The sequence below is a fragment of the Gymnoscopelus braueri genome (assembly GCF_963280865.1).
Source record: "Gymnoscopelus braueri genome assembly, chromosome: 2".
NCBI lineage: Eukaryota > Metazoa > Chordata > Actinopteri > Myctophiformes > Myctophidae > Gymnoscopelus > Gymnoscopelus braueri.
This window is the reverse complement of record NC_137604.1, coordinates 26,683,491-26,812,352: the sequence shown is the minus strand read 5'-3', so window position 1 is coordinate 26,812,352 and position 128,862 is coordinate 26,683,491. Positions and strand designations below refer to the sequence as shown.

The following is a 128,862-nucleotide window of genomic DNA, read 5'->3' as shown; positions in this document are numbered from 1 at the left end:
TGCAAACATTCAGAGTGAAAACATCAACTCAGCAATAATGTATAAAAAAAGAATTACAATTACAGTACCACAGTTAATTTTGATGATTTCATGGTCCCTCTGAGCATGAAGTCAGAGCTGATTCATTAAAAAAAAACGTTGTCATAATCTTGCACACAGGACAATGGTTTGGCTTAGATTAGCACTGCATTTGTCACTCAGGCAAACTAATCAATAACACATTGCATGGATCCATATCTGATACTCAATAAAATATGAAAGGAGGAGAACAAGGGCTGTCCATTAAGCAGACACGACATGCAGAACGCAAGAGTTCTCCTCAGTTGCATAATGTGTAGGGACCATGTAGATCCATATAGCCGCCAGGAAAGAAGCAAAAGAACTCAAACCAACTGTTTGGCTGGTTTGTTTGTTTGAGTCTTTAGATTTCGGATGGGTGAGCGAAGAAATCATTGTGTCAGTGAGCAAAGTGAGCGCACATGGAACTGTGTGTAGCTGCATGTGACACAAACAAAGACAAAGTGAACTGTGTTGAACTCCTATGCGATGCTTGATTGTTGAGTGTTGTTGTGTGCACGTCTGTTTTCAGAGATTCGAGGTGGTGAAGGGGAATTTCTCTCGATCCTTCCTCAGTGTGGGATACCATAAGATAGCAGAGATTCCTGCAGGGGCAATCAATATCACTATACGGGAGACCGTTAAAAGCAGGAACTACCTAGGTACTCACACACAGACACACAGACAGACACACAGACAGACACACACTCACACACAGACACACAGACAGACACACAGACAGACACACACTCACACACACGCACACAGGCACACAGGCACACGTGCACAGACATGTGCACACGTCTCACACACACAGACACACACAGACACACACACACACACACACACACACACACACACACACACACACACACACACACACACACACACACACACACACACACACACACCTTCTTAGAGCCTAAGATTTAAACTAACACTGTGGATTATGCTGTAGACAGACATGCTCAGTGATACATTTCGCAGTTATTTGGTGAATCAACATGCGTGACTTTCCTCTAGCTCTACGCGCTCAAAGTGGCACCTCCCTCATCAATGGCAACTGGGCGATTGAACGGCCTGGCATCTTCATCGCTGTGGGAACGCAGCTGACGTACCGGAGACCCAATGAGATCCGCTCTCGGATTGGGGAGTCAATTACTGCACCGGGGCCACTATCAGAGGGCCTAGATGTTTATGTGAGACCCAAAGACACACGGACACACGGATGTGCACACACAGAGTTTGTTTCACTGTTGTTCACATAAATACACTAAGGCACAAAAATAGTGAATATAGCTGATCTACAAGCTCACGCGTTGCAATGTGATGCGTTGTGAGCTTGTTGATCAGCTATTTTAGCTACTTTTGAAATACAATTTAAGAAATTTGTCATTTTTTAAAATCTGCCCAAAATAGGGATGCCAGGGTTAATGCAAAATCACATTTTAATGAAATTGTTCAACTGTCTCTCCTTTCTCCTTCTTTTGGCTAATTCCTATCAGGGGTCGCCAAAGCGGATCATCTGTTTCCATCTGCTTCTGTTTTCTACATCTTCCCCGGTCACTCCAGCCACTTGCATGTCCTCTCTCACCACATCCATAAACCTCCTCTTTTGGTCTTCCTCTTCTCCTTTTGCCCGGCAGCTCCATCTTCAGCATCCTTCTCCCAATGTACCCCTCATACTGTACCTCCTCTGCACATGTCCAAACCATCTCAATCGTGCTTCTCTTGCTTCATCCCCAGTCTATATTTTCCAAAAGGAAATGCATGTATTTAATTCAGTCTGATCAGAAGCAGGGATAAAAACATATCCCCACTGACCACATCTACAGCAGAGGCATGAATTGCAGGCATCTATATGTATGTGTCTGTTTTGACTGTATCTGCACAGTTAATTTAACCCTGACCTGAGTGTCTCACTCCTCTCCTTCAGTTGATCTACCAGCAGCCGGGTCCCAGTGTTTACTATGAGTACAGCGTGCCGCCACCACTACCACTCACTCACCCTACTCCTGAGCCCAATACTCCTCCTGATATACTGTCTCTGGGTCAGTACACACGCACGCGCACACACACACACACACACACGCGCGCACGCACGCGCACGCGCACACGCACACACGCACGCACGCACGCACGCACGCACACACGCACGCACGCACGCACGCACGCACGCACGCACGCACGCACGCACGCACACACACACACACACACACACACACACACACACACACACACACACACACACACATAGAATGTGAGAGTGACCCAACAGCACTCCGTGTCATTTTCTCATACTAAATATCCTGCTTTGCCCCTGGGGAGCTTAATTCATAACAGATGTGTGTGTGTGCATGCGTCTGTATAATGTGTGCGCATGTGCGTGTGTATGTGTGTGCGTGTGTGTGCGTGTGTGTGTGTGCGTGTGTGAGTGTGTGTGTGCATTTGTGCGTGTGTATGAACTCAACTTAAGAGCTCCGCACAGGGCCACAGTAACCCAATATCTATCCCACTCAAGAAAATCCTCCTTTAAATTGGATTTCGATTAAAGATAACATTTGATACAAGCGGGTCAGCCAAGCATTGTTCTGGCTGCATATTTGCTCCATATTCAGTCAATAATGTGTCACCGACGCCAGATTTGATTTCATTACTGTATCTAATATGTCATCTCCGATGAAGCTGTCAGTGGTAGACAATAACGAAATACTTTTACTTGAGTATTAGTTTTTTGGAAGCTTATGACTTATCACTTCACTACATTAAAAAGACAAATATTGTACTTTTTACTCCACTGCATTTCTAGGAAGGGACCCCTGGGACCCAAACTTACAAAAATAACCACTTAAGCCCTATTTCAAAAATATTAATTTTGAAATCCTTTATATTAAAATTGCCTTGTGGGTCGACTTTGAGTCGACAGTGGGCACCACAAACGTAACATGCACATATATGGAGACTATGGTATCGTATAGACAGTATATAAACCTTGCTGGTATCACTGATGATGTCACACTCTGACATCGCTCTGTGATACCACAAGCTCAAACTCAGTGTGTGTATCACCAAGGGCCAGAGGGAGTGTGTGTATCACCGAGGGCCAGAGGGAGTGTGTGTGTGTATCACCGAGGGCCAGAGGGAGTGTGTTTATCACCGAGGGCCAGAGGGAGTGTGTGTGTGTATCACCGAGGGCCAGAGGGAGTGTGTGTATCACCGAGGGCCAGAGGGAGTGTGTGTATCACCGAGGGCCAGAGGAGGTGCGATGATCGCCGTGAAGTCGGTCGGATTGGCAGTTGTCCAGAACCACTGATCGTCCATCAGACCGATATGCCCATATATAGGCATATATGAGGATCCAGTTTGCCAGAACCGCCGATCCGACCGATATACCCATACATGGGCAAGCCATATAAGGGCCTATGCTGATGACATCAGGGATGTCCATATATGGCCATAAAAGGGACATGGACAGACAGATACAGAGATGTCCATATATGGGCATAACAGAGACACAAGCAGACAGACAGACAGATACAAGATCTCCATATATGGTCGGTCATAAAAGGGACACAGACAATGGGTACAACGGGTATTGCATAACCGGGTGGGGCATGCATTCCCTACTTACATTGTTTTTGGGCGGTGAAACCGCCCCTATAAGTGAGATTTGGAAAAATGTACATTTTCCTGCGCTGTGATCTGGGCCCAGGAAATTTGTACAATTATCCTGCGCTGTGATTGGCCAATCACAGTCTATTCAGGACTGTGATTGGCCAGTGTCACATGACACATGTGCATAGCCCTATATAAGCAACCATAACTTAAAAAAAACCAAATTATTGTTTTTTTTAAGTTATGGTTTTGTCCATCATAAAGTGTGTTTTACAAAAGATAAATGTATTTATCTTTTGTACATGATTGATCGACTCCATTCAGTATTGTGATTAGCTAGCAAGACACATGCTGACACTAAGTGGCTCTTTCAGATCAAAGCATATATATTGGTTGACTCCATTCAGTATTGTGGTTAGCTAGGAAGACACCGCCCACTTCACACAGGGTGTGATTTTTACATTGTTTTTGATTTTTGGACATGAGGGACCGCTTCTAAATTTCAATACAATGCATTAATACTGTATTAAAAAGAAACTGTACTTTTAAAAGCATGTACTTTTTTAATAGTAGTTAAAAAGTACAAGACCAACTTTCACTAGTAGTTGAATAATAACATCTATATTTGAATGATGTACAAAAAAGAATTTCACCCACTTTTTTACCTTGTAAACCTGTGATGTGACAATAAAACTGATTCTGATTCTGATTCTGATTCTGAATCAGGTACTGGGGTTGAGGATGTTATCCACCACTGGAAGCTGATAAATCCTAACATTCCTGAAGCCTGGTGTCTCATGCACCATTTCCCCAGACCTTGGTTCCCCTCCCTCATCTAATCCAGTGGTTCTCAACCTTGTCTGGATCAGGGCCCACTTGAAAACCTCAAAAGCGTTCATGGCACGCCCAACCCAACCATCACTTAACGGTGATACTGATAAGTGATCAGATGGGTGGGGCGCGTGCATTTTCATGATCAATCAATGGATTGTGTTCTGGCTTGGATCGATGGAACTAACGTAGTATATTTCAAGCTCCTATTTAACAGTATTAAAATGAAAACTCCCCTTTCAAGGGTTTAAAGAAAACATTTTTATATAATTGCTTTTAAAATATTATTGTTATATTATCATTACCCGCCCACAGTTTGAGAATCACTCAATAATCCATGTGTATGTCCCACACCCTTTCCCAGTTGAGACAGTTATGCCAACCCACCCGGGTGATGACATCAGAGGAACACCACACCCCAACCAGGTTCCAACCGACCCCGAGGTGAAGCCTGACCCCCGGCATGCCTACACCTGGGCAGAAACTGGAAACACTGCATGCAGCTCCACCTGTGGCACCGGTAGGCAAACCCAAACAACTATGTGCATGCATTGCATACACACAAATGCACAAAAACAACATAAGGCTTTAACTATATCAACAGAAAGCCCATTGTACATTTTGCCATGGGGGACACCAATGCTGTCAAATTTCCTCTGAAGTTACAAGCAAACAAGCGGATCAGAGAAACACATGAACTGGGATCACTGAAATGGAAAATTTGTCAAATATGTCTGTGGAAGGCGTACAAGTGTCTGCTAAATGTGTAAATTGACAACAGATAATACATATTAAACCTTGTTTAAGCTTGGTGCCACTTCTAATTAGAATATTATAGTATTGATAGCATGCAACATATAATTATATATCTGTAAAGGTATACAAATATGTGGCCCTGCACCCATACAGATACACACATGCTCACTTAGTATGTCTGTGTGTGTGTACGTGTGTGCGTGCGTGTGTGTGTGTGTGTGTGTGTGTGTGTGTGTGTGTGTGTGTGCGCGTGCGTGCGTGCGTTTGTGTGTGCGTGTGTGCGTGCGTGCGCGCGACTGTGCGTGTGTGCACATGTTCCAGGTAGGCGCAAGTTGCAGTGGGGGTGTGTGGAAAGGGATTCTCAGACTACTGTTCCTGCTGACCTCTGTGACCCTGCCCTCAAACCATCCATTCAGCAAGCAGACTGCAACACCCAGCCCTGCCCTGCATAGTGAGCAACGCAAACATATATTTATACACACACGTGCACCAGCGTTGACCCACATACACAAGAAATCACAGACGCACAACTGAACAAATATAGAAGTGCTTGTGGTTACACGTTTGTCCAAATATCCATATGTACACTTATGGGTGACTTACACCTAGGTGCACAAAACATTGCCGGTCTACAAGCACCCAATGCGTTGCAGCGTGTTGTGGGCTTGTAGATCTGCTATTTTAGGTGTGGGACATGGCGCACAACCAAGTATAAATCAGGCATTACATCATATTGGTTCCACATGGAGTTGTAAAATTTTCATTATGCGCGTTTGTTCCTGCCATAAGTCAGTCAGCAGTCACAGTCGATCAAGCCAACATGCTTTGGTGTGGGTTTGGTATTCATGTCTAGTGGCACATGCCAAAGCACATAGCTTACTATCGCCAAGATGTAACAGGATTTCACTGTATTTGTATTTGAGTATTGTCAGATATTTGGCCCCAAACTCAACTGATACAGTGAGAGCTGATAGTTATGTCTTTATGTCTCACTGTGTTTCTCTGTGGAATGCCTATCTGTGGAATGTGCCAATAACAGACAGATGGTTGCAAAACTGAAACTTAAGCAGTAAGTGGTGCACAAGGAACACCTGAAAATACAAATGACAAAGCAGTTGCTTTCTGCAAATAGTTTTGCTCCATTTCACATCCATTTGGATTAAAGTTATTAAACTAACTGCTTGCCAGGAGAAATGTACAATAACCAGTGCAAAACAATGAGCTATGATATCAGAGGAAACAAAAGAATGACCTATAACAATGACGGTCAAGTAACCTTGTGTCACCAGGCTTTCTGCAGTAGCTACAGGTGGAAAGCCTGGTTTTCACTCCAAATTAACCAGTGTGATCTGGTCTACAGCCTGCCTTCTTGTGTCCAGTCACACACACATATACAGTACATGAATGCATCGTTTGAATATCCGCTCTAGACACACCAGATCAGCAACCTACAAAGTGAATTGATCCCAGTCTGATGTCCCAGCCTCAAACCTTTTCTCTTCTGCCTGTGATTGGCCAACAGCTGGGACCTGGGGGAGTGGTCAGAATGCAGTAGGAAGTGTGGTCCTGGGTCTCAGCTCCGCCAGGTCATCTGTCGCCAGGTTACCCGCATCCAAGACAACGGGATGGACACGGTGGACACCGTGGCACCGGATCTGTGTGGGCCATCTGACAGGCCAGTGACAACCTCATCATGCCAGCTGAAGATCTGTAGCCAGTGGCAGATCCGTTCTGAGTGGAGCCCGGTGAGAACACAACGCACTCACACACACCCTAGCACTTCCATTACTGTACCTGCTGTCTTCTCGTTTGTTTCAGTCTTCAGACTCCATCTCACCCCCTAGCACTCCTCTTCCCTTGTATACCTTCTTGTTGCTTATTTTGATAGATGCTAGTTATACTATGCAGGGACGTATGTCCATAGCTCAGCGGCCCCGGGGTTAGGGTGCATGCCCTGAGATTGGGAGGTCAGGGTTCAATCCCTGGCTGAGTCACACCAAAGGCTATAAGAATGGAACCCAATGCCTCTCTGCTTGGCACTCAGCATCAAGGGTTGGATTGGGAATAAGTCCCTGGGACATACAGTACAGTACTAGCGTCATGTCCAGCGGGTGTATGTACATCAATCTCATGCTACAGAAACAGGTGGCTACTTATAGGTTTGATGTTTAACCAGGTAAACATCCTAGTTCTTTTTTTTGCACTCTATTTATGAGACCATTTGTCCTGTTTGTTGACTATGGTTCATGCCACTACTCTGATCTCGCACTTTTACATCACTCTGGCTAAGAGCGCCCAAATTGTAAATTGTAAATGGTCTCATCCAGCCTTATTTCAAACATGTCACCCTGACCTCCAAAAACATGTCATCATCACGTGTCATCTCCTCTGCCTTCCTTCCATCCACCCTCTCTCCTTCGTTGCGGCTCACCCAGTGTTCGGTGCCATGCGGGATCGGCCAGAGCGGCAGGGAGGTGGTGTGTGTGGGCGACCAGGGCGACGTGGAGCCAGATGAAGAGTGCAACCTGGGCCTGAAGCCAGACTCACTGCAGAACTGTGACATGGGAGCCTGCGCTCGTAGCTGGTTCACATCCCTGTGGAGCCAACGGGTGAGACAGGAACTGGGCTCATGGAGGAAGTGTGTGTAGATAGATGATGTATACCAGTGGTTTTCATGCCAAATTGATGCTTATTTGGCCACGGACTTCCATTTGAAACAATTTTGTGCCAGGATCCCCCCTAAGAGATGATTTGCCAAGATTTGTCAACATCGCGATTCGCGACGCATTGTGAGCTTGTAGATCGGCTATCTTTGAATAGCTGAAACATAAAATAGGGCTTAAGTGTTAAACTGTTCCTCATTTTTGCTGAGGACTACCTGGAACCCCCTCAAGGACCCCTGGGGGTCCCAAAACCCCACTTTGAGAACCAGTGGTGTACATTATACAGATCGTGAACCGAAGAAACGGAATACAGAAAGTGAACCGTGGCGAAATTTGATTATGCTGTGTCACTCCTCAGTGCTCTGAAGAATGTGGTAAAGGCAGTCGAACCCGGACGGCAGTGTGTCTGATGGATCATGTGTCCAACCTCCCACTGGACAGCTGTGAAGGGGAGCGTCCGGCAGAAGTCACATCATGTGACTCTGGTCCATGTAACAAGCGTCTGGAGTGGTATACAGGATCTTGGGGACAGGTAAGTAAAACACGCGCACGCACACACACACACACACACACACACACACACCATAAAAACAAGTGTTAGCAGAAACATCACCTTGAACATAATGTGTGCTTGTGTTTGTGTGCGTCATGCAGTGTTCTGCAGAGTGTGGGAACGGCACAGAGACCCGCAGCGTGGCTTGTCTTCTCCATGACAATGGTCACATGGAGGTGGTGGACCAGTCCAAATGCTCCCACATACCTAAACCCAGCACCTCCCAGCCCTGCCAGCTGAAGCTGTGCGGTGTGCAGTGGTATGTCACAGACTGGAGTGCAGTAAGTGTTCCTACCAATTTTTTTTTTTTATAGTATAAGTATAAGATTATAAAAAAGGGTTTTCATGATGGGAACATTAGCCAAAAATAGCAGATCTACAAGCTCACAACGCCTCGCGCTGCGAGGTGTTGTGAGCTTGTAGATTGCCTATTTTCGGCAAAGAGGTTTGGTGTAGAGGGAAAAAAGAGCAGACCAAGTAGAGTGAAAGGTCAAGTTTACTAAGTATTGACCGTTTAAGTGGTTAAATACCAGAACATACACAACATGAATTCAACATATTAATATTAAAAAACAGTGCTGTCAAACAAGTCTATGAAGATATTTATGAAATCTATGGAAAAGTTAAATCTGCAACACAATTTTATTCAATATGTAGTGGGGGTCCCCGCTTCATCTCTCTCTCCGCTAAGGGGTCCTTGGCATTGAAGACCCCTGGTCTAAATAAAGCAAAAACTGAAAAAGAAACGTTATGTTTTAACACCACCCACTTACATTCACAGACAGAAGACAACCTTTATGTTTTGCTTTTCCTTCCTGATTCTCTATACCTTTAGTGCTCGCGCTCCTGCAATGGTGGCTACCGTGTGCGTGAGGTGCGTTGTCTTGCAGACAACATTGTCCCGAGTGGCCTCTGTGATGCCAGTTTGACCCCAGAGAGTCGAGAGGAATGCAACACCCAGCCCTGCCTAGAGGAGATAGGTAAGACCACACAAACAGGCAAACAGCCTAACACGATGGTGTCGCCATAGCCAAAAATAACAGATATTCCAATTATTTTTGGCAAGCAACAATAGTTGAGTCGTGTGTATTTTTGAGTGTTTTATCTTGCCAGTATGGCTTGTATGTGAACCTTCTCTCCTCCCTCCAACTATCTCAATGTGCCTATCAGTGGTTCTCAAAGTGGCGTACAGTGACCCTCTGGGTTCCTTGAGGGGGTTCCAAATGGGTCTATAATTCTGAGTGTACAAATGGAACCAAATGGACCCAAAAGGGTCCATTTGGTTCCATTTGTACACTCTCTGAGTCACAGGGCGCTGAAATAAAATTTGAGTTCAAGTTTGAGAACCACTGGCCTAACTCTTTCGTTCTCTCCTCCCTCCCTCCAGACCAGTCCTGCAGGGATCAGTACCATAACTGTGCTGTGGTGGTCCAGGCCAGGCTGTGTGTGTACCCTTACTACAGAACAGCCTGCTGCGCCTCCTGCTCCCGATCGTCGAACGCAAACTCCAACAATGCATTTCGAAGAAACCACATCCGCAGGTGATGCTGCCGCAAGCAGGTGCACATGGATGGTGCACAAACACAGGCGTCAGTTTGTTAAGACATTTTTTACAATGGGACCCAAATTTCAGGGTTGCCCCTGGGACCCAGTCTTGGTACACCAGCAGACAGAGGTTTGCGACCGATGGTCTCGGTCAAGAGTGTAAATATCACCATGATTTGGGTGAACAGACAGAATACCTCAGGGTCTGTGTTTTCCAAACATAGAAGCGCTGATCTTTAGTCGCTGATTCAGATCTTGAGTCGTACATGAAGCTCAACAAGTCAGCCAGCTCATCCCCCCTTCTCTGTTTTGTAAATACCACAGCCTTAAAAGATTGATGCCGTTTGGCTGACAATTAATTTAATCTGAAAGCATACTGGATAAAGAATGGACTGGGGAGACAATGTTCTTAGTCTCATGCCAAAACACCCACATTTGATAAGTGATTTAGGAACATTAATTTCTATGTCTGGACTGCTCACATTTGGTGGAGTGCAAGAACATGAATAGCAAACCAGTATATTTATTCTGAATAAACAGCTTACACAGCCGTTTTGCTTGCCATTTGTTCCTGGTTGTAATACAGATTGCGTGTATAAAAGTCAGCTCAGGAGTTTCAAACAATATTTCACCACAGGAGAATGTCTTCAATCTTACACACACTATTCATACTTTATAAACGTTATATATTGAGTGCATGCGCAATCAACTTGAACATCAGTGACTTCATAACCCTCATCCTAATTCTCAATATTGTTAACCGAGCGGTGAGCTTGTACAGTAGATTCACCAATTTGCCATTGACATGCCCAAAATAGGGACGCCAGGTTGAACGTGGTTAATGAGTAACATAAGGACATCCCAGTAGGTGGGGTTACTGTGGAGCTTCATTTGTGACCTCATAATTGACCATCCCAATTCTCAATAATTGCAAAATAAAATTCTCTGTGTAGATTGTTCTCTTTTAGACTATACTGTCAAAATGTACATCACTACAGATACAATAAAGGGTTGACTATGAAGTGATGCTGTTATGTTTAAGTACCTTGTAAACCAAGCTCTGTGTACTTCATTGTACGACGAATAACTAAAACAGCCAATCCACGTCTACAATTTCGCATGACGTGCCAGGTGGATAAGGACGCCGCCAGGTTGAAAAGTGATTAAGTAGTAACATACGGTTACGTCAATCCTGGACAGTGACAGCTACTAACAACAGTTAACAGTTCCTAGACCAAGGAGATTTCCGATCTCCTGGCTATGTGAGACTTCTCCCAACCTGCCACAATTGCAATAAATACTTTTAAAAGAAAAGAGATTTACAGCTGTGCCAGTTTAAATTGGTAGCAGTCAGTTACTACTCCGGATATTTCTTGATTTCAGTTAAAGATAAAAAAGCATTTCAATCCGTCAACATCTGCATCCGTCAGAGAAGAGACCCCAGTAGTTCACTTCATTCAGTAATACCATTGCTTTAATGGGACAGCCAGGCTGACAGCATGTAAAAGGCCATTATTCAATCACGAGAACTTAAATGCACAAAAAGAAACATTAAAAGAACACCAACAACAAAACGCACAGAGCATTCTTGGCTGTTCATGAAGACAACGTTCTAGCATGGGGACCAAGAGACTTTTAACGTACACACTCGCTCTCACTTCCTGTAGCTATACACAATCTTTTACAATATTGTCCTGGTGCTCAAAAGTCTCTCTGTGAGTGACTATGGTTGCAAGGCTGCGTTGGTAGGTCCATGCTAGTAGGCCGTAGAGGATGTGTGTACAAGGAACTAATGGTCGGATGAGCCTGGGCCTTTGGCATCGAGGGTTGCAGGTTCCACAGTCATCATCCATATCTTTCAATCACTCGACCACCCTGAAAACCCGGGAAACATTCAAGACTCTCTGCATAAAACTTGTTAATCATTCACTCTCCAACCCCATGTGTTATTTTTCTTTTTACTCTTTGACACCAAGCTTGCGGAGGGTGGGGGATGTGAACAGACATGACAGCCACCAAGTACAATATTTTTTTCCTTTACCAACCTTTGTCCTTGGCATTGGGTTTCCATACAGCAAGACGAGTTTGTTACAGAAGGATTTTGCAATAAGCTCCTTAAAAACATCATTACCTTTACCATTGTCCTGGAATTGAACAATCTTTTTTTTTATACAAGTCAGTTCTGAAAATACAATGGCAAATAACATTTTCCACCAATTTCATCGTAAACAACAAAAAAATATATTTTTCACTCCCCATCTGATTTGTTTAGCTTATCAAATGAAAGGTTGTTTTTTTTTCCTTTTAAGCATCGTACCAACATTCATTGATTTCAATACTGTTTAAGTTTTACAAAGACATAAATATAATAGGATACAATACAGTATACTGTATAAAATACAAAATAAAGTTGATAGTTTTTTTTTTTTAAATGATAAATCACCAGAAGAAAACCCAAAAAACGGATCTTTGACATTAGGCAAAAACACTAGTAGAATTACCCCCTGAGGTCAAATGATACAAGGATAGCAATGTCTCAAACTCCTTAACTCATTCCCTGCCTAGAACGACTAAAACGACTTTTGTCCTTTAAGCCCCCTCTGCCAAGAACGACTAAAACGACTTTTAATTTAATTTTTTTTTCTTTTCTTATTTATTTATTTATTTTTTAACCCAAAGACCAAGGAGATATGATTTGTTGAAGATCTAGACTCCCATCCACTTCCTTGTTAACTTAAAACTTAAACATTTTGTATCTCGGCTCCTGAGTACTTTTTTTTTTTTATTAAAAATCTCTGGCAGTGGGCAAACGCAAAAAAATAAAGTTCTGGCAGTGAATGAGTTAAGTACCCAGATAGTTCACTGCTCTGATGTCACCCCAACGTAGTTCACTATAGGTCTACGGGCATTTTACAGGTGGCCTTTGTGACACGCAGTGGATGTGTATTATGTGAGTAGGCTAGTTTGGTTAAAATTGTTATATTGTATCTTAACTGCATGATATTACACCAAGTAAACTTTGAAGGCACAAATATCTGAGGCGGGGTATTGCCTCCGAAAAATCAAACCATACAACAGTTGTGGTGTCAAAAAAGTAAAAAAGAATAATAAAAAAATAGGGGAGAAGAAAAGGTAAACACTGCAAAAAGAAAGGTTTCAGGTAAGGTTTAGGTCTGACTGAGGATGATGAGGCAGTGAATCAGGAAGTTAAGGCCAATTTACACAAGATCATCCAATCAGAACACTAACAGTTAAGATGATGTTAGACCTGACCAAACACAGTTTTACTACGACAATGTTTTTTTCTTCTTTTCCTTAGCCTGACCCAATACATATATTTCTTCCCAAGGTTAAGTCAATTATATTAAACAAGGCATTATTTCTTGTTCTTCTGTCAGAGGTTGTTATTATACACAATAATATGTAAAGGTATGTTACAAGAATATACACGGGCTTCAGTCTATAATATTTTAGTAAGGAGTACATCCAAGCATTCAGGGTGAGGACTTTGGCTTTGAAAGGTTAGTCTACATATGCACAAATATGTAACACGCATATAAAACTCACCATAGAAAAAAATGCACAAGTACACAGAAAGTAAAGGAAAACCAGAAATGGACTAAATGGCTCACGTTAACTACATATCAGTCGTGACCATTTGCTCACACACGACCAAAGAGGGGGGAAAAAAGAGAAGGGGCGGGAGGGAGTGGGGAGAAGAATACATTTTCAAGTTTCACCTTTTCACACCCCTCACATATTTGTGAACTTGACCAATCACAGAGCATTTTGTTCAGGGGTAAAGAAAAAGCCAGAAGACATACAAAAACAGGATAAAACATTGAGGGTGGGGTGGGGGTATTGAAGGGTTAAAGTTCAAGTTTGTCATTCATGTGCAAGTCAATATAAAAATGCTACAACTCGTACAACGCTCTTGTCAACATGACAGGGTCAGGGCAGTCCCCTTGACGAGAGTTTAGACTTTATTTTTTTTAAAAGGGCTTAAGTTGGAAAATTGGCAGGACAAGTTTGCTCAATCAATGACGCAATGCATTATCTGATCTCCGCTCCCTGTAGTTTAGTTTTTTTTTCTCCTTCTGCTCATCACCCCTCCCTCTGTCCACGCACCTGTCAGTTCAACCAGATGAAGAGCCTTCTGAGAACCTGCCTCACTGCATCAAAGGCCAAAGCAAAGTCTACCTCCTCCATCTCTTCCTTCTTACCCTGGAGAGTCATCTCTCTCCCTCTCTCTCTCTCTCTCTCCTCACCATGCACCTTTTCCCACTATGGTAGGTCATTTCAGCCATCTCACCGTTCCCCCAGCCCCTTTGCTCACTCGCTGTCGGTCTCTAGGTCCGAGTCCGACCACTGCACGGGGCTCAGTTTGCCATGGCGCTGGGCGTACTCGATAACTGCCGTGTAGCAGAAGTAGTACTGATCCCAGGTCTGGATGCTAAAGGCCCTCTGTGTACGCATCCGCCGCACTGTCTGACGCACATCCACCGTGCCAATGTCCTCTAGCCGTGACAGGCAGATGTCCAGTGTACAGAAAGTACCTACAGAGGAGGGCAGTGAGGGATGGAGGGAGAGGACAAAATGGAGGAAGAAGAGTGAGGTCACACTTACAATCATCCGCACACACCAACACTTTTTCTTCAATTAATTTCACTCCAAAATAAACCAAATAAATTCAGTCCACCTCATAACATTAACATTCAAAGGTTTCCATGCAATGTAATCAAGATGATATCAGATACTTCATGCACTACATGTGATTTTGTGGATGATATAGTGGTACAAATACTGTTCATGTTTACCTGTGCGGCCAATGCCTGCACTGCAATGCACCACCACAGGGGGCCCCGATGGAGACCCCGTCCAACTGGGGCCCAGGCTCCTGACTGCTGCCTCCTGCCTCTGGAGCACATGCTCACGGAAATCTAACATGGCAGACGCACACTTGGGAACGCCAAAGTCTGGCCAGCCAACATAGAGGTAGTGGGACACCTCACGCCTCTCGCCAGTCTGAGAGAGAGAGATAAGAAACACATGAACACGAGTGGAGTTGTTTCTCTGAACATGACCAACACATCACAGTTAAGGCTAATCAATCAGCGTCCCTATTCTGGGCATGTCATAATAGGTGAACATTCTGTGAAAATAAACAAGCTCACAATGTGAGAGAACATACCCCTGGGGAACCCCGGTCAGCAAAGTATATAGGGTTCAAGTGTTTTTTAGCAATTTTGGCTTGACAGTAAAGACATGTTGAAAATATTTTTTGCCTTTCATGTTGGCACGTTTCCACTAATAGAACTTTATACCATTATGTGAATTATCAGTAATGGGAGAGGAGACGTACCAAAGAGGAACACACTTTCAAGGATTTCATGGACTTTTGTAGTCCCAGATAGGGCTGCAACTACCGATTAACGAATATTCTATCAATTACTTTTTAAATTAATCAAATAATCGAGAAGCACGTTTTTGTGATACTCAATCGATGCAAAAAAATCCTAACGGATTTTTCATAATTGTCTAAATTCAATTGATTAGTCTGATTAACCACTATTTTAACTATCGTTCAACAGTGGTGCATAAAAATATTTCTGATTGATTGATGTCTTTATTGACAAGTGCATAGACATGACCATATCATTTGTACATATCTGTCGAAAGGATAAAACTAAAGCTTGAGAACAGATTTTTCCATTGTGGTCCTTTTTGCAAATGTTGCACCCCTAGTCCCAGGGCACGTCTTACCTGTGCGTTGTAAAGTTCAAGATGGGAGAGCTTGAAGTCCTGGAACACCTTGATGTGGGTGCTCCTGATAAGGAAGTATCCGTGCTGCTCCGTCCTGCCCTCCTCCAGGGGCCAGTATTGACCACACTTTACACGGCCGCGCTCTACCACCCTGGGAAGCACACAAGAGTTAGCTCAACTCTTCACCTGCTCCGTCAGGCACCATGCATCTGACATCATTCAACCCTCACAACTTGTGTGCACATGTGACTCTTGGCATCTCCCATCGCACAAGATAATTTTCCCAGAAATCAGATGACGGCGAAGGTTCACCTGGTGGTCATGACTATAATCAGTACCATCTGCTCCCACACCATGCGCCAGAAGTCACCAAAGGTCTTTGGCAAAGGACCTGAGGAATACAAAGACACCGTCTGACCAGGGTAACAGAGTCACCAACATAGTTCCCACAACATGGATCAGAGACTGACAACCTAGAAGTAACAGACATTTTAGAAGATCGATTGCAGGGAAAACAGCCAGTAAGCCTGTTAACAGCAGCTTACCTTGAGTAGCAATGTAGGCGTTGCTTCTCTTGTACCCGTCCATGAAACTGGCATTGATGTAGTCTGGTGTCTGAAGAGAACACAGCACAAAGGAAGTGAATTGCTGACCGTTTGATGTGATGTTCTACTGCCCTCTATAGGAGTACTGAGTTGTGCACACAACAATATAAAAAAGTGACCGCTTAAGCACTTTCTTATGGTCATATTTAAAGAAAAGTGAAAATAGCCACCTACAAGCTCACAATGCGTCATGTGCGCTGTGTTGCGAGTTTGTAGATTGTCACAATTTTGTTTTTACATTTTCACCTACATGCCCAAAATATGGACACTAGGGCTGATGTGATTAACTGTAGTTTGTTTTAAAGGGGAACTTTGCCGATCTGTTACTTGAATCCTATCGTTCTTTTGTGAGAAGGACATAAACTGACATATCACTATCCAATTTGTTCTGTGTGCTGCACTCTCACGTCGCTGGAAAATCCCTGTCAGCCTACGTGACTCGTCGAAACTTGCTGTTTTACATAGCACCATGAGCAAGTGTTAGCAGATCTTCATTCTCCTCACGATAGAATGATAGGACTCATGTAAAACATCACCAAAGCTGCCCTTTTTAAGATGGTGCAAGTGATTATTTTGTTAAGATAAAGGTTAAATAACCCTATATTCTGATAGCAATAATTGCTATAGAGTGTTTGTTCAGTAACAGGAGTCTCCCCATGTCTCCAGCTCTTTAGTAGGAGACCAATTTATCCAATCAGGAGAGAGAACTCATACAGGAAACAGGATAAACAAGTGAAATTGGAAAAGTGTAAACAAATTAGCAGACAAAATTGGAACTGGAAAACATGCTCATAAATCATCTTTGTGGAGTTCTCTCTCTTGATTGGATGAAATGTATAACCAACCTGAAAATGTAGTGTTTACTAAAAAGCTGGAGAGTAGAGCTGTTCACAGGTCCCCAAAAAAATGATTGACGAACACGAACCCTAATGGACCCGACTGGTTTGGGGACGCGCAGCTCAACTTTTTCCCCCCGCATATTGCACTGCAGTATTCTGATCCCAGGTCACTGTGATCATCGTAGCACTTCATGCTTTTCTCTACCGATCAGCGTGGAGCACGGGTCTTCTCGGGTATTAGACATAATGATAAACAGAACCGAGGTCCGAGATAATAGAAGTGGACCGGAACCCACCCGGGTCCGAGTGATTATGGTAAAAGATGGATCCGGACCTGTAGGGGTCTCGGGTCCTGTCGCGTATTTTTCAGAATCGGAGGACCCGTGAAGAGCTTTACTGGAGAGATGGGGAGACCCCTGTTACTGAACAAGTTCTCTACAGCAGTGATTACTAATAGAATAAAGAGCTTTAAAGGGTAGGGTAAGTGATTTTCTTTGGTTAAAATAAGTGTTAAATAGCTTTATATTCTGATAGTACTCATTGCTATAGTGTTTGTTCAGTACAGGAGTCTCCATGTCTCCCCAACTCTTTATTAACTCTTACTGCCATGGACGCGTTTTGGAGTCAATTGGTACTCGGTCCACAGTGCCATTGACGCGTTTGAAAAAAGAAGAAAAAAAAGCTGATAAATGGGTACTGATGGCTGAAATTTTGCAACCCACTAGAGAATGTATTTTCTGTTTATTGAAGAGCTGGAGAGACAAGGAAGATACCTGTTACTGAACAAACACTCTATAGCAATGATTACTATCAGAAAATAGTCCTTTAACCTTTTAACAAAACACTTTTTGTTTTAACCCAAAAATATCACTTACCCTACCTTTAACATTTTAACAAAAAACTTTCAACCAAAATACCTTTATACACATTGATTACTGGTTTTTAAAATGGATCAGAATTTTAAGACAAGTGACAAGCTATGGTTAAAATGAGCAAAAATCTGTCTCCAACCATTTTAAGTCTGAATAGGTAATAGTTTTAGGGAATTTTGATCAATAATTCGAATTTCCCAGTGAAATGCATAGAGAAACATTAAGAAGATTTAATCGCTGTTGGGCAGAAACCTTGTATCTCCATATTTCAACGTACCCTACTTTATCGTACAAGAGTGTCACGCAAAAGTAGAGAAAACAGCTGATCTACAACCTAACAGCGCGATTTATCGTAGTTACGTTTATCTGTGGGGTTTGTGAATATTTAATCAATGAAAAGTATTAACAAGAGCTTGAATTTTTGCAAGAGTCAGATCTGAATTATTACCTCGTCGTCGTCATCACAGAGCTGGCAGAGTCGCACTCGCGACTGGTCTAGACAAAGGACATCGCTGTACCGGTTCTTAATCTGATTGGACAGCTTCCTGTAAAAGAGTATTAAAACACACATAGACACACTTTCAGATAACAGATTTCAAGTTTGGGCAACTCATGTTTTTCTGCCTTACAAGACAAAGAGAGCATCAGGCTAAGTATCATCTCTTACTTGGAGTAGTCAAAGGTTCCCGCTGGTGGCTCCTTGCGGATCTCCTCATACTCCTGGTAGATGCCCTTCTTCTTCTGTCTCTTCACATGCTCCACCAACTCCTGCACGGTCATCCCTCCTGGCTCGGGCATATGAACAGACGCCTCCATGCAGGTGTCCTCGTCCTCGGGACCCCACGACGACGACAGGGGTGGGGACTGGGACGACGGCGGATGGGGGGGCCGCGGCAGAGCTTTCTGGGGCAGAGGGGGGATCCCTTCTTCCTCTTCAAGCTCCTCGTCTTCCTCGTCCTCTGCCGGGCTCTCATTCTGTGGGCTGTGGGTGGCAGTGTCCGCCGCCTCGTCGTCGGGTGCGTCCCCATCGACTTTCTGGTGCTGCGGGGTGTCAGGGGGGGTGTCCGACTGGGGAGGGGGCTGGTGGCCGCGGCCGTTCACATTAGCGTTGGGACCGGTGCCGCCGACAGCCACGTTGGCTCCGCTCACTGCCGAGCCGTTCCAGTGTTGGTGGTTCCCCTGCGGCCTGTTGGGAGCCGAATGCGGGCTGTGCTGGTTCTGGCCTTGGGCTCGAGTCCTACCCTCCACTCCACCACAGTGGTTGTGTGGGTTAGCATTGCTATCATTATAGCAGTTGGAATTAGCCACGGCTAGCTCCGATGTCAACGTTGTATTGATATGCGTGTGGGACAGTGTAGCGCCCGCGCTAGTGTTGCTGCACTCCAGGCTGTAGGAGCGCAGCAGGCTGCCCACGCAGTCGTGCGTGTCGTGTACTTGCGTGTCACCTGAGGCAGGGTGCGTGTTAACACAGGACTGGATCCAGGCCACGTGGCTGTACTGGGACGTCCCACCTAGGTGCTCGGGGAGAGAGGAGACCGGGATGTGATTGGCCAACTCGTGGGCTTTCACAGTACACACCTAAGAAATAAGAAAAAAATAAACAAGAAATAATATCCAGATATTTCATAACTTATAACTTCAAGTTTACACCAGGTATAAAGGAGTGGGTGAAATCATTTTCTGCAAGCTTCCTATGAAATCCAGTTTACATTAAATAAAGAATAAGAATAACAATGAAAAAAAGGAAAACATTCTGACGGTAAATGTAAAAGGCACAATAACTGGTACTGTGCCATTAGCTTGATCACATATAATAGTCTATTTAGCCAAATATCAAATATACATCAAATGACAGTAGTCTGCAGTTTCTTTTGCACCATATAAAATAATGCAAAACAAATGTACATAAATGTATGAGAAAGCATGTAGTCAGAAGATATACAGTACATAAAGTGAGTGACAGGTCAGTGTAGCAGTGCAAAATAGCATTTAAAGGCTGACATGGCCATCTAGTGGCTGCACTGAATAACAGAACATGTAATGTACAGCAAGTACTCAGATATCGTCTGTCGGGTGGAAACCTATATGAAACCTGTATGTCCTAAACCGTTACTTTTCAGGAAATGGAAAAGAGAACCTGTGTTCCAATGGATTCAATGTAGTTATTATTTAGTCACAAGCTCTTGCTAATACTTTAAAATTTATATTTATAAAACACACACTTAACCACTTTCACTTTGAAAAACGTGTGCATACATGACTTCAGAGACGCACGTACCCTTTCTCTCAGCTTCTCACGGACAAAGAGGCGAAGAACAGCAAAAGGTGCTCGGAACCAGAGAGGTGATGACACGATGAAGACACATTTTAGACGAGCTGGGAATGCTCCCTGATGAAAAACAGAGATACGAGTCACTGACCCAGGAGAATGACACCCATATTTAATGTGTGCATGTCCACCTGCTTGAACCCCATCATTCCTATTCTGGTGTGAACATTCGTCAAAAATAGCAGATCTACAAGCTCATGATTGGCTATTTTTGGCAAAGATATTTTAGTATAGAGAAAACAGAAGGGGGCCTAGATAGAGCCCTTGGGAATCCACTCAACTAAGTTTATGACGTACTTACATCTTAAAATTAAAATAAAAAGTGTGAGAACAAGACGTGATGAGACATCCATTCAATTTAATAGGGATCCCTAGAGAAACACCATGCTTCCAGCATGCAAGATGATTGAGTCTCCCGAACCATCTTGGCACAAAATATGTATACACAACACAAAAAGGGGAGGAGTTCGAGCTGTGACATGACCCAACAATACCCTCTCTTTGGTAGGGCACAATGGTCTGATTCAACCATTAAAGTCCTTTGTCAATACAGCCAGATAAAAGGCCTTTTTCGGCTGATTCAATCTAGTTCTTAAACAGGGTTTTCAGTGGATTCGATAGCTGTTAGTAAAACTGAAATACTATGGTCACCAGTTCTAGTAGTGGTGATGTTTCCACATTAACAGCGGACTCAATCTAGACACACACAAGATCAAATACGTGGTTTCCTTGGTATCAGTCTAAGTTGTGTGGCGAGAGGGGTTGAGTGCTGCGCTATGGATTTTTGCATGTCCATAATATTAATTCAGCAGACCGTTTATAATAGCACTCTAGACTTTCAAATTAAATAAATGGGGAAAAGGAATAGCATCCTCCAGTACCTGATAGCAGTGTATTTGTGAAAATAAATGTTTAATTTCGATGTGGAACCCTGAGGTTGATGAAAAACAGTAGGGAAATTGCTCTGTAATTTTCACAGATGTGGTGCGTGAAAAACACAGATGAGGCCTGTGTAATATCACTGGGTATGTCTGTAATACACAACATTACCAAACCTTCCCTGTAGAAACTAATCCCATCCGAACAAAGCTATAAGAGTAGAACAGGAGAGGGGTTTTGTTAAATGCACCTTGAGCAGGTTGAGGATCTTAACACAGAGCTCATAGTCGAAGTTTCCATAGCTGGAGTTGGTCATGTCGTAGATAAATATGAGGCCGTCTTTTTGAGTTTGCACACTGTTGGAGATAAAAAGAGACAGAGTTATCCAAAAGGAGGAAGGGTGGTAGAAAAAGATGAAGCAATCATTCTTACCCAGGGTTCTTAAACTTTGTTTGCCCTGGCACTAAAACAACATTTGTGACAATCTCTATGAAAATCAGACCGACGTTAATGGAAACACATTTGGGATATGAGCACTGCAGGAAAGAGGACATTTTAGCTGTCCAACTAGATTTTTGAGAAACTGCATCAACAGTAACATCCGATTTCAAAGTAGAAGGTTACATTCACGCCCTAATTCAGAATACCAAGCAAGCGGGCGTACAGTCAAAAGTAAATAATTAAAATTCTCATATAGCAAACAAACAGGACAAAATGTTCCATGAAAATGTTTCTAAGAGAGACCGGGGAAGATATAAAATACAAGAGAACAAGGGAAAGAGGAAAAAGGTGCATGTGAAGGATGCATTACCACTCTATGGCTTTGTCCAGCTGGTAGATGATGGCTTGTAGCACCGCCTTATGGGTAGTGATGTCTGGCCGATGGAGATGAGCAGTGAAGAGAGCTAAAGCTGCACCTTTTGCATCACGGCCAGGCTGGAAAGACACACAATATTACATTACTGTGCCAAGGCAAATTCCTCCAATGTGCAATTTACTAAATGTGATTCTGGAATATGCATCAAAACGTCAAGACCATAAGCATACATAATAATCTCAACACAGAACAAAATACAAGGAAACACACCACTTTTTTTCTGATGCACTTACACATTAAGGTGTCTAGTTTGAGGATGGTAAACACATTAAGGCACATTCAGACAACTACTAAGCTCTTTTTTTCCCTGAGTTCCACACAGTCAGGCACTAATAAAATATCCTGTCAGCAGAGAGATTTGAAAGAATCGTCAGCCTAAATCCCCACTTACTGTCAGCCTCAATCATCAATGTGGATGTGGGTGTGATAATTGCAATATGAAGCTGACAATGTTTCAAATTTGACTAAAACATTAGCACCCATGACAGCCATCTAACCAGCAAAAAATATCACATCCCTCTTCCGCTTTATTTGGAGGAACCACACAGACTGAATAGGACACACAGACCAAGTTGGTGAAAATGTAATAAAAGCCATGTTCTTGTGATGGGCTGTCCCCTTTTCATTAGGGCCGACTTTTTAGTCCTTTAACGCCAGCTGTACTGATTCCACTGCTGTGTCTGAAACTTGTGAACACATCAATTGTGCTGCTATTAATCACTAACGCTTAGTGCCCTCAAACTAGACTTGTGTCTAGTCTATAAAGGAAAGGTGGCTAGTCTCACCAAAAGTTTTATACAAAAACAAACAAACAGATGAATTACAAAGCAAGCACGGTACACAATATTAATTTTCAATCCTATGATTAACTGCAACACTCACCAGGACTGTGAATTTGCCACTCAATAGCTCCGATCGCAGAGGCTCCTCATCAGGGTTAATGTTGAAGATGCCCTCTTTGATTCGTGTGTTCTGATTTGAGAAATGACAGCAACAGGAAATAATGATTTAGCCTGCAGTTAAACCTGCCTGGCTGTGTCACTCTGTAGGCATTCACCTTACAGTGCTCAAAACCTAAAAGAGCAGACAGTTTAACACAGATGTAGCAGAGACACAATGTCAGTCAATACTACAAAATTAATGTTTCATCCGAATTCATGTCATCCTCTACACTGAAACAAATATAAGTCTATGCAAGTGTTGGTAATCCCAAAAACACTCCAACTACTCTTTTTTTAGTTATTCACCAGCAGTGAAAGTACATAGATATGGTTTTGTTATTTGACTTGTTAATGATCCACTCGAGCACTCGGCGGCTCTCCAAACTTACCACTTCTCACTTTAACACTTATTTTTTGCTTGCTGCTTTGTTAAAGTCACAGATGATTTGACTGAGAAATGTGCCCAGATTGTCTGCTTTGAAAATACTGGGTATACTTTATGACGTAATTGGACCACGTCCACATCACGATGCATCTTAGAATTGATTTTTGAATTACCACACCTCTAGCTGACATGCAGAAATTTCTCTGTCTAACTAACAGTTGGCCAATCAAAGCTATTATTCACATTTTCAAGGTTATTTTACGCATGGTGTTTGTAGCTATTTATGGGAGCTGATCAGATAGTACTGTGACAATATAATCTCAACACTCCTGGTTTGATTGTGGCTGGAGACCTGTGTTTAATGTTCTTCCCCAACAGGTTTCTATATCTTTACTACCAAATAAAGCAAATACTGACAAAAAAAAAAAAAAAAATAGAAAAAATACAATTATCACAGGTGCCGATAAGTTTTACAGAATCACTGGCACGTGACACCATGTACTACTATGTATCCAATGTTAATTTACCATCCTGCTTACAGCCCTTTTGCTGCAGGTGCACATATAATTCTAGAAGATACAGTGTTTCTCATTAACTGAACTGAACTGAACTAGAACTAATGAAATATCCTGTCAGTCTCATAATGAACCGATATCCCCCCTCCACCATTATCATAACGTTATCTACAAATGAAAATGCAAGATATTAGTGTCACTGTGTGCTAAACTCACACACAGCTAAAGCCGGCCAATAACAGACATCCGTTCACACTCTGAGTGTTTACTAGCTTGTTTCACATTCAGCTTATTCAGCCCTTCTTTACTTGCTTGTCACGGAGTAAACAATTTGACTATTTAACTTTGGCATGCGCATTTGCATGAGATACGACCGCGACAGTTTCACAGGACCAATGCTTGCTCACCTTTCATTGAAAATGAATTACTAGATGATGATATGTGAAAATGTTTTAAAGCAGGAAGCAGCTTATAAAGCATTATTTATATAAAGCTTTACAGCTTACATCGGTTCTTTATGCCAGATTCAAAGCAGCAGTACTGACGTTCGTACAACGTACAATAAGTGATTTTCTGAGCAAAGCTTAGCACATTCGTAAAGTTAGATTAAACGCTTGCTTTTTTGGTCGACAGACAACAAAATAAGAGCATTGCGTGAAGTCAAAATAAAATTCTAATAGAAAATAACAGCAACATTGACAGGAAACACAGAGAGAGAGTAGGTGAGTATGCAGCAAATGGTCCGACTGACCAGGAATCGAACCGTAGACTTGCTGTCAGGCATTAGAGCCCATGTGGTATGCGCTCTAACCACTTGACTATCGGGTCGCCCAATTCCAGAGATTTTAATAAAAATCCTTACCGTCACTCTGGGAACTAATACTGAACTCTGAGTGCCATTAAGCAAAACAGCAAAATAATTCACACGGTACAAGTCACTCGATAATGGAAAAGAAGCGTGCACTTTGGCTTTGAGTGCCGTCACCCATCACAGGTCTGGTCGGTGCCATACCTTGTATGCCTCGAAAAGTTCGATGGCCCTCTTGACGTCAAACTTGCGGGCCATGAGGAACTTGACAGCTGTGGGTTGGGAGACGAGAGCAGCACTGTGGGGCTGCTCTCTACTACGCACCTTACTCAGGAACTCCTCCACTGCCTGTAAGGGACAGATGAGGAAGCATAAGGTGGAGAATAGAGATGAGGGATATATATATATATATAAATAATAAAAGAGCAAAGCAAAAGAAAAGTTGTCAGAAGAAGGGATTTGCAGGGAGAGGAAAAGGCAGAATGAGAGAGAAGACAAAAGGAGGTGCATCAATGTGAGATAAGAGAGCAGGGCAATGAGAGACAGGAGATGGGGAGGATAATTGCGTTAATTGGAAGACTACATAGATGTCAGCTTGGTAGTCCTCTCCTAGCCAAGGTTGGAATACAGTGAGATAAGGCTGTTAACAGGCCATAGTCATAGTAATAGGCAGCAGTAAGCAATAGCGACCATAATCCAAAACATTATCTAACTTGGGCATGTAGATGTGTAAATAAATGTGTTAAGTGTATCCCGATGGAAATTATGACCCGACATATTTGACACATGTAATGTAAGATGTACATTACTTGTGTCAAATATGTATGTTATGTTTCACTTCTGGCAGATAGGTAATCGATGCAACAGACGGGTATTAACGTTCAACCATTTCAGGCAAGGATATTGTCAATGCATAGGGTTGGATAAGGTTTATGAGCAAATCACTGTATTCAACACATACTGTAAGTAGACCCAGTGAACAATTCATGTATGACATGTGTACATGGTTAATTTTCAAGCTTTGTTGCTGGCCATTGATGACCATGCATACGGTCTCCAATTTCAGCTTCAAACTAAATTACGTGGGGAGAGATATGAATAGAACTTTTCTGGAAGTCAGTTACTTGGTAACCACTGCTTGGAAAAGGGTCTTGTCTTGTTTTATGCTTGCTGTTGTATGGCTGTGTGCTGACTGCTGAGCTGATTGATGTGATAAGAACAAAGCAAAACAAGATTTCACTTGTGGACAATAAAGGCAATCTAATCGAATGTGAGACGACAAATGCAACTATCGAGAAAACAATCTAACAGGAAAACACCACTTTTTTGGGTGTGTTTTTCTAGCACCTTAACTAACGTTCATAAGTATCATGCACAGTATACATCTGCTGCTATGCTCACGCACCTTATATCTCATCTCAGGTACTATTGTAGATAATTTGTTTGTTTTCTTTGAATGATCTCCCCCCCCCCCCCTTCCCTTTCTTTTTTTCTATGGAAATAGCAACATGATGGGATTGGGAACTATGCACGAAAACGAATTTCACACTTTTTTACTTCTGTAAACCTGTGATGTGACCAAATCTCATCCGGCCAACTAGCCTAATTGAGTTAGCTGTGATTATTCCTGGTGAATGACTACATCATTACATCAAGGAAATAATGAAGGTGTCATCAAAAGCTGTGCATGACTTTCAGTGTTTGCTATCAATGTCAGGCCCATCCCTTTTACTGGAGAGTCATGACAACAACAATGCTAGGAACTGGGGGTCCAGTTCTGTGAACTGTCTGCCGTAAATTTGATAGCCAGGATATTGCTGCTAACTGACTCTGAACGCTAGCACCATTGTTATGAGAGTAAACCCAACTGCATTCCATCTTACACTGTCATTCTAACTACGTCCCATCTTTAATAAAATACTCCTTGGTCGATCGTTTATACATGAAAGTTAACGACATTCACAACACAATGTAATAACAGTATAGTAACAACTCCACAGCCAGACAGAGCTACCAGTGTTGCCGGATTCTGTGAGAGAAACAAGCAACCAGGTCTAGGAAAACAAGCCCCAAAAGAAGCGACCATATGAGCACTTTAAACATATTCGGCTATTTGAAAATAGCCAATCTACAAGCTCACAGTTGTAGTTGTGAGCTTGTAGATCTATTTTTCAAATAAGATCTTGGGGGGAAAGGGGAGGGGATTTGGAACATTTTGGAACATTTTAACAACGCAAATCTTTTGTAAGGGGGTCCCTGGCACAACATATTTTTAGATGGGGGGTCGGTAGACAAATACATATTAATCTGGGGGTCCTCGACATGAAAATGTCTGAGAACCTCTGGTTTAAACGACATTAGGAAACAAGCCCCAAATAAGCAACTACACTTTAGAAACATGCCCCAAAAAAACGCAACTATTATATTTACAAGCAAATTACCAGAAAAACAAGCCCAAAGTCGCTTATAATCCGCGGACATGGCAACACTGTTAGCTACTCACTCAAGCCAACAATGGCTAACCAGTGTTAGCTGATAGCTAGGTTACATGTGGTAGCTAGTTAGCCTAACGTCAGTGTGTGTAACGTTACTTTCCACAGTCAGTCACCTAACCTTGGGTAACGGCAGTTAACTGGATGCAACGTGTATTAAACACGACTCTCTAAATAGATTACAATATTTTTTTTGCATACGCTGGTTATTATGTACCCAGTACAACCCGGTACAATGCCTAACGTTACTGGATGGCATTGTAGCCGCTATTAGCAAACGCCATCATGCTAAAAGCCCACCTCTTTGCTAACCAGTGGTGGAACAAGTACTCTCATTTTTTACTTAAGTAAAAGTATCAATACGGCAATGTATAAATATCCTGTTATTACAAGTAAAAGTCCGGGATTCAAACATTTACTTGAGTAAAAGTACAAACGTATTGGTATCAAAATGTACTTTTAAAGTACCAAAAGCAGAAAGTGCTCATTATGCAGAATGGCCCATGATTTCACAAGTTTTCAAATGTATAAAACTCTTTTGAATAGCAGATCTACAAGCTCACAATGTGTGAGCTTGTAGATCTGCTATTTTCAAATGGCCAACATGTATGTATGTAGGTCTGAAGTGGTTAATGTATGTTTTGTAATAATACAAAAAATGTACAAAGCAACTAGTAACTTAAGTTTTCAAATAATTATATTGGAGTAAAAAAGTACAATATTTGCCTCTGGGATGTACTGGAGTAGAAGTAAAAGTGCTGAAAATTGGAAATACTCCATTAAAGTAAAAAAAAATCAAAATTGTACTTAAGTATGTACAGTACTTGAGTAGATGTACTTAGTTACTTTTCACCACTGCTCTGCTAACTGCTGTCAGTCAGTCATACATACATGGGGTTCAGGGTGCTGGAGGGCCACAACTGTTTACTAGGCTGTACCCCCCCCCAACACCCCCTTCCCCCCCCACACACACACACACCTGAACAACCACCACACCATAATACTGATATAAATATGTGTACATATACAACTTTAATCACACAAAGAGGTAACGGACGTTGGAAATGCACACATTAAAAACATTATGTCGAGAACAAGGCACGGTAATAAGTATGTTAGAACGAGCCTTCTTACCAGCTCCTCCTGAGTTGTCAGGGCTTCCGCCATCTTGAAGCCTCCGCAACGTCGCAGCAACGGCCGCGCCCACAAGGCGCTGGCTCACGCCCTTACGCCAGGGCCCCGCCTCTAACTCCGCCCACATACCCGCCCCCCACCCCCACCCTATAGAGCGTCGCAGTTCGCAGTTCCCGCCCACTTTTTTGGGTGCCGGAAGAAAAAACTCAATGCATTTTTCCATTGACATTTCCAAAAATATTTATATCTATTAATTTAAGCCTCGAATCAAGCCATCATGAGAGGACATGAATCATGACCATAAAACGTTTTTTTCTGTGATTTTTTTTTTTGAAAACGGCAAAACAAAGGGTATTTATTAAATATAGTATATCATATAATTAAATATAAAATACAAAAAAATCACAGAAAAAAACGTTTTATGGTCATGATTCATGTCCTCTCATGATGGCTTGATTCGAGGCTTAAATTAATAGATATAAATATTTTTGGAAATGTCAATGGAAAAATGCATTGAGTTTTTTCTTCCGGCACCCAAAAAAGTGGGCGGGAACTGCGAACTGCGACGCTCTATAGTAATAATAATAATAATAATAATAATAATATACTATTATTATTATTGTAGATATACTGTGCAATTGTGTTGCCTGGGAACAACTGGGTCCAATTTTATTTCCTTACAGACTGATATTCAGTATTCACTAGCCCCATGGCCATGGATACACGAGTCACGACGGTCGTCTGTCACGACCGTCATGGATGAACTTCAACCTGGTCCTGGTGTTTGCACTTTCTCTCTTTGTAGCCCGTACATCTACATAAATGTTCAAATTTAAAGCGCTCACCCTATGACCACAATTATTAAAATTATGTACGGCCCCTTAGAAGTACCCGTATTTTCAGTATTCTTCAATAAAAAGCACTTTAATCCGATTGGTGGCTATTTTTCATAGAGTTATAATGTATCAGAGTGCAATACACCTCCCAACCAATAGGGTCACGCAGTTGAAAGCATATGGCAAAAATACGGAGAAAATGGCCACCAATCAGATTAAAATACTTTTTATTGAACAATACAAAAGATATGGGTACTTTTGAGGACCCGTACAAAATTATAACATCCGTGGTCATAGGGTAAACCCTTTATATTTGAAATTTGAACGTTTATGTTGATGTATTGACTAATATTAGAGAAACTGCAAACACCAGGTTGAAGTTCATCCATGACTGATTAACTGTCAATATATGACAGTCATATTTCAGGGCTAGATATTCACAAACACTGCTACACGAAATAAACCTTGGGCCTATTTAGAATGTTTATATTGTAATGTGTTTCTATAACAGTTGGACTAATCATAAACAATAAATACGTTTTTTTTAAAAAAACACGACTGTCGCCATAGATATATAAAAGGCTAGATGACTCACCCGCGCTGCTGGCCAATGGAGTACGACGTTGCCACATGGCGGCCATCTTGAAACAGTCATTCATAACATTATGTCTATGGTGCATATACTTTAAAATAACCATAGCGTGCTCAATTTTCATCCGATTTTCAAACGGTTTGGTGTTTTGTAAACACCAAAGATGTAATAAAATTATAAAATTATAAAATAAAATAAAAAATAAATAACATGATTATAATTATAAGTATGCAGTATCATAACTACATCTTTGGTGTTTACAACACACCAAACCGTTTGAAAATCGGATGAAAATTGAGCACGCTATGGTTATTTCAAAGTATATGCACCATAGACATAATGTTATGAATGACTGTTTCAAGATGGCCGCGGTTGAGCTACGCTTGCGCCGTCCCCTTGAGCCATCTAGCCTTTATATATATCTATGACTGTCGCGACGTCTCGCTTTGAAGTCAGTTTGAAGCTGTAGTGGAACCTTCGCAGTTTAGTATGTGTTGCTACTACGAACTGTTTTGGTGAAACACCAGTGAGCGCAGCGGTCTTTTTGATTCCGCTCGTAATGCTCGTAATAATGACGACATTCTACTGGACGTATTACTAGTCTAAATACTCTAAATACTAGTAATACGTTCAATAGAATAGATTTTGATCATCATGACCACATCGGGTCCTCCACCGAAAAAGAAATGCTACATGGGACTGCACCCGATCATCAAGAAAAAGAGGTAGGCTGAGTTTAGACTCATCCTCGTAAAAACGTTAGCTCAGCTCAGTGTTGATCTTTCTTTTAAGCAGTGGTGGAAAAAGTATTCACATTTTTTACTTAAGTAAAAGTATCAATACTGCAATGTAGAAATACTCTGTCACAAGTAAAAGTCCGGAATTCAAAATCGACTTGAGTAAAAGTACAAAAGTATTGGTATCAAAATGTACTTAAAGTACCAAAAGTAGAAAGTACTCATTATGCAGAATGTCCCATTTCACAAGTTTTCAATTGCATAAAATGTATACAAAATATTTTGAAAATAGCAGCTGAATGTGGTTAATGTATGTTTAGTAATAATATTCTAAATCTACAAAGTATAACGTTTTCAAATAATTGTAGTGGAGTAGAAGTACAATATTTGCCTCTGAGATGTAGTGGAGTAGAAGTAAAAATCCAGAAAATTGTAAATACTCAAGTAAAGTAAAAAATACCTCAAAACTGTACTTAAGTACAGTACTTGAGTAAATTTACTTAGTTACTTTACACCACTGGCTATCATCAGATTGTCCAGCTTCACAGAGCTCATACAGTACTTTTCTTCCTTTTGAGTAAAGCATACAAGCCGACGATGGACCATCGGAATCAGCCAGACAAAGTATATCTAAGAGGACTAGGCTTCTGATAGACACAACAAACATATCAGAACCTGTAAACACTAACATGGTGAGTTTGTTTTTGTCTCCTTCACACACACACAATACAGGCATGCCGCCACACACAGATCCCAGATAGCTGTTTGTTTGTTTTTTTTAACGTATCTGTGTTTCTGTTTAGGGTGCAGGGCGTGTGTTTTCTCTGAGTGAATCCTCTTTGGCTCTTGATGAGGAGATGCTCCAGGTGCTGGAAGCATTGGACCCTATCAAGGCTGCGGTTGACAAAGAGTCTCCAACAACCGCACACATGCAGGAAGTACCAGCACCAACAACCACATTTGCTATACCTAAGCCTCTGGACAGGAAGAGAAGCAATCGAGCGGCAAAGATTGGAGACAAAGCACTCCTGCAGCCCACTGTTCCAGGTGCAGGTCCTGAGAGAAAGAGTGAAACGCAACCACCTGAAGTGGCAAAAGTGTGTGGGCAAAGAGGAGTGAGTGAGAGACCTGGGTGGAGAGCTGACTGCAAAGACCTCGCCCAGCGGCTCCTCTTCAGTGAGGAATCGGAGGAAAAAGATGTTCAGATGGGCCCAGAGAGTTGTCAGTCAGTTGCAGATTCCCAGCCATGTCATGATGAAATAAAGCGCAGTCGGCCAGCAAATGCCTCCCACGGGCAAGCCATAACGTCCACCTTACACATCAGTAATTTTTTTAAAGGTGCATATGTTATATCTCTGTCCACCCGCGCTGCTAACACATCTTCTCTGGCACTCTTTTTGACAGAATGAAGCATGAGGCGAAGAAAGAGAACTCCCGTCTCAGTCCAAGATCAAATGCTGATTCCGTTTTGGATGTCTCCAGTAATTACATCATGTTCAGCCCCAAACAGCTGGCAGCGGCAAGGAAGAGGGCAGAGCTCCAGCAGTCCTTCAAAGACCAATCAGTGTCTGTGCTCACGGCCCCCTCAGGCTTGGAGATCAGTACTCTCGCTGACTCTTTGCCACAGCCAGGTAAAGCCTGTTTTATAGGTGGTTGCACTGTGTCTGAAAGCTTACAACACGTTGCACTGCAACATGTGAGCTGCCATTTTTTGGTGTGAGACACCTTCACGCAACTAAGTATAAATCAGGCATAATATGTGTCTATCTGTGTATGCAAATACTTTTTACCTTGGTTTAACAAGAGTATAATTAGTTTGGAAATGTATGAAGAACAACAAACCAGATAATTTCAGAATTCAGAACTGCATCAGTGAACACGTTTGGGTACCTGAGTAAGGAGTAGGACTTTTGGGTGGGATTTACTTTGTTTAATTCACTTTGGTGATATATAGTATATGCATACAGGTATATGTGTGTGCCTACTGTCTATGTTTGTGTTTACACATGCACCTGCATATTTGTGTTATCATGTGTCTGTTTTTTTGTGTTATGCCATAGGTGTTGCCTTGTGTGCCCCTGTGAAGCATGCTGAACAACTGTTATTAGCCAGTTGGGGTTTGCCTAAACCTGTGCTGGACAGATACCAGAAACACGGAGTGACTCACATGTTTGAATGGCAGGCCCAGTGCCTTACTGTTGGACAAGTGCTTCAGGGAGGCAACCTAGTCTACTCGGGTAAGAAACAGGAATGCTTTTCCTCAGGGTTAATTTAAGTGTGTGTTAATTGGTCATTTCTTTTACTCTCCCAAGTTAAATTAACACAGGATTTTACTAACATCTCTTCAGACAGAGTCGTGGTTCTGTTTGTTTACCTTTCACTTTCTTCCACTGTCAGCTCCCACCAGTGCTGGGAAGACCCTGGTATCAGAGCTACTAATATTGAAGCGCGTGTTGGAGACCAAAAGAAAGGCACTCTTCATTCTACCTTTTGTCTCTGTGGCCAAGGAGAAGATGAGCTACCTTCAGGTGAGGGCTGGCAAGAGGGATAGGTAGATGGATTCATGGTAGGATTGTGTGACTGCACATTTCTGTCCGTGTATATCTACGTGTGACTCATTTACATGGTTGTCCCTGTAGAGTGTATTTGAGGAGGCTGGTGTTCGGGTGGAGGGATACATGGGTAGCATCTCAGCTCCGAGAGGGTTCACTGCTCTGGATGTGGCTGTGTGCACAATAGAAAAGGCCAATTCCCTTGTCAACAGACTCATAGAAGAGGACAGTATGGACCTGCTAGGTAAAGTGCTTGCATATGTTTGATTAATGCACATTATTACACAGCTTTGTTGAACACTCTGTTTATGTTATTAAAGCAAAAGCTTTTAAGCTAACCACAAGCATCTTTTCAAGCTTAGTTTTTATTTCAGTTTTGGCAACTTGTAAATACATTGTGCATATCTTTTACAACTCTTTCGTTTTTTTTCTTGTTCTTTCAGCTGTTTACAAAAATAACTTAAAACAAAGCATAAATAAATAAAAAGCATAAATCAAGATACTTAGATTAAAACATTTAGGACTATTACTGACTTTGACAATGAACTTACTTTTACAACACTTAAGTATGACTAAGACAACAAAATCATTTTTGAATCAATATTTTGTGTCGTATTATTCATTTTGTTAGTGAATAGTTGAGTAATATGATAATGTAAATGTACGGTGAGGTGTTCATAATAATAATAATATTATGAATACAACCCTTAAATAAAGAATACATTTTTCTGTGGCATACCATTTCAATGAATTTGTGGTATGATTTATAATATAAACAGGCATCGTGGTGGTGGATGAGTTACATATGGTTGGTGATTCTGGGAGAGGATATCTATTGGAGCTGCTCCTGACCAAAATCCGTTACATCGCACAGAAGCGCAACATCACAGGGTTTGTGTGTCTGTCTGTCATAACTCGTTTTTTTGCACTGAATGTACTGTATGCAATGAGAAACAAAGTGTGTGTCTTCATACAGATCCCTCTCTGAAGGCGTACAAATAGTGGGTATGAGTGCCACTTTACCCAACCTCTCCTTCCTGGCCGGTTGGCTAGGTGCTGAGCTCTTCCAGACAGACTACAGACCAGTCCCCCTGCAGGAGCTTCTCAAGGTGGGGAGCAATATCTATGACAACAGCCTCTCCCTGGTTCGACGGTTCACACCTCTACTCAAAGCTAAGGTAACATCAGTACTATCCAGAAATAATTTTATATTTTACTGTTAATATGTCATAATTTCCATGTTTCTCTTGTTTATCATGAAAGGTATGTGATCATATGGCGTGTGTGTGTGTGTGTCTGTCTGTGTAAAGGGTGATGATGACCACATAGTAAGCCTGGCGTATGAGACGGTGAACGATGGCCATTCTGTACTGCTGTTCTGCCCCTCCAAGAACTGGTGTGAGAAGCTAGCAGACAGCATCGCTAGAGAATTTTACAACCTCAAACAAAATGGTAGTTGTATGAAGATATGATCTTTACATTATTATTGTTTTAGCACATATTCCACAAGTGTACACGGTTCAACAATTCCTGTTGTTTTTGTGTAATATTCAAAGGGCTCTTTAGCAATAAGACTAGCGGAGGAACCAGTTGTTAAATGGAGATGCTAATTGAATTACATGGATTCTTATGGTTACCTGCCTATTTCATGGAGATTGACAAGCTACTGTACATTAAAGCAAATCAACCTCAACACTTTCAGTATAGTATATTGAATGAAGATTAAGTTGTCCAAAACATATGGTTTGCTCCTAGGACATGTTTGTTTTGCATGATTGAGAGTGATGGCTACATTTATGTATGTATGGCTGTTATCAACATGCATTCCAGTTTGAACCGATCTTTAATCTACATTCAGGACATAGAATCACTTTACTCAAACATATTTTGACAATATTGTTTTAGAGCGTCAAGGTGAAGTGGAGCCTCGGGCAGTACGCTTGGACCAGGATGGTCTAGTGGATGTAATGGCCCAATTGAGACGCACTCCGGCCGGGGTGGACCCCATCCTAAAGCGCACCGTGCCCTGGGGGGTGGGTTTCCACCATGCAGGTGAGCATTGCTACACATCCACAAAATTGAGGCACAACGAATTCAGTGCCAAAATGTATAGTTTGTTTCCTCCGAATGAAGCGTTCTTGTGTTGTGTGTTGCCTCTGTAGGACTGACATTTGATGAGCGAGATGTGCTGGAGGATGCTTTTCGACAGGGCATGATCAGAGTTTTGGCTGCTACCTCCACCCTCTCCTCTGGAGTAAATCTTCCAGCCCGCAGGGTCATCATTCGAACCCCCACCTTCAACGGACGCCTCCTGGACCCTCTCACATACAAACAAATGGCGGGACGTGCAGGGAGAAAGGGAGTAGACACTATGGGTATGATTTATAATTTTGTTCCGCATTGTCACACCGATCTACAAGCGTGTCGCAGCGCGACATGTGAGCTTTTAGATCTGCTATTTTAGGCGGGACAGAAGAATGAGAAAAATGGAAGGACAAGGTCATTGGCTGCTTGTCCATTTTAATTTCAGTTCCCGGGTAGAAAAGCCTAATTGTGTGTGTTCTTTCAGCAGTCCTGCCTGAAGTTCCTCCGGGAGAAATATTATTTTATTATTATTTCTAAAGTTTTTTTCCCTTTCACACTCTGTTCTTCTGTCAGGGGAGAGTGTACTGGTATGTAAGGAGGCAGAACGGCAGAAAGGTGTTAAACTCATCCAGGGTGCACTTCAGCCTATCAGCAGCTGCCTGGCGCAAAGGGAAGGAGACAGCGTGACCACTAGCATGCTGCGTGCCATCCTAGAGGTATATGAAGGCCATCTTTCTATGAAGATGGAATCCCCCCCCCCCCCCCACACACACACACACACACACACATAGCTTCGTGTAATTTTTCTTTAGTTTGTTGCAGATCAATCTGGGAACCCATTCGGTAAAAAAGAAAATTGTGTAGAAACAGGAACTCGGTTTGGCTCCTCCCCTTTCATAGTCCACTTCCTCACGGGTGCTTCTGTGTACTAACAACAACACTACATGTTTAGGGCAGTGGTGCTGACAGATTCTGCTGTTAGCAGAATCTGTCTTGAGAGATAGTTGCAGATTAGTGGGATACATCCCTGAAATAGCCACTTGTTTGTAATGTATATACCGTATGTGAACTTTACTTCCGTTTCCTGAGCCCTAATGCACTACAATCTACAGATCATAGTTGGAGGTGTAGCCAGCACTCCACAGGATGTCAGGCTGTATGCTTCATGCACATTGTTGGCTGCCAGCGAGAAATCTGACAGCCATCCAGCAGGGGGTGCTGTGAATAAGGAGCTGGAAGCAGGGACCAACAAGGGGGCCATCGAGGCCTCTGTGGAGTGGCTGATGCAGAATGAGTTCATCAATATTCTGAAAGAGGGAGAAGGTATTGTCACCACCTGAACATCTGGTTATTGTTGTTGTCTCATTGTGTGTGTGTTTGTGTGTGTGTGTGTGCGTGCGTGTGCGTGTGTGTATTTATATTATACACGCATACATACAAATCTTTCACTGGTATATTTTCCACATAAATGTGTATTTTTAGTCTCGAGTGGCTGCCCCCGACACGCATGCCAAATGTATGCATGCACTTGTACCAGAAATGTATTTATTTATGTAAGTATTTTAAATCCATGCTCTAAGTCACTGCATGCATGTCTCCTATGATGTCCTCAAATCCAGAGGAGCGATACTGTCCTACCCACCTGGGTGCGGCCACCCTCTCCTCCTCTCTCGCTCCACCGGAGGCTCTGGGGATATTTGCAGATCTCCAGCGAGCTATGAAGGGCTTTGTACTGGAAAATGACCTGCACATTCTTTACCTGGTATTCACATACACGCAGACGTCTTTTATTAGTACATTGGTACTCTCTCCTCACTGAATTCATGAGATTAACAACATTCAATAAAGTATGATTTTTTTCCTTATCGTTTTTCCCATTCCAAACTCACAGAGTGCTCTCTCTCCTGTATATTATACTGTCTGTGACATAGGTTTGCACACACACTAATACTTATATTGCTGTGACCCAACTCTCCACAGATCACCCCAGTGTATGCTGAGTGGACGACCATAGACTGGTACCAGTTCTTCTGTTTGTGGGAACAGCTGCCGTCATCTATGAAGAGAGTAGCAGAGCTGGTGGGGGTCCAAGAAAGCGTCCTTGCTCGGTCAGTCAACGGCAAACTTATTGCCAAGACTGAGAAGCAGCGTAGACAGATGGCTATACATAAACGGTAAAGCTACATCAATTTCATAATGCAACATTAGCCATACACTGTTTTGTGTGGATTGTGGGGGCGCCGATAGCCAAGTGGTTAAGGCACGTACCACATAGGTCTTAATGCCGGACAGCATGTCCCGGGTTCGATACCCGAGTCCGGCGGCGGATTTGCTGCATGTCACTCCCGGACTCTTCTCTCTGTTTCCTGTCTCTCTCCACTGTACTATCAATAAAGACGGAAAAAGCACTCACATAATCTTCTATTATACATAGCAACATCTAAAATGACACTGATGCTTTCCCGGTTATAAAGGTATAACAACGTATAGGCTTTCCCGGTCTTTAATGGGCTAAAAAAAAAGATATTGTTTTTGGTGTGGATTGAGTTTTTCATATTTTCTACATCTCATCACAGGTTCTTCACCACTCTGGTGCTCCAGGATCTGGTGAAGGAGGAGCCTCTGGGTGTGGTAGCCTCTAAATACAACTGTAGTCGTGGGCAGTTACAGTCTCTCCAGCAGTCTGCCTCAACGTATGCAGGTACTGCGTGTTCAAAATGGGAATGTTTGTTGTTTCCGTAGCCAAGACGGAACATAAATGTAGAAATTGCCATGGACTATTTTAAATCTGCGCCACCTACAGCTAGGCCTGTCAGAATTATTACATACTCGTCTAATCGCAATTATTTGAGATAACCGCAATTATTTGTGCATTATCGTTTCCATGTTGAAAAATTCACACATTTTCAAATACATAAAAAAATGCAGAAATAGCTGATCTACAAGCATACAACGCGTTGTAAGCTTGTAGATCAGCTATTTCTGCTATTTTTACAGTTATAAAATGATTAGATATGTCAATAATTAAGTTATTCTTCATATCTGCCCTGTGCAAATTTTGGTTAATAAGCCTAAAAGGCATTAAGAATGTTTTTTTCCAATGTTCAATGCCAAACACACAAATCGTTAATCGCAATTATTTGAGTGACAATTAATCGTCAAATTAAATTTGTAATCGTGACAGCCCTACCTACAGCAGCTGCTGACTAATTTACGTTCGCCATAAGACAAATCTAAAGCCTCCATTAAACTCTGACTCTCTGCCATCCTGTAGGCATGGTCACAGTGTTCTGTAAGCGTCTGGGCTGGCACACCATGGAGCTGCTCTTATCTCAGTACCAGACCAGGCTGAGCTTTGGAGTCCAGAGGGAGCTGGTGGACCTGGTCAGGGTGTCTCTCCTGAATGCAACGCGAGCCAGGGCTCTATATGCACAGGGTCTCTGCACGGTCGCCGAGCTAGCGAGGGCTACTGTATCTGAGGTGGAGAAAGCCCTGAAGAAAGCTGTCCCATTTAAGAGGTGTGTGTGTGTGTGTGTGTGTGTGTGTAATCTGAAGGAGAGAGAGCAAGAAGAAGAAATATTAACACAGGGTAACAAAAATAATCATGTTACTCCATGAATCCAGGAGACAATTGCAGTCGGTATCCAATTTTTCATCATTCCACTTTGTCTTCTCATTATATATTTACCATAGTCACAATTTCATAATAACATAATAATGATAGTAATTATAAAAAGTTTTTGTTTTCATTTCCAAATATCAATTGTGTTTGTTTGTGTCTTTTTTTGGCAACAATATGAAGAGGTTTAGTCCAATTGTATTTTCTAGTGTAAATTTCCTTCTTTTCAACATCACATCTTCATGGAAAAAAAGATTGTTGATGTGTCTATTTCATCACAGTTTTCATTAACGAAATTAACTATGAGCACCACAACTAAGTTCGAAACACCCCATTCCCTTTTCTGTAAGCAAACGATTACCCTAGTGGTACATGGGTGGTAAATGGTACAAGGTTTTACTCTCTTGGAGTGTAGAAATACTTAATTAATTCTAAATATGTATTAAAGGTATCATGACATTCATTTTCACTTTTTTTATTTTCAATGTTTTATTTGGGGTTTTATGACATCAATTACACCCAAAAAACCTGAACTTAGAACATTCAGTGGATTTTCTGTGGTCTGGGGTTTTCTGAATAATTAGGCTGAAAAGTAATCTGAGCTTGGCCCTTCGACAGTGAGGTCACAGTCGATTAATCCCGCCCACTCTCCTCCTCGCCCCTCCCCTCCCCTATCCTTTCCTTTGGGGGGGGCGGAGCAGAGGCGATGATTGACAGGCAAAATCCCTCACCAGCGACACCCGCAGGCAAAGATTTCTTTTTTCATTGCAGTTGAAAAGGCTTTAGAAATGTGAGAGAAAAACACCTGCCATGGATCACTGGAATGGAATTTTCACTTAAAACTTTTTGTACACTTTTGAAGGATCAGGACAAAGACTTTGAATGTGGTGTAAAAGTGAATGTCATTAAACCTTTAATATCAATACTATTTTGCTGTGGAAGTAACTCATCATACCGACTTTGAGACTGAGCACAGATGAGAAGTTAATGGCTTATTGTCTTCTGTTCCTTAGCTCTAAACGTGCGGTGGATGAGAGTGAGGTGGAGGCCGCTGAGAGGCGGAGTCTGCGGTGTGTCTGGGTCAGCGGTGGGCGGGCCTTGACCGAACAGGAAGCAGCCAATGAGATCGTGTCTGAGGCCAGGCTTCTCCTCCAGGAAGACCTGGCCCGGTTAGGGGTTCAGTGGGACCCGGGCCAGCTACCTCCTCAGGCACCCGCTGGCAATAGCGCTGATGAGGACAGGAGCAACCGCTCAGCCACAGACTCTGGCACCTCTTTGGGTTCATCAAACAGCTCTCCTGAAACACGGACACGCATCCCTCAAAACCAGCAGGAGGGCCATGGGTTCAAGACGAGACAAAGCAGAGATATTGACAGGCAAGGACGGGAGAATAAGGATGAACATAAACGAGAGACAGGGCATGCTGAAATGGGAATGGGGGAAAGGAAGAAAGAAGTAACCGAGAAAGATCAATGCAAGCGAGCAATTACGAGGAGAGAAGAGAAGAGTAAAGCGATGGCGCAAATAAAGGAACATAGGAGTGAAACAGAGGGACAGTTTGTTGATGAAGTGGGGGAGGGGGAAGCTGCAAAGTCGAAAGAAGAGACGAGTATCAATCACGAAATGGTCACTGTGAGTGATAAAGAGAAGCTGGTAGGAAGATCAGAAATGATTCAGAGCTTAGAGCACGGACGGCAAGAAAGCAGAACAGAGCAGGACGAGGAGAGAAAAAAGGAAGGTATGGTTTCAGACAGACAACTGGGTCATCAAGCAAATCCTGCTCCTGAACGAAGTCTGACACAGGAATTAAGTGAGATCATATCCAGCCCCCTTCCTCAGCTTTGCCCTCTTCCTCAGCCGTCTTCTTCTTCCCCCATGCCCCCTCCTCGCTTCAGAGCCCCAGTATCCCGGACAGAAAAGCCACACCGTGGTCCTATTAGGACATCGGGAGGAGATGGTAGTACAGGACCTGAAGGCTCACCTGTTCAGCCAGGCAGAGTGAAGCATTCCAGAGTCCTGAGCAAAGTGCTCAGTTCAATACAATGTGAGAAAAGCATACAAGAAAACATAGAGGCTGTGCGGACATTACCCCCCTTAAATCTCATGGTAGATGCCCCAGATCCAGTCCAAAACTTAGACATTCACATCCCAGTGCCGGCCTCTCCTCGAATTCTTGAACCTGCCCAAGAAACTGAGCTCACCCTACCCCCAAATGCGGACACATCAGAGGGGCTTCCCCCACCACCGCAAGGCACATCTTCTGCCCAGGAACCTGCTCCACCCCCTCCCTCTTCTCCAGAGGCCAAACGGAGAAGGCTTGAAGATGAGGAGTTGGGTACGTTTTTATCTCCCGAGTTATACGCAGGTGAGGAGGGAGGGGAGGAAGCCAATGGAGATGGCACAGATAAAGAGGAAGACTTTGGCGACAGCTTTGAGTTGGACACTCAGACAGAAAGAATGATCCTCCAGCAGGAATGCAAAGCTGGAGAGACTAATGAAGGAGGGAAAGACATGGGGTGGAGGATGTTACAACATACAGGAGAAGATGGAATGAAAGGCAGAGAGGTTGAGATGGAGAATACACAGGAAGGGAGACAAGGGCCTGCCTCAGAGGATGATGGAGGGAACCTGAGGAAAAGTGACACTAGAAAAACACCCCACATTTTGACTGATGGCAACCCTGACAATACTTCTCCCACATTCAATATTTCTTTCACAGCTACCCAGATGGAACTCTTCCTAAGCAGCAGCCCCCAGGTAAGTGACTGAAGTGACACTGATGGTTAGGTATTGTGGTGTCATACAGTAGGTTGTAGTTTGTTGTACGTTATATTGAATACAGACATCTAAAACATTTTGAGGATATACTGCAAGCTACAACCAATGGTTATGCTCCCCCCTCCGCAGATCTCTCCTCAACCAGGTGGTGGTGATAACATGGATGAAGTTGCAGATGAAAACATGGAAGTTGATGATGCTGCTGCTGCTCCCGGTGACTTGGAATGCGATCAGGTCGCTTCAGAGAGTCTGAACGGCAGCAGTGGCTTCCTGTTTGATAGCCTGTATGACAGCTCCCTATTGGCCGGCCTGAACACAGACCAATCAGATGAGGAAGAGGAGACCGAGGACAACAGCCACATCCCTATGGGCCAGGAGGAGCGCCGGCGCAGTCAGCTTCTAGCCAACCAGGAGACGGAAGAGCAGGAGGCTGTCCAGTGGGGCGTGTCTTCCTTTAACCTATCAGAATGGGGCGACTCTCTGTTGGTGGGTGAGCACTTCCTGGAGAGGCAAAGCTTGCTCAGACAAACAGAGAAAACACAGAAAGAAAAAAATCATGATCACGGTGAAACTGAGCGATCCAAAACAGGCCATAGTCTGATATCGCGTTCAGAATTTCAGCCTGGTCAGAGAGATGGTCTGAAAATTGATTCTGTTCTAGCAAAAGGTGACCCACGTCAACATGGTCATACAGAACCTCCACAACCTGGCCCCAGCAATACTCAACAGAAGAACCATGAAGACTTGACCAGCAACAACAACCCAGGTCTTCTAAACAAACTGCAACAAGACATCATAGCAACAAATCACAATGAGAAACATGCTGGACGCACAGAGGGAGGAGGAGAGTGTGCAGCAAGGACAAGTAAAGAGGGTGAAAATGGACAAGAAGTAGCGAAAGCAAGGAATGAAGAGAAGGAAAGGAAAGAGGGAACCAATGTCCTTCTGTCAGATTCTACTGTGTTAAAATATGCAAATATACAAACTGCCTCTGGTAGCTGTTTCGACTGCAGTCCAGGACTGCAAGACATCTTTGACCGCTGGCCTAGTATGTGTGACCAGCCCTCACCGCACACTGCTGCTGGAAACAAAGACGTGCTGGAAGTCACAGAAAAACCTCAACCCTCAATGCAAGTAGCTGGAGAGAGCACAAGGCCGGTTATTCAGCCTGCTTCTGATAGGAATGATTCCCAAGAGACCGTATCTCATCCACGTCAAGAGAGAGCATGGGAGAGACCAGATGCTGCCGGAGACTTAATCCCTCCTACGCAGACGCAGGGGCCTGTCACCCCCCGAGTAAAACTGACCACCTCCTCGGTCCAGTCCCCCCGGTCTGTCAAGCCTCTCGGCCATTCGACTCCTGCCACCCTCCTCCCTGGCCAGTCAGCAATCCCAACTTGTCCTACGTCCTGCCGAGAACTCAGTAACCATCCGAAACCTCCTTGTCCATCTGAGATCGTCTCTGATGATGACCCGCCTCAATGTACATCCAATTTTAACCACACAAACAAGCTGGATTCAGAAGCAAAGACTCGACCAGAGTCCAAGTCCTACTCAAAATCAGACCCTAACTGTGTTCCACACTCAACCACACAACCAAAGCCCCCTCTACACACTCAATGCATCTCTAATCCTGCACGAGATTCTGCCGTTACACCTTCACGTCCGGCTGAGCCTTGCTCTGATCTGGACTCAACCCCAATCGGCGATGGCTTTTCCCTTCAGTTGTCCCTCAGTGATTCACTCACTCCCAGTAACTCTGGGTCCTTCTCCATCGTAGACGTGGCAAGTGACAGACACCTCTTTCAGACATTTATAAACGAGTGGAAAACAAAAGAGCGATATTCCCTTGCTCTTGCCTGTGACAGGCAAGAACACATGCAAAACCACCATGGCAGGATTGGTGAAAAACACAGCAGAGGTAATTAACACAAATGTGCTAAAGTGACTTTATTCCGCTTCAGATGTGAAACAAACTAACTCTCCAAAATATTAATCTCATGTGTGTCAACATCTATAAAAAAGTACACGATACATGTCTGATATGCAGCTATCATTGTCTCCGCCGAAGGTGGAGAATATCTCCGCCGAAGGTGGAGAATATGTTTTCGCTTTGTGTGAGCAAACATTGTTAGCCAAGCTAACATTGGGCAAGCTCCACGTGACACGTGTCAATGTGTTGACACCAATGCCTCTGATTGGCTAGAGGGACACGTGACGAAATAAAATTCTATAAATAGGTGTGTCACTTCAAAAAGCCCCTACTTTTTGAAGTGAGGTAAAACAGGATCAATCAGACTTGATTGGAACAGTACCTTCAGTAAGTCCAAGTCACCCGTCTGTGCGTGTGTGTTTCCCTCTGAGAACACCTAACATTGGTCAAGCAAAGGCGCAGAAGGCCAAAGCTAAGAAAGCATACTCATCTACAATTGTAACGTAGAAGAGGACTAGAGTTGAAATGATCCCACAACAAAGCCGAACTCTTAATACGTGTCAATATGTTGACATCAATGTCTCTGATTGGCTAGAGGGACGCATGACGAAATACAATCCTATAATAAAAAGGTGTGTCACTTCAAAAAGCCGTTTACGTTTTTGAAGCGAGGTAAGACAGGATCAATCAGTCTTGATTGGAACAGTATCTTCTAGTCCAAATCACCCGTCCGTGCGTGTGTGTGTCCCTTTGAGAACACCTGACATTGGTCAAGCAAAGGCGCAGAAGGCCAAAGCTAAGAAAGCATACTCATCTACAACAGTAACACAGAAGAGGACTAGAGTTGAATTGATCCCACAACAAGACCGAAATCTTAATACGTATTAATATGTTGACACCAATGCCTTTGATTGGCTAGAGGAATGCATGACGAAATACAATTCTATAAATAGGTGTGTCACTTCAAAAAACCGTTTACGTTTTTGAAGCGAGGTAAGACAGGATCAATCAGTCTTGATTGGAACAGTATCTTCTAGTCCAAATCACCCGTCCGTGCGTGTGTGTGTCCCTCTGAGAACACCTAACATTGGTCAAGCAAAGGTGCAGAAGGCCAAAGCTAAGAAAGCATACTCATCTACAACAGTAACACAGAAGAGGACTAGAGTTGAATTGATCCCACAACAAGGCCGAAGTCTTAATACGTGTTAATATGTTGACACCAATGCCTTTGATTGGCTAGAGGGATGCATGAGGGATGCATGACGAAATACAATTCTATAAATAGGTGTGTCAACCGACCGCTTCTAAGGATGAGAACGCCATCAGTAAATCTGAAAGACACTACATATTCAGTCGCCCCTGCAGAACACCAAAAACCACGCGCATTCTATCTAGACGACAAGTTTGAAGAATTGGCAAATCCATCAAAGTACCCTTATGGCCGTGGTGGTTTAAAAACAGAAAGAGAAAAAGACATCACACAGAGAAAATATTTTAACCAACGCCTTTTGCATTATGATGATGATATTATGAAATTAGAACATTCCTAGAGAACTATGGTTAAAGATAGGGTAGGTGATTTCATTTGATTAAAATAGCACGGGTCCGCTGGCGGAGACTTGTGCTCCGAGGAGCACATTTTCTAGTTATTTCTCTTTCTAGTTCTACTTTGTTATATACGTACAAATATACTTACACAACAAGTTAACACTGCAAGCAGCACTTCCACATGCAAAGTACAGTTTACTCATCGTATTGTAATGTATTTTATTGCAGCGACAGCTCGTGAGACGGACTGTAGGGTTGATGGTTTTCCAGTGAGGGGCAGCGACAGTCTGGTGCTGATTGGCCTGTCAGTTTGCTGGGGGTCGAGAGATGCATACTACATTTCACTGCAACAAGAGCAGAGCGCAGGTATGTACACCCATGCACATATGTATGAGGTGATTTCAACACACACACACACGTGTTATTTTATGTTCACGTTGAATGTCACCCGACAGGTTTGAGCTCCAGTCTGGCCCCTCCTCCTCTGGATGCTGACTTGCCAGTGAGTGAGAGGCTGAAGGAATTGAAGGCCTGTCTGAGCAGACCATTGGTGGTTGGTAGAACAAGGGGTGTGGTTGTGACCTATGACATCATCCACATTTACAAGACACTCGTGCTGAGTTGTGGCATCAGCTTTGAGGGGCCATGTGAAGACCCCAAGGTGATCACACACACACACACACACACACACACACACACACACACACATTGTAAGTACGTTGTTCTAAGTCATTTCATTCAATGTGTAACCTAGGTGGCATGTTGGCTGATGGACCCTGGAAGTGAGGAGAGAACTCTTACCAACATGGTGACTTTCTACATTCCTGAAGAACTACCTCTGGTGGAGGGACTGGGACACGGGAGATACGCAAACACATATAGTCCCCGTGTCAGAGCAGCCACCGAGAGTGTGCTAGTGCATGCCACCATGAACCATCTCACTGGCCTGCTAGAGACAGATGGAATGCTTGGTACAGTAAACTACACATGGAAACACGTGACACTCATACCGTGTTATGGTCTGTTCAGCAGTGTCAGGAACTCACCTCATCACTGTCTTACCGTTTGTGTGCTTTCTGTCAGATATGTTCAGGCGTGTGGAGATGCCCTCGCAGGCATGCTTGGCTCTGTTGGAATTGAATGGCTTGGGCTTCAGTGTTGAGGAATCCGAGAGACAGAAGCATGTGATGCAAGCCAAGCTATCCGCCCTGGAAGCCCAGGCTTACAGCCTGGCTGGACACAGCTTCTCCCTCACCAGCATTGATGACATAGCACAGGTTTGACTGCTATTCTCCCCCCAGCTCTTTGACAGTGATATAGAATATAGATAACACGTGATACTTTTATCCACAGTCCATTTAAAGCACTGGAGTCTTTTCATGGCAGGAAATGACAAACAGATGATAGCTACATGTCGCAACGTTTGCGAGGCAGAGTTAGACTCTGTAGCATTCAAAGATTGTGGATGAGTTGTCTGGCCACAGAACATATGCTCCTTGTGAGTGAGAGGATGAATAAATAGAATATAATAATAAAATAAAATAATAATTAAGCAATAATTAAGCAAAAGAATAAATAATTGTATCCCATAATTAGTAGTGGGGTAAAGACCTTTATCAGAGGGAAATGCATAGTACTAGGGAAATGTGATTTAATAGAAATACTCATTTAGACAGTAGACTAAATGCAGGCAGATGAGGAGACTTGGGAAGAGAATATTATATTTGTAGCACATGGAGATTTGAAACCACAGCTTTAATTTTGTGTGTTGGTGTGCATGTTTCTTAGGTACTATTCCTGGAGCTTCACCTGCCTCCTAATGGTGATGTGGATGGACTGAAAAGTAAGAAGACTCTAGGCTACGCCAGGAGAGGGAGAGGAAAAGTACGGCTTGGCAAGCAATTCAGCACAACCAAGGTGAAGCAGCTTGTTACAATTAACACACAATTAAAGGGATAGAATAGTTTGTTTTTTTTACATATGGTTGTATTAGTTAGTTGCTAGTAGTAATATCGATGCATGGACATTAGCTTATGAAGAGTTGCGTGTTTGAACTGAGATATGATATCAGTTTGACAGCTGATCAGCAGCTGCAAACGGTGTCAATTAACAAAAACATACTACAGATAAAAAAAAGGTTTAACCATCTACAACAGAATATAACTTATTATTTTTTAGCTCACATAGATATTATTTATGTTGACTGCCATCTTCAACAAGAAAATATTTCCAAGATATATTAGTGCTGGTCTGTGAGGAGATAGCGTATTGACGCGTGCGAGGGTGCAGAACAGCCGACACCAACTCAGGACTCCTGGAACGCTGCCGTCCACTCTTTTCTATCCGACATCGGGGTCCGATGCTCGGCGGTGTTGCTGGCTCCACTGTCATGCCGCAGTGTGTCCACATGGGTGGTGTGCCACCTTCTCCTCCTAGCTATGACTTGGCTTGGCTCCCACAGTGTCAATGGTCTCGCCATCAGCTTTCAGTTCTCAGCCTGCCTCATCCTTCTCTATCTGACATTGTCCATGACTCGTAGAAGGATGGGACAGGAGAGATGTGTCGTCAAAAGAGCATCGGTGACACATGAAAGTTGTCGTATTCTGTTATAAAAGGTTAAAAAAGGTTTAAACTTAAAAATAAAAATGCATCCTGCGTTTTGCATGCTAATGAGTAATGGTCTAAATTCAAACATGCCACATTTTGTATTAAAAGACATACATATATATGTGTCAAAAGCTGTCAAAAAGAGTACAAATATACAGTACGTGAAAGTAAGACCGAGCCAATGTATTGTAGATGGGACATGTAATTACATCATACATTGTGCTGTGAAATAGTAATAATTATTATTATAAGTAATGATAATTTAAATGGCTTCAAATTGATCGTCAGGATGTTCTGGAGAAGCTCCGCCCACTGCACCTGTTGCCAGGGGTGATTTTGGAATGGAGGCGGATCACAAATGCCATGACCAAAGTGGTGTTTCCTCTGCAAAGAGAGAAACAGCACCACCCTCTACTGGCCATGGACAGAATACATCCCATTGCACAGACACACACTGCCACAGGTGATACACACTAGATACTCACATAACGTATAGTGTATATTAATGGATGTATTGTACATTACATAATGTGTTATATAGAGACACCATTAAATACCATACAATTCTTCCCACGGCACAGGCAAGAGCATCAATTGGCATATTCAGGTCAGGCAAGTAGCCAGGGAGGCAGTCATCTGAATTGGATAGCTAAAAGGCTACATCTTATACAGTTGTAGGTTAGGAGGTGCATAGTTAATTGCAAGACTGACTGACTAATTTTACAAAAGTTTCACACTCACCAGGAAGCAGTGGCTTCCTTTACCTTTAGAAATGTCAAAAAAATAAAAATATACATTCATTCTTTCAAAATAATGTATACATTTTAAATAGATATCTTTTCTAATCTACTCCAAAAGATTGCGCCACTACTGTATATCTTTCATTCACCACCATTATTTCCCCACACGCCTGTACAGAATCTGTGCTTGTTCTATACATCCTCATGTCTTTATATGAAGTTCTTTCCTATTTAGTGTTTAATACATAATTACATTCATTTACATAACACATTCTATGTTTTAATGCAGGCAGAGTGAGCTTTACAGAGCCCAACATCCAGAATGTCCCGAAAGACTTTGAGATTTATATGCCCACAGTGGTTGAAGAGAGCCCACCTTCACATGATGGCCGCCACAATGCCGCTAAGCCAGGGTAGGTCACCGCTTTATCAGCTGGTTCCTATTTGAGACTCCCTCAGAGCCTACCGTCTATGAGCACTGACAGAAGACAGTTCCATGTTCAGCTTTTACCTGTTGGTTTTTACGTTTAGTTTTCAACTGTCGTATTGTGAATATATTCTGAGGCTGATTCAAGACTGGTATATGACAAATCAGGTCAACAGTACACCCTGAATATGATCTTGACCACAGTTTTTAAGCAGTTATATCCAAAGTTAAAGTAATAGTCATTGAAACTATTCTCTTCTCACAGCACTAGGAGGCGCACCATGGCGCAGACAGTTCCTCATGGCAGTCCAGAGAGGGGAACAGCCTTCTCTGTCAGCATGAGACATGCCTTCATACCGTTCTCAGGTTGCTTCCTTACATGTGTGCATGTGTGTCTATATTGTTCGTTATGTTAGCCTTGTCTTTCCGAATATTGACCCTTGTACCATTTGTATTCTAGGTGGGATGATATTAGCAGCTGATTACTCGCAGTTGGAGTTGAGAATCTTGGCTCACCTGTCCAAGGACCGACGCCTCCTGCAGGTTGAGAGCTAATACACCACATAGTGGTTCAGCTTTTGAGACAGAATATGGAATTGATTGAATTATTGAATTATTACGTTTCCGACAAAATAAATAAAATGTGTGTGCCAGGTGCTGAATGGTGGCGCAGATGTGTTCAAATGTATTGCTGCGGAATGGAAGAACATGGACCCAGAGACTGTGAATGATAGTCTCAGACAACAGGCAAAACAGGTAGAACTAAGACATCCACACACATGCATGTACAGTACAATATTCGATTTGTTCAGATTATTCTGTGTGATTATGACTAAACTAACAAAATGTTTGTGTCACCATTTGTGCAGATTTGCTACGGCATTATCTATGGGATGGGAGCCAAGTCTTTAGGGGAGCAAATGGGTGTAGAAGAAAATGACGCTGCCTGCTACATAGAGAGTTTTAAGGCCAGATACAAAGGTATGCGGTGCTGGGTCTGTACACACATACTGTATATACACCATATCACCAGGGTATTCTTCGCAATGATGAATACCTATGTGATCATTTGTTCATCCCATAACCATAAGAAAATATCATATGCTCAGCAAAGAAACCGTGGTGGCCATGCTGAGTTCAGTGACCGTTCAGCATGTGGTTGTACTTTAGCGTGCGCTGATTCTTCAGCTACAGTATCAGCCCTAGGGCTGATATAATTTAGCGCTTTCTCAGTTCCTCCATCACTCCTCTGAGTCCTCTCACCAAGGCCATAATATAGGCTTTGTTTGTGATAAATATACTAAACAAATGTAATAGATCTAAAAAGCTGTGAGCTTGTAGATCTGCTATTTTCACAGAATGTTCTCTTATGAAATTATGAAACGTCCAGAATAGGAACGCTAGGGTTCATGTGGCTAACCAACGTAACGTGTTCCAGGGATCAACACTTTCCTCAGAGAGACGGTGAAGAGCTGTGTAAAGAAAGGCTACGTTCAGACCCTGCTTGGCCGCAGGAGATACCTACCAGCGATCACACAGGGCAACCCACACGCCAAAGCACATGTACGTGTGTATGTGAAGCACTCATGTTGACATGTGTGATGCTGTCGTTATTTCTCCGTCTTGTGATTGAGTTTTCCCTTTCTGACCCTCACCTAGGCAGAGCGCCAGGCAGTGAACACAACTGTACAGGGATCGGCAGCCGACATCGTTAAAATTGCCACTGTCAACATCCAGAAACGTCTCAGAGAAACCTTCCCAGCAGCTCCACTGTCACACCAGCATAATACACACAAAGGTGAAACATAGTACAAGTACACACACACATGCATTGCTTCTAAATAATAGGGCTGCAACTATTGATTATTTTCTTCTTCTATTCTATCGACAAATTTTTAAGCCCTATTTTATACTCTAGTCTGTTGTACAAAGGGTGTCGTGAAAAAAAAAGAAGCAAAAATAGTTGATCTACCAGTTATCTATGGCTATTTGCAGGCAGAGCTTGTAGACTGGTTATTTTAGCTATTTTTTGAAAACTTGAAAATGTTCAATTCGTTTTTCTATTAAAACCATCTTTTTAAATATAATCAATACAATGTATTGGTTTGATTAACTGTTGCCCCTAGTCTCTAATTCAGTCCCACTTTAACACAGATAGTTGTAGCAGCAACAGGGCCGTGATGTCACATCCGAGAGGAGCCTACTTCATACTGCAGCTGCATGATGAGCTCATCTATGAAACCACAGAAGAAGACCTTATACAGGTATGATGATGCATATGGTTGGGCGGAAACCTTCTACTGTATGTCCAAAATTGTTACTAAGAACCTGTGTTCAAGTGGATCCAATGTAGTTATTTAGTCACAAGCTCATGTTAAACTTTTAATTAGTTACATATTTATAAAACCCACACACACTCTTACTGTTCACTTTCACTTAAAAAATTAAAATAGCAAAACTAGCGGATCTACAAGGCACGTTGTGAACTTGTACATCGGCTATTTTCTCTTGACAGTCCATGTGTTTGATTGTTCACTGCCCCCCCCAGGTGGCGCAGATTGTGAAGAGGGAAATGGAAAAAGCAGTAAAACTGTACGTGAAGCTAAAAGCTAAAGTCAAAGCTGGACCCAGCTGGGGCAACCTTCAAGATCTGGACATATGACCTACATTATTCCTCTCCGTTTACAGAGACAGAAGTTCATTACTTTGTAAAGGCTAAGTATAAGACACTCTTGTTGAGTTACACTTCATGTCATGTGGCCTAGTGTAATGGTTGTAAATAGTAAAAGAAATAATTAAACACTAAGCAAGTGTGAATGTGCAGTATGCACATAAAGTATGTTATATACGTGATTACATTGAGCTCTGAATGAATTTAACATTATGAATTTTAAACATCCCTGTACACCGACTGGGTTAAATGGTTGTAAATATGTAAAAGATTTTTGCCAAGCCAACATGAATTTGAAATGTGCAACAAATGTGATGGATAAGCATGCTATTGTATACTGTAATTACACTACACACTGAATTAATTTAATGTTTATATATTTAAATCTCCTGTACAATATTGACAATTTAGTTGTAATTCCTGCCATCAAAGACTATTGTGGATGTGATTGTGGGCCTATGCAGTCAATAAAGTAAAAACATTTGCCCTAGTGATAGGTGTTTTGCTCCATAATGAATCAGACGCTTTAGTCTTTTTTTGGACATCCTGAAAGCTCATTTTTATTGGACCATTGGTTGAGTTGTCTGTCACAACAAGAACAAACATCACACTCATTACACAGGATTTGTTTTTCTCCTTTATATTTATGACATCATTCGTTGCTCAAGAACTATTGTCAGCATGAAAGACATGATCTGTGCAAAATAAAATTGGCCAGCTTAAGGTTTGAGGAAAGGGTCGATGTGGTAGAGGATACCATGAGTGTCTCACTCTCAATCATACAATTGACCGGCAACAAGCTCAATTTGAATACAGGATGATTACCTACAGTATAGTCTAAAAGGTGGTGTCTATGCCCTCATGTTACTTGCTATTTAAACTAAGCAATTCTTTACAGGTTTACGAAAAGAATCCGGTTCCTATTCAAAACGGAGGTGATCGCATTGCCACTCTGAACTGGACCTCTGAACTTAACTGGGGTGGGGAGATGAGCGTTAGAGAAGCATGTGGGGTTGACCTTTGTTCATTGCTGAAGACTTCAGTTAACCACTTGGACCCTTTAATTAGTTGACCGTATTTCCAAGGGCATTATACTAGGCCTGTTTTCGCGCAACACTAAATATCGTTGCCGAATACAGCCGCTCTACAAGCTCACAGTGCGTTGCAAAGTGGTGCGTTGTGAGCTTATAGATCTGCTATTTTCACTGAATGTAGGCCCCATATAAACGCAAGGGTTCATGTGGTTATGAGATGGATCTGCAAACTGACTGGCTGAATGCTTACCCTGAGGACAGCCTCCTCTGAGCAGTAATCCTCCTTTATACTTTTTTTCACCTCTTGACACGTTAAGATCTGCTTCACTCTCACTAGTCTTCACCATCTGCTGGACTTTCCTCCTAACAGAACCCCCTGCCTGGAGGCTCATGTGGTTAATGACTCCACCATTAAGCAACAGGCTCAGTTTTACATTAAAAAAAAGTTACAAAATGACCAACAGACAAATAAATACGAGTCATGGACAAACATCCATATACAAAGTCAGAAAACACCACAAACCATGAATAAGTCATTAAAAAAAAAGTTTAGTTATTTGTTTTAAACACTACTAGGAGTGTGATGCCGTTTGATGCTACTGATGTTTCCTGTCCGGGTCAAAATGAAAAGGCCTTTTCAAATAGCTACGGTATTAAAACCATGCTGTCAGTCTGTTCTTACCATTGATTCATTTGTAGCTATTCTCGTACATTCAACACTACAGGTAGGAGTATCAACTGCTGGACATGTGGTGCTCTTACCGAAGGTTTGAAATATCTAGAGAATACCTGCAGCTATGGTACGAACATATAGTTTCATGAGGCAGTCAAAGTCATTAAGAGTGAAATCATGTACAGACAATCGGTATCTTTGGTGGTTCGGCCGCTGTGCCCAAATGTGTCTCACCCCCAGTAATGTGCAACAAATGGCTTGACCCGTTTCTGAAAGGGGGAGAAGGATTGTGTAGTTGGCAAAAACGTTTGAGTAATTTTCACAATTACGGAGAGGAGAGGAAAGCAGAGTTCCTCTGAGGCCTGATGTATACTTAGTTGGGTGTCGGTATCGTGCATTGAAATTAGCCATCTATGCACACAAATCGCGCTGCAACTTGATGTGAGCTTGTAGACCGGCTATTTTGATGCACAAAATGATGAGCGCAAATATAAATTAGGCGTAAGATTTCCAGATAAAAAAAATTAAACGTAAAAAGGAGGGGGAAGGGCTCTCTGTGGATTGGGGGAGGGCTGTATCTGTGTATATGTAAACATAGTTTTTAGTCAGATACTCATTGCCACAAACACACCAAGGTTATCAATTAAGGCATTGACACAGGCAGAGCTGTGCATTCAACCAGAGTAGAAAACAGAACAGAGAGGAAACTATGTACACAGGTAAGTGCTACTGGAGCTGTCTAGTGGTCCACAGGGCTGAAGACAACAACTGTGACCTGGCCATCCTCGCTCCAGGGGGGCTAGGGGAGGGTGCTAGGCGTTATCCCTGGTCAGATCATCATGAAGGGAAAGCTCTTGGCCCTGGCCCAAGGTACTGTATAAGGGTGAAACAGTAAAATCCTCAGTGTGTACAAATGTAACCAAATGGACACATAATGCGAGTGTCCAACTGGTTACATTTGTACAGTCAGAGTGATGAATGGATGAAGGATTTTACTGTGAAGGATGTATTGGGGGGATGGGCGTAAGGACACAAGAGGTTGGAGAGTGGCGTCTAGGAAGGCTTCAGGGCATCTCGCCATCTGCGTCCCGGCTGAAGTAGTACCTCACCGGAGGTCCAGGGAGGTCCTCGTCCCCGTCTGCCTCCGGGGCAAATGACACCGTCAGGTCCACATAACGCCGCTCCGCCGATGGCTTGATTAGTTTGTGCATCCTGCAGGAGAGACGGGACAGTGACAGTCGGCCCACTTGGACAACACATACAACTGGACAGTAAAAGCCTTCCTCAACATGATGAGTAACTCGTGCTTACGTTAGTTTGAGTCTCTTGCTATGTCCAGGCATCACAGGCACATAGAGCATCTTCACACCGTGGACCACCATGGTGGGCTCAACGCCATAGTTCTCCTATTAGACAGAACAATGACACGTTATCAACATCATCCTCCTGTTTGAAAGATAAACGAAGACAAAAACAAATGCTTTCCAGTCGATTAAGGGTACGATTATGATGATATTGTTGCAGAACAAACTGCATTTCTCACCCTCACTGCATTCATGAAGTCAGAGAGAGTGAAGTCCTCGTGACCATGGACGGTCCAGCGGTCCCAAATGGAGAAAGAAATGTTGTCCCTGAGCAGGGGATCACAGGGGGGATTGATACCTTGCACTTGTGTGCACGTGTGTGTGTGTGTGTGTGTGTGCACGTGTGTGTGTGTGTGTGTGTGTGTGTGTGTGTGTGTGTGTGTGTGTGTTTACCTGATGTGTGTTCTCTTGACAGCAGCAGTCTCAGTAAATACCACCACAGGGATGGCAAGGTTAAAGAAGCAGTTCTTGAAGGATTCAAACTCGTAGCCTCCAGCCACCTTTATCAGCTCTAGAGCAACCTGGGTCAATGAAACAGTACGAATAAAGACCAGGCTAAGAGTCTAACAGCCCGGCTAGCAGCCCCAAAATGCTCCTTAAGGAGCGGGAATGCACTCAGTTTACTATATATAGAACAGACCATTGACAGCCATATGAATGCAAATATGTTAAATGAGAGTGACGTGAGGTCACACATGCTCCCTGCTCACCAGTCCAGCCACCGCGGCGGTTGCTGTGGCGATAGCAGGGATGATCTTGCCCGCGATGCGTTTGGCCTTGAGACGGTCAGCAGCCTCGATGGAGTACATCCTGGCTCTTAGAGCCGACGCGGACGCAACAAAGTCCATGTGGCCGTTACTGTCATCATCCTTCTCAAACTGCTGCGGGGTCATCCGCAACTTCCCTGTAGTTCACACACACACACACACACACACACACACAGCTGTTGTAATTACGGTATGAAAGAGTTTTTAAAGTGTGACTGTGTAGTGTATTTGTATGTAGGAACCTGGTGTGACTTTAGCAGCGATGGCTTCCTCTAGCTGCGTGATAGCCAGCCTCTCCTCTTCGCTGCTTAGTGACATTTTCGCATGATCTGGCTTTTTCACAGCTTCATCTGTTTCTATAAGCTGGGGAGTGGAGTGGAAGACATGCTCAAAGGTTGTACCCACAACCCAATCGATCAAGTAGCTTAGGTCATAAACAAGCAATATTATCTCATTATCTTGTATAAACTGATCGATCAATCAATGAGCCTACTTTTTCAGAAGGCTGGTATTGTGGAATCTGGACATCACTGAGAATCCTGTCTACCGCCTCCTCTGTAAGGTCCTAAGAAGGAAAACAATCTTGTCAATTCTGGAAGAAGAATGTATTTGTGTTGTATATGTGCCAGTGTGCATGTTGCCAGATAGTTTACCTTCTCTGAGTATGGGATGCTATAGATTCCTGCAAAGAGGCGTGCTGCGCTGAGGACAAAACTTAAGTGCCTGGTGGGGAAAAGGCAGAACAAGACAACACGGCACATGAGTCCATGAGAAACTGACACAGGTGTCTAAACATGGTAAATATGACAACCTACTCACAAAGGGTCTTTCAAGTCAAATTCAATAGGCGACGGAGGTCGTTTAGGTGACTGCCAAAACAAACCTGAGGAATAAGACATAAGGATTATTCACAAACAATAAATATTCCTGTTTTATTGAGTCTCTGTATACAGAAAATATAGATTTGGGAGACAAACTTACTTCCATCTTTTAACCGTGTGTCCAGGGGAAAAGAGTGCAACAGTTGTAAGGCCTACATGAAGAGAACACCAAAGGTCACAGTCAAACATTTTGTAGCTTGTGGTGAATATACAGTATCAAGAAGAGATGGACTCCCTCTTTCCGTCAATTGACCATATTCACACGGCAGACATTTTTCTCTGGCTTCTTACTCAGAGGGTGGGAAAGCCCACAAACTCAGAATGAAGTAATAGCAAAATGGCCACCATAAGAATATGGTTTATACATTACCTTTTTCTTGAAATACTTTTCAAACTTCAGACGGGCCAGCGTGACACAGTGCTCCCACTGACTAGGTCGCTTGCTTAACAGCTTAACGACTTGGAATGCTCCCTCCAAACTCTCTCTTGCTTGCATCCTCTACATCAATACACACAAGCAAAGGATTTAAAAGCAGTATTTCCATCAGTGTAATATTTAACACCTGACACCGAGGTCATGTTTATGGAGATGAACGCATTTTTGCAGTTGGTGACACAGCATAATTACCTGTAGCACAGCTTCAGCTGAGGAGTGGGTCTGCCAGAATAAGTTATATATGGAGGGCTTGTGGGAGAACGAACTCTCAAACTACACAACCAGAAACAGAAAGGGTTCACTGTTACAAAAGTATGTAGATACTAGATATATTTTGGTCTGTTGGTGAATCAACTTTGCACAGGACAACGTATATCTACCGCACATGGCCGACACACAAGGGAGAAGATTGTAATTCTGCTAGTGTCCTAGCAGAATACATCTTGATCAATGTCAAGACAAACCTCTTTCAGGCTTGAGCATGTAAAAATGATGAGTTAACTCTAGTCGGTGTAGCGCAGACTATCAATTTAATTACATTATGTCCTTTTAAGAACTTCTATCTGCGTCCCATTTCTGTCCCTTTATTTGTTTTTCCATATCTAATTTTCTTCGAAACATCCAATATAGCCACTCACTGATAAATTCTCTTCATTTTGCAAGATAGACTTAATTCAAATTCACTCATGGAATTTATTTAAACATCATCTTTCATCATCCATTTATTTGATGTTTTTTTCTTTGCGTCTAAAACCTAAAATGGAACAATAACTGACATATCTGATCTATTGTACCTTATTGTGTGTCGGAATAAAAACATACCGGTAATCTCAACACAAGTGACGAGAGTCATTATTCTCATTATTTGTTTTTATATCAAGTCTCATTATACAAAGACAGTGAGATGCACTGGGTGACTGTGGGATGGCAGACCTTGTCTCTGGACCACTGGATAGTGTGTTCTATGACCGCAGGGAAGGATTTCAGCGTGCAGAAGGGGATCTCCTCCTCTGGGGGGTCCCTCTGGAAATGCACAAGAAAACACTCAAAGCACTGCAGGACACTATAACACCTTTTACCCAAAATAGGGACACCAGAGTTAATGTGATTAAAGTAAAGGACAAATGCAAGCCCAGCAGACCAGACTCACATGGCTATTGTAAGACTCTGTCAGGTTTGGCACAATGATTTCTGTGTGTCCTTTGGTTCCCATGGTGCCAGAGTCCAGGAGAGGTTTCCCACTGGACACACTACGACTGTGAAATTAACAGACCACAGAGAGAGAGAGCGAGTCAACATTTCAGCCGGAGAGTCATAATTGGGTGAACGCCGAATGAAAGGCTTGCCCTGTAATCTGGATTCAACAATGCATCAACAGCTCCTTCACCACTGACCTGTCCACGTATCTGCGGGCCTCCACGCTGTCCAGCGCCGTGACGACTAAATGCAGGCGGTCGTAGAAGGAGTCGCTGTAGATGTTCTCGGTGGCCGGACATACCTTGTCGAGGCGAGAGTCCACCTGCAGCTCCGGGTTGATCTCCAGAGTGGCTGTAGCTGCTGTGGTGCTCTTGGGTTTCTGAGAAAGACACGGCGAGGAAGAGAGGATAGAGGAGGGGGAGGCAGGTAGGACAGCGAGGGTATCACTTAAGAGTTCTGGTCGACACAGTGGACAGACCGTGATAAAAATATCAGTTAAGAGGACCATCGTATGCCGCAAGCCCATCAACCAGGACTGGATAATATCAATAGCCAAATGCTGGTACATTTTATTAGTCTACACTTCAAGCCACTTGGACAAACATCATTCAAAGGGCCCGCTTTTCTCCAAGATAATTATTTTGGAAATGTAGCAGTGACTCTGTCAAAGACATGTTGGAGCAAGGTGATCATGGAATAAAAGTTGGTGACACACTGCAGTCAAGTGATTTCTTTGGCATCATGAAACAGTAAACATGAGGGGGAAAAAAAATTAAAGCTATACTCTTTATACTGTAAACCAACGTCACACGTCCTCGTCCGTCCTGACTACCTTCTGTTCTTTTTGGCAAGCAACACCCCTACATGATGGCGTAGGATAAACGCAGAATATCAATTAAGCTTTAGGAAACTATGGATAAACGCTGGAACAGCACAGTACATCCATGCTGAAGTGATGGAAAGAAGCTCTGCGCTCCGGTAAAGAGCTGTAGAGATCAGTTACATGGTACACACACAAAGGCTCCAGGTCAAAGATGGAGGAGGGAGAAGAGAAAAGGGATATTTATTCACCTGTATATGATGTGGTCTGAAGAGAAACTGTCGGTTCAGGTTCGACTTCTCTATAAGATCTGGGTCTGTGATGCACACCTGAGGATAGACAACACAAGAATCAAATATTCAATAGACACAGTAACACCAAAGAAAGAAAGAAAGAGGAATGGCGAGAGGGAAGGTAGACAGTAGAATTCCATACCTCTCCTGAGCTTTTGGCCAATCCCACGCCAAGCAGTGCAAAGTTTTTCAGCATCTCGCAGCCAATAGCACCACAGCCCACCTGGAAGAGTAGAAAAGGACCCAGGTCAACACAGATGTAAAAACACAGAGACCTCGTCATCTTATGCAAAATGCAGTGCTCACCATGAACACTCTAAGCTTGTGCAGCTCCTGACACATAGACTCGCCAATGCAGGCTCGGAGTCCATCGTACCGATTGCCCCTGGGGGCAAACTCCTCAGCAGAAAGAGACTGGAGCGGTCGTACAACCTCAATGGCATCCAGGTAAAACTAAAATACAGGAGTCAGGGAAATGTAACAATAGCAGAGATGACGAAAGGAAAACTACAACGAACATGCATCGATTCGGTACTGTACAGTACTGCCTGTCTATACTAGTCCCCCTCTACACTAAATTTCCAAAGTGGTTAAATGAAGGTTCTTGTGACCTACCCACTGCTGCAGGGGAGTGAATTTCCCTGTGAGAGCCTTGAGGACCTCCTGACTGGCCAGGCCACCTGTGGCTGCTGTTAAAGGAGGAAGGGCTCCCCCTGCTGTCCTGGAGAGGCAGCGCACCAACTCAGCATTCACTGGAGCCTGGTCAGGTAGGAGAAGTGCAACGGAGATGAGGTCAAAGCAAGCCCCCAGAACCCAGTGGTTTCATTGAAGCCGAATGGACTTGCTGGCCATTCATGGTACTGCAGCTTAAAACGGCCTGGGGCTTCTGTCACGAACGAGCGAAAACGGTTTCGACCAATGGGCTCGACTCACGAGCGTGCGCACAAGCTTGATCACGAGCTTGCACACGGGGCTGCGCGCTTCTGTGACGCAAAACGCGTCACAGAAGTGACGCGCAGAAGCCCCAAATAGGCCTCTATTCTATACCTGATCAATCATAGTATAGAATAGTTTACAGTAAGTTCCTATTTATCTGTATTACAATGAAAACTCATTCTTCAAGGAATTTAAGAATAAATAACAAAAAAAATATATATTAATGTTACTTTATCATTAAAATCCTACTGTTTTGCCAATTATTTGGGGTCTCACTTGCAATATCCTCACGGCCCACAGGTTGGGAAGCGCTGAAATAATAAACTAAACAAAAAACATCTGCACCATCAAGATAAAACAAGAGAGTTGCTCACTTTGTTCCTGAGTTTTGCATTTACTTCCTCAGTGAGCTTCACCATAACCTCAGCATCCTGTAAACACCTGAAGACAACAAAATACAACAAGAGTTTACCTCCCTTGGATTAAATAGCGTGACATGAAGAATATACGTAATCAAGAGAACATTTTATCATCAGATACAGCTGTAAAAACCCCCAAAGGCTTGCTTTGGAACACACAGATAGAGTAAACAAGCACTTGTTTAACAAACCATAAATGTTTCTAGAAAGGTTCCAATCTAAAATGGTTTTGTAGGCATATATTATTTTTACATCTTCAAGTCTTATTTTTTCATGGTTCTGGATATACGGTAGGTATTATGTCAATAATCGAACGATCATGTTAATTTAATTGTGGAAAGCCAAAATCCTGATTGTGATACAAATTTTATTAATTGTGCAGCCCTACTGCGATTTCAAATTTTCACTTTGATATTTAGTGTGATTTTGAATCCAGCCTAGTGTTGAAGATTTCGACATTTTGATAATTTCTCAACAAATTATAAAATTATACCCTTTAGTGTAGATTATAGTTAATAATTTGTAGGGGCAGGAGTTTGACTCCTGTTTTTAAAGACGAATTCTGGATAAGCACTATGGACCCCCATCAGAAACAGGGACTCCTACAAAACGAGTACATGAGTACGCAGCAGGACAATGAAAAGTAAATAGATTTTGGTTACCCAATGTTCGGCAGTCTGCTTTGTTGCTCCTGGAAGGCGTCTAGTGCCAGCATGGCTGCATGGATCTGTAGTGGGGCCTGATGAGTGCATTTCAAACAGGAGACAGAGACAGGTGATGGATATGTTTCCCTCAGATAATCCAATCAATAGTTACAGAACCAGAGCTGCTCTGAACTCTCACCTCTGGCTTACTGAAGTCAGGGATCAGTAGTTGAGGATCACACAGCTGTCTCTCCATCGTCTCCTAACATGTACACACACACACACACACACACACACACACACACTTTGAGCTCAATGAATCTTACAATATCCAAAGTCAACCTTGCTGAGTGGTTTGAAAGTTAACTTACAAAGCTGAAGGTTTTAGGAGTTTTCACGAGGACAAAGAACCCTCCATGTTCATACGGCTGCAAATTCGACGTGTCCTCTATTGCAAAACTGTGTGGTGTAAGGACTGTATCACACACACACACACACACACACACACACACACACACACACACACACACACACACACACACACACACACACACACACACACACACACACACACACACACACACACACACACACACACACACACACACACACACACACACACACACACACACGTAATACTTTTGTGTAGTATTCACTATTCAGCTTGTATTTCACTTTTAAATAAATTACAGTTTTAGGGTTCCAAAAAACAAGTTAACATATCATCTGAAGTGTAGACAAACTTTACAGCCCCTGTCAAGATTTACCAGTATTATGTCATTGACTGGCTTTATCCAAATGATAGTCTTCAAGAGACAATAAAGTGGCCGCACACACTTTATATCACACTCTGGGAATTACAGTATCAAATCTGATTAATCAGCAATGAACTGAAGATTTGTAAAGAAATTAGTTCAGCATGAAAAAAGTAACAGCCCTAACAATGTAATGCAGCAGATAGATGACATGTTTGACCTGCTATAAATAACCAGGCATATGACAAATGTGGCATACTGTCTGTGATGTGATTCCCTGGCTGGCCCTGCCCCCAGGGTTACAAATGGCAAATTAATTCAATATTCAATTCAATGAATAAAAATGCAATGAGCCTCTAGGTCTATACCTGAAACCTGCCTTGCAGTGCCGTTGAGTTCCTCCATGCCATTGACCTCTCTGAATAAGACACTCTGACCTGTCTGCAGGCCGTGGGTGCGATTGTCCATACAGGTCACAACTCCAGGGTTGTCCTGGAAATGCAATGGGCAAATGGGGACACATTAATGTTATGGGTGGAATTTCACCGTGGCCGCTTGCTTTTTGCCCAAATTCCACCATCTACCGCTTTTGACAAAATTATGTCAGTACATTGAGGAAACTAACTAATACTCACTCAAAAAGGCTTAACAATTCTTTGAAATGAAACACAAACAGATCAGAAAAGGAATCCATGCAAGACAATCTGTACTTGTGGGTGATACAAATGAGGCCTAAACAACTGCATTCACCAAACATCAAATGCCTTCAATCATACAACCTTACCTGAGTGATGCTTTGGATGAACATTTCTTTAGGCTCCTCCCCTGTGGGGTCAAACACCTCAAACTCGTCTCCGAAATCACAGAACACCCGTACGCAAATCCCATAGGCATCACAGCCAATAAACTACCAGGAAGAGAAGATGACAGTCAGTTGATTATGCTTTGATTTTATGTTCAAATTTCAAAATATGAGTTGCCAACTGAGTCAGTGCTCTGTCTGTAACCCTCTAATGGAAGTGTAAACGTACTCGAATGGGAGGTTGTTGTGAGTGGCAGAACTCGTTCACTCTCTTCTGCAGGCTCAGTCTGGCTTCAGTCAGAATCACACACTAGAGACAACACAGCAGAGGACAACAGAGTAATTCAGTCAGACCTTCTTATGAACCTTCCCTGGTGATATTGCAGAGACATCAGTGAGGTAAACGGAACAATGCTCATCTTAAGTCAAGCCTGGGACCAAATTAATTCAACCCAAGGATTCCCACAGAATAACAACAACCAGGACTATCTTTACATGTGCCATTCATCCAATTAGTCTTAACATTCAAAATGACAACATTTTAAGCAATGTGTTGTGCAAAAAAACACATTGATATGCTCTGATGTTTCTGATCATGTTTTACCGCTTTGCTTTCTGAATGACAACAAACAATGTTTTGAAGTCTGTACAACATCCTCAAAAATGACCTGACCTCTTAACATGCATTTTGGGACTTAAGTCCAGTCCTATCAGGCACACTGATAAAAAGATGACAGTGGGGCAGATACACCACCTGGTATCTTCTAAGGAAGCTGAGGTCAGTGCTGTCATCCAGAGTAGAGGAAGACATGTCTACATGGACATATGGGTTCAACTCCGCTACCCGAGGCAAGACTGCCTCCACTCTGAGAGAGAGAGAGAGGAAGATTTAGTGTATATGCATGTATAAAAAGACATCAATTAAGACACAGACATAGGACACTCAGCAGTTGTTTCTCTCACCCTCTCTATTAACATAGAACAGTACAGAGTGGGAAATATATATATATATATAGGTAAATGCTACATGCTATAATCTGAACCAAAGCTTAAACAGTGAGATAGAAGAAGTGGCGAGCCCTGCATTCCGCTTACCTTTTCCTCTGGCTCACCACATCCTGTTGGCGGATGAAGAAGTTTGAGCCCAAATTGCAGGTTTCACACTGCTTGGTGTCATGGAGAGTAACAGCCTAAAGAGGAAACCATGCACGCACACACGCAGTAAACACACATGTGCACACAAACAACATTGTTATGGTCAATCCAGTTCTACAGGATATTATAAAAAACAAAAACAAACTTAAAAAGGTCTGTGTTGTAGGATATTTCACAAGAATGCTTACCTTCACACCAGCCAACACAATATTCTTGGCTGTGAAGAACAAAGAAAAGCGATTTTCAAATGAAGTTGTAACTATGTAACTATCCAAGCCAATTGTACCAAAGAGGCAATTCATATCTTTGCTCGATGGCAAATCAAAGATGGTATTATGATGTCATAACGTGTTACTGTGTCAAATCTTTTTTTCTTTTAACCACTTATGGTAATGGTAATGGTAAGCCCCATTTAATATTTTGTCGTACAACTCTGTGTCACATGAAAATAGCCAAGCTACAAAATATCAGCGCACTGCAATGTGACGCGTTGTGAACTTAACTTGTACATCTGCTATTTTTGCTATCGTTATTATTATTATCATCACATTGTTATAATGACATGCCCAAAATAGGGACACCAGGTGTGGAAGTGGTTCAAGAACATGGTACTGCAGATTACCCACCAATCTCTACTCCCACTCCTCCCATTCCACTGAGAAATACTGAGGACTGGGCCATCCGCTGCATAGCGCTGTCTCCAAGAACATAGCGCTGACGGCTGAAACAGTAGGATGGGCAGGAATTGAGATGGACAGGAGTGAATAGGAAGAATGTTTGAGGCGTATACAAGTAGAATAACTGGAGTGACGTACATGTCAAAACACAGTGGCGTTGTACGCATGTGTGCAGTGAAGGTAAGTAGATAACATACTATTAACTATTGTTATTAACATGTAGTGGTCTGGCTGTAATACAGATATATGACACTTACCTGTAGAGAGAGTCGTCAATCTCCATCGAATCTGCAGCCATGGTGGAAGGGGAAGAGGGGGGGAATTATGGTCCAAGAGAAAACCACTGTATCTGTGGGAGGGGGGGGGGTCCTAAAAGACAAGAGACAGCCATCAGGAGGTGGTTCCTAACAGAGGGAACATTATGACAGTGGTTCTCAAACCTATTAATTCCAAGGACCCCCATAACTCTGACAGTATACAAATGGAACCTTTAAGGGTCCATTTAGAACCCCCTCAAGGAAGGAACCTAGATGGTCCCTGGACCCCCACATTTGAGAAACACTGCATTGTGATCGCAGGCTCAAATCTTGCAGTATATTTGAGCAATCCTCCAACAACAACAAAAACACTACAACAACACAGAACACACCTTTTATTAGTCAGCTAACGTTTAGCAGGTTCCTACCGTCAGGCAGTCAGCTCAGCCACCGTCGTTCCGTCGGCTAACAGTCAACACCGTTGATGATGTGACAGTTCTCTCACCTACGTCGTTAATTATCTCGCGTCACCTCTCTACAGTCAGATCGTCTCTGCTGGACACAAGTGAAGAGTTTCATTCAAGTTAAGGCCTCTGCTGAGATGTTAGCTAAACTCAGCTAGCCTGACACTCACACACACACCCGGCTTCTGGAACACTTGGCATGAACTTGCTAAGAAGCAACGCACTGGCCACAGCCAGAGGGCTGATTATACATAAAGACACATAAGAATTCCCGATATTAACAGAGACAGATTGTTATGTGTATTACCAGCAGATTGCTACCTGTCAATGTGCGCTACGAGAGAATGTGAACGGCTTCTGTACTGTGTGTGCTTGGTTGAAAGGAGCTGTTCCGGGTTAGCGCAGTCACGTGACTGGGGCCGGGCCAATCACAGGGGAACGTCTGTGGTCGTTTCAGCACCCTCCATGTAGTAGTTTAGGTTCACTCCTGGTAGAATCACACTTAGTGGTGGAGAAAGTACTCAATTTTTTTACTTGATTAAAAGTATCAATTCTGCAATGTAAAAAAGACTCTGTTATAAAAGTCCGGAATTCAAAATTGACTTTAGTAAAAGTACAAAAGTATTGGTATCAAAATGTTAAAGTACCGAAAGTAGAAAGTACTCATTATGCAGAATGCATGTCCTATTTCACAATGTGTTCAAATGTGCTCAAAATGTATACAAATCTTTTGAAAATAGCAGATCTACAAGCTCACAACGCGTCGCTTTTGCGACACGTTGTGAGCTTGTAGATCTGCTATTTTCAAATAGCCAAAGTATAGGGATAAAGTGGTTAATGCATGTGTTGTAATTATAATAAAAATCTACAAAGTAACTAGTGACTTAAGTTTTCAAATAATTGTAGTGGAGTAAAAAGTACAATATTTGCCTCTGAGATGTAGTGGAGTAGAAGTAAAGAACTGAAAATTGAAAATAATCCAGTAAAGTCAAAATTCCTCAAATTTGTACTTAAGTACAGTACTTGAGTACATGTACTTAGTTACTTTCCACCACTGGAGTGCACATTTCTATGAACCCAATCAACCCTAGGTAACCCTAATGCCCAATCCTAATGCCTAACCCAAAACCTAAGCTAAGCCTAAAAGTGGTCAACATAATGTGGCAAAGACTCAGCTTACAATTTCCAGGGCCAGTTTATCCATCTTGGATAAATCTTGGATACACTTTTTCAACTGTGGTCCCTGAGCAGGTGTGGTGACAGGTACAAAAGACACATTAAATAGATACATTAAAACAGTAACAGACAACCGTTCACTAGAACACATAGCTTGTCAATATTTGCTAGATGTTTTTGAAAAAGTGAGATTTGAGCACCAGGTATTAAACCACCCTGTATGCATCGCAGATGGAATGCTGGATCCTGTCGCACAATGAAAAAGAAAACCCTTGCATTTGAGACCCCCACTGTTTACGGACAAAGGTCAACAGCTAACAAGTGAAACATTTATGAATTACATCATAGAGACGCCCTTCTGGGCAAAGGGATGATGCTGTGCGCGTGTGTGCGCGTGTGTGTGTGTGTGTGCACACATGCTCGCGTGTGTCTGTCTGTGTGTGTGAATGAATGAATGAATGAATGAATGTGTGTGTGTGTGTGTGTGTGTGTGTGTGTGTGTGTGTGTGTGTGTGTGTGTGTGTGTGTGTGTGTGTGTGTGTGTGTGTGTGTGTGTGTGTGTGTGTGTGTGTGCGCGCGTGCGTGCGTGTGCGTGGGCGTGTGTGCGTGTGCGTGGGTGCGCTGGTGTGTTTGTATGGCTGCCTGTCTGTCTGTGTGTGTCGGGGGGGGGGGGCGTGCCAGCACCCTTCAGCTTCAAAGCCCCCAAACTCCCTTCCTCCATTCATATTGGTCAAAAATCAAACACTAGAGGTACCTCCTCCTGAACTGTAGCCAGACACACACAAGACTCCAGGTTCCAAAGTACCCATTTTTAAACCTGTTGTTCCTCTCTCTGGCACCTGCCCACACATTTACTTTTCTGGCAATGTGGTGCAGTCGTGTTGCCCTGAACAGGCTTCAGCGAATAGCTGTTGCTCCATTAAAGGTTAGTGGGAATGTAAGGCGCACCATGCAGAAGGAGATGTCCACCCTGCCTCGGGTGTATGTCACCCGACAGATACCACCTGACGGCCTGAAGCTCCTCCGTGAGTCTGGACAGTGAGTCATCTTTTTAGCATGAGACTACCTTAACCACAGTAATCCTACAGTAGCATCCCTATTCTGGGCATGTTGGACATTCAGAGAAAATAGCCGATCAAGCTTACAATGTGTTGCATTGCTATATTGTCTGCTTGTATATTGATTATTTTCTATATTTGACTATTGTATATTTTTTATCAAAAACTTTCTTTTTAAAATGTTCACACTTTTTCTCACAAAATGTCGCACTGTGACACGTTATGAGCTTGCAGATCTATATCTATATCTATATCTACTATTCTATAATAGCTGAAGTATAGAATAGGTCTCACATAAATCACAATCTCATAATTCTGTTGTGGTGGTTTGCAAAGATGGCTGAAAGCTAATGTTATGTGAATGTTTAGTTAATGAAGTTCATCATTTACTTATCCTGAATAAACAGGATTGCCAGTGATGCACTTTGCCCTTTGAGCAGTCAGAAAAGAATGGAATTGCCAAAAAAGGGTATATCCCTATATCTATTAAACATCTCTATGTGCTCTTGGGAGTCACGGGTGCAGGACATAAAATGTGGTATATCTACTGTATCCTGGTATCTTGACCTTTCTCCTTATTGAGTTATTTCTCCTCTGATAGGAATTTATTTTAATGAGGATGTATGTTTTCTTCAGAGTGCAGTTTGAGCTGTGGGACTCAGACGATGTCCCAGTGCCCAGGAAAGAGCTACTTGAAAAGGTCAAAGGGGTTGATGCTCTGCTCTGTACGCTGACAGAGAAGATCGATGCAGAACTATTGGACGCTGCAGGTCAGAGGCCTGTCCTCCTACCTATTCAAATTGACCAATCTGGATTCAAAGGGTGCTGCCCTTTGAAATGTTCCCCCTTCTCATTCTTTGTGTGTGTGTGTGTGTGTGTGTGTGTGTGTGTGTGTGTGTGTGTGTGTGTGTGTGTGTGTGTGTGTGTGTGTGTGTGTGTGTGTGTGTGTGTGTGTGTGTGTGTGTGTGTGTGTGTGTGTGTGTGTGTGTGTGTGTTATCTGTGCATTCCTTCAGGGCCAAATCTGAAGGTCCTTAGTACTATGTCAGTGGGATTTGATCATCTATCTTTGGAAGAACTGAAAAAACGGTTAGTTACTCCATTGTGTGTGTGTGTGTGTGTGTGTGTGTGTGTGTGTGTGTGTGTGTGTGTGTGTGTGTGTGTGTGTGTGTGTGTGTGTGTGTGTGTGTGTGTGCGTGCGTGCGTGTGTGTGTGTGCGTGCGTGTGTACAGTATGCGTGCGTGCGTGCGTGCGTGCGTGCGTGCGTGCGTGCGTGCGTGCGTGCGTGCGTGCGTGCGTGAATGCATGCCTGAAAATATGAGTGATGCATAAGTGATGCATATGTGTTTGTGCGTGAGTTTCTACCTCTGTGAGTTAACGTTTTATCCTGCAAACACCCTTAGATGTGGAAATATTACTTGTGAAACTCACAAGTAATATGTGTGTGTGTGTGTGTGTGTGTGTGTGTGTGTGTGTGTGTGTGTGTGTGTGTGTGTGTGTGTGTGTGTGTGTGTGTGTGTGTTCGTGCGTGAATGCGTGCGTGCGCGTGTGCGTGTGTGTGTGTGTTTCTCCTCAGGGGGATCCGTGTGGGTTACACCCCAGACGTTCTGACAGATTCTGTGGCTGAGCTGACTGTGGCCGTGTTGCTCGCCACCTCTAGGAGACTCATTGAGGCCACGCATGAGGCCAAGACGTAATATACACCCAGACATGCAACATTTGCACATGTACACACACACACACACACACACACACACACACACACACACACACACACACACACACACACACACACACACACACACACACACACACACACACACACACACACACACACACACACACACACACACACACACACACACACACACACACACACACACACGTATGTATGTCACTCTGTCCACAATGAATCAACATTACCGTATCATCAACAAATCACAACACATGTCGATGAAACTTCAACATGCTGTATCTGTAACTCAGTATGTGATACTGTATATGGTGCAATTTGGTGGTCAAATGTCAGCAACGATGAGCCACATGGCTCAACTAAGCACACCTCGAGGTTCTCCTTGTTTATATTGTATCTTGAAATGTTTAGAGGTGGATGGGGCACGTGGAGAACTCTGTGGCTGTGTGGATATGAACTGGCCAACAGCACTGTGGGTATCATGGGTCTGGGGAGGATTGGTGAGCATTATTTTATCATGTAAACTTACAGTACACATACATGTGAACTACCTAAAAGAGCGTATCACTGCCACTTGCCAATCAGTATTGACAGATTGATCATTCTCATATCTGTGCTTGTGCTTTAAGGTGTGGCCATTGCTGAGCGTCTGGCCCCCTTTAAGGTAAAGAAGTTCATCTACACAGATGTGGCCCCTAGACCTGAACTGGCTAGTATGATTAATGCAGAATATGGTAAGGAAGTCACTGGTCATGTTTGGTACATACTGTAATGTGTCAGTTTGGTAATAACAAGAGGGATAGTGGGGTGATTTAACAGAGATTTACTCAACTAAGCAAAAACAAAAGCTATATCCCTATTGCAGATAGAGACACTTTAATGCAAGGCAACCCCTGTTCCTTTGAAGTTGACAATTTAATACAGAGATAGATGATGATTAATTTGCATGCAAAGGTACTGGGTTATTATCCCTATGGGCATAATGTACAGTACCACGTCTATGAACCATCAATTACCCTGGTGTCCCTATTTTGGGCAAATTCTCAAAAGCGTTAAATTGTTTTCATTAAAAAACACATCGCTTGTAGATCGGCTATTTTGGGCCTTTATATGACTATATGGGGCTATGTAAGTACCATTTACATTCTTGGTTATAGGGACAATTCTTTGCAACATTTCAACTGAATATTTATTTGTAAATGAGATAATATGACCCTCTACAGTGAGTCTCTTACTTGTTCTAGTCTCTATGGATGAGCTGGCCAAGCAGTCAGACTTCCTGGCTGTGTGCTGTGCTCTCACACCAGAGACCAAAGAGATCTGCAACAAAAACCTCTTCTCTAAGATGAAGAACACATCCATCTTCATCAACACCAGCAGGTACACAAACATGCACGCACACATGTATAATTATAGAATACATGTAACCATAAAGAAAAACTAAAGCAATCTTGCATTTTAAATGTACATACCGGTACTGTAATAATAATTACCGATATGCTTCCAATTGCCTTGTTGTCTACCAGAGGAGGTGTTGTGAACCAGGAGGACCTCTATGATGCACTGTCCACTGGACAGATCGCGGGAGCTGGATTAGATGTCACTGTCCCTGAGCCCTTGCCAACCAACCACCCCCTCTTCACCCTCAAAAACTGTGGTGAGTATGCCAACGATGAATTCCCCAAAAGTTGTTTATTGTAACATCACAGGTTTACAGGTGTAAAAAAGTGGGTGAAATTCTCATACAGTCATAGTCATATAATCATCATTTCAAAAAGAAGTGGAAAGAAATAAAGAACGAACAGAAAAAGAGGTTAGATATCAATGTGGCCAGTGTGAAATATATAAAGTACATAAGGTTCATGGTTAAATATAGCAATGGGATGTGGCAGTTAAATAGCAGCAGATGTAATAACAGATAATTATGTACATAAGGTGCATTGTTTAAGGAACATATCTGTAAAATTAGACAGTTAAAAAGCAGCAGCAGAATAACAACTGTGACAGCGTATACATAAGTGACGGTGCCAGTGCAGCAGCAGTGGTTAGGTTATTAGGTTATTGTCATGTAATCTTCTTTGGCTTTCTTTGTGGAATGCATTTAGTTCACCACCCTCCTACCCTCTCTCTTCTGTTTTTTTCTCCAGTGATCCTGCCCCATATTGCTAGTGCATCCTATACCACCCGCAATGCCATGTCCGTTTTGGCAGCAAATAACTTGCTGCTTGGCCTGAGAAGAGAGCCAATGATCAAAGGACTCCAACTGTAGGGGGAAATCAATGTCCTTCCAAGTACATGACCAATATCCCTTCATTTTCTTTATACGTTTCCTTTAAATAAATGAATACCAACCATTCTAATTTTGCTGTTTCCCATTGACTAAGCCTTTCAAAAACCTTTGAATTAATACGTACAGTGGACTTTCATTTTCATTTCTTACAACTGTGCATGCATGAGACATTTTAGGGAAAAAAAAGACAAACCAAACTTTAATTATTGTTTTATTCAGTCTGTACAACAGAAATACTGTACAACCTTCATCGGAAAAGAAAAACACTGAATCTTCTTAGAACTACACTGTATGTTAGGTTACTCTCAAGTACCTAAAATTCTTCAATTTTGGCATATCAGTAAAAAGCCCAGCTTTTTTAAGCTAATGGGCGTAAGGCAGTGACATTTCTCATCAATTTATATTTAGGCCTTATGTTAGTTAATAGGCTTATATGTAAAGCGTGGTATGTTAACTTAACATGTCAGACAGTGCACTTTTCACAGATTCACATAAAAACTGCTCACATTAACAGTTACATAAGATAGCACCCAGGAAACTCTTTACAGGCCACTGTGTGAAACATGGGTGGTTCAGATATGATCCTTAGCAGAATTTCATGTTGATTCAACAACATATTTCGTGCAACAGTATTTCCTACAAATTCCCTCGTGTTGGAGGGAAGTGAGCAAGAGTTCACAGACACAGAACAAAGATGTAAGCTTCAACCATCTCTTAAAAGACCAGTCAAGCTAGAAATTGATATTCTTGTGTGGCTTAAATATTACTGGTACTGTATACTGAACAATAACAAGTGGAACAAAGGAAACAGTTGGCCAGCTTGTTTTACAGCAACCAACGTAATGTGGCAACAGCAAAATAATTGTCTCAAAGGAAACTGTTGTTTCATATCATAAAGACAGACTAACAGACAAACAGTGTAAAGACTACAACAAGGTGCCAACTAGGAATGGAAGTAATATGCAATTTTGAGTCAGTGACAGTGCAAGTGGCACACTACATCAAGAAATAAATTCTGCACAAGGCAAACACGATATGAAAGAACAGTAGTGGGATTTCTTTCTTAGTTTATATCGAAGAAAAGAAAGAAAAAGAAAAACTTTCTACCTACAGTATGAAGGTACTCTTATTCTCAATCAGGCTGAGCCAGGGTTTCCAAACATAGCTTGATGCATAAGCTGTGACTTATAACTATAGTGGTGGAGTCACAAGATCTGAAAAACTAAATAATGTGGTCCCAAATCCTCTGCTGTACACATTAAATACATTAACCCTGGTCCTCCAACACTTCAGAGGAAAGTACTAGCCATAAGAAAGAAAGAAATGGCACAACAGATAAAACACATACACAAAAAACAACCATAAAACTGAAAATGTGTCACTTATCAAGTCAATGAGATTCCACAATTTACAAAACCAGTGGGAATGTATTGTCTGATTGAGAAACTGAATCTACAAAACGCTTACATGCACACATGTATTATAAAACTGAAAATTAAAAAGGGTTGGTCAAATTGGACCATTGGAACACAATATAGTCAAGTGCTTTTGTCATGAATGAAACACCATTAGTATGACTGACATTTATAAAGCAACAAGTACCTTAAACTGTTATACAACATTTAGGTATGCGTCTTGTGGGGTTTTCTTTTTTCTACTCTGAGAAAAACGCTAAAGCCATCAAAATGTGCAGTATTTACATTTCTTAAGCAGTCTGCCACAACAGCTGTACCTCAAAATCTGTTCATTTGAACCAATAGACGGCCTCAGAATATACTGTAGGCCTTTTCGTTGTCCTCTCTCTCCCTCCCTCTCTCACACACACCCAGTAAAAACTTTTTTTTAACACAGAAACACTGAATACACAACAATCAGCTGATAGACCTTTTCCTAACAAATGCCTTTATATGGCACAATTGTATTCTTAGATTTTTTTCAAGCAAGATCTCCAAGACACCGCTTCAAAGGTGAAGGTAGCCAACTGTCATCAGCCATGCTAGTTCCTCACTTATCTTGGCTCAAAGTGACCGTACATTTAACTTCCAAAAGGTGCTCAGACTCAAAGGCAACTTCAGATGTCATGCATCTCAAATAGATTTAAAATGAACTTGAGTAAGTAGTAATCAACCTCTTACTCCACATTTTCCACAGTGTCTTCAGTTATTAGCCAACACAGAGGAAGTGATGCAACTACCCCTTCTCGTTCCCTTGCTTAACCCATTAAGACCGGGAACGCATCTGTGTCATTTTTAGATTTCTTTGGCTATTCAAAAATAGCAGATATACAAGCTCATAGCGCGGCACCGAGTGTATCTGCTATTTTTGAAAATAAATCTTGGAATATATATATTTTTAAAGAGATTTTTTTTTACTAAAATCTTTGCACTTTTTCATGTCGTAAATGTATTTGGCCGCTGACCCCCATCTGAAAATATTTTTTTCCAGGGACCCCCAGAAGCAAAGATTTGAGTTAAAAATGTCTATATAAGATTTGCACACATTTTAACAACTTTTTACTTATTTTTTAACAGCAGATATACAAGCTCATAGTGCAGCACTCGGTGCCGCGCTATGAGCTTGTATATCTGCTATTTTTGAATAGCCAAATAAATCAAAAAATGACAGATGCGTTCCCGGTGTAAATGGGTTAATAAAAGGAGCCAATTATAGACAACAACTTTCCTTGTGTATCCCAGGGGTGGTTTAAACACATAGAAAAATCATCTCTGTTCAACAAATGCACATGTCAAGTATTTCTCTCCCCCCCAAAAGGAGCTTACAGTACCTCTAGCTTTGCCCTCATTTACTATTCCATGATCTATGAGTATGTATACGTATACATTTACGTATGATCCTTCAGAATTTGGGTAATTCAGTGAGAATCCAGAGGGAACATCTGAACAGAAACCAAATGCATGGTAACAAAAACAGAACAAGCTAACACTTATTTTGTATCACTAAACGTCTCTGCATACAAGTACTTCCTCATGGAACAATGCATGGTTTTACTGAGGCTCCGATTGGCGTTCTGCCTGTGACATCACAGACCTTCCAAGTTGTGTGCCCTGCATTAAACCTGGATCCAGCAAGTGCATTTAGTTTTAAAACACTATATCAATGTTTTGGAAATATGTAGACTTTGTAGAGCACAATAAACTACCATGATGTTCACAGGTAAGCTTCAAAAAGACATTAACCGAACCGATTTTTTTTGGGGGGGAAGCGGGTCTTGAAATAAGCTTAGATTATTGGCAATGATACTTCAAGAGGCTGTATACCGAGAGGCTTATAACATCAACTAGGCAATAAGCAGTCTAGGCACCCTTGTGACTGTGACAATTAGCCCGACTAACTCCGTTCCATATAGGTTCAGTGAGTTGATTGTCCACTGACATGGTCCCTCTCGTATAGCAGGGTGTTTGGCATGTTGCTATTCTGCCAGCGCAAGCAAGTGGTCTTGGAGTGCTTGTACAGGTGGGAGGACTGGCTGAAGCGCTTGCCACACTTCAGGCAGGCGTACGGCTTCTCTCCTGTGTGGACGCGAATGTGCTTCTTGCAGTCTGTAAGGGTGAGGAACGTTTTGCAGCAGATTTTACAGGCATATTTACGGGCTCCCTCGACCACCAGGACGTTGTGCTCCAACAGAGCCTTCTTGCACTTGGACAGCACATCTGCTGAGGCTCTTGTCAGTTGAGGCAGGAGGGAGGTGGGCCTGCCGCCATTCATCTCATAACCTCCATTCTCGTTGAGAAGCAATGGGCCACTGAGATTTGACGAGGACGAAGCAGCATCCTGGAGAACGGCGCCTCTGCCTCCTCCGATGCAAGCAGACATTTTTGGAGCAATGCGTCGATAGCCAGGGTACCCCAGAGAGGGAGCGGAAGCTCCTGCGCCCCCTCGGGAGGCTCGCGCCAGGGAATGCAGCCCCAGAAAGGAGTGTTCAAAGTCCAGACCAAAGGGGTCCATCCCACCGCCACCGCCTGCTCCACTTCTGCCTCCAGGGCTTCCTAAACTGTCATGTAACGGCCGTAGGAAGAGTGATTCAGGCTGCAGGCTGTCTCCGAAGCCACCGTGACTCTCGCTACTAAGCGAACCGTGGCGCAGCAGAGAGCCAGAGGCAGACGTCCCAGCGGGTTCCTGTTCAAGCAGAAAGTGGTGTGCCACAGAGTCGCCGGTCGTCGTGTTAGGGAGGTCATCATCCCCGGCCCCACCACCTCCGAAACCCTTGGCACTGAGGAAGCTAGAAATGTTAAACACAGACTTGCCACTTAGTCCATTGCTGCATCCGAATCCTACTCCACCCACACCGCCGCCTACACCCCCTCCAGCCCGAGAGCTGCCCCCCTGGCTTGCTTTGAGCAGGAGCTGGGAGCCCGGCTGGAGCAGGGCATCAGAGTTGGATTGGGGGTCAGAAGTAAAGCTGCGGTCGCTACTCTCTGGGCTCAACTCCACCTTCTCCTCCTCTTCCTGGACGCCAGCCTCCGCACGGTCACTGCCCTCCGCCTGGGATGTCACGTCGCTGGTCTCATCAGCAGGCTCTGGGGAGCTCAGCGGCTCCCGTTTCACCACCACCTAGATGAAAGCAATGCACATTTTAAGACTTGACAAAGACAGGTAACAGCAACATGCATAGAATGCAAACAAGAGTATGATTTGATTGTGTGCTGATGATTTTATATTTTCGATCATTTAGCACATTTGGTGTTTCACTCCAATCCCTGAAACAGGCTGTAACCTCACCTTCTGATCCTGTACCACCTCCTCTGTCCCCGACTTCATCTTTCCACCCCCTCCGTTGTCTTGGTGATGCCCTTCCTCCATGTACTCCTCCTTGCCCACTTCTCCCCCCTGCATCATCCCCGACTCCCCCCCTTCACAGTGTCCACTGTCTGATTGGCTGGGCATCTGAGCGTCGTCTTGGGACACCCCCACGAGTCCAGCGAAGGCGGCGTCCAGTTTGGACACATCCCCCATTTTGTGCGAGTCTGAGGAAAGCAGTGTTACTTCCTCCCTTTCTCTATTACCCCCTCCCTCTCCCACCAACGCCCCTGGAGGGGCAGAGGGCCGAGGCCTCTGCCGGGGTCTATCCTCTGACAGGCCCATGGCAAGGGAGGGCTTACGCTTGTGGAAGCGTCGGATGGGGAACGAAGCTCTCTGTTCGACCGCCCCGTTGCCCACGCCATCCTCCTCCAGCCCGCCCAGAGCGGAGTTCACCAGGCTCAGCCCGAGCTGCTGCAGCAGGAAGGAGCGCTGCAGCCTGGATGAGGCGCTGTTAGCTGCTAGGTTCGCATTCGCTGCTAGGTTCGCATTGGCTGCCAACTCCGCCGCCTGTTGCTGCTGCTGCCTGTGTCTCTGTTGGTCCTGTTGGGTGTGGTGGAGGGCCGGTCTGTCGGCGGACTGTGACACGGGCAGGGTGCGGTTGGTAAGGTAGTGTTTGCAGGCCTTCACTACATTGTTGAGATGCAGATGGGATGCTGCGAGGAGTACGTCCATTACATTGCTCTCCCCCAGCATTAAGGTCGAGGAATACATCATGTCCACCAGGGCAGCAAAAGCCTCTGCCGTCACCACCTGGGAGACCACGAATGGAAATGTGAACAATGCAAACTGCCGTGCATCATTTCAACCACACATGCATCCCTGTTCTGGGCATGACATAATAGGTGAACATCTGGCAAAAATTAAAGAATCTTCTGCGAAAATAGCAGATCTACAAACTCACAACATGTTGCATTGCGATGGGTTGTGAGTCTGTAGATCGGTTATTTTCGCTAAATTGACATACAATAATGTAAATAAAGGTTTAAGTAACCAACCACACGCTGGCACTAGGCATACACATAGCGTTATCAAACAACTTAATGCACACTGGCTGTTTGTGTTCACCAAAAATGTGTTGCCTTGAATCCTGCAATCACTCTTATTAACATCACTTGCTGACATCTTACCTTACCACAATTTTAGGTAAAGCAAATAAAAAAATCCCCCAATGCCCCTGACAGCGACTTGAAAGTCAGGACACATCGGCTGCATTAAACCAATATCATCAAAAGAAGTCAAATAATGGCTGATATACCGGCCAAACCAATATGGGTCTGGCTTTAATCCTCACCTCGCTGTCCAGTTGAATCATGTTCATGCTAGAGTCTCCCTCAGCAACAGTGAACAGGGCTCTGAAGTGGGTGCTGCAGGCTGCCAGCACCGAACGGTGAGCTTTGAAGTGGCGGCTGCCCACCACGATGACACAGTCACACAGCTGACCATGGACACGCTGGTAGTTCAACTGCTGAAAGATCTGCTCAAAGTGGCCTGGGAAGTCCATGGTCCTCCTAAAGAGAGGGGCAGAGAGAAGGAGCAAATGGAGGGGTTCAGCAAACAAAACAAAACAAAAGTCGTGGGAGGAATTCATATTAAAGAAAAATGAGGAGGCGGGATAATTCTATTCCAAGTGATTGGCGTTTCTTTGTCGCATCAACACTTTAGAGTTTAGAATCTAGAGTTGTTTAGATCAGTGGTTCTCAAAGGGTTCTCTTGGGATTCCTTTAGGAGGGTCTAAATTGACCCTTACAAGTCTGTAACTCTGACAGTGTACAAATGGAACCAAATGGACCCTCACGGGTCCATTTGGTTCCATTTGTACACTGTCAGAGTTAAGGGGAGACCTTCAAATTTAAAAGTTCGAGAACCACTGGTTTAGATGAACAAAAAGGCCAGTCCATATGCAACTGTAACTGCAAGTGCAACCATTATCCCCAAATGGCACTGGTCTGGTCTGCTACTGGTCAGTCCAGACCAACTGGTTGCAAGCTGAGAATGCAACCAGTTGGTCCAGTCCTTACAGTCATGGTCATGGCTCATGAATCATGATGACAACGATGATGGTATTATTATTATTATGGTAGTAGACATGGGGAGGCATAACTACTAAGTAGTAGCCTAAGTAGACATGGAGGCATAACATTAACACATCTAGCCAACGTAGAACGTCTTGGTTCAAAACGACAACACAGACGACAACAACGACAACACAGAGTCTGTGTTGTCGTTGTTGTCTGTGTCACAGACAACAACGACAACACAGACATCCAAATGATGCACATTGCAATGTCACAGATATGACGACCCAGTGAAGTGACCTGTGAGATCCAACAACGTTAGCTAATACACATGTCAATGGACATGCAGCAGGTATTACTTGGCAAACACGGGACATAAATATGCTATTTAACTAATGACCTCAAATGTTATTACCTCGAATGTCCAAAGCAGGTCTTGTTGGAGCAGTGCAGGCCCTGTGCTGTGACTGTCCTGTCCCCCCCCCTGTTGGCCACAGGCTAACAAAGCTAACTAATTGGTAGCCAGCCAAGCTATCATGTGAAGTGAACGTTATCTATAAGTTATGACTTCATAACAGTCCAAACGCGGCCACGCGGATTAACGCCAGCGACGTCCATCTCGACGATAACCCAGTCAAACCCCGACGATGGTGATCAGATCATATCGTGTCCGACTCCGATGGGAGTCCGTCCGCAGCGATCATGGAACCACTACTGGGTCATTTCACAGTGTTGCCAGGTCTGCTTACTATAAGCGACTTTGGGCTTGTTTCTAACGTGTAGTTGCTTATTTGGGCTTGTTTCCTAATGTTGTTTTAGCCTGGGGCACCATTCCTTTTCGGGTATATGATCCGGTCGGGAGCGGAAGTTAAAAAAATAAAAAGTGGCCGGATGGGCAGAACCGGAAACACGTCTCACCCCAAAATAGGTCCGATAATAAAATCGTTGATGCGGCATAGTTTCGCTTATTTTTTAAAATGTAAATGTGCGTGCACTATCCGGAGACTATTTAACGTCTGTATTATCCCACGGGGAAATTCTGTTCCATTTAAATAGGGATTGGGGAACCAAAACAAAGCGGCACCGCAAAACCGGATGGGCAGAATCCGGAAAGAGGATTATTTTTTCAGTAGGCGTGGCCTAGACCGGATCATATGGGTCTTTAGTAACAGACACCAGGCTTTCCTCCGAGGTGGAAAGACTGGTGATGCGAGGTTAATGTTGTTTAAACCAGTGGTTCTTAAACATTTCCATGTCAAGGTCAAGGACCCCCCCCCCCCAAATTAATATGTAGCAATTTGTCCACCGACTTCATCTGTAAAAAATATGTAATTGTGCCAGTGACAGCCCCATACCAGATAGTGCTTAATGAGAGTTCCAGTTTAGTAGACCTTGTATTGTGAATTTGTACTTCCATGTACTGTTATGTACTGTCATGTACTGTCATGTACTATTCTCATGTCTTACTAAATAAACTACATCAATCTCAATGTTGTTTCCAAAAATATTCAAAATGTGTATTATCGAAAATAGCAGATCTACAAGCTCACACAGTCACAACAGATCGCATCACGACGCGTTGTGAGTTTCTAGATCGGTTATTTTCAAATAGCCAATGTTAAAATCCTCGTAGCAGACCTTGTACTGAACTGTACTTTCCTGTGTTTTTTTTTTTTTGCAAACTGCTATTATAGTATTCAATCAATGTTGGAGTGCTCATGTGGCTTCTTTTGGGCTTGTTTTCCCATACCGGTTGCTTATTTCTCTCCCAAACTCTGGCAACGCTGGTCTCGTACTGATGTCCTGGTGGCCCTGTACACACAGGGGGCGGAGAGACAGCGTGGAGGGAATCTGGAGCTTTCACTCTCTGCCACAGTGACTGCATTGATTCATATAATATTGATTAATCAATAGCATATGTTCAGGCAATATTTTAAATAATATTGTCATTATTAATCCATAATCCATTAGTCACGGCAACCCTGCATACAGGTTCTCCTCACCTAGACTGTTTTTACAAGCAGACTCACAAGGTGGCGCTGTGGCTTCAGTCCATGACCCCCCCACGGAGGTGAAGAATTGCAATTACCACTCCTCACCTCGGAATGTCGCTGCTGTCAGGCCGAGCCGAGTTCGACCAAATACGCGTTACACCAACAGCTGTGACCCATTGAATTATGTGACGACTGAGGCTTCAGTAACATGCGGGTCACAGATAACCTCGCGTCACCAGGCTTGCCACCACTAGGTCACAGACGGTGTTGCCATGTCCGCTTATTATAAGCGACTTTGGGCTTGTTTTTCTGCAAAGTTGTTGTAAATATTGGTAGTTGCGGTTTTTTGGGGTGTTTCTAAAGTGTGGTTGCTTATTTGGGCTTGTTAACTGATGTTGTTTAAACCAGTAGTTCTCAAACATTTTCATGTTAAGGACCCCCAAATTAATCTAATTGTGCACAGACCCCCCATCTGAAAATATTTTGTGCCAGGGACCCCCCCATACATGCTAGATTTGTGTTGTTAAAATGTTTCAAAGATGTTCCAAAAATTACCTTATTTTTGGGGGGTTGAAAATAGCAGATCTACAAGCTCACAACGCGTCGCATCCATTGATCTGCTATTTTCAAATACATTTTCGGCTTGTTTTCATAGACCTGGTTGCTTATCTCTCTCACATAATCTGGCAACACGGGTCACAGATTTTGGTGCAACACCCGCACCAGACCGGAGCCTCTCCTGTTAGCAGCAGTCATGGCTGCTACTTGCACAGTGTTGTGTTGTGATGTGGATAAAGAAACAGACAAAGCGGTTGTAGGTAAATATTACACATCTGTACATTCTCAGAGTCAATCACAAGTACGTGTATTTGATATCATGATAAATGGAAGTCTATTCGTTCATTGGCATGTTTCTTCTGTAGAGTTGCAGTAAATAATGCACACGTGGGTATTAGGCGAGGTTAGTTGAGGAGCTACCCTGTAGTTTGCTGTCTTGTGCTTAAATGTTTGGAATTGTTCCACAACAAATTAAAGGTAGGGTAAGTGATGTTTTGTTTTTAAAATAAGTGTTAAATAGCCCTATGTTCTGATCGTACTTGTTGCTATAGAGTTTTTTTGTTCAGTATCAGGAGTCTCCATGTCTCTCCAGCTCTTTGGTAAACAACACATTTTCAGGTCGGGATACCAACTTTATCCAATCAGGAGACCAGGAGATAGAACTCACATGATAGGACGCAGGATAAACAAGTGAAATTGGAGGTTATGACAAAGAAATGAGCAGACAAAAGTGGAACTGTAACGCTAAAACACTATAAATGTAAGCTGATAAATGGGTACTACTACTATCTCCTGGTTGGCTTAAAATTTCCAATGCACCTTAAAATTATTATTATTAAAGAGCTGGAGAGACAGGGAGACCCCTGTTACTGGGGGAAACGAACACTTTATATAAATGATAACTATCAGAAAGAATATAGTGCCTTAACCTTCAACAATTTTGTTTTTGTTTTCACCAAAAAAAAAACATCACTTAGCCACCCCACCTAAATAGATTTATTACTGGACTGAAAACTATTGAGAATAACTATTTTGTTTTATCATACTGTTGTTTGTACCTGTTGGAATGGCTGATACTCCGGTCCATACAGTGCTGATTATCATACAGTATGCTACAGAACACTCCAACACTCCTCCAAACGTGTATATTCAAATATATCCACTTTTCCACGATATTCATGTGGACACCGCAGCATTCACAACAGCACAAAGTAGGCTACATGTAAATATCCTTTGACAGGTGTGATTAAAAATACTCCGGCCTGACAACTTGTTCTTTTGAATTTAAAGTTCAGTTTTCTAACGGAAACCTGAAAAATGCAGACCACCTGGATTTCACCTATTATAAGAACACAGATGATAAAAACCCCAGGAAAAAGAGCAGACGCATGCTGGTGAGAAATGCACAAATGTTACCCACTCATTTTCTTGACTGTTTTGAGATACGTTGTTTTATTTGCTTCAGTACATGCCTATATGACCTGTGAGTATGTACATTTTTTTTAAATAATTCAATAAACAGAACGTAAAACGAAGAAAGAAATGCACAAAATCTATGCTGTCTTGAAGCTCAGCGGAATTATGTCTTTATTTAAGAGCTTTTACATATTTATGAATTACTACTATTCATGTATCTCTGTTTCTACATATCTCACTCTAGGTTGCAGAATCAGACAGACTATCATATGTTGGAAATAACTTTGGAGCAGGTTCCTTGAAATGCAACAATCTTTGCAAGTAAGTTCATATTGTGTAATACTGTATTTTCTTTTGAAACACCTGCTTGTTTAACATAACAAAAACAAAATCATCTTGGATCACTGAATTCATTCTCAAGTCTGCTGTGTGGTTGTTACGGTTTTTATTTTATTTTTCATCTACATAGGTATTATGTAGGGGTGCTAAACAAAGAAACCATGCATATGGAGGTGCACACAGCTCAGCTCTTCAATATGCAACCTGTAATACCAGGTAAAATACCATCAACAGAGATTGCCCACACCACAGTCCATGACTGCACACAAGGCTGCATTCAAAATGCCCATGTATTATTTGTACAGCTAATAACTATTTGTTCAATCAGATAATGGCTGTTGCATTACAATTTCTTTTTTTTTGTGTTATTGTTCAATTAATTGTTGTGTTTCTCTCCAGGGGAGACAACAGAGACGGACACTTCCCAGACAAACAGTCAGACCTACAGAGAGAAGGTGCATTGATTTTTATTTTCCAATGATGGATCTTAATATTGGCCTCCTCGGGCGCTACATGAGTCGGGAATAGTGTAATAAGGGCACATAAGTGGAGAATGTGTCATTCATCTCGTTCTTAAAGAGTGTTACTGATGGCATACACATTTTAAGAAAATCTACTGATATAAAAAAAGATTGTTTAGTTTTAGCTTTTTACCCCCTTTCCTCCCCAATGTAGTCGTTATGCCAATTAATTCCTCCCCACACACATGTGTGTGTGTTGTCACTGCTGTTGTATCCTATTAACAACCTGCCAGTGAGGAGCCCCCACCGGGAGGACGTAGGGCCTCCGTCCTACTCCTCCCGCCCAACACTCCCTGGTGACAGGTGCTGCCCCAGCCTGTTGGAGTACATGCAGTGACAAATATCGCCCTCCTCGCCCGGCTTCCCCTCACCCGAAGACGGGCACTTTAACCACTGCTCCACCAGAGCACCTCCACCCCAATTATTTGCGTCGTTGCTTCAGCACGCTACATTTTGACATCTCATGTTCTCATCTCATAGCAGATCTACAAGCTCAGAACGCATCACATTGCAACGCACTTTGAGCTTGTAAATCAGCACTTTTTGCTATCCATCGTACAAATGAATAGGCTCAAGTGATTAAACTTAGCATCTCATTCTACCAACAACTACAGTACCAATGGTACTGTATTGAATATGATGCCAAGTTATGCTCTATATGACGTTTATCAATGAATCTTCAGTCATGTATGAATCTGCTGTGTGCTCTTCTTCCTCAGCTGGACTCTCTGATTGAGGCCTTTGGCACCAACAAGCAGAAACGAACACTGAACTCCCGCAGGCTGAATCAGGTGGGCAGTGAGACCCTGCAGCAGGCGGTGGCCAAGGCTGCCAGCAGTGTCATTGACCAGAAGGGCTTGCAAGGTAATTGGCCACACTATTCACATGAAATGGTTGCTTATAAACATTGTTGAGGAAGTAAGTTACTTTCTAAATGTAAAGTATTACAGACCCATTACGTTAAATTAACTTGAACTAGTAGCCTACTCGGGTGCCTCACAAGTCGGGAATACATACCCACCCGCGTTTGCAATACTCCTTTACGTGATGTAGCTGTACGTATTGTCTGTTGGCGTCTCAGGCTTATCTTAACACTTTCTCTCACCTGCCACTTATATTGGTGAAGCCGCACAAATGTGACGCAAAGCTCAGCCAATCGGTGAAGCCAATCAGGGAAGCCAGTGCCCACACCACAGGATCATATTCAATACAGTTCCATTGGCACTGTAGCTGTTGGTAGAATGAGAGCCTAATATACAAAGTATGAATGTGTTTTTTCGTCGTAGTAACTAATATTACCCAGTGTGTGAAACTCTACTCCTACACTGCTTATAATCATATCTCTTCCTGGGACACTGAATGGTAATGTTTACTCTGCTGCTGCACCACTGTTACATTTACTCCCTTTCTCTATGAATCCTCCCGTGTTTCTCCTTAATCCCCCTGCGTTCTTCCTTCTCTCCTTGACTTTCAGGCCTGCAGAAGGAGGTCGCCCAGACGGAGAACCAGGAAGATGTCACTCTTGCTCTTTACCTTCCTCCATGCCACCGAGATGCAGATAAACCAGAGAATGTCTACCTGTTTGATGACCGTATCTTTTTCTGTCTGTGTGTGTGTGTGTATGCGTGCAAGCTTGTGTTGGACAAATCAAGCCATCCTTTTTGTGTCTCTGTCCTTATCCTAGTCCCCAGTTCTTACTCCAGTTGAATATGGGGCTTTGGAAGAGGCAGGTTCCAAGATGTCTTCACTTAGCCCAGAGGAGCTGCAGAAGTTGAGACACGGAGGGTAGGAAACACATGAACGTTTGTTGACACCCTTAAGGCACGGTCACACATACATGTCGGAAGCGCAGTAGCCAACTGCCAAGTAGGCATTGAACGCCTCAATTGCCCATATTGTCTTCAGGATTGTGGGTAGTGTCAATTTGCTGGTGTGTAGTTTATTTGAATGTGACCATGCCTTAGGCTGATTTTGTAGTAAAGTTAAGCTTAACAACTACTGCAGACTAAAAACGTGGCAGGCTAGTAAGCAACACAACTACAACTAATAAAATTAATAGGTTATAGATTTAGGTATGCCCAGACAGAGCCATGGGTGTGCCAGTGTGCAAGCATAGATGGTAGTTAACAGTCTTGTAAATGCACATTGACCCACCTGACCTAACACACCCATTATTCATTTGATGACCTCCACCTGTGTTGCTATGCTTAAATCGCCATGTACTATAAGGTCAGTCTTTCGTGTTCACCCTGCTGCAGTTTTTTATCTGAACTGGAAAACAAACTACAAAATCAGCCTAGGGTTTCATACCCCTTTAACCACTTAAGCCCTATATACTACTTTGTTGTACACATTAGGAATGGCAAAAACCTTCAAAAATATTTAAAACGTTTTGCAAATGTTTGTTCTTGTCCCAGGAGTTTGTGTGTGGTGAAGCAGTTGGAGAGTTTGCCTTGGGAGGGTGAAGCCAGGGAGAAAGGTGCACGTTGTGCCTATTATCTCAATCTGATGCTCAGATTGGCACGAGAAAACAACATCAGTCGCAAGTGTGAGTAGCTCAGAAAAATACATGTTTGGATTATTTATATATACTACTGTTGTCACTGAGAGCTGGACTGTTTTATATCTTTTCAGTCGGACAGGAGGATGGCTGCCCTCGCATCATCCAGAACAAACTGTTGAAAGTGTTCACAGTGGAAACATTCAGAAATGGCAGGTATGGCAGCTGTAAATCTTTTCAGTTTTGTGCTTGTGTGCAACACATGTACAATTAGAACTTAGTGTTGCAAATTTTTCATTGGTTCTTCACCAAATACCATTTAGTCTGGCTTGGCATCTGGGCCTGTTGAAATGATACTTCCTTGCATAGTGAAACGGATCACTGCCTGATTATCTCTTTAACATGTATTTGGGAATGTGTGTTACTTAGGGTCCAGCACATGGTATCAGCAACTATGCGACTGAAAGTGGCAGCCTACTGTTTGTCTCTGCTGCTGCATATGGGTCACATGACTGTGAACATCACATTGCTCCACCGTGACCTGGGGGTCACTGAGGCTAAGTGAGTAAACTTGAGTCCAATATCAGCAATCTGACCATTTGATTTTGAGATAACTGTGCAAGTGGAAATGTTGGCCTAATGGTAGTGCATAGGAATGGCTATGGAGTGTGATTCATTGTCTGTGGTACATGAAGGTCCAGCAAATTCTAGGACAATCCATCCAGTGGCTTTCGATATGCAGTATCTTGTTTGGGACAGACTGACATCACATTTCTTAGAGCGCCATTAGCGGTGCTGAAAATAATTAACACCTCCCCCACTATGATGGATACTGTTTAGTTCGATTTTCATTCCTATGAAACCCTGTCACACACTGTCATAAGGTAATAAAACAAGAAGTTGCCACTGTAACTGACTGATGTTTTCTCTTTTAGGATACTGGATCTGGCCAAGTTAATGGGACTGACCCTGAGTAAGCCTGCCCGGGGAAAGGCTGATGAAACGGAGCTGAAAGATGACCACAAACATGCGTCCCTTGTTCTTCCTCTGGTCAAATATGAGCCGCTTATTGACAGGAGGAAACGCAAGAAAATGCGTTAGAGATGGAGAGTGATGAAAAGATATTGGGAGTGATAAATAGATGCGATAGTGCAAACGGATGTATGCAGCATGTGCATTGTTTTGATTCGATGCACATCGTTGCACAACAAAAACAAATGAATCAGGATTCCAGAATACATAATTTTTTTTCACTGTTGAAGCTTTGGTGTCCTTAACTCATTTAGTGCCACTGGACGTAAAATACGTCCAATGTAATAAGCCCTGTGCCACAGGACGTAAAATACGTTAAAAAAAAAAAGTTAAAAAAATGTTCAGTACCCAAGATATGATTTGAAAATGTTCTGCTCCATTCACTTCTTGTTTAACTTCTTACTGAAAAAGGCTGTATCTCGGCTCCTAAGCACTTTTTTTTACAATGAATTTTGGCTGTGGCACTGAATGTTTTTTTTTTACAATGAATTTTGGCCAGTGGCACTGAATGAGTTAATGGTTTAGTTACAATCTTCTTAACTAAAAATGTAATTTATTCTGGAATACTCATTATTTTGTTCTTGTATTGCAGGGGTAGGCACTAGGCAGCATTTTATTTCCCAGAGGGCCACACTGACTTCGGTAGAGTGAGTGAAGGGCCACACATTTGACAATGGAATTGAAACGTAGACATGACGGATACATTTACAATAGGGTCCTTGCTTCACAACATAAGAATTGTCACAAAATGTTGACCTTGGTTTATATTTCTGGAAACATTCGAACTGATATTAGTCACTAACCACAGTGTGCTCTTCAAATAGCACCAATTGAATAATTTCCCATATAACACTAGTTATATTGAGATATTTGCAAGTGACTGAGCATATGTCTGCATCAGTAACACTCTGAAGAAGTTTAGGAGTCTTTACTAATGCTGATGATCTGCAGCAGAAGTCTACCAAAAAGAATGGACGTGTTTCACGTCGGCCTTCCTCAATGTTACGCTAACAGCGTTAACGAGGAGGACGCAAGAAAATACGTTACAGATGGATTGGAGTGATGAAAACACTTGAGTGATAGATGCGACTGAATTGTGGAAAATCTATTTAATTGTATTTTGTATGTACACGCACACCTCTTTTAACTGCTGACTTTCCCAGACTTCAGAATAAAGTTTCAGCACAAAGGAATTGCTCCTTTCCGTTCCATCTTCTTGATGCCCTCTCTCTCCACCTGGTGGCTTTAATGAATAAAAACTTTCCCAAACTGTACAAACTTGAGGCAGCAGTGGCCTAAAGATTAGAGGAGCGCATTTGAGACCGAAAGGTTCCCGGCAGAACAAATATGGGTGGGGAAGTGAATGGCCACCATTTACCTCTCCCCTAACACCACTGAAGTGCCCTTGAGCATGGTACTGAACCTTGAACTGCTCCAGTAGAACTGTACAACTGGTTGTACTGGGCAGCTCCCAGGTTTTAATGTGTGTTAATTTGAGGTAGGGCATTGCTCAAAAAGGGCATTCATGCTCAGCAACCTCCCCAGGGTAAATAAAGGTTGAAATATTGATTCTTTCAATTTCCACAATCCTGCACAAAAGCTTGCATTTCTATACCATATCAGACATATTACAAAAGAAACTGATGGCATGATTAAATTGCTACTTTCATGGCATCTAAACCTAACATTTTATTTTGCTCTTATGCGGAAATTATAAGATGACCCAAGTCTGTGTGTTGAGCGGATGTGTCAAATGTAAACGGACACGCTCCATATTCAAATTACAAAGTTATGTATGTAACATACTATGCTGTATATAACAATTTGAAGACTGTTTAAAACATCTAGCATGGGTGGTTAAACATAGGCACAATGACATCACATATTGCACATTTCAATATGATTTGAAAACGAGGCATTTGACATCGCTTTAAATATTATTCATAACTGGCTATTACCAGTTGAGTCAATCTGTGCACACCTGATTTATCATACATATCTAGCATAATTTTAAAAAGTAACTGCTAACAGGTAAATTGTGTTATTTATAGTAGTAACATGGAACTTCATTGATATCCAACATCAAGATGTGATGTGATGGAAAGGCCACTTTTTAGAAAGCAGACTACAGTACAAATTCAAACCGGTGCAGACACAGAGAGGCTCACCTGACAACAGTCCAGCAATCTGTGCAAAGGACTTATTTTTTGCATATTCACATTGAAATAAGAACTACCCGAGCTACCTACGGTCCATTTATTACAACTGAAACAAGGCACAGGTTTACTTTGTTCTGTTAATAGAAGTGTGCACTCAAGACACCTGGATTTAAAATAATTAGCACGTTTTTGCATTTCTGAAGTGCTTGGCAGAAAGCCAAATTATGTATTTAAAAAAAAAACTATATCTTAACGCTTAATACAGTTAAAGCTCATAAAATATCAAGATTGACACGTTTAAAATGTGTGCTCTTCACTTTAAACAATAAGTTCATAGGTTCTTTGTCCTCTACCTTTGGCATGCATAGGTGCAAGGTCTAGCGGGATTAAAATGGTTAAGCGTAATTTATATTTCACCATACGACAGTGTCACTTGTCAAAACCAACTGATTATCAACTGAAAAACATTCGGCAAGTGACACTGTTGCACGATGAAGTATAAATTAGGCTTTAATGCCACCCCAAAGCAATGAAGAGTTGGCTGGCTCCTTCAGTGATGGATGGACCTCTCTCTCCTCTCACAACATTGAATGAGCAGCCCAACAAAAGGGCAATGTTTTGGAATGTCTTAATCAAGAACTTAAGAAAAGTCACATGAGAAAACTTATATACATCAGTCCACGCATGACCAGACCAGCTGATCTTTGCCATTGAGTGGATAATAGTGGTTGGTGGTCCTCAAGGGGTTTAGAAGGAGCCGATGTCACAATCATCATACCCTGTGAAGAATGGGGGTATAGCCCAATTTAACAGAAACTGCGATGTGGAAGTCTAGGCGTCAGCAGGCGTTTTAACGGGACGTGTGCCACATATTAATGACTATATGTCATTAATATGTGGCTATGGGGGTCATCATGACATCTTTCTCTAACCTCCTAGGCGGTTGGGAGCCAGGGCTCACAGGATGGTGCAGAACATACTGCCATTGTTATGGCATCCACTGTCCACAGTGGCACCGATCCTGGTTGTCATGGAAATGGCAAGGCGGGAGGGATATTGAGAGGAGGATGGGCAAGACGTCAGGTCAGCAAGAGGACGAGGGGGTGGGTTTTCCAGGACCCAGGGGGGGGCAGACGGGCAGCTGTAAAGTTAAGGAGATGAGACTTTAATGTTACTTGAAACAAAGGCAGGACAGATACCAACACGAGTACTGTACAGACAGTGATGGTTGTCTAGCTACCTGTTACTAGGCCTGCGTATGCTGTTGTTGCGTAACACACAGCTCTCATTGTCAGAGTCGATGTGTAACAGTGGCTTGACATTTCCAGGATGACCCTGGAACAGGATGTTGTCATGGACGATGCCCTTCATTGGACCCAGCACAGCGATGCCACACCCCTGTGTTGGCTGAACACGGTTGCGCAGTATCTACGAAACAATGCGGATACAACCACAAAACATTAGAGAACAGTACTGAGTGACTGTTATTTAACCCATTCAATCCAGGGAACGCATCTCTGTCAAGTCTGTGTGTTGAGCGGATGTGTCAAATGTAAACAGACACGCTCCATATTCAAATTACAAAGTTATGTATGTAACATACTATGCTGTATATAATTATTTGAAGACTGTTTAAAACATCTAGCATGGGTGGTTAAAGATAGGCACAATGACATCACATATTGCACATTTCAATATGATTTGAAAACGAGGCATTTGACATCTCTTTAAATATTATTCATAACTGGCTATTACCAGTTGAGTCAATCTGTGCACACCTGATTTATCATACATATCTAGCATAATTTTGAATTTTTCAATTTTTTCAATTTTTCAATCCGGGGAACGCATCTCTGTCATTTTAGATTTCTTTGGCTATTCAAAAATAGCTGATGTACAAGCTCATAGCGTGGCCCGAGTGTCGCGCTATGAGCTTGTAGATCTGCTATTTTTTTTTTATCGTGAAAATTTGTGCAAATCTATGAATATGTTAATATTTTGAGAAAAAAAAAGTATATTGCTATAATATCAGTGGTTCCCAAACTTTTATATGTCAAGGACCCCCAAAATGATGTACTTCGCCGCGGACCCCCAACTCAAAATATTTTGTTCCAGGACCCCCCAAAAGCAAAGATTTGAGTTAAAGATGTTCGCTTTAAAAACATATATATTCAAAGATTTGCACACATTCAAAAATAGCAGATATACAAGTTCATAGCGCGGCACTCGATAAAATATGGATAAACTGGTTACACAGTTGCGTTCCCAGTTTGAATGGGTTAATAGCTATATTTTGAGAAATGAAAAGTATGCTTGTGACGGGTGTGTATTTGCGTGTTCATGCCAAAGCACGGCTCACCTTGACATCTGCGGTGTCAGAAACCTGAATGCCACATCCACGATTACTAACCACGTCGTTTTCTCCAATCTGCCCGTCGCCGCAGAAACTGATGCCGTGGCCTCCGTTGTCGTAGACGCCGTTACCGCGGAGCTCCACCCTGCAGTCTTTCTCCACGGTGACGCCGCCCCGGCTATTGCCGTGGACGCAGTTGGCCACCATCCGCGTGAGCTGTGTGCTCTGGAGCACCGCGATGCCAACTCCACGATTATTGTTCACAAGATTAGCGATGACATTCAGTGGCTCACTGCTCTTCACATATAGACCTACCGCTAGAGGGGGAGGGGGGGAGGAGAGAATGGGATTGGGAGAGAGAGTGCCTTGAGCCAAAGTATTCATGTAACAATGCCTATGATATTAGATACAGCCAGTGGTGGGAAAAGTACTCAAATGTTTTACTAAAGTAAAAGTATCAATACTGCAATGTAGAAGTACTCTGTTACAAGTAAAAGTCCAGAATGCAAAATGTACTTGAATAAAAGTACAAAAGTATCGGTATCAAAATGTACTTAAAGTACCAAAAGTAAAAGTACTCAAATGTTTGAAAATAGCAGATGTACAAGCTCACAACACGTTGCGATGCGACGCATTGTGAGCTTGTAGATCGGCTATTTTCAAATAGCCTAGGTATAAAATAGGGCTAAAGTGGTTAATGTACGTTTTATAATGTAATATATTTACATCTGCAAAGTGACTAAAGTTTTCAAATAATTGTAGTTAGGTAAAAATACAATATTTGCCACTGAGATGTAGTGGAGTAGAAGTAAAAGTATAAGTATAGACAATTGGAATACTTGAGTACTTAGTTACTTTACACCACTGGATATTAGATACATCATTATGGCTCTCATTCTTACCGCCGTTGTGGCTCATGCAGTTGCTCTCCACAAGGGCCACGCTGATGGAACGTCGGGCAGAGTAGCGCTCGTCCTCACTTTCCAGATCGCTCTCCAATGCCAGCATCTCCCCTTCTTCATTGAATAGTTCCTGTCCTCCTCCTCCTCCTCCTCCTCCTCCTCCTCCTCTTCCCACCTCTCCCCCTCTCCCTTCCCTTCCACCTGTTCCTGCTCTGTCTTGTCCTGCATGGATCCCTTCCCTTGCCTCTCCGCTGTCGGGGTCCTTCCGGCAGAACACGGCCAGGCCATACATGCGGTTGTGGGTGATGTGGTTGCCAAGCAGCTGTGGGAGGCTGGAGGACATCACCCACACACCACAACCTTTGTTACCTTAAAAACAAAAGAGGACAAGAAAGACTAAACATCAGTCATATAAGAGACAGAGAGAGGAGGCACATCCTAGTTAATAACAGACACAATGGGTGGCATCATGTAACCTTCTAAATGGGTTCTTCCTTCCCTCTGTCTATATGAATGGCTAACAGGAATTCAATCGATCTCACAAACCCGAGGTGATTACTCACAGTATATGCGGTTTCCCTCAATAAGTCCACGGCCCCTTTCTCCCACCACCACGCCATCTGAGTAGCCGTGACAGATGTAGTTGTTCCTCAGGACTGGGTCGCCTCCTCTGCGGATGTCAGCACCCCCCCACTGGTTCTCTCTGATCACGTTCTCTGGTTAAGAGAAATGGCATAGTTGCAGTGCTTTAATTAAACAGGTGTCAGAGGGGTTAAAAAAAGAATGATGCGAATAGTGTGAAACAAATGACCGCATAGTGATTTACGCACCTACTATCATCCCTCTGCCGTTCTCATTTACAGCAATCCCTGCTGCTTGGCCCTGGAAGATATGATTCCCACTACGGGAGAAAGTAAGAGTCATAGTTAATGAGCCGAGAGGCAGAAAATGTTAGAAAACAAACTCTTCAGTCATCTCCATATTTGAGCGAAGTTTCAGTCCAATCCAATAATACAATATTCGCAAGATTAACCCTGGAGAGACACACAGACAAACTCTTCTAGACGGCTCGCCCCATACTAGAACCACACCGTAAAAACATGTGCATACAGCAAGCATCTCTCCCACTGATAGCAGCTCCACATTTCTTGGGGTGTCATTCTGCCATCACTCCTACGTACCTAACCACAGGATTCCCATTGAAGAGAATGTAGACACCCGCTTCCTTGTTGTTATAGATCTGATTGCTGCGGATGGACCCCTTACCATTGCCAAGGACAACAACACCAGAACGCAAACCGCTGTGTATTCTGTTACACTGTTGACAGAAAGAGAGGGGAGGAAGCAATGAGGAGAACGTGCACACGAAGAAGTTACATTTGAAAATCTGCAGTTGGGACAATAAATGATTAGCCAGACAGATGACATTCATCGGTCTGGCTAATAATAATATGTACAGGATAATATGTACAGGGTCAGACAGTAGTGGACTAGTTACCAGGATGATAGGATTTGCCCCCTTACGGATGTCCAGCCCTGCTTCACCATTCGAGTGGATATTGTTTTCTGCGATGAGGCCTTGTGCAGAGAGACGCAGGAACACACCCGATGCACGGCACTGACTCACTTCATTACGCAACATCACTATCTGAAGAGGGAGGGAAGAGTGGAGATCAAATAACAAACAGATCAACTTGGCAATTGCACCTTAATTACTGTTGGTCTTAGCCTTTTCTCAGTTGTAATGTTATCCAAAAGGGAAGCTATTTTATTTTATTTTTTTGTAGAAAATCATGTTATGACAAAAATGTATCTTATCCTATTTACCGTGGCATTCTGTATACAGCGGACAGCATAGGTCAGCCCACGGAACACATTCCCTTCCAGCCGAGCCTGTCCATAATTGCAGACATGCACTCCACCCTTCCCATCCCGGAAGAGGCAGCGCCTGAGAATGCAACCCTGGATGGATCCTGCAAGTGTCTGGGCCTCTGGGTCCCTATGTAGCTCCTGCTGCAACGAAAGGAGTTCAGGGATTGCAGAGGGGGGGTCAGGGGAGAAGGCCGGGGGCAGAGACCCATCAGGCCGGGGCTTTAGGAGGTGGGCGAGACCGTGGTGGTCATGGCGGAGTTTGAAGTCCAGTGTAAATGGTTGAGTGATGTCCCTGGTTGTTTCCACCTCTTGGCTGTCCTCCTCTGCCTCACTGGGCTCACTCTCAATCCAGCCGTCCTCAATCACTGTGCCCTGACACAGTACATCCATCCCAGCCTTCCTCTGCCCATTTCCTCTGTCTACAGAAACGTTAACAGCAGGAGGCTGGGCTCCACTGGTATACCCAGTCTGAGGGTCTGCTGGTGGGCAACTATTCCCGGGCAAGCCCCAAGATGTGAATGTTCGGGCCAGGGCAGCCAAATGCTTACAAGCCCAGTTCCTCTCGGTCACCGGAGGACCTTCAACAGTTACTGAGGCTGTGTCGCTTCCTGAGAAGTCACAGCTGTCTAGTAAGCTGAGGGCAACACCCAGAAAGTGGGCCGAGCTGCCCTGTGAGAAGGAGCAAAAACGAGCCTGGCATGTTCCTCGGCCAAGGATCTGCAGCTGAGCTCCCTCAAAATTACAGTTATCTAGCTGGACATGACCCCAGGATGTCTGTAGTGAAGGAAGGAGAGAGTCAGATGAAATCAGAAGATTACATATATTTGTCAACATACTGGATGAAGTCATTTAGAGCCATACCGATATATTGGTTATTATTGTTATTGTGGTATTGGTTTGGCTAATATCAGTATTGGCAATTAGGCAGCCGTGTCCCTGAGTCTTTAAATTGCGTTGTGAGCTTGTAGATTGGCCATTTTTGATAATGTTTTAATAGGGCTGAATAAAATAAAGGATATTGCTTTGATCTATGTATTTGTTTGCTTATAAGTTAAAATTTTCTCAAATAGAACAAATTTAAGTTTTTCAAATTGATTTCAAGATTTTGTACTTTTTTATTTTCTTTCTATCCCCCACCCCCAAAATATCAGTCAAAACATCGGTAATCGGTGGTCTAGGACCCAAATATCTGGTCGGGCTCTATTATCAACACTTTGTTCCGCTCACCTTATATACTACGGTGGAAAACCAGGCTGGCATGAAGACCAGATTACACAGCCTGGCAGTTGGGCACTGCTGCTCCACACATACGAGCAAGGACACCTCCCCCAGCCGGCCTAGCCCAACTAGCTCTACAGGCACCTTTAGCGTCACCTCCGCCTGCTCCTCATACACTCCCGGGTGAAGAACCACACGGTCGTATGGTCCTGCGACTCCCAGGGCCCCTCGTAGGGTCTCGAAATCACACCCAGAACCGACATGCCAAACCCTGCGGTCCTTTCTTCGACGGAAAAGATGGAGGCAGACGGATGCCTGGAGCTCAGGCCCGTTCTGAGTCCAGGTCCGGCTGGCCAGAGCGTGCTGCTTCAAGGCCTCCCTCCAGGATGGGGGTTCCTGGTGTGGTCGACTGGGCCAGTTGGGGTGTCGGCACTCTTGGCAACCCAGACAGAGCTGTCTCCATCGGGTGTTGTCCAGTGAGAGGATGAGCTCCCTCCAAGCACGACACACCAGGCAGCAGCGTCCCAAGTCTGGAAGAGGCAGATAGGCCAGGATAACCCTCCACAACTCAACTGGGAGGCTGCCTACCTCCATAGCCGAGGCACTACTTCACCTCCTGAAGATAATGGGGTCATGGAGGCACCTGAGGGAAACAGACAGTTGGACAGGAATATGTTAAAGGAAACTATCTTTCTTTTCAAGGTCTTTTTATTATTATTTTTGGTACAAGGCCCAGGGGCAAGCATGATGCACATACATTTTCATATCGTATCGCAGAGGGACTGAGACAGTGTACATATACTAAAGGAAACTATCAACACTGTTATTCAGGCATCATGATGCCTTTATATCATACTCATATTATTATCATTTCCCCCCCAAACTTAGAAGTTCTGGGGAAAAAATTATATGAGTGATAGGCTGGCTATATCTAATAAAGAATCACATAAATTGTCATACATAAGGTAGCCTAATTGCAATTTGCTTTGCATAGCATGATAGCACATACACTGGGCAAGATAGTGACTTTGTAGCTATCAATCGCCTAAACGTTATGCTCGCTCTATTATGTGTTCTGTTTGTGCACAACAACATGTAAACATCACACGCTATCTGCGACGTCGGACATACGAGATGCAATGACATGCGTTATTCGGATACGTACCCTATATACATTGAGGAACCATGCATTCCTTTTCACAAGTTGCTTTGAAACCTATGCATCGCTGTTCGGTGTGTTGAGCTCCCACATAGCAGCGGTATCGACTTCTCTCCAATTCTTTAAAGTCAATAACAAATGTCTCTCACCAGAGGAGGCATCGGTGGATTCATTTCAGACATTTTCTCTCGCTTTACGGCAAAGCGTGCCATAGAAACCAGGGACGCCCCTATTGAGGCGAGAGGAGAGGGATTCCATTCAGATGCATCAGCCCTAGAATGGCTGTGAGATTACATATATTTCATGGAAATGAAATGTATGTAATAATACAGTGGTGGAAAAAGTACTCAAATTGTTTACTTAAGTAAAAGTATCAATACTGCAATGTAGTAACACTCTGTTTAGTAAAGGTCTGGTATTAAAAATGTACTTGAGTGTAAGTACAAAAGTATTGGCATCAAAATATACTTAAAGTACCAAAAGTAAAAGTACACATTATGCAGAATGTCCTGTTTCACAATTTATCATGTCTAAAATAAATTGCTAATCACGACCCGTTGTGAGCTTGTAGATCGGCTATTTTCAAATAGCCAAAGTTTAAATAGGGCTGAAGTGGCTAATGTATGTTTTGTTATAATACGTAATCAAAATCTGCAAAGTAAGTAGTAACTAAAGTTTTCAAATAATTGTAGAGGAGTAAAAGTACAATATTTCCCTGTCAGAATTAGTGGAGTAGAAGTGGGAATACTCCAGTAAAGTTTTTTGTTTTTTGATTGAATATTTTATTAGGCAAAAAATGTAAAACAGCACAGTTACATTTAAAATACTTTGTCTAACAGGTCCGTTCATAAAAGTCCTTGCGGACTTGTTTCCAATGAGGGCCTTGGTATTCAATTCATAGGCATATATAGTGGCACCACAGTTCAAATATCATTACAAAATAAAGAGCAAAAAAAAAATAACACTATGTACAACAAAAAAATTAAAAAGAGGGGGAAAAAAATATGTACAAGAACAGGGGGGGGGGGGGGGTCTGCTGTCTAACGGGAAAATGGTACTACCTCCTCCTTTGGCCTCCTGAAAGGTGATTTTTTTAAGGCTCTTTTAAATGAGCCCAGAGAACTGCATTTTTTGAGGGATGGAGTTAGACTATTCCAATCCTGGGTGGCAGTGCTGTAGAAGGAGAATTTGCCCATGTTTGATTTATGGGTGGGTGGTACCAAATTGTTGTTAACGCTCCCTCTGGTATTGTGACTGTGGGTGTCGCTAACCTTTTGGAGGTATTTACTCAGATATGCGGGAATAGGGGGCATATCGGGCAAATTTGCATTTACAATTTTGAAGGCCAGTCCCATTTTTAGTTGTTTAACCCTGTCTTCCACCCTGAGCCAGCCTAGGCTGGCAAAATGGGTGGGAGAAAGGTGGGTCATGGGCCCCAATCCGAGGAGTAGCCGAATCAGTTTGTTTTGGAAGGTTTGAAGCTTAGTCTTCAGTGACACTGAGGTGTTGGAGTACCAGGAGGTGCAAGTAAGTACCTCAACATTGTACTTATACAGTACTTGAGTAAATGTACTTAGTTACTTTACACCACTGATGTAGTATACATGAAATGTATATCAGACTATCAGAGATTTCTTTTAATCCATTCTGACAATTGCATCTATCTATTCTATGATATGCAAATGCGAGAATCGATAAAATAAATCTATGATAATCTTGATCATGTTTTGATCTTGAAGGCTGTAGCTAATGCTAGCCCTAGAATGGCTGTGACAGTGACATGATACATTTCATGTATATTACATAAATGTCATGTATTTGGAATACATTTTATGTGGAATAGTATAGGCCTACATGAAATGTCTAAAAAGTATAATAGGCTTAATAGGCCTAATAATTACATACATTTCATATGGAACGTGTTGGAAAAAGTATTCAAATTTTTTACTTAAGTAAAAGTATCAATACTGCAATGTCGAAATACTCTGTTAGGGACAGGTCGATTTTTAAAGAAGGGTACCCCTGGAGAAAATGTATGTGCCCTGATCGTAATATTTTTAAATTTATTTATTTGTGTGTACAAAGCACTTTGTAATTGTTTTTTTTAAGTGCTTTATAATTGTTATTTTAAAACTAAAGATGATAGCCAATGTTGATGATACATGAGAAAAGAACATTAATAATGTATCATATCGATATCATATGCCCAACAGCATGTATGTATCGTGAAATTAGTGTTATCTTGACGCCCCTAACCCTCCCCATCAAATACAACAACATGACATTTAAAACTGACAATATGTACGATGTTTTGCTTTCCACATTGATTAGAACATTACTGTAGTCAGTCTTGCTAAATGCACAGTGTAGTGTCTGTAGTGGTAGCAGAATGGACAGTGTTAAACTTACATGTGGGAAACCCATTGAATCCCATAATTATTAACTACAGTGACTACACTGTTGCCTACATCATGGGTTTTCAACTAGTGGTCTGTGGAGGTATTGCATGTGGTCCCTGACCATGCATTTAGTAATGTAGGAAAGTGAAGATTTGTATTATATTTTATCTTATCGATGGTGGATACTGTTAATGTGCATGACAACAGAAAGGAAATTCAACTCAAGGATGACAGTTTTACACACGCACACAGCGCAAAGTATTTAAGGGAGGTTTTGGTACATCAAGGTAAATACAGGCTTTTATTTGATGTATGATAACGCATCAATGTTGTCAGTTACTTGGAAGTCGGATGTCAAGAACTTCCACAGAAATGGGAGTTAGAATTTCAAGGGAAACTGAACCGGTTTACCTGGTTGAGTCATCATTAATATTTGCCCATATCAATCGCATGTGCTTGCTTGCTTGTACTTTTTCTCTGGAATTTGCAATTCGAAAATGGCCCCTGTCTAGGTCTTAACCCACCCCCTCCCTGATTTTTTTTCTCTTGTACATAGTTTTCACTCTTCATACCAGTAACCTGTAAGCTGATTGTATGACGTTCTGTATAGTAGTGTGTATATCTGTCTGTCTCTTATATGTCAGGTGTTACTGGATTTGAATCCTTTGTATCATTTGAAATAGAGAGGGGTCATTGACCACTGTTCTTCTGTACTAAAAAGGTATATAAAAAACGGACTGTTTTATCAATTCAAAATGGCATGACCCTCCCTTGGATTCAAAGTAAAATTAGCTGACCCTCCCTTGTACTAAAATTATAAAGGCATGACCCTCCCCTATTTTCCTCCAGGGACCCCCTTCTGTAAATTTCGACTGGTCCCTTATAAGTAAAAGTCCGGAATTCAAAATTGAGTAAAAGAACAAGTACAGCATGTACTTAAAGTACCAAAAGTAGACAGTTGAGTACAGTAGGCTACTCAAATGTATAAATTGTATACAAATCTTTTGAAAATAGCAGATCGCAAGCTTGTAGATCGGCTATTTTCAAATGTAGGGTTAGAGTGGTTAATGTATGTTTTGTAATAGTAATCCAAATCTTCAAAGTAACTAATAACTACAGTTTTCTAATAATTGTAGTGGAGTAAATTAAGTTAGTACTTTAAAGTACTAATATTTGCCTCTGGGATGTATGTAAAAGAAGGCCTACTGAAAATTGGAAATACTCCAGTGAAGTAAAAAAATACCTCAAAATTGTGCTTAAGTACAGTAGGGGAGACCGGAGTAAGTAACACTATTTACATTTAACTTCATAATTCACAGAATACTTGAAATATACTAGTCATCTTTTGTTTTAAGAAACATATATATGTGCCCTAATTACTAATACCATTTATAAGCTTTCACTAGTAAGGACAAGACTAAAATATTACTTTTAATGCAATAAGTCAGAGTGTTACAATTGTAACAGTGGTTGGGGGCAATTGTAACACTGTAAAAATAAGTCATATTAAAGGGATACTTCACTTTCGGGCCGGGGACACATTTAAAAAAAATATTAAAAATAAATGAAAAAAGTTATGGAAAATTCATGGCCCCCTCACGCATTAGTAGGACACTCTAATGCGTGAGGGGGCCGTGAATTTTCCATAACTTTTTTCATTTATTTTTAATATTTTTTTAAAATGTGTCCCCGGCCCTAAAGTGAAGTATCCCTTTAACACACTCTATCTCAAATAAAAGCACATCACTAAGTAATATGTATTTTTTATCATTTAATATTTTTAAATGTTGTGAAATATGTTTACTAACATAAAAGTATGTAATCCCAGAGAAAAATTCTGCTTGCATTGAAACACATTGTTAAAATTGACCCCGGTGACCGATCACTGTGTTACAATTGCCCCTGATGGGCCAGTCCAGACATGATGAAATCCCATATTCTAGCTAAAAAACACATAAAACAAATTAACTTCAGCATAGGCTGCTGAGTGCTGACGTTAATTTGTGACCAATAACATAGAGATACAATTCATCTAAGTTTAAATTAGCTGTCATCTTAACTTTAGACAGCAGAAGGAAAATACTGTAAATTCAAAAATGTACGTTTACACCTCAAAATCAGTTTTTGTTGAAAACTTGACTGCTGAGATGAAATGATCATTCTGCCCTTCCATGGCAGAGAGAGGACCCTACAGAGACAGACTACTAGAGCATGTGCAGAACAAGTTTCACCACTCTAGCTTGTTTCTGACTAGAATTATTGAGTGTGTTACGTTTTCCCCGTTACTTTTGACTCCCGTCTCCCCTACATAAGTAAATGTGCTTAGTTACTTTCCACCACTGTCTGGACTACATTTCATGTATATGGAATTGAATCTATTAAATGTCTAAAAAGTATAATAGGCTACTGGGCGGGACCATGTGGAGATCCCTGGGCTGTCATTGCTTAACGTTTGATTGCGAGGCGAGCAGTGTTGCCATGTCGGCTTATTATAAGCGACTATGGGCTTGTTTTTCTGTAAAGTCGCTAGTAAATATTGGTAGTTGCGTTTTTTTGGCTTGTTTGTGTAGTTGCTTATTTGGGTTTCCCAGTGTTGCTTAAACCAGTGTTTCTCAAACATTTTCATGTCAAGAACCCCCAAATTAATATGTATTTGTCTGCGGAGTGCGGACCCACCCCCATCTGAAAACATTTTATGCCAGGGACCCCATACAAGATTTGTGTTGTTAAAATGTCATTGTTTTCAAGATTATTTTTTTAAGCAGATCTGCTATTTTCAAATGGCCAATGTGTGTTTAAAGGGCTTCTTTTGATAGACCATGGTTGCTTATTTCTCTCTCAAAACCTGGCAACACTGACCCATTGCCCAGCCACAGCAAGCCGACACCAGCACACAGACTACACGTCTTCTCACAGCAGACAAAAATGGTCCTCATTATCGAAGATAAAGTAAGTAACTTTACAATACAAAATCGGTGGCTTGTAGTTAAACAAGGTCACTGATACGATCCACTTAGATTTGTAATAATTTTCAGTAAATAACTAGACAAAAACGAGCTGAAATTGGGCTATGATGATGAAACTTTAGTGAATGATGAAGCTAATGTGGGCTAAAGGACCGCAGATTAAATAATCAAGTAGATAGATGGAATTTACATTTTGGTCAGATTGTAAATAATCTTAATCAATGGCACTGCCTTCATTCATTCTAGCCGTAATCATCTGTTTTCTCGGCAGCTGTATTCAGTTATAGTAATGATACTCAGTCTGTCACGCCTCGTGAACAGTGAACTACAGTGGTGTAAAGTAACTAAGTACATTTACTCAAATACTGTACTTGAGTACAATTTTGAGTTACTTTTTACTTTACTGAAATTTCCAATTTTCTGTGTTTTTACTCCACCACATATTAGAGGCAAATATTGTACTTTTACTCCACTACAATTATTTGAAAACCTTAGTTAGTTAGTTACTTTGCAGATATATATTTTTATATCACTTTAGCCCTATTTTATACATAGGCTATTTGAAAATAGCCGATCTACACAATGCGATGCGTTGTGAGCTTGTAGTTGTAGATCTGCTATTTTCAAACATTTTTTTACTTTTACTTTTGATACTTTAAGTATATTTTGATGCCAATACTTTTGTACTTTTACTTTAAGTTACATTTTGAACACAGGCCTATCACGAGTAACAGAGTATTTTTTTTGGGTGTTTATTATTACTACTTTTACTTAAGTAAAATATCTGAGTACTTCTTCCACCACTAGATATTAGCTCATCCATTCAGTTATTTCAGCAGCTTCAGCTGTTATGAAACATCCCCAGCGAGCTTCCGTCCATCACGTGAACGCAAAAGCCTGCTAGCTGCTATCATTATCATAGCTCGTCGTGTGACAGTGTCGCGCCCATAGGTCGCGCGCCGAACGATGGCAGATCTACAAGCTCACAACGAGTGCGTCCGCCCTCTTATTTTTAACTCTATGGCGTCCGCCATGTGTTATGAGCTTGTACATCTGCGATCTTTCGGCGCGCGGCGTCGTCGTACGCTATATATCTATGGTCGTACACAGCAGTAGCCGTGGTGGTTGTGCCGTAAAACGACTTGCCTGACAAAAATCGACGACGACCGCCGTGAACGCCGTTAAAAGTGATTTCCATAACCCAAATTAGCCAATTTCTGTGAGGCAATGCTTGCATAAACGACTAACGAGGCCTACGTAATCATCCATCATTTTTATTACATGATGAGCATCAAATACACGACAACAGCGAAACAACCATAAATAAGCCTAAGTGGAAAGCAAAACAAAAAAAACAACAACACCAACCTGTAGTTCCAACGTGACGGGGAGTGTAACTCTGGGCGTAACACGTGTTTTGACCCACTAGGGAGCGCTGTTGGCCTGTCATTAGGGAGAAGGGAGCAGGCTAATGCAGTGGTTCTCAAACTTCTTTGTGTCAAGGACCCCCAAACTAAACTAATGGCCATAGCCAACCTTTTCCAGGTAATTTTTTTTGTGTAAAAAGCCCATTGAGATTGGGCCGTTTTTAGCCCAAGGAGTGGTTTTGGTGCAAAACAAATGCTTGGAATGGATTCAGAATCATAAAACACCCTAGTTTGACCCCTCACATGCTACTTAAAACAGAATTAAATTTGATTTTTCCCCCGCATAAGATTATGGTGGGTACCCCAACTTTCAGCAGCTGTCAAAAATTCCCTAGGGAAACTGCATTTCAGTCTTTATGAGATGTGTTACTAGACACTTTTACAAACGCATTGGTGAAGAAATTTCTTGGTAAGGAATTTATTCCTAGATATGACATTATTCTGATAATATTCCCTGACTATGGAGATATTTTGAAAATTGATCATTTTTTTTGGGTTGTATAGTAAAATATCCTATGCAAGTATGGAAAATTAGATTTTAGTAGTTCCAAAAAAAAATGGAAAAAACCCATATCTTTCCAGACTATTCTCTTTTCTAAAATATAAAATTCAGAATTTCTAAATTGAACATACAAGCAGTGTTTTTCCACTTGTTTGGAGCAGGCCAAGTCTTTAAAGGAGTAGTTCACCCAAAAAATAACTTTGTTTTTTTGTCCTAAGCCAATAATTTGGTGACCGACCGGTGGAGTCTCCGGACTCTGCAAGTAAGTAATTTTTTGGGTTAACTACTCCTTTACAGAACATGATTTGTTTACGAAAGGGGTAAAATTACTGTGCACATAGAACTACAGCAAAATAAAAAATAATTGCTTGACTTAGTGACAAACTAGTTATGTGTGTAGTCTTCTAAATGATTGGGCTTTTAGACTCAGTTTTTGATTTATTGAATACTTTATTAACAGCAAAAAGTACAGCTGAACAGTTATACAATAACACAAAAAGCCCTGAGGACATTGTGGTCCTGTGTATTCAATTCATCAAGACATATAAAGACATACAATACTATTAAAGAAATCATCAATACTAGGAGCAGTAAAAGTATATTTACAGAAAAACAGTGGGGGGTAATTTCCTTTGCAAGCTAAAACACTTGTCTTGGAAGAAGGCTCTGGTTGAAACCTTTATACAGTCTATGGTTGAAACGTGTCCGTTGTTATTGTCTGTGAGGCAAATAAAAAGGACATTCATTGTGTGCTGGCTATTTCTTCACTTTTATGGTATTATCAAGCCGTGCACCTTAAGACTTTAATTTAATCTGGAGTGTTGCAGGCCTTCTGCTTTGCAGTCATTTCTCATCAATAATAATAATAACAATAATACATATTCTGTTCTGTATCATCCCCCTTCTCCCACCCCCCTAATTGAACTCCCTGTCAGAGAAAATTCCTCAACAGCACAGCACAGATGAGCAGATGTGGCAGCGCCACATAAACATGATTTGGGCCACCCCCTCTTAAAAACAAACAAATAACAATGTCTAACAAAGGCTAACAAATAAAACGATTATGCTTGAACCTTTTCTTATAGGATACAAAAACCACTCAACCTCATGAGACAAAGTGGTTTAGGCAAGGAAGTAGAGTCTGCACACTGGTAATGCTGAAAAAGCTCCGCTGTATTTTATTGCGTCGTCAACGTTTTGATCAATCAGATCTTCATTGACGACGCAATAAAATACAGCAGAGCTCTTTCAGCATTACCAGTGTGCGGACTACTTCCTTTTGTGATACTGCTGCTTGTCTTCCGCCTGGATGTACTTGCCCTACCTTCCTCAATCCACAAAGTAGTTTAGAAACGGGTAATGGCAAGAGCAGAAACCAAAATTGCACAAAATAAATTGAGTAAGCAAATGATACAGCAAAAGCTTTGTCAAAATGTCATGGTTGTTAAATTAATTAGATTGTGAGATGTCGAGGAAATGTGAGCTGTACCAGTATCTATATGCCTCTCATCTGTTGTGTTTTAATCACTGCGTGTGTGTGCGGTGGTAATGCACAGTTGGTGTGTGCATGTGTGCATACTACTACGAGTTGCACCATAAACCTGTGAACCCTTGCGAAATCCATCGACTGCTGCTGGGAACAATCCAAGGGCACTAGAGATAATTACGCACATCAACAGTGGGTGCAAGGCTGTTGCAACACAGCACTGCTTTGATTTCAAAATGCTTGGTCTTTCGATTTTTAGTGTTTCCCTATATCTAAGGAACTAACTAAAAAGCTAGTAATTGTTTTCTCACTGTGACCCATTAGGATGCCTTCGACAAGGCTCTGGAAGAGGCGGGAGACAAATTGGTGGTCGTGGATTTCACAGCCACGTGGTGTGGACCCTGCAAAATGATTTCCCCTCACTTCCATGTAAGTTCTCCCAGTGGCTATTAGAAAATAGCCGATCTACAAGCTCACAACGCGTCGCATCATACAGAGTATTTCTACATTTTGATATTGATACTTTTACTTAAGTAAAACATGTGAATACTTCTCCCAACACTGAGTACTCCATCCTAGACTTAAATCCCACAGGTCTGGACTCGCCTGCAGTAGATGTAAGTTTAGCTCTGCACAATAGATTAACCTGCTCTGTCAGGGAGTTCTCACCTTGTCTTCCATACTCTTGTATCCCCGTCATTTTTGTCACGTCTCTTGTTATTAGATGGTTTAGAGATCATTGCTTATATATACTATTAGTTCATGTCTTCCGCAGGCAGTTATTTGGTATTTGTTTAACGGACTTCCCCTTTTCTCTGTCTCCATAGAAAATGGCAGATGACAACCCAGACTGTGTTTTCCTGCAAGTTGATGTGGATGAGGCTGATGTAAGTGCTGCGCATAAACATTTGAAAATGTGGATATTATTTTTGAGTGTGTATAGCATAACGACAAGCACTTAATGCACCAATGTTGCATGTAATATGTTTTTGACCAGTTCACAAGCAAACTCTCTTAATGTGTGTTGTCCAGGATGTGGCTGCTGCCTGTGAAATCAACAGCATGCCCACATTTCACTTCTACAAGAACAAGGCGAAGGTAGGGACTCTTTAAGTTCCTTTCATATAACTTGGGGCAGTAATCAAACATATCCACTCATGAAAGCCCATATCTACCTTATACCATATACATCGTGTCAATACAGGCAACTTTTTTCCCCCCGCTAGTATCTCCTGCGGGGTACCACCAGGTTCCATCTTAGGCCCCATCCTTTTTTTGTATTTACCCTCGGCAAAAATCATAAAAAATATCATATCTCATTCCACCCTTGTGCTGATGACACACAGCTTTATCTCCCCCTGAATCCAAAGGACCAGTCCAAACTAGCCTCATGTACTGCCCTGAGGACGTAGTCATACTTGTTGGAATACACACAACTTCCTACTGTTGAATGAAAGCAAGTTTGAAGTTGTCTTATATGGCTCCCCTGACTCGATCACACAGATAAAAACGGTCTTGGCAACCTGTCCACCCTTGTTCCCTTGTCAAAAACCTTGGTGGGCTCTTTGCATTCTGCATTGAACTTTTGACAAGCATGTAAATGCAGTAGTGAAAGCCAGCTTTGTACCATCGCCAAAATCAAACCGTTTTTCTCTGCCCAAGACCTTGAGAAAGTGATCCACTCCCCCATTCCTTGTACCCTGGGATTAGTCCCTAATCATCCCTGATCCACCTGCAACTGGTCCAAAACGCAACAGCCCGATTCCTGACTTGAACTCACAGGCCCGCGTTCACACAGTGTGGTGCCCCCTCCTCCCACTTTACACGTACAGAAGTGAAATTTACTATAGCTATAAATTCACGTTAATCTGAGGTGTTTATTGCTAAAGTACAGGCTCACCACACATGACTCCATAGATAGACATGGTCCTACAAATGCTATACTGATGCTCAAATATGAATGTAACTCACAACTCTCATATTACTCCTAAATGTCTTGCAGACTATGCAAAACCATTACACAGTGTCTAAAATAATAATAATCTACCACCACACACACTTCATGCCTAGTGTGGTTGTGAGTCTTCTACTACTGAATGTCGCAGAACACAGTAAAACATATACAGATTTTACAAGCATCACTAGCTGAACCACCAAATCGACCACAGCCAGAAATAATGGAAAAATACCTTGCCTTTAGAGAGAACAACTTCTTCTTGACTTGTACATGCAAAGTCTGTAATTATATCCTTAATCTCATAAAATAACAAGTGATGACTGATGTCAGGTGCCCTTCTCGCTTTCCATTGATCTGGAGCACCTGACAACCTCCCTGTTTGTGACGCACAAAAATTATCCCCCCATCCTGGCCTCTCTCCACTGGCTGCCAGTATGATTTAGAATCAATTTTAAGATTCCCCTGATGGTTTATCAAGCTCTAAATGGGTTTGCCCTCCTCCTACGTCGCTGATCTTTGAACTCCTTCTCCTACAGTACCTCCAGGTTCCTCAGTTTGGCTGACATGGGGTTACTAGTTTTCCCAAGATCTAAACGCTCCATTGAATCTTTTAAGTCCAGGCTCGACACTCTCTTTTAATCACTAGCATTTAATCCCCTGATGTGGCAGACTTGTATTGTGATTGGATTATGATTATTGTCTCCGCCAGGCCGAAAGGCATGGCGAGAGAGTATGTTTTACCGTCCGTCCGTCCGTGTGTCCGTGTGTCCGTCTGTCACCAGCTAATCTCCGCCACCGTTGGCTTGATCGCAGCGAAACTGTGCACACACACTCCCTGGATGCCAATTCCGAACTTCTGCCCCAAATTTTTCACATGGGCCTTTTATAGCGCCACCAGGAGGCCGATTTGTGCAAAACATATTTTTTGACAGTACTCCTACAGATTTTGTCCAAAGATCTCGCAAATCGGTACACAGTATCTCTATAGTCATTAAACAAAACTTGTCTTTCAGATTTTTCATATTCCATCCTGATTGGCTAAAAATGGCTTCCAAAGTTTGCAGGAGTGCTCCATTTTCAATAAAATGCCTCAAATCATGAACACAGCATGCAATTTTGGTGAAATTTTGCACGCATATTTCCACTATGCCGAGGAAGAAATACCACTTGAAAATTTTCAAATCAGCCTCATGGTGGCGCTATAACAGGCCGATTCATGTTTTTACCTATAACTGCACCGATCTGTGTAAAACTTTGTATGCGCACTCCCTAGAGGTCAAGGAAAAACCTTTGCCCTGCATTTTTCCCATCTGCCTTTTATAGCGCCACCAGGAGGCCGACTTATGTAAAACACATTTCTTTATATTACTCCTTCCGATTTTATCCAAATTTCACGCAAATCGGTACACATAATCTCCATAGTCATGTGATCAAGACGGATGTGTTTGATTTTTCATATTCCATCCTCATTGGCTAAGATTGACATCTAAAGTTTGCAGTAGTGGCTTGTTTTGAACAAAATTCTGCAAATCATGAACGCACCGTCCGATTGCGGTCAAACTTTGCACGTACATTCACACTATGTTGAGGAACAAATGCCACCCTTTTAACATTGGCCTGTTATAGCGCCACCAGCAGGTCTAATTTAGCAAAAAAAAAAGTTGCACAAAATGCCTCAAACCATGAATGCAGTGTCCGATTGCCGTGCAAGGCCTAAGAACAAATGGTACCCTTTAAACATTGGCCTATTATAGCGCCACCAGGAGGCCACAATAACCTAACTGACCTGGCGGAGACCTGTGCTCCGAGGAGCTCTAGTTTGTTTTGTATTTCTTTATAGCTTTCTTTTTTATATCGGTAACAGTCTATGACATGTAACAAATAAGAAATATTGAATGTAAATGTTATATTCCAGTTGACAGGAATCCACTTTTTCAGTCAAAACCTAGAGGAATAATCAACTTTACTCTCTGCTCTCCTTTTCAGCTGGGGCAATTCTCCGGGGCTAATGCTGCGAAGCTTGTAGAGATGTTTAATGGCTTCAAGTGAAGATGCACCCTTGACTGGTCACCTGTGCGGCCTTCCAACACTTTGTTTTTTACCCATCGCCAACACTACCCCCTCTAGCATTTGTGTAGGTTGTTATCTGTTATCACGTCATCAAATGCATGAATGCCTTTGGGCAACAGTATGTCTTCCATTGTTTTCTACTTGCTTCCCGTCTTCTCCTCTTCTCCTTATAAGGAATGAATCACTGTTGTATGATGGGCGCCAATGCTGCTTCCATCCTTGACCACTTGCCCTACACCCTGAGTCAGTACACTAATGATTCCAACATAGTATAATGCATACCAGTATGGCTACCATGCTCTCTTGCTGCAGTTCCCCTCTCAACTTCTTGCCATCTCTGTGCTCGCCATCCTTCTTTTCTTACTTCACTGACCTCCTTGCACTTGGCTTGATCAACAATGTTCAATTAAAAATAACATAACCTGTTAATGAGTCTTCATCATTTAATCTTTTTACACTCGTATCTACTATTTGGTATGCAAGCCAAAAGGCATTCTGGGTTCTTAAAACACCAGTTAATTTTGTATGGAGAATCGTCGACTTTTAACACTAGAGTTGAGTAATATTGTAGCAAGTCATATAGCTGCTGTTTACGCCTCCTTCCAAACATTGCACTATACAGTAGATGATGGTAACATGTTTACATCATTTACAATACTAATTACACCAAATAATGATGAGCCAGATACTGCTTAATTAATACAAATGCAATTCTTATTCTGCTATATTCTTGTGGTACAGAATAACTGTCATAAACTAAAAGCAGCTGATGTTGGCGCTCAGTTGATTGCAAAAATCATACATTGGAACACAACTTTCCTCTTGTGATATTCAGTTGCATTACTAATCAAATTACATGTAAAAAACAAAAAGCCAGTTCTGTGGCATATACAGGCATTAAAAGTGAAAACTTGGTGTAATTTATTTGCCATACACTATTTATTATTCATTTATTTGCGTTATGTACTCACTCCAGTGCTGTAACATGCCTCCTTCCAGACTTATGATGACACCTTTGAAATATCTTTATTTCATTCAGTCCCTGGCTGCAAAAAGACTGATAATAGTGAAAATTTTCATTTAAAAAAATTTATGATTAAGATTTTATATTTGATTTGACAATTTTTTCCCACGCTTGGCTTCCATTGTTCATTGTGTTGAAGCATTTTGTGTGTTTTTTTTACCAAGGTGCATATATTGTGACACGGTTGTCCTGATTGCGTGTGATGCATAACTGAGTACTGGTGGATCTGGCGCTGATGTTCTAACCACCACATTCTGCATCTCACTACTATACACCCACATGATGGGACCCATTATACCATTATCTATCTCAGGTTAACAACAAACATGATGAGAACAATCCGACCCTTTTGCTGTAATTGCACTCTTGTGTGTGCTTGTACTTGTGTGCTGCTGTCTGGTTCAAGTGCTACTAGTCAGAACAATGAGGAACAGTTTCCACTGATATCTAAAAGAAAAACATTTAAGATGTAGTAAAAATAACATCTTGTCAGCTTGTACTGTAGATCAGGTATGTTTTTTGTTTGGTCTAGGTCTTGAGCTAAAAAGTTTGGGAACCACTGGCCTAAAGAGCCTGCCTGGGAAGCAGCAGGTCCCAGGTTTGATGTGTTGAGGTGTCCCTGAGCAAGACACTTCAAGGTATACTTCCCCCAAAAAATGGGTGAAGTATCAATTACTCATTACCCATGAAGCCTTGAATTCATGGAGATTTTTTTGTTTTTGTTGCATTCCTGAGCCAATGATACAATATTTGCTGTAGGAGACCATTGCAAAACTACTGTATATAAAAGATGAATATGAACTCACCAATGAGCCTACTACTGATTCAGGTTCAAAGAGAATGTTTTAATTTTTTTATTTAGAGTAGCCAATTATTTTGTACCCCCTATTTCTCCCCAATTTAATCGTTATGCCAATTAATTCCTCCCCACACACATTTCTGTGTTGTCACTGATGTGGTATCCCACTGACTCACCTGCCAGTGAGGAGCCCCCACCCGGGGAGGACATAGGGCCTACTCCTCCCGCCCAACACTCCCTGCTGACAGGTGCCGCCCCAGCCCGTATGAATGAGTGACAAATATCACCCTCCCTGCCCGGCTTCCTTCACCCGAACACGGGCCAATTGTGTTCGCATAGACGCCCGACAAAGCCGGATGCACCACGGTGGATTCGAACCCACAAAGAGAATGTTTTAAATATGGTTTTGCTCTTGTTAAAGGGTAGGGTAAGTGATTTTCTTTGGTTAAAATAAGTGTTAAATAGCTCTATATTCTGATGGTACTCATTGCTATAGAGTGTTTGTTCAGTAAAAGGAGTCTCCTTGTCTCTCCAGCTCTTTATAAAACAGAAAATGCATTTTCGTTTCAGTTTCATTTCCAATTTGATCCAATCAGGATATCGATTAAACAAGTGAAATTGGAAGTGATGACACTAAGAAATGAGCAGGCAAAATTGGAACTGGAACACTATAAAAATGTGTACTTTCTCCTGATTGGCTGAGATTTTGACACCTACCGGGAAAATGTATTTTCTGTTTATTAAAGATCTGGAGAGACGGGGAGACTCCTGTTACGGAACAAACACTCTATAACAATGATTATTATCAGAATATAGTGCATTAACCTTTTAACAAAATACTTTTTGTTTTAACCAAAACATATCACTTACCCTACCTTTAAGATTGGTCTTCTCCTATTAACTTGTTGGCTCAGGAATGCAACAAAAACATCTCCATGAATTCAAGGCTTCATGGGGTGAGTAATTGATAGGGGAATTTTTTTTTTGGGGGGGTAAAATATTCCTTCAACTGCTCCCCAGGGCAGAGCCCCAGCCCAGAGCGCCCTCTGCTCCTCTTAGGATGGGTCAAATGCAGATAGACTACCTAATTTCGCTGTATATGCAAATATAGAGTGACAAATACCGAAAGGAGTGGGGATCAAATTATTATTATTAATTGACATTTGACCATCAGATTGCACCATATGTGAGTAGGCCTGTCACAATTATGACATGATCTCCTGATCAATTATCTGAGCTAATTGCAATGATTTTTGCATAACGTTACAATCGTTTCCACTGATATATTGGTCTGATTGGGCTATAATGTTTGAAATCTAACCCCCCAAGAATGAATACCTTCCACTGACCAGGTAGGATTTGTAATCACTTTCTGGCATGAGGAAAACGGCTTTTTATGGCATACATATCCTTTTACAGGTATAACCACTGGTGTATTGGTCTGAGTGGGCTATAATGTTTGAAATAAAACTCCAAAGAATTAAACCAAGCCATTCTGATGCAGAAAATACCTTCCAGTGACCAGGTGGGAGCTGCAATCACTTTCTGGCTGGAGTAATAAAGTAATCGTATAAAACATCTGGATTAAATGAACAGAAATGTCATATTTCCATATTTTTTTCCACACTATCTTAACCACTTTCAACTTGGCCTCCCTATTTGGGGTTTTTAGGGAAACATTAAGAAAAATCATGTCAAGATTTCATGTCACGATGTGATGCGTGTATTTTCGGAAAAATAATTATGAAAAAAGTAAAAAAATATTAAGGATATGGCCTCTTTCCACCATAGTGCATTATTTATATTGATCATCGATACCAGTCAAAGTCATATCTTGGTATATTCAAGTTTGTCATATCTGCCTTGTGCAGTTCTTTTGTTTACAATATGTTGCATTGCTCGATGCCAAAAACACAATAAAATCATTGATCAGAATTATTTGTATGACAATTAATCGTCAGCTAAAATGTCACGATCATGACAGCCCTATATGTGAAACATATAAAGATATGGACAGAAAGATATTTAGATCTAATATATGAAGTTTAATGGCCTTGTGTAGTGATTTGATACAGTCTCATCAAATTTGCAAACAGTGTAATATACAGATGGCTTCATCAACGATGAATGTAAAAACAACAACAACAACAACAACAATGAATAAAGCAATAGGCAACATGTCAAACTACAAAGGAATATAAAAAAAGAAGAATAAAAAAATAGAAATATCAAAACTTTACATTTTCTTGAATTTACCCCTTAATAACAGTGCAAGGATTTAGAAGCTGTAATAGATGCATTTTCTTATACAAACAATGTTAACTGTCTTTCATAAAAAACAAACAAGTAAACAAACAAGCCTTCTTTAATACACTGTATTGTTATCTAAGTTTGGTCTATCTATCTAAACCAAGCTTTCACATTGTGTTAAGGAATTCAGTGTAGCGATAGTTCATGTAGCCACGGAAGGCAGGATGTTTTCATGCTAGCTCACTCTTCCCCCATTCATTCGTTAACAAGTTAATTAATACATACACCTACAAATCAGTCTGTCTCTCCACGTTCAAACCATAGAGTTATGATATATCGGTTCAACCTCTCTACATTCTCATTCACTACAAGTTAACTCACACACACCCTCATACCCACAGTGCATCTCAGGCGGTGCATTTAAGCAGCCTCTCTGTTCACTGTTCATTCTACGTGCTTTGCTGTCTCAGCTGGTCGTACAGCTGTCAGTTTACAAATTCCCTCCACCTCCCCGGCCTCCTCCCTGTGGCATTCAGTTCATATTGTTAATAGGATGATTCTGTGGATTGTACTGTGGTTCTATTTATGATATGTGGTAGTTTAATTATGCATTGATGAAGGTTCAACGTTACTCTGCTCTGGGGGGTTTGTGATTTCAGATCTGTTGTAGGCTATATATGTATCTGTAATATCAAATGAGCAGAATCACACCGCCAAACTGAATGCAATATCATTGCAATAAATGGTAAATGGTTAATAAATGGTTAATCCTGAGCTGAAGTGTCTAAATGAACTCTTGGTTATAGGGCTGCTGCCAACACAAGTAAGTCTCCCAAAGTAGTATTGTCACCCAAACACTTTGAAAAATCACACCCAGTGTGAAGTGGGCGGTGTTGTCATCACAGTGGTCATCATAGTGATGGAAGCTCACTTCAAAAAAATATGGATTTTTTGAAGTGCATAATCCTATTTATAGGTTATTAATGTCATCATGTGTCTCGCTAGCCAATCACAGTGCTGAATAGAGTCAGCCAATAGAGTCAGCCAATCACAGTACAGCTAGGGGTGTACTAATGAGCCAATCACAATACAGCTAATGAGGTGTCCCAACCCCACTTATAGGGGCAGCTACACCGCCCAAAAACCCTGGATGAAGTACTGCATCTCACTTATGAGCAGAGTCTGTGGTGGTGTGATGTTTCCTTCTGTAGAGAAACGCAACATTTCTATTATATTTACAAACATTTTGATTTATTCTATCATAATATTTAATTTAGGCTATGAAGATGGATAGATGGTGATGGTCACGCTAGGAAAAAAAAGAAAAAACATACTCATTCTGCTGTCTTTTGATCTTCTGAAGGATTCTCTTCACCCATTTGGCCTCAGGGTTCAGACATACCTTCGTCCCAGTCTTTTTGAGAGTGACACTGCAGGACAAAGGGAAAAGTTTAGATTATATCGCACAGTAACATGGTGTCACTTGCCAAAATTGGCAAGCAAACAGCTTGAAATCACTTCTTTTAGGCAAGTATAAAGGAGTATAAATTAAGTTTAACAATAATTCAGCAATTCTATCAATTAGTGCTGCACCTGGGTCAGAAAAGCAATTGAAGACAATACAATATGATAGGATCCATTTAATCAGTTCATCATCTGCAGTTAGACAACTGAAGCCTGTTTCATAATTCGTCTTTCTACGGTGTCACGTGCCAAGGACAACAGATCTACAAGCTCACAATGTGCAATTTTGGTGCGTGACACTGAGGTACGAAAAACTGAAATTAGGCATTATAGACGTCTTTGGCATTGTGTAATGGGGGTGTATGGGATGTGTTTGTGTTAGGGGTGACATATCTTTGAAAAATGTATAGACATTGTGTCATCATGTATCCTAAAGTACTATTGCAGTAGCCTACAGGTTATCAGAGTACTTGGAGGCCAGTCTATGACTCTAGTCATCTATGACATAAGTACTAGTCAGTCATCACCACATTTCAGCAAAAACTGCAGACAGAAACACAGACAGAGATTTGTGGAACTAGTAGCAAAGTAGTCTCTTGTAGCCAGACGATCATTGATCTCCACCTACTGATACATCTGGGGACATCTAAATTCAATATATGGGCTAGAACAGTGCAGAGAATGGCCACTGACAAACCTACACCCACTGCTTTGAAAACAAATCATATCGCCGTGCTGTAGGGTGGGTCTTCATAGGCCCTGTGCATAATTGTAGTCTCAGGTTTCCAGAAGGTGGCATACAGTGATACACGTTCCTTGTTCCGGTTCATTTTTCTATAGCTTCATTTGATTGGCTTAGCAGCAGATTTGAACAGGAAATACACATAAAGGTGTCATTTGTGTTTCCCATTAAAGTTGGCTGCCAAGCCAATCAAACGAATTTATGAGACACTGAACCGGAACAGAAAACGAGCATAAACGTTATAATATACCGGTATAACGCCTTCTGGAAACCAGGGACTACAATTATGCAATTGATATGAAAATTGGTTCTGCAAGCCAGTAATTTCATTAATTCCTGAATCGTTTCTACAGTTTAACCCTTATACTGAATTTAGATGTCACCAAACATATCAGTAGGTGCAGATCTAAGATTTTATGGCTACACAAGACAAGTAGCAAAGCAACTGTTTATTGTGAGTGACCAGAACTCATGTAGAGCATCATGTAGAGCCTCATGAGGGCGCAATTTCACTACCCTGCCCACCATGCATTCGTTACAGGGTATTATAGTCTTTCCTGCCTGTGTCCGAGGGTCTATCTATCTAACAAAATAACTTCAGAACAGATGGGTGGATCTTTATGAAACCTCAGAGGTCAGTGGCCTGACATGAAGAGATGATCTAACTTTAGGTTGAAAAGGGCAAAGGTCAAGGTCACAATCAAGAGTAGCAGAACAACCGATGTTGGTGCTGGTCGGGTTTTCACCACAAGGTGCATTTCTTTTATTCTTTAGTAGTTGGCTCATGTTCTGATCTGGAGCTGTTTCTTTTCTGCCTTTCTCCTCTGAGGAGTAACAGCAGTTGCATTGTATCTAATATGTGCATTACTGAGTTCTTCTTTTCTACTGAACACAGCAACGTCTGGAGTGTGGAGTCACAGTATTCAATGATAACTTTTGTTAGGTATGCTAGTGCTTATCAATTATTTAATGGTATTGTTTCATCTAAGGTAAATTTCAACAGCAAATCATTGCAAATGGTCTTATGTTGTTGTTACAACACAGGTATCATTTATGAAACAATGATTTTGATTGTTGTGATTGAGATGTCCTACCGGCTTAAAGCCAGGAGGACAAACTAAGCAGTGTGCCAAAGGTGTTTGTAGGGCCATATGACTTACATGATTTGAGTTTCCTCACAATGTGAGTTCGCAGGAATGATCTCCATCTTTTCTATGTGACGACCGATGGGCCTTCTCTCCATGCTGATGCACTGACAGCGAAGATTCACCCCCTGCTCCCCTGGGCTCATCCCTTTTGGGAAGAAGTGAAGTCATGGGTCACTAATTATAATCACCAAATTGCAGAATGTACAGCAGCTAGTATAGACCTAGCTCTTGCAGAAACAAATGTTGGCAAGTAGGTATGGAAAATTACCATGGACCATTTCCAAACAAAATGAAGTGTCATCAGTTGAACCTTTCAAAGTGTTCTCACTAGATCCCCCAGTATATGGAGGGCCCTGTGTGCCAAATTCTCAAATAGAAAAACTATCAAATATAGATATCTAAACAGTATAAATACACATCCAAATTCAAAATAAATAATTTGGGCACAAACAAATATACATGTAGATGTTACGGATACGCGTCCCTTAACCCTAGACCCAGAGGGTTGTAACAACAGAGAATGAAATTAAATATATTTATAGACAAATACCTAATTAATGAATAATTGATTTAATAATTTATTTAAATGTATTTATATTTGGCACTTTGCTCACAAATCTCATATCTATTTCATTCTGCCAATAACGCATATATGCGTTCTATTGAATACATCACTTGCCTGCCAATAACGCATAAATGCGTTCTATTGAAAAAAAAAAAAAGAAAAAAAAAAATTTGACCCTAAGACCTAGGAGATATGATTAGTTGAAGATCTAGACTCCTATCCACTTCCTTGTTAACTTAAAACTTAAAAATTCTGTATCTCGGCTCCTGAGTACTTTTTGTTTTTCAATTAAAAATCTCTGGCAGCCAACAGCTAAAAATCTGAAATAACTCTGGCAGCTAGTGAGTTAACCCCATAGCTTTAAGGATGGCAGTATTGGTCTGTCCAACATTTGAATTTCAAATAAGAAATTATCTCAAAAACTGTTGGCTGGATTTTCATTGAATTAGTCGTGCACCTTCATACTCACTGAAGGATGGAAACTACTGATTTTAGTGACCCCATGGCACAAAATGTCCACTTTGGGATCTCAAAATCTAATGGGTGGATTACCATGAAACTTACTCAGTGCATTCAAACTCCCTGGGGGATGAGCCCTAACCATTTGAGTGACCCCATGACCTTTCATCTAGTGCCACCATCAAGTCAACTTTTCAGTGTGAGGCGACTTGGCAGAGGTCGCAGTCGTGTTCGTCATGGGCCATTCACTCAGGACGTGGAACAGGCCCTATACACAGCAGCCATACTGACAAGAAAGTGGGTGACTTCTTACTTCCTTCACACATACTTAGGCTATACTTATTAAGGTTGTGTTCCATTCTGGTCAAACAGAGTCGATGTGATGCGAGAGTGCGAACTAGCCAACACCAACTCAGGACTCCTGAATCACTGCCCTCCACTGCCTCCTGTCTAACATCAGGGTCTTGAGCTCTGCAGTGTTTTTAGCTCCGCTGTCGCTCCATGCAGCAGCACTGCACTGTAGCTACGAACAGCTGCCTTTTGAGGTCTTCTCCCACGTCAGATTTCCACACGCTTCTCAACCTAGGTAGGGCATTCCAGGCAAGTGCCCTCCGGACCTTCAGATTACATTCCGTTGAAGCAATCCAGGGCATGCCCAGAGATATTTGTAGTCCTCGACTACCTCGAGCCTACCTCATATAGACTTTAGCAAGTGATGCAATGCTAGTATGCTACTATATAATCTGGATTAATGATAAAACCATGCATATATAGAGCATTTCATATTAGTGCGCCTCCTTCAAGGGGGTGTTGGACTCAGGTTAGGACTTCATCCAGAAATCTACATGTTTATGATTGTTTATCTAGCTTCATGCATACTGTTTAGTACTTAATTAATTCCTATACTCTTTTTTATATATTTCTTTGCGTGTTTTGATGGCCTCTCATTGCTACATTCTACTCATTAGCCAATTCTGGGTTCTCTGTCACACACTTTCCTAGTTCTTTATAAATGAGAATAAAACAGAATTGAATACTACTTTATGAAATGGAATAGAATGACATAGAATACTACTTGTGCCTGAGGGCACAAAGGTAGGAGCTTGCATCTGATCGTCATGCTGACTACTGGTCTGTTTGCCAGCTGACATTTTGCCAGATTTTTGTGGCATCTGGCCCGGGATGGGAACTGGCAACCTGGGCTACCCACCACCCAAGTTGCCCACCTATTATTTCTAACAGCAGCGACAGCCTGCCGGCCCACCATAATATAGCAGGCTAGAACATGCGGGCTACGTCCAATCTATGCATACGCTTTGGGAAGCTATTTTTCAAAAGAAAATATGGACGTCATCAGGGTCTGTTTTAAGGACATCAGACATCCATCTGCATACTTTATTAGGTGAAGATGGCCTTTACATTTGGACAATTCACCTCTTGTTTAGGTTTATAAGAATAATGTATTTTATTTATTTATTTGAGCAATTTACATCCTTTGTGTTTAAAAAAAATATTAATTTATAAAATGGTTTGACTACTTATCAATTGCATTTCTATTTAGATTTCCCTCATTATTTATTCCTAATTTCCTTGCGTCAATAAGAAGGTAGGCCTACAGACCATGGTATTATGAGGTGGCGTGGTCTATTAATCAATGGTGCCTGACTGTGGTACAAACTGGATAGAATGTGTATCTCCGCCAAGTCGGACAGACGAAGGCTGGAGATAATGTTTTTGCGGCTGTCTGTCCATGTGTCTATCTGTGTCCGTCTGTGAACAGCTACTGTAAACACCAGCTACCCCAAAATGTTTAAATTGGCCTCATGGTGGCGCTATAACAGGACGCTTTACATTTTGGCCTATAACTGAAACGGTAAGTAATAGTCAAAACATTTTGGATTCTGGATTCCCTGGCTCATGCATAGGGCTCATGACACAACTTCCCATGTACAGTATACTCATTTTGCGTTTTCTTCAAAAAATCTTTTTGCTACTGCTCCTGCATATTCTGTCCAAAACTCCTGCAAATCATATCTCCCTTGACATATCTCTGTAGTCATGTGATCAATATGTATCTGGACGGGATACTGTTTTTGACACTGCATGTGTATTTACTGCATTTTAAGTACATTTACTCAAGTCCTGTACTTTAAATTTTGAGGTAGTTGTACTGTACTGGAGTATTTCCAATTTTCTGTACTTTTACTTCTACTCCAACATCTCAGAGGCAAATATTATACTTTTACTCCACTATAATAATTTGAAAACTTAAGTTACTAGTTAATTTGTAGATTTTGATTATTGTTACAAAACAATTACAAAAACTTCAGCCCAATATACATTTCGGCCATTTGAAAATAGCAGATCTACAAGCTAGATCTGCAATTTAAGTACATTTTGATGCCAATACTTTTGCACTTTTTTTTTTTGTAACACTTTTTTTATTGGAATGTTTTGTAATATGATAAACACATCAGAGTATAAACAACTATAAAATATAAAACAAGAAAAGACAATGACAAATAATTGTCATTTGGTATCAAAAATAAAATATACAACATAAAAACTACAACAAATAGTTATACAGATACAAACAACAAACAAAAAACAGAACAACAACACACTCTTGCTCTCATACTCTCCCTGCACAGATCTTTTGTAAAAAAAAAAGTTAACCATTATGTAGGAGGGGTCAGCGTGCACTTATTGAAGTGGTCGATGAAGGGTTGCCAGGTCTTGTAAAATTTGTCTTCACTCCCTCTCAATTAAAACTTTATCTTTTCCAATTCCAAATAGTGCATTACATCTTTCATAAGTGCAGTATGGGTTGGAGCCTGCACTTGTTTCCAATTCAACAATATCAGTCTGCGAGCCAGTAGAGTCACAAATGTTACCATGTTGTACTGAACACTCAGTCAGTTTGATCGTAGGCCCTCTGACTCCCAATACTGCTGTTAGTGGATCTGGGTCAAAAGGTTTTTTAACTATGTCTGACAGTGATTTAAATATATTTAGCCAATGTGATGTTAATTTTGTGCAGTGCCAGAACATATGGGCTAAAGTGGCTGGTGACTGGCCACATCTGTCGCAGGATGAATTTACAGTTGGATACATTTTGTTGAGCTTTTCCTTTGACAAATGTAATCTGTGTAATATTTTAAATTGCAGAAGACCATGCCTGGCGCCTATTGAAGAGGAATGTACTAGTTTTTGTGATGTAGACCATTGTTCATGGAATCTATATTTCTGTTTAACCCTCTGACCAAAGGAGGAATTTCTATTATTTATAATTCTCTCTCGTATTTAGACAACAATACCTCCTTGGATCATTGGAAAACAGCTTGGGAAAACGATCTAGGAATATCTATCACGGATGAACAATGACAAAAACTAGTACATACTTTTGCACTTTTACTCAAGTACATTTTTAATTCCAAACTTTTACTTGGAACAGAGTATTTCTACATTGCGGTATTGATACTTTTACTTAAGTAAAAAATGGGAGTACTTTTTCCACCACTGCCGGTAGGTTAAGGAAGAACCACACACTTGCCACATCTGGCTGCTATAAGAGGTCGCTTCAACTTTTTGGCCTATGACTCTTGAACCATATGCCATACAATCAAAAATGTAACCTTGGATGGTGCCATAACTCCCTGTATACACAAATCCACAGACGCGCTGCCTGTAGGCAGCCATAGCTGCGGTGTCCGCACCGCGACACCGCAGCAGGCAGCGCGTCTGTGGATTCGTCTACCCGGCCTTTTGTGCCTGACAACATTTTCTGCCATTTTGCGTTTTCTTCAATACACACTTTTTCCAACTACTCTTACATATTTACACCAAACATCACACACATCGTTACACATTATCTATGGAGTAATGTATCTATGGAGTATGTGATCATGATGTATCAGTCACATTTTCCATATCCCATTCCGATTGGCTTTGATTGACTTCCAAATTATGCCAACAAAGCCTGGCAGAGATCTGTGCTCCAAGGAGCACACTTTTCTAGTGATTTCTGCTACCGGGTTACTAAAGGTGACCTGGTCTCCCAGGTGCACTCTTTATGAGAGACAAGCATGTCTCAACTTCTCTTTTCTTCACAGTCGCACAAGAAGTGAAGTAGCAGGCTTACTAGGCTAACAGATAAATCCCTGGAGGGTGGGTGGGCGTGGCCCTAGCCATAGACTTAAAGTTTAGAGTTACCGGTAGGTTAGGTTGAGCCACAGCGAGCACTACCGCATGTAGGAGTGCACTCACTACTCAGGAGAAAACGAGCATCACCATCGTAAGAATATGCATAGTAAAAGAGTAAAAATTGTAAACAGAATGCAAATGCACCAAACTTTACAAAATTTTATATGAAAGATGAGACTCACCGTCGGTGATGGTAAGAAAAGACAGAAGTGCCACGACAACAATGATATTAGACATCTTTATCTCTTCTTTCTTTGATGAACACATCACTGATCAAGTCTGTTAAAAATCTGTTAAAGATCTACTGCATACCAGCGGCCTGTATTGTAATTATATAAAGTCAGATCGTCATTCACTAGTGTTGTATTTAAAGGAAGTGATTCCTCTGCCTGTTCACATTTTCTTGTCCAATCTCTCCCTCTGTCCCCCAGTCTTATGTCTGATCCACTGCAGGAGGAGGTGCTTTAGTAAGTGCCTGTTGCGACATCTAGGCTAAAAGAATGTTTCTACTACCGGTACATTTGTGAAAACCACACTCTGCCAATGAAATGACATTCCTACCAAAAAGACAACTGGTGCTTCCATGATTTTAATTATAGCTTTGTGACAAAATCTCTTGTTGGCATTTTAAGACATTTGCATGTTGAACAAACAACCCCATAAAACATTTTATGGGGTTACAATCAATTACTGGCTACAATTTGTAGCCAGTCGATTAGCTCTGCAGATATGTTTTAGTTGGTTTTGGCATGGCTATGTGAAGTTTTCAATTCTTTCACATCTGGGCAAGTTGGTACATATTCCAGTTTTTCACCCCCTTGCACACATTCCAAAGGGTACATTTTTACACTCTCACAGTTAAATTAGCACTGAGTATTTAGCTGTGTATTTTTATATTCTACCAGCATTCTTCATTGCTTACAAAAGGCAACTATTGAAAACATACATGCATAGCGCTCCTGCCCCTCTAATTATGGATAAAGGCAGGGCCCTGAGTTATTTTTGTTATCTTTAAAATACGATTAAGTTAAGTTTGATTTATTTCTTGTGTTTCGGGTGTACGCTGGTAGTTTGAATTAAATACATTCACAGCCCACTTTCTACTGTAGATAATCAACACTCTTTTCTTTCGTCCAGGTAATTAGAACGTAAGTATCTTGATTCCCAGGTTAACAGGTAAGTATAAGTAAATGCTTCTATTATGTAAATACCCAGAAACCAATTTCCAGTCAGGAAAGTATAATAAAATAATAATATTTACTTAGACTAACACAGATAAACATACACTGACATGAATTGGCTTCTTTTTCAATTATAAAACAAATATCTTCACAACCTTAGTTGTCAACCAATAAACAATCAGAAATATACCACTTTATGTATTATTCTAATTAGACTAAACAAAAATACCTTTTTGGATTTGGCCTATAACAAATTAACCCAGTAGATCACTTCAATAAAACCAAAATATACCTTCCCTTGAATTACAGTTTTTCACAATTGTTAACACACAAAAAGCGATCACAATTTGCACACCCTTCACTTCATGTACTAATCGCTCGACCCAATTTGGCACTACTTCACACTCCCTTATCTGCATTAGACTCTGACTTTCCTTCTTTACACACACATCAATTACATTATCACCTTGTTGTTCCAACACTACACACAATGTTCAGTTGTTGCACACGAAAAATCTCAAAGCATCAATCTACAACACACCTTGTTGTACAAACACTACACACAATGTTCACACACAATATTTCAACCTCAAATTAAAACAATAAACTGTTAATGTGGGCCCACAACCTTTCACACCTCACATACCAACAATAAAGAATTAAGTTACGGGCGACCATAGCTGAGTGGTTAGTGAGCCCGCCTAGGGAACCAGCTGGCCCTGGTTGCCCCAGGTTTGATTCCAGGCTATCCCAGCATATGTGCCGATTATATGAAATTTGTCCCTGAGCAAGACTCTTAACCCCAATTGCTCACAGGTTCTCATTGGAAACAAGACCGCAAGGACATTCATGAACGACCTGTTAAAAGGAATTATCCTTATCCTAAGCAATTAACCCCTCATTGCAGTCCTGTACTGTATGATACTTGGGTACGTTGTGGCCGATGGCCCCTTCGCTCTCCTGAGCAATGAAAATTAAACAAAGGTACCTGCAAAGGTTCCAACAAATTACCCGCAAGCAACATAAAGTATCCACCGGGTTACACACACGCACGCACGGACGCATGCACGCACGCACGCACGCACGCACGCACGCACGCACGCACGCACGCACGCACGCACGCACGCACGCACGCACGCACGCACGCACGCACGCACGCACAAACAAACAAACAAAAAAGGTTTGACAACAGTAGGCATAATATCCTCCTATAATTCTACAAAGCTCTGTGAGGGTGGTGAGGTGGTGAGCCCAAAAGCTCTTCTGCCCGGTTCTCCTCAGTGGCTGGAGCAATTGCTCTGCATTTGCACACAGACATTCACCATTACCATGCGCACGGAACAGCGAAGCCCGTTTTTCGATTGCCCAACTGTCAGCTGTTTATTAGATGTAAAGGAATGTCGCCATGGTTACGGCTGGCCAGCTGTGGGGGATGGCCCCACGAGCTATGGGACGAAAGATCAAACTGCGCATGCGTCAAATCCACACACCCACTCTTTTACAGTGTTGCCGTCTGGCACAAGCACACACACACACACACACACACACACACACACACACACACACACACACCGTGCTTCAACTTTTTTTCATTTACGCGCCGTGTACATTAAGAAAACATTATTACGGTTGTGTGTGTGTGTGTGTGTGTGTGTGTGGGGTGGGGGGGTTCGCGATTCGACGGAACACGTGTGGTGTGTGTGTGCATGCGGTCTATGGTGGAGGGGGACGCGACGACGTAATAATAACAATAACGCTAATCTATTGCCTCGCCACCATTATACACGATGTCACGGAGTAAACAAGCTAATGAAATCAACTAACCTGGCCTTAAAGTTATACAAGGTAACTTTTTCAAAAAAACGTTAAATTGTAAAGTTAAATTGTATATCTTTTGTGAGTGGCAAATGTTTCACAGCACCCATTCCATGAATTTCACCCCCGAAAGCCTTTCTATTGAAAGTGGAGTGGGGCGTCTTTCCTGCGAAAATTACCTCATCCGGCCGGAAAACGAAAACGGAAATGCCAGGAACTACTGCACTATAACAAAAAGGAATTTCACGCTGTTTTTATGGCATTATAGGATTTGAAGATGGAAAAACAAAAGCAAAAGAAAACACAGCTCACGGTAACTAAAGCTCCACTGACCAAGAGAAATGATGCGCAGATAGTATAAAACAACAAAAAGAACGCTTTTTGAAACGCTTCCGCCATCCGTGAAAACAAATGGAATTCTAGGTAATGCAGGACTCCGCTAAAGACCTCCTGGTACGGCGTTAAGGTGGACTGACTTAAGGTAGACCAGTAACTATTTTGCCTGCGCACTTCACGGACTAGTTAAATACAAAAGAACAAAAGAACAAAAAACAAAACAGGGAGACTTTTTAGCCCCACCAGGGGAAAGGCAGGGGATGGTTATGTTTTGGCCTGTGTGTGTGCGTGTGCGTGTGTGTCCAGAGCTAATCTATGGCAAACTTTTAGATCGATCAGCACCAAATTTCTTGGGCCCAAAGGGAAGTCAATCCTTGCATATTTTTCAAATCGGCCTCATGGTGGCACTGTACTAGCCTGGAATCCAGACTGATTCGCTACGATTCGTACAGATTTTTTTTACATTTCATACCTATATTTCATGGCTATAATTGGCATCCATATTTTGTGGGAGGGGTCTATTTTACAATGCTAACTAATGCTTGAATGACCCCAAATTTGAATCATATATTTAGGGACCACTAAACAACGCAGAGGCAACTGTTTTACACTGCTACCAAATACACATATAGGTTTTGTTTTTGTACATTGACAGTCTTTTTTTTTTAAAGGGCACTTTGGGCAGCAGGGGCAAAAGGGCTGGTGCTCATGCTTACTAAGGTGTTTTGTTGCTTTACTTACATTGCAACATAGTTTATTATTCATTTATTAGCCTTACTTACCTTACCTTACTAAGGTTAATAAATAATGTAGAGGCTCTTAACTGTAGTCACAGGTTTCTGGAAGGTGGCATACCTGTTTCCTGTTCATTTCCCCATAGCTTTATTTGATTTGCTGATTAAATTGGTTAATTTGATTGATCATACGAAGCTATGGGCAAATGAAGCGGAACAGGAAATGATATGCCAGCTTCAGGAAACCCGTAGAGCCTATTTTACACTTATTGACTGTTAACTATTACATTACAGTCATTTAGCTTTTATCCAAAGCGACTTACAATAAGTGCATTCAACATAGGTAGGGAACGAGAACTACAAGTCTTAAGTGCATTTTCTGCAAAAACAAGCAACCAAGAGTATACCTAGCGCTAAGGTAAAAGTGCAATATATCAGCTACCTATTTCCTTAAACAGATGAGACAAAATAGCTAAATCAAATGAGCAGGAGCTAAAACAAATAATTGTATCGAATAAACAAGATCCAATAAAACAATACAACAATAAAACAAGCATTCGTACAACTAGTTAACAACAAGTAGGCCAGGCAAAGAGGAAGGGTAGTGTTTCCTGAAGAGGTGGGTTTTCAGCCTGCGGCGAAAGATGGGCAGTGACTCTGCTGTCCTGACATCAGTGGGAAGTTCATTCCACCACTGTGGGGCCAGAACAGAAAAAAGTCGTGACCGTGTGGATGGGCCAGAAGAACCCTGAGTGACGAGGCAATCAGTCGCCCCGAGGTGGCAGACCGAAGTGGTCGGGCAGGGGTGTAGGCATCGACCATAGCCCGGAGGTAAGAAGGAGCTGTTCCTTTCACTGCCCTATAGGCTAGCACCAGGGTTTTAAACTGGATGCGAGCCGCTACGGGGAGCCAGTGTAGAGAACAGAGAAGGATAGTTGTGTGGGAGAACTTGGGGCGGTTGAACACCAGACGAGCCGCAGCTTTCTGAACAAGCTCCAGAGGTCTGATGGCATGTGTAGCCAGTCAGAGTTGAGCCTCAGGGGCCACCGTAGGACTGCTGCACTGGCACTTCCTCATTGTCAATCAGTGGGAGTATTTAAAGGCCCTGCAGTCTATCAAACACTAATCTGAGTTCCCAGAAGTTTTCGCCAGCTCTCGCATACAAACGGGAGGGGCGAGGAACTTCTGGGCCAGAGCCCTGGTATTTGTGGGCGGGAGGTAACTTACGTTCAGAATCTGAGCGGACACGCCTCTTATCGGTCTGAGAGCTGTGCAACTCGTCTAAAAAGTCTGACGAGAGGCAAACAGCAGTACACAACAATGGCGGCCGCAATTTCTCAAGGGGGAATTGCTTCCCGTCGCTCCTATTTACATATAACACCCACTGCATGTGGATCCCGCCCCCTTTTCTTCATTGGCTGTTGATTTGAATCAAAAAGCAGTGGCCGCGCCCCTGCTGTCCAGGCTTTGAGCCGAAGCCTCCCAGACTAATCAAACACAGTCTGCTTGGTGGTTGATGGCTGCAGGTCTTGCGACCTGGGTCTCATTTATTGTGTTTTATTATTTTCCTTGCCTGGGTGAGTAACACGCTGCATGTATATTTTTTATCTGTTGTACTGATTGTTTTAAAGCAGCATTTTAATCATTTGTTTTGTTACCACTCAGGTTGAGGTGCTCGAGTCCCAACGCAACTATAGTACATTGCCAAGAGGGGGATAACGGGATGGAAACTATGACATTTAAGGTATACAAACTGTTAATATAAATTGTTATGTTTATTTGATTTTTGTTAGTGTACTAAATGTTGTTGTTTCCACTCCCTTAGATTTCACCACTGCTGTTTTGTTTAGCTTGAGTTTTATCGTTTGTTTTGTTTATTGAGCTATTTCTTGTATAATCTATTTGGTTTTTATGAATGACTTGCACTGTATTTGATATTTTAAGCAGGTCTTTAATCGATATAGAAACTGAAATACTGTTCTGTGCTAAAACTTAAATAAACTTCCAGATGTTTGGGGAAACTCATGTCTCAATCTCATTGACAAACTTGTGCATATTTGGGGAACCCGATTTCTAGAGGTATTCATTTATTCTAATTCCTTGATACAAACATATCAAGGTGGCGTAGTCATACAGCAATTGTTTAAAAAGTAGATCCCTTGCCACACCAGGTTACATTCTGGCGTAGTCGGCAGGACTCAATGAGGCCACTGAGGCATGAAGTTTTTATTTTCTTGTGTAGAAATAGCTCAATAAACAATCAAAACAAACGATAAAACTCAGGCTAAACAAAACAGCAGTGGTGAAATCTAAGAAACAACAACATTTAGTACACTATATAAACAAAAATCTAATAAACATAGCAATTTATATTAACAGTTTGTATACCTTAGGGAGACCTGTACAGGTCTCCCTAAAAAATCAATCAGACGACTGCAACGAACGCTGTTGCTCGAGTCCTTACTAATACCAAGGAGGATATTGGAAGGAGGAGGATATTGGAAGGAGTAAGTAAGTAAGAACCAGTCAGCGGTGATCACCTTCATTGACTTCCAAAAAGTTTTTGACACCATCCACCGGGGGAAACTGATGAACATTCTCCGGGCCTATGGAGTTCCTGAGATTAGAAGATTGTTCAGAGGATAGACATGCTGTCTGTTCCTCTGTTTATAGTTTCCTAAAGCATATCTACTCCACCAAGTGTTGCTTGCCAAAAAGAACAGAATTAAAGTCAGGAGGGCGGATGATGGATGAGTGAACTGCCTCACAAGTCACATGTGCTTGCTTGTAATATCCACAACCCATACAAGTTCGGGTTCCTGTTTTATTATTGTCATTTGAGTCCGGGCTGGTTCAGATTCTATTGGGGTCTGTTTATCATGTCCAGGCGAAACAAGAAGGCGCTGACCAGGAGGAGAGAAACGCAGCTGTGTGAAGCTTGATCTATGCTAAGTCGCACGACAGTGTTGCACATTAAAAATAGCAGACATACAAGCTCAGAACAACACGATGCGTTGTGACACGTTATGAGCTTGTAGGTCTGATATTTTCGAAGCGCAACACCGTCATGCGACGAATAGGCCGATCTAGGATCAGATAACTG

At 42.1% G+C, this 128,862-nt stretch overlaps 10 protein-coding genes across 16 annotated transcripts; 5 read left to right on the top strand and 5 right to left on the bottom strand.

The window, feature by feature from the left end:
* Positions 1–11,476: 11,476 nt before the first annotated feature.
* On the bottom strand, positions 11,477–28,503 carry ptpn9b (protein tyrosine phosphatase non-receptor type 9b). The gene is made up of 13 exons (XM_080417085.1): positions 28,460–28,503; positions 25,038–25,181; positions 23,067–23,156; positions 22,119–22,243; positions 21,558–21,663; positions 20,378–20,488; positions 18,767–19,677; positions 18,548–18,644; positions 16,329–16,398; positions 16,096–16,174; positions 15,784–15,934; positions 14,838–15,045; positions 11,477–14,576 (listed from the first exon to the last, which is right to left on the bottom strand). Exons 1-13 carry the CDS (start codon positions 28,490–28,492, stop codon positions 14,353–14,355), a joined length of 2,349 nt encoding a protein of 782 aa, XP_080273211.1. The 5' UTR covers positions 28,493–28,503; the 3' UTR covers positions 11,477–14,352.
* A 1,976-nt stretch (positions 28,504–30,479) lies between these two features.
* LOC308094918 (uncharacterized protein) lies at positions 30,480–32,033 on the top strand (the record flags this gene model as incomplete). The annotated part of the gene is made up of 4 exons (XM_080441742.1): positions 30,480–30,612; positions 31,208–31,316; positions 31,428–31,947; positions 32,029–32,033. The coding sequence occupies exons 1-4, from the start codon at positions 30,542–30,544 to the stop codon at positions 32,031–32,033; spliced, it is 705 nt and encodes a 234-aa protein (XP_080297868.1). The 5' UTR covers positions 30,480–30,541.
* Positions 32,034–32,056: 23 nt separating this feature from the next.
* Positions 32,057–52,014, top strand: LOC308076246 (DNA polymerase theta-like). Its single transcript, XM_080416449.1, has 32 exons — positions 32,057–32,255; positions 32,685–32,861; positions 33,022–33,152; positions 33,264–33,420; positions 33,956–34,067; positions 34,153–34,354; positions 34,487–34,628; positions 35,082–35,228; positions 35,339–35,551; positions 35,835–35,977; positions 36,374–36,584; positions 36,881–37,023; positions 37,242–37,435; positions 37,838–37,962; positions 38,536–38,779; positions 39,894–41,637; positions 41,788–43,579; positions 45,368–45,505; positions 45,595–45,800; positions 45,894–46,110; positions 46,223–46,416; positions 46,928–47,056; positions 48,035–48,209; positions 48,776–48,899; positions 49,179–49,279; positions 49,374–49,456; positions 49,568–49,669; positions 49,783–49,894; positions 50,352–50,476; positions 50,573–50,711; positions 51,068–51,177; positions 51,462–52,014. The coding sequence occupies exons 1-32, from the start codon at positions 32,117–32,119 to the stop codon at positions 51,573–51,575; spliced, it is 8,085 nt and encodes a 2,694-aa protein (XP_080272575.1). The 5' UTR covers positions 32,057–32,116; the 3' UTR covers positions 51,576–52,014.
* Positions 52,015–52,130: 116 nt separating this feature from the next.
* On the bottom strand, positions 52,131–65,545 carry uba6 (ubiquitin like modifier activating enzyme 6). Of its 4 annotated transcripts, none has more exons than XM_080420024.1 (33): positions 65,480–65,545; positions 65,123–65,246; positions 64,695–64,806; positions 64,387–64,481; positions 63,949–63,977; positions 63,701–63,795; positions 63,360–63,471; positions 62,835–62,915; positions 62,588–62,710; positions 62,172–62,295; positions 61,420–61,523; positions 61,248–61,310; positions 61,067–61,143; positions 60,360–60,426; positions 59,665–59,808; positions 59,356–59,502; positions 59,192–59,272; positions 59,008–59,085; positions 58,134–58,315; positions 57,890–57,995; positions 57,673–57,762; positions 56,932–57,012; positions 56,674–56,802; positions 56,404–56,455; positions 56,242–56,305; positions 56,076–56,145; positions 55,916–55,987; positions 55,665–55,785; positions 55,366–55,559; positions 55,049–55,176; positions 54,835–54,922; positions 54,603–54,697; positions 52,131–54,503 (listed from the first exon to the last, which is right to left on the bottom strand). In XM_080420024.1, exons 3-33 carry the CDS (start codon positions 64,733–64,735, stop codon positions 54,356–54,358), a joined length of 3,081 nt encoding a protein of 1,026 aa, XP_080276150.1. In that variant the 5' UTR covers positions 64,736–64,806; positions 65,123–65,246; positions 65,480–65,545; the 3' UTR covers positions 52,131–54,355. The 4 variants fall into 4 exon arrangements, with proteins under 4 accessions (XP_080276150.1, XP_080276149.1, XP_080276147.1 ...); XM_080420023.1 differs by having other exon boundaries at positions 65,123–65,249; positions 65,466–65,540; XM_080420021.1 differs by having other exon boundaries at positions 65,087–65,527.
* A 1,654-nt stretch (positions 65,546–67,199) lies between these two features.
* On the top strand, positions 67,200–71,352 carry grhprb (glyoxylate reductase/hydroxypyruvate reductase b; the record flags this gene model as incomplete). The annotated part of the gene is made up of 9 exons (XM_080450498.1): positions 67,200–67,372; positions 68,029–68,162; positions 68,407–68,479; positions 68,967–69,083; positions 69,495–69,583; positions 69,713–69,817; positions 70,328–70,463; positions 70,610–70,740; positions 71,231–71,352. The coding sequence occupies 9 exons, from the start codon at positions 67,200–67,202 to the stop codon at positions 71,350–71,352; spliced, it is 1,080 nt and encodes a 359-aa protein (XP_080306624.1).
* Positions 71,353–73,954: 2,602 nt separating this feature from the next.
* zbtb5 (zinc finger and BTB domain containing 5) lies at positions 73,955–78,923 on the bottom strand. 2 transcript variants are annotated; one of them, XM_080455862.1, is made up of 4 exons: positions 78,625–78,923; positions 77,486–77,702; positions 76,114–76,944; positions 73,955–75,945 (listed from the first exon to the last, which is right to left on the bottom strand). In XM_080455862.1, exons 2-4 carry the CDS (start codon positions 77,693–77,695, stop codon positions 74,743–74,745), a joined length of 2,244 nt encoding a protein of 747 aa, XP_080311988.1. In that variant the 5' UTR covers positions 77,696–77,702; positions 78,625–78,923; the 3' UTR covers positions 73,955–74,742. The 2 variants fall into 2 exon arrangements, with proteins under 2 accessions (XP_080311988.1, XP_080311987.1); XM_080455861.1 differs by having other exon boundaries at positions 77,486–77,699.
* A 2,022-nt stretch (positions 78,924–80,945) lies between these two features.
* polr1e (RNA polymerase I subunit E) lies at positions 80,946–88,173 on the top strand. Of its 2 annotated transcripts, XR_013934435.1 has the most exons (13): positions 80,946–81,021; positions 82,052–82,155; positions 82,422–82,498; positions 82,647–82,732; positions 82,916–82,971; positions 83,757–83,901; positions 84,512–84,628; positions 84,729–84,822; positions 85,455–85,585; positions 85,672–85,753; positions 85,967–86,098; positions 86,473–86,822; positions 87,095–88,173. XR_013934435.1 is itself a non-coding variant. In XM_080449404.1 (12 exons), exons 1-12 carry the CDS (start codon positions 80,958–80,960, stop codon positions 86,636–86,638), a joined length of 1,254 nt encoding a protein of 417 aa, XP_080305530.1. In that variant the 5' UTR covers positions 80,946–80,957; the 3' UTR covers positions 86,639–88,173. The 2 variants fall into 2 exon arrangements, 1 of the variants encoding a protein (XP_080305530.1); XM_080449404.1 differs by having other exon boundaries at positions 86,473–88,173.
* A 78-nt stretch (positions 88,174–88,251) lies between these two features.
* On the bottom strand, positions 88,252–102,989 carry fbxo10 (F-box protein 10). Of its 2 annotated transcripts, none has more exons than XM_080415583.1 (11): positions 102,966–102,989; positions 95,083–95,716; positions 93,811–94,629; positions 93,482–93,631; positions 93,165–93,301; positions 92,814–92,884; positions 92,547–92,699; positions 91,984–92,352; positions 91,088–91,398; positions 89,969–90,156; positions 88,252–89,869 (listed from the first exon to the last, which is right to left on the bottom strand). In XM_080415583.1, the coding sequence occupies exons 2-11, from the start codon at positions 95,665–95,667 to the stop codon at positions 89,686–89,688; spliced, it is 2,967 nt and encodes a 988-aa protein (XP_080271709.1). In that variant the 5' UTR covers positions 95,668–95,716; positions 102,966–102,989; the 3' UTR covers positions 88,252–89,685. The 2 variants fall into 2 exon arrangements, with proteins under 2 accessions (XP_080271709.1, XP_080271708.1); XM_080415582.1 differs by lacking the exon at positions 102,966–102,989 and adding an exon at positions 96,239–96,412.
* On the top strand, positions 101,505–109,464 carry LOC308075653 (thioredoxin-like). The gene is made up of 5 exons (XM_080415601.1): positions 101,505–101,580; positions 105,337–105,441; positions 105,840–105,899; positions 106,045–106,110; positions 108,956–109,464. Exons 1-5 carry the CDS (start codon positions 101,557–101,559, stop codon positions 109,016–109,018), a joined length of 318 nt encoding a protein of 105 aa, XP_080271727.1. The 5' UTR covers positions 101,505–101,556; the 3' UTR covers positions 109,019–109,464.
* Positions 109,465–112,886: 3,422 nt separating this feature from the next.
* On the bottom strand, positions 112,887–122,116 carry LOC308076524 (C-X-C motif chemokine 10-like). Its single transcript, XM_080416852.1, has 5 exons — positions 121,876–122,116; positions 116,479–116,611; positions 114,447–114,542; positions 114,247–114,317; positions 112,887–113,969 (listed from the first exon to the last, which is right to left on the bottom strand). Exons 1-4 carry the CDS (start codon positions 121,958–121,960, stop codon positions 114,278–114,280), a joined length of 354 nt encoding a protein of 117 aa, XP_080272978.1. The 5' UTR covers positions 121,961–122,116; the 3' UTR covers positions 112,887–113,969; positions 114,247–114,277.
* Positions 122,117–128,862: the final 6,746 nt, after the last annotated feature.

Coding starts and splice junctions, on each gene's coding strand:
- ptpn9b (XM_080417085.1), bottom strand. CDS start 28,492: ATGGCGGAAGCCCTGACAACTCAGGAGGAGCTG. Junction 15,935..16,095: donor ATTATAGTCATGACCACCAG/GTGAACCTTCGC, acceptor TGTGCTTCCCAG/GGTGGTAGAGCGCGGCCGTG. Junction 14,577..14,837: donor TGCAGGCATTGGCCGCACAG/GTAAACATGAAC, acceptor CCTCCTCTGTAG/GTACTTTCTGTACACTGGAC.
- LOC308076246 (XM_080416449.1), top strand. CDS start 32,117: ATGTTCAGCCCCAAACAGCTGGCAGCGGCAAGGAAGAGGGCAGAGCTC. Junction 38,780..39,893: donor AAAGCTGTCCCATTTAAGAG/GTGTGTGTGTGT, acceptor TCTGTTCCTTAG/CTCTAAACGTGCGGTGGATG. Junction 50,477..50,572: donor ACCCACACGCCAAAGCACAT/GTACGTGTGTAT, acceptor ACCCTCACCTAG/GCAGAGCGCCAGGCAGTGAA.
- uba6 (XM_080420024.1), bottom strand. CDS start 64,735: ATGGCTGCAGATTCGATGGAGATTGACGACTCTCTCTACAG. Junction 61,311..61,419: donor CTCCTAAAACCTTCAGCTTT/GTAAGTTAACTT, acceptor TGTACATGTTAG/GAGACGATGGAGAGACAGCT. Junction 56,456..56,673: donor AAAAGTATTTCAAGAAAAAG/GTAATGTATAAA, acceptor CTCTTCATGTAG/GCCTTACAACTGTTGCACTC.
- zbtb5 (XM_080455862.1), bottom strand. CDS start 77,695: ATGGACTTCCCAGGCCACTTTGAGCAGATCTTTCAGCAGTTGAACTAC. Junction 76,945..77,485: donor TGATTCAACTGGACAGCGAG/GTGAGGATTAAA, acceptor GTGGTCTCCCAG/GTGGTGACGGCAGAGGCTTT. Junction 75,946..76,113: donor AGGTGGTACAGGATCAGAAG/GTGAGGTTACAG, acceptor GCTTTCATCTAG/GTGGTGGTGAAACGGGAGCC.
- polr1e (XM_080449404.1), top strand. CDS start 80,958: ATGGCTGCTACTTGCACAGTGTTGTGTTGTGATGTGGATAAAGAAACA. Junction 83,902..84,511: donor TGACCAGAAGGGCTTGCAAG/GTAATTGGCCAC, acceptor CTTGACTTTCAG/GCCTGCAGAAGGAGGTCGCC. Junction 85,586..85,671: donor AAACAACATCAGTCGCAAGT/GTGAGTAGCTCA, acceptor ATATCTTTTCAG/TCGGACAGGAGGATGGCTGC.
- fbxo10 (XM_080415583.1), bottom strand. CDS start 95,667: ATGGAGGTAGGCAGCCTCCCAGTTGAGTTGTGGAGGGTTATCCTGGCC. Junction 90,157..91,087: donor CTGACACCGCAGATGTCAAG/GTGAGCCGTGCT, acceptor ATTGTTTCGTAG/ATACTGCGCAACCGTGTTCA. Junction 89,870..89,968: donor ATACGCAGGCCTAGTAACAG/GTAGCTAGACAA, acceptor TTAACTTTACAG/CTGCCCGTCTGCCCCCCCCT.
- LOC308075653 (XM_080415601.1), top strand. CDS start 101,557: ATGGTCCTCATTATCGAAGATAAA. Junction 105,442..105,839: donor TGATTTCCCCTCACTTCCAT/GTAAGTTCTCCC, acceptor CTGTCTCCATAG/AAAATGGCAGATGACAACCC. Junction 105,900..106,044: donor TTGATGTGGATGAGGCTGAT/GTAAGTGCTGCG, acceptor TGTGTTGTCCAG/GATGTGGCTGCTGCCTGTGA.
- LOC308076524 (XM_080416852.1), bottom strand. CDS start 121,960: ATGTGTTCATCAAAGAAAGAAGAGATAAAGATGTCTAATATCATTGTT. Junction 116,612..121,875: donor TTTTCTTACCATCACCGACG/GTGAGTCTCATC, acceptor TCTTCCCAAAAG/GGATGAGCCCAGGGGAGCAG. Junction 114,318..114,446: donor ATCAAAAGACAGCAGAATGA/GTATGTTTTTTC, acceptor GTTTCTCTACAG/AAGGAAACATCACACCACCA.